Source organism: Cynocephalus volans, chromosome 3, assembly GCF_027409185.1.
Source record: "Cynocephalus volans isolate mCynVol1 chromosome 3, mCynVol1.pri, whole genome shotgun sequence".
Classification (NCBI taxonomy): Eukaryota; Metazoa; Chordata; class Mammalia; order Dermoptera; family Cynocephalidae; genus Cynocephalus; species Cynocephalus volans.
In genome coordinates, this window is record NC_084462.1 from 63,129,533 (window position 1) to 63,233,588 (window position 104,056).

Genomic DNA, 104,056 nt, shown 5'->3' on the forward strand with positions numbered 1-104,056 from the left:
TTAGGATAACTTTGAGGCAAAGTCTATAATGTTCTCAGAATTCCCCAGAGGGACTGAGCTACAGTTGCCTACATGATGACCTGCTTTGCTTCCTAGTCTCATTTCCCTAATCCTCTATTAGTGCTTCCTGGGATCACCTCCAAAATAAATTACTTTCACTGCAATCCTTGTCTCAGAATTTACTTCTGGGAGAACCCAAACTAAGACATGAGTTCTGGGCTTCCTGTAAATCCAGAGGAAAACTAAGTAATATAAATTGTTATATTTAGAAAGTAGAAAACAAACCAGTTCCTCAGTTGAGACAAAGTATTTCTCCTTCCCCAGCCCTCCTCTACTCCATTCCGAAAATCACAACTTACCATCATTGTTTCATACTGTCTGGCCTTTTGTGGTATTCAGGTTTGTCCTGCGCTTATGTTTATAAGCTCCTTGACCTTTTAGTCCCTTTAGAGATAGCAAACTGCCTTGCACATAGTTGGAACTAAGCAAATGCTTGAATGATGAAAATATGAACCCTTTCCAACACACCTCTTGACACACAAAGAAATGGAGGGTTGGTTAGAGGATGTGACTGGCCTTGGACATGAAGTGTCCCACGGAGAGTGACCAGGTGTGCCAGAATCAGTCTCCTGACCAGAGACTGATCTGAATCAGAGGAGCTCTGGTTCTCTACCACAAACACAATCTCCTTCCAGGTTTCGTTTTCATCATCTCTGAGAGGAGCCCAAGGCTTTTAGCAGAAGAAGCATGTTTGTAAATGTTAAAAATATCCTTGTTGTGACTGAGCAAAATCATCTTTGCCTTGGCCCATTAGGTCTAAGAACCGTGCTTGTTACTACTTAATTTTTCCTATCTTGCAAGATGACACTTAAATGTAACCAGAGAGATGCCTATAGATTCTAGGCACTTTGGCTGTTCAAAATCTTATAATGCATTAATTAATTATGGCAAACCCCAAACAGAATCAAGTCTGTGTTTCCATAAATTCCTCCTGGAAATAGCACCACCATGAAGCCCTGGAGTGAAAGCAGGGGGAGGTCTTGATTCACATTTCAGTTGCTCTGCAGAGAATGACCACAGGCTAAATGAAAGACCTAATAACAAGCAGGCCGGAGGAGGAAACACCTATGTAAGACCCCGTAACCTAAATCCAAAGCATGAAAAGCCCTAACTCCTCTTGGTCCAGGGAGGAGGAATTCTTCCAGTGGAGGATAAAGCTATAACCACATATTTACTGGCCCTTTAAAATTTCTTTGCAAAATTTTTCTATGATTTACCTCTCCCTACCTTACATATGTATAAACCAATTTAAAATTATATATTGATATATGCAAAAATAACATATGTTCAATAAAAATGTTTCAGAAAATATAAATAAGCAGATAGAAAAGTAAAATCACCTGAAAAGTCACTACCAAGAAATGAGCACTGTTAATTTTGGTGTATCCTTCCAGATAAATATACCACCTCACTTCATGGCTGTGTGTATTCCACTGTATTGATGTACTGAAATGCATGGTGCATCCAATTCTAAGACTCTGGGTTCTTTCTTGTCTTTTACTATTATAAAAAGAGCTGGAATAAATACTTTAACCAAATCTTTGTTTTTAAGTTTCATCCATAAATATCTCTAAAAGATAAGGACTCTCATTTTTAAAATAGAATGGTAATAACAATACTATTGTCACATCTAAAAATTTAACAGTAATTTCATATTATCATCAAATATTCAATGTTCAAATTTCCTCATAATTACTTACTGCTGCCCTCACTTTTGGTGGGCAAATCTTGATGTATATGTTTATTAGTTCTTTAGGATAAATTCTTGGATTTGAAATTACTGGGTCAAAGGTATGTTATACCTAGATCTAGAAACATCTAGATGTTCTCACTCAGTAGCCTTAAACATTTCAAAAAAGCATTTTGTACGAATGTGACTATGGAAGGGATGAGGAAGAAATCTTTTTATTTGAGGCTTTCATATGCTGGTTACAGAGGAAGATAATACTCTGAAATTTTTCCTGGAGATTTACTGTGGTAGACCACAGGCTAATTTCCCTCCTCCCCCATTCATCAGCACAGCCAGAGTCAGGAGAGCCTCCCACTGTATTGGTTAGCCTCTCTGGAGGAGTATCCCCCTTCTCAATAGCCTGGGTGGTTTTCCTGAAAGAGCTGGCATCTCTCACTGAGCAGTCAAGAATCTCTCTGTAGGACAATGGATCTTCCTAACAGGAAGATTTGTATTCCAAACTAGTGAAGTTCCTCTGCCACCTTCCCCATCCAATGCTAATTTACTTGCTATTTTATAGTTATCTATAATATTTACTTCTTATTTATAACTTACATGGAAGCAGCCGTGTAGCAGAAACAGTTAGATAGATCCAGGTTAAATTTCTGACTTTGTCAGTTATTTGTTGCATGATCTTAGGCAAATTACTTCCCTTTTCTGAAATTCAGTTATTTAGGGGCATAATGATAGATTCCTAAGGTTGCTACAAAGATAAAGTAGTTTGACTCACAGAAGGTGCTCAGTAAATGTGTAGAATGTCTAGATTGCTATCTAGAATCTTATTTATTAATTTATTTTTTTAGCTAGAAGAAATCTTAGAGCCCACCCTATTTTAGAAATGAGAAAACTAAGTCCAGAGAAAATGTGAAATCTGTTTTTTTTTGTCATTCATTTAACAAACATTTGTTCAGCACTGAGAATGTGTCAGGCACCAAAGATGCAATCATTAGTAATATACAATCACTGCTCTGAAGGAGTAAAGAGAGATAGACATGTTTTTAAAAGGACTATACTGAGCTATATGTAATATAGATTTATCTATTGCTGCAATATCTGATATGGTAGCCACCAGCCACACATAGCTATTTAAGTTTAAATTATCTAAAATGAAATAAAATAAAAATTCAGTTCTTCAATCACATAATGACTTTTCAAGTACTCAGTAACCACATGGGGCTAGCAGTTACCACATAGTGGCAGGTATAGGACTTTTCCCTTATTGCAGAAAGTTCTTCTGGACAGTGCTGCTTTAGAATTTCTCCCTACAATAACATTCATATGCATGTATACCTCAAATTCATACAATTTCAAGGTGTTTGCACCTTGGTCTGAAAGCCCTTATAATATTGGCAAGAGAGAAATGGGTATTGCTGACTAACACTAAAATTAAAATAGGAGTTTTATTATAAGCCAGACTCCAAACTTGTGAAAATTTTGGCTTAGAAAACTTTCTGGCTGAGTTGACTGCAGTAGAATAATGAGTCACTTGTTCATTTCATCAGGGATGGGCTGTTTCCTAAGCCTCCTGGGTAAGCTCTGTGGTTGTCTGGGCCTATGTGACCACTTGCTGATGTGTGCACACTTTAGACAGGGAGAGGTCCTCACAGGTTCCTGAGATTTCAGTGAAACTAGATTGCTTCTCTCTCAATTTACTTGCAGTCTCTCTAACTAATGATGTTACGTGGCTTTCACTTCTGGTAAGCTATATTCACATAATAATCACTTACTGAGTGCTTTCTGTGTCCCAGGGATTGGGCTGTGTGCTCCAGATATGAAGAGGATTAGGACAAGTTTATAATCTGGCAGAAGAGATGTACATGAAACCAGCTAGTTATAACCAAGGCAGAATGAAATACTGCCTTGCAAGGTACTGGGAAACTCAGGAAAATGAGAGATTAAATTCAATTTAGGGAACTAGGGAAGGCTCGATAAAGGAGACGGCATTTGAGCACAGCCTTAAAGGATAGTTGGAACAGAATAGCACAGAACATGTTATCACTGGGAATTCTTCCACATTCAAGATCTTGAAGTACCACACAGACTGCAGCAACTCTCATTCCTTCTTTCAGGCTGACCTTGCTCTGTCTTCCTGGAGACTTCCATGATCTCAACCCCAACCTATTCTCATGGTCCTTCATGCACTTCTAGCTGAGACTCCATGATCAGAATTTTCAACCAAATTTTGTCAGTACTGCCTTGTCCTGTGGCTTTGTATTTATCTGTCTTGCCAACCCCGAACCTTGCCTTGCTGAAATCAAGGGCATCCATTCAGTAGGAGGTCTCCAAACACTTTCCCACTCTGAGTCCACATTTCTTTGTGTCTTCCCCAATTGTCTCCCCTGCTCCTATCCTCCATGGAGGGGGGATTCCTTTCCATGAGTAACGTTTTATCCCATCTTTTCCTTCTTTTTCCAGGTCCTAGTTTTATGCCCTATCTCCTCTCTTTTATCTCCAGTTTTCATTGCCTAGAAATAGCTCTCTCCTTAGCAGCAGATCCAGGGTTTGCAGGGCTTAAAGTGTATTCAATCTTGGGAGCCACCTTCAAGAAAAAAAAAATACAAAATTACAAATACCAAGTTAGGAACAAAAGTTAATATCTATTTAGAATGGGCCTGTGTAAGTTTAAGGATCCCTGAAGCTTATTTTACAATAAGTCCAATTCTATTTGTCCTATAGTAAAAACCAAACCAAACCAAACCAAGCACAAAAGCTTCCCTTTGCTTTGCTGTTGCAAACACTGTTCCATTTCTCTTTCTCATCACTTTCCAAGTAGTCTGTGTGCACTGTCTTTGTCTCCACATCACTCTGACCCCTGCCCACCATTCTATTGAAATGATTTTCTCTAAAACACAATTGATCTCCTAATCCCTAAAGCCCATAGCCTTTTCTTGATCCTGAACTTTCTTGTTTTTCCACAAATAATTCAACACATGGGTCATCCTCAATTCTTCAAATGACTCCTTTCCCACTCAACCACCAATGGTGAGCCTTCCTCAGGGTCCCTTCAATGGCCCTGGTTTTTTTTTTTTTTTTTTTCCCTCCCCTGTGATTCAATGATCACACCTATGCCGTGGCTTCCATCACCAACCCTGTGTTGCTGACCCACAATTACATGTCCCTTGCCCTGACTTCCTTTATACCTACAAATTCTCTACCCGAAGTCTCATCAGCACATTAAATTCAACATCTTTTCTTGGCTGTGTCAATGGCATCACTCCCTTCCAGCCACCTCCTCTAGAAATTTCAAAGCATTACTTTAAACAAAACCAAACCTCTCTCTTTCATTCTATCCTCTCATTGTCTCTAAAATCTAGGCGTTCTCCCTCAGAAAAGTCCCCAAATCAGTGTGATTCTTTCTATTCCTACTGCCACTTCCTTTATTTGTTTTTCTCACTGTTGACTTGGACTGATCCAAAGGCTCTTTATTGTTTGGAGCTGGAGAACCTCAGAGCTGGGTGTGACTTACCCTGTTAAATTAATGGCAGGCCAGATCTGGAATCTGGGTTTCCTGCCTCCTCTTGGTGGTTACTTCATACTTTTAAACCCACTCTAATCTGTTTTGTACACTAGTGCCAGATTAATCTTTAAAGTGATGACTCTCACTTGGAGCCCCCAGCATGAAGCAGTGTGTTCGGTGGAGAGGGCAGGGATCAGAATCCCCAACCTTGACACAGCCCAGCAGCCACTGAGGTGAGCCAACCTGTGTGTAGCAGAAAGAGTGTAGCAGAACTCCTAGAAATGAGAGATTCACTCAATGAAAAAAAAAAAATGAGAGAGTTTGAGCAGCACACTTAGAGCAAGCAGAAGAAAGAATTTCAGATCTCGAAGATGGCCTTTTTGAAATAACCCAGGAAAAAAAGAATTAAAAATAATGAAGAAAATCTAACAGAGAGAGCAGATGACCTCAAGCACTCTAACGTCTGAATTGTGGATATTCCAGAAGGGGAGGAGAAAGGAAAAGGTATTGAAAACTTCCCAGGTGTAGGGAGAGATGCAGACCTTCAGATCCAGGAAGCTAAAAGGTCCCTGAACAGATTCAATCCAAAACGATCCTCTCCAAGACACATTATAGTCAAATTTGCAAAGCTCAAAGACAAGGAGAGAATCCTAAAAGCAGCAAGAGAAAAGAGTCAAGTCACCTTAAGGGAACCCACATCAGACTAACAGCAGACTTCTCAACTGAAACCCTATAGCCCAGAAGAAAGTGGAATGATGTATTCAAAACACTGAAAGAAAAAAATTGCCAGCCAAGAATTCTTTACCCATCAAGGCTCTCCTTCAGAAATGAGGGAGAAATAATGTATTTCCCAGACAAACAAAAGTAGTGGGAGTTCACCACTACACAACCAGTCCTGCAAGAAATTCTCAAGGGAGTCCTGCATCTGGAATCTGAATAATAATGATCACTATCACAGATACACAAGGAAGAGCAAAACCTGCTGTTAAGACAAAAATGCCAGTGAGAAAGAGTAAGAAGCTAAATCACACCACCTCAAATTTCCAACTAACACTCAAGAGGAGAAATAAAAGTGGAAGTAATTATCAAAAGATATTTAAAACATCTAAACAAAAAACAATTAAATGATAGGAATTAAACAATACCTGTCAATAACTACCTTAAATGTTAATGGATCAAACTCCCCATTCAAAAGGCACAGAGTGACTGATTGGATTAAAGAGCTAGACCCAAGTATATGCTGTCTTCAAGAGACTCATCTCATCTATAGAGACACGCACAGACTAAAAGTGAAGGGATGGAAAAAGATATACCATACAAATAGAAACCAAAACCAAGCAGGAGTAGCTATTCTTATATCAGATAAAATAGACTTTAAACCAAAAAACATAAAAAGAGACAAAGAAGGCCACTATATAATGATAAAAAGATCTATCCAGCTAGAAGATATAACAATCATAAACATGTATGCACCCAATACTGGAGCACCCAGATATATAGAGCAAACACTCTTAGACCTAAAGAAAGAAATAGGCCCTAATACATTAATAGTAGGTGACCTGAACACCCCTCTCTCAGTATGGGACAGATCTACCAGGCAACAAAGAAACACAGGATTTAAACTACACCTTAGACCAGCTGGACCTGGCAGATATATACAGAACATTTCACCCAACAACTAAAGAATATACTTTCTTCTCATCAGCACATGGAACATTCTCTAGGATAGACCACATACTAGGTCACAAATCTAGTTTCAGCAAATTTTAAAAAACTGAAATCATTCCAAGTCTCTTTTCAGACCACAATGGACTAAAACTGGAAATCAATTACAAGCAAAACCCTGGAAACTATACAAATACATGGAAACTAAACAATAGGTTCCTGAATGGCCTATGGGTCCAAGAAGAAATTAAACAGGAAATCAAAAAATTTCTTTGAAACTAATGTAAATAAAGATACCTCATACCAAAATCTGTGGGATACTGCAAAAGCAGTACTAAGAGGCATATTTATTGCAATAAACATTTACATGAGAAGAATGGAAAGACTTCAAATAAACGACCTAACACTACACCTCAAAGAACTAGAAAAACAACAACAATCCAATCCTAAAGGTAGTAGATGGAAAGAAATAATTAATATCAGAACTAAATGAAATAGAGACCCAAAAAATGATAGAAAAGATCAACGAAACAAAAAGTTGGTTTTTTGAGAAGATAAATAAAATAGACAAACCATTAGCTAGATTAACAAAAAAAAAAAAAAAAAAAAGAAGACCCAAATAACAAAAATCAGAAATGAAAAGGGAGACATTACAACTGATACCACAGAAATACAAAGAATCATTAGAGACTATTATAAACAACTGTAAGACAACAAATATGAAAACCTGGAAGATATGGATAAGTTTCCGGACACATACAAACTACCCAGACTGAACCAAGAAGAGATAGAAAATCTGAACAGACCAAAACGAGCAATGAGATTGAAACGGTAATCAGCAATCGTCCAACAAAGAAAAGCCCAGGTCAGGATGGCTTTACAGCTGAATTCTACCAAACCTTTAAAGAGGAATTAATACCAATTCTCCTCAAACTATTCCAAAAAATTGAAACAGATGCTACTTTCCCAAACTCATTCTATGAAGCCAACATAACTCTGATACCAAAACAAGATAAAGACACACACACACAAGAAAATTACAGGCCAACATCCTTGATGAACATAGATGCAAAAATCCTTAATGAAATATTAGCAATCAGAATACAGCAACACATCAAAAAAATTATACACCATGATCAACTGGGATTCATCCCAGGGATGCAAGGATGGTTCAACATATGAAAGTCAAAAAATGTGATACATCACATCAATAAACTCAAGGACAAAAACCATATAATTATTTCAATAGATGCTGAACAAGCATTTAACAAAATGGCTGGTATCATCACTTAACAAAAGTATCTTGAACTTGATGGAGTTTATATTGAGAAATAAAGCTTATTTTTTATCTTTTAAAGTCCATTTTTCCATGAGCTTTTTGAAGTCCCCTCATATTTCTGAGATATAGCTAGTAAAAGCACTTACAATTTAGAAAGCCTTTTATATTTCTCATAGCAATTTAGAGATTATAAAATAAAGCTTAAATAGATTAACTTGCTTAGGGCATTTTATTTCTCAAAGTCATACCAAGTTCTAAACAGGTTGTTCCCTTTTGTCTCAAATCTTTGCCTATGTCCGCCATGCTTGTTAGGGTCCTAAGAGTACTGGCAACTAAAGGAAAAATCACGTGGCCAGCCACTCTTGTGTTTAACCTAGCAATAATGCCAATTCAGTATCCTAATTTTTACTGGCTCAGAGCCCAGGACTAAAATCTTTCTTCTCCCAGTCCCAGTGTGTGGTGGTACCTCTAGTGCTGGGCCACGAATCCTCATAAGTATAAAATTTTGTGTGCAGAGGTATTTTCCTGGGAAGATAGATCATTGCTTTATTAGATTCTTATATGGGTTTGTGACCCCTTTAAAAGCTAAAAAGCACTATCACATGATACATCTCAGAAGTAAATGAAAAAAAAACTTTTAAAATGTTCCTCATTTAGTGTTGTTCCGTATTTTGTTACCTAAGAGGACCAGTAGACCAGGGATCTCTTGTAGGTCACGAAGCAGGAGACATTTAGACACCAGGGCTATGCATCTCTAGTCAAGATTGATGCAAAAGGAAAATGCTGGGCTCTGTGTTAAAAAATTAGGAATTTCAAGATGGTGACAGCAGAGCATTAAACCAAGCACAGGGCCCTTCTATGCTAGGAGCCCTGTGCAACTTACATTGGTTTGCTTGCTCATGAAGCTGGCCCTGCCTGCCTCTAGTACATATTACTACACATACTATTAATTGCCTGCCCAATTATGTTGTATTTCTTTGGACTCCCATGCAGTCTTTCATACATTTTTGGAGCCCCTAGAATGTGGCAGAGATTGTGTTAATTGCTAGGGATTCCAGATAAGACCGAGCATTCATTCAATAACATTGGGAGATTACTATAAAACAGGTCTTGTTCTAGGTTCTGGGGATATGGCTCTGAATAAGACATTCCGGTTGGGCAGACAATAAACAAGTAAACAGGAAAAATATCAAACAGTGATAGGCACCAAGCAAAAAAGCATAGAATGATGTGATATATGGTGACTGGCTGGCTACTTTAGAGATTGGGTGGTCAGGAAGGCCCTCTTTGAGATGACACCTGACCTTAATGAAAATAGGGGCCAGCCCTACCTCCATGGGGGGTGGAGAGGGTTTTCTCCCAGGGCAAGAGCCCAAGGCAGGAAAGAGAGAAAGAGAGAAAAGAAAAAGAGAGAGTAAAAAATACAAATATAAATATAAATATAAATATAAATATATAAATATAAATATATATAAATATAAATAAATAAATAAATAAATAAATAAATATATATATATATATATATGCCAGAGTGAACACAGGTGGGGTTAAGGAAGGGATGAAATCACGGGAGAGAAGAGGGTGCAGTACACCTGGACCCAATCATCATCTTCAGTAAATGGATTGAGATCAAATGAGGGAGCAGCGAGTCTGGTGAAAGTCCTTGCAAGAGTCCAAGCTATAGAAGTGGTGGCTCGGACTAGGGTTAGAGTAACAGATTAAGCTAGGTGGGCCAATTTGGGTCCAAAGTGTGGCCGGCGGCCGGCACCTGGCACCTCGCAGTCTCCCACCCTGGCCCCTCCTGGGTCAGGTGGGTGGGTGATCCGCAAAAGCCCTGCAGAGGAGCCACCCCCAGGGCCCAGCGCGTGTCTGCCGCGGCGCCGACGTGGCCGGCGAGACAGACCGCGCACGTGTCTGGCTTCAGGCCGAGGGAGGGGGCAGGGCACGCGGGGGTCTCCGGTGCCTCCGCGTGTTCAGGGATCCGGGCGCCAGCTGCCCCCGAGCCTCCCGTCCCGGGTGCGAAGAGGAGAGTAGATGCGCCGAGCGGGAAGCGGCCGGGTCATGGCGAGGAGGGGGCGGGCGGGCGCGCGCGCTTCCGCGTGCACGCGCCGGGGTGGGGCGGGGAAGGGGGCGAAGGGGCGGGGTGGGGGCAGCCCTTTCCCAGGCGGTAGCGGGGTGGCGTTGTTGTTGCCCTTTTAAGCCGCGGGGCCGCTGCCTCCTGCCGGTGGAGTCGGTTACAAAGGGAGCAGCCGCCCAGGCTGCCACACAGCTGCCCGCCGAGGCCTCTGCGCCCCTCGCCATCTTCCAGCCGCGCTCAGACGCGGGTCGTGGCGGCGGGGAGAGGCGGAGCCGCGAGAGCGCGGCCCGGACCGGCCCCGCGGGGCGGTCACGGCCGTGACGGCGGCTCCGGGCCCGGCTCCCCTTCCGCACCCCTCCCGCCGGAGATGAGGGGAAGATGTCCGTGTCAGGGCTCAAGGCCGAACTGAAGTTCTTGGCGTCCATCTTCGACAAGAACCACGAACGATTCCGCATCGTCAGCTGGAAGCTGGACGAGCTGCACTGTCAGTTCCTGGTGCCGCCGCCACCGCCAGGCAGCCCGCACTCGCCGCCGCCGCCGCCGCTCACTCTTCACTGCAACATCACGGTGAGGCGCCCGGCCGCAGCCCCGTGGGACCGGGCGAGGGCGGAGAGGGGGCGCCCCGAGTCCCCGTACAAAGGGGAACCTGTCCCGAGAGGCCCCCGGCTCCTCGGGCGGGGCGGGCCCGGCCGGTAGCCCCTTTCCCCGGCTACCGGCCGGGCCCAGGCCCCGCCGGGACTGCGCGAGGCTGAGGAGGCGGAGGGCGCGTCTCTCTCTCCGGCCCTTCGCGTGGGGCTGGCTTTGGGGCTGTTGGCCCCTCTCGGCCCCCGTCGGCGCGCCCCGAGGTGGGAGACCGCTGTGGTCCGGAGCCCTCGCTGGGTCGCCTTGGCCGGACTGCTTGCTCCGGGGACCGTGGCGAGGCGGGTCAGCTCCGGCTGTTGTTGGAGCCCAGGTGGAGAAGGGGACAGGCCCTTAAGTTTTAACGCTGCATGTTTCAGTCAGGTTTCCCTCGTCCCCACTTGTTCAATTCTTTTTGTTTGTGTTTAACGAAAAAGTAACATGAAAACGGACTCATTTAAGGAGAAAAAGTTTAGAATGCAGGCTTTGGTGCTGTTTGGATGATCCCATTTCCCTGTGGCCTGGCTTTGCGCTAACGTGTTTCCAGCAGGCGCACTGTATCTTCGATGCGGCAGGTGGGGGTACGCGCGTACTCGTGTACTTATGTAGCCCCTCCTGAGCGTAAGCCTCGACGATTATTGATAGGTGGAGGGAGATACGTGCCCAGGGCTACTGCCCAGAAAGACGGATTTGAATGAGAAAGCCGAAAGAACACTTAAGAAGCTTACTCTTTCATGTAAGCGGAAAGCTCACTAGAAACCCAAGGCTGGGTAAAATAATGGAAGTTTCTTCATAAGAGTGTATTATGAGGATATTCATTGTGAAATTGATTTAGAGTATTGGTCCAAACTGCTTAATATACGAGGGTACTTCAAAAAGTTCGTGGAGAGATTCGTATTATTTTCCAGTTCTGTTTTTTCCACGGACTTTTAAAAGTAATCTTGCACTCTTTATTATAGTCTAAGAGTCAGGTGGCAGTTTCATGTTCCTCTTCACATGTGGCTAAAAGCAAATCTTCTGTCTCTAACCCCCCTTTGGTTAAGTCAGTGGGCACTCAAGTGCCTTCACTGTGGCGGGATTATTTTTCGGAAACAAAACAAAACACACAAAAGAACAGTACAGGTGCTGTAATGAGGAGAGAATTCGTTTATTGAATATCTCAGTGTTCTGCGCACTGGTGTTGCAAAACCCTGCTTTCAGAACTCAGTCTTCTGAGGGGAAGAATTTTATACAACAAAGTGTGACAACTAATGTCATGTCATTATGAAAGCTAAAGAGAACAATTAATTTTGGCTTGCGGTGAGGTGTGCTTCAGAAAAGGCTTTGAGGTAGGCTGACAGTGGAGTTGGGTTTCCACAAATGAGTACAATTCGGGAAGGCTGGGCGAAGGGCATTTCAGGCAGAGGAAACTCCACCCAAAAAAGACACCAAAGCTTGAGACAGTGTGGTTTGCTTAGGATTAGACAATTTATGTTCAGACTTGAGAAGTCCAGAATATAGGCAGGTGAAGGAGATTTTCCAAAGATGGGAAACAGGAAGTAGTAGTGAGCATGAAATAGGTGATAATAAGGAGCCTGGCCTGAACAGCTTGGAAGGTGATTATTCTGGTAGAAGTCGAGGTATGGCCAGGAAAAGGTAGGGCTAATTTGAATGATTAGAGACTGAACTTGTAGGTTGTGGGGAGCCAGTAAATCTCTCAAGTAAATTGGGAAAATGTGTCTGCCATCCAGGACTAGAAGTGGTTCTCTACACTGTGTGTGGTATTGGTGATTCCAGTGGGGGTGGGGTGTTGTTGCTGTGCTTTACTGGCATTTTGTGCCAGGGATACAGGGATGCCAAATGTTTTGTAACTTTCAGGCAGTCTGCCACCACAAAGAATTATCCCACCTAAAATGCCAGCAGTGCCCCATTGAGAACCATATTGGAGGCTGTTAGGAGTCTGCTGCAGACAAGGATATGGAGTGATGACCTGGATTAGGTAGTGGCAGTGGAAATGGAGCAAGTGTGAATTAGACACACTCAGCCGAAGGAGGATTTGGTGGGGACTAGTATAATGGTACCCCTGATAGAAACTATTAAAATTGAGGTGCTAGTGAATTATGACAGACATTATCAGAAGATAATTATCATAGTAGATGCTTAGTACAAGTGTGTGCTAACTTCTTATTATGGGAAAACATCAAACATACAAAAGGTGAATAGTTTAGAGAACCTCTACTTACAGAGTTTCAGCAATAATAAACTTTTGGCTAATCATATCTATATCCCACCTTGGATTATTTTGAAGCAGATTCCACACTTATCACTTCATCTTTAAACATTTCAGTATGTATATCTAAAAGATAAAGACTCTTTAAGTATGGATGAGTTTTGATAAAATCTACATGATTTGTTTATGTCGATATCATTTGTTTAGAAGGGAAAGAGCAAGGAAAAAATTGGGTTGGATTTCAAATGCCAGGACCTGTCTACTGGGTTTGTGATTTGTTATTCTCTAAAAAGTTGTAGGTCTCTAAGGAGTTTGACCTGTTTAACTTTTTCTCTTTAGACAGCTCAGCTATTTGTTGAGCTCTTCTGCATGCCAGGCTATGTCTTCTCCATGCTTACCAAGAAGCATCCTTTATGCAGTTTCTGTAACGCTTGAGTAAATGGTCCCTCACTATTTGTTTCTTTACACACAGGTATGCCAGTTTCTGGATAATCCTGTAAAGATACCATGCCCCCTTTTTCTTTCAGCCTTCTATATCAGCTGTTTTTCCCATGTGGAATGTGACCCTGACACCCACCCTTTACCCTACCTCTGTCTTTCTATGTCTGACCATCCCTCAAGGCTTGTCTGGGTCATATTCAGTTCATGCTGATATTCCCCTTTCTCTCTTCTTTAGTTCTTATTATTTCTGCTTTGGTTATGTTTTCTTATATTCTGCTATAGTAGTTTTGGATGTCTGTCTTTAAAAAATTTTGTTTTACTTTTATGATGGGAGAATATTCTACAATTATGCTTTATGCTTTTCATCTTCCATTTAGTAAATGTTCAGTAAATGTTTGTTTTGACTATATGGGCACCATTCTAGCTATATTCTGTTGACTAAAAATCTTAACTACCTTGTAAATTAATTGCTAAGTTTGTTAAAAGTGCAGAGATCAAGAAAGTGTCATGGATAATACATAGATATTTAAAAGGTCACTGAGAGCTTGATAGGAAACCTGTAATTTGACTTCATATGAAAAACTGTCAGCAGTAAAATAAAAACAAAACTCAGTAGATGTTTTATTCTCTAGGCCAGGGGAATTGAGCTAATTTTTTTTTTCTCTGTCTTATAAATTTCTCCCGATCTTCAATGTGAAGGGAAAAGAGGACTCTTTTTCAACCTCAAGGAGTCTTTTTTTTATTACTTGGTTTCTTTGAATTCATGATAAGAAAGATTGTCTGTTATACAAACTTAGGTATTGTTTTTCCATTTTCAGTAAACAGACTTAATTGCCAGTCAGTGTAAACATCTAATTGTTATGATCACATCTAAAAGCAAACCAACTTGTTTTAATCTGTGCAGCCTTATTGGGAGCTAGTATATGTCTGTCTTTTAATCCTTTTGAAGTATTTAACATAACTTGGCAAGTCCATTATTCCTTTTAGGAACTTCTTGCCATCTGGAAACTGTAGGTAGGGAATCAGTGTTTTAGAGTGAAAAATCTCCCCCAGGAAGTAAGTTAGCTGGTAAACACATGAAACTTCATTCTTTATATTATTTGTACAGCATAAATCATTACTCTTCATGAGTGAGTGTCAGACTACTTTTGGTGGAACATTTTTTTGTTTAGCTAATTAAAAATCTATTCATCATTGCCACCCCTCCCTATACACACACACAGAAAGATACTAAATTTAAAAAATATTAGAGCTCTGAATCTAGGAGGGAGAGAGAGTTTTACTTTTTACTTAGTAGTTAGGACCTTAAGCAAATCACTTCTTTCACTGTTTCTCTATAAAACAGACAAAACTTTTTGCCCCGCAAGAGAGCATGTATAGGAAAGCTCTTTGGCAATGATACTGTTCTCTACAAATATAAAAGTGGTGGTGTCATTTGTGGTTGAATAACACTTAATTTTGAAAATGCTTTATTACAGCTTTTCATGGGAAATAAAGCAATGCTGTTAACTTCATTTTTCATTTGTCTAGTCTTTACACTGATAAAAAGTAGTCCAGCCAAAGCTGTACAAAGGAAATAATGAACAAATCTTTACTAAGGACCTAAGACCCTTCTTTTCTTTGGTTTACCACTCCTGGGACAGATTACCTTTCCAAATTGAATTTGTGGGGAAGTGTTTGGAAATATCAGAACTGTCGTGTTAAGCACCTAAGTGGGACTTTCAGGCCTGAAAGAATCATTTTCATTTGTCTGACAATTTATAATATAGTCAAATTCGTAGTGGTTATCTGTCCTCCTCCCATCCCCATTTTTATGCCCTTCCTTGAAAGGAACAGATATATGAAAAGGAGACTTAGGTTTCCCTTTTATGTGAATGGTGTATCCCTTAGTAACTTCAATTATTATTTTTTATGGTTAAACTTACTTAGACCTGGAAAAGGGTACTACTACACAAATGTTAGCTAACTGAAGAGTGGGGAATTGAACTGAAATAGTCACTGCCAAATGTAAAGCATTACTGGAGAGCCACAGTGATAAAGCAGGAGTCCCCTTTTCCACAGCCTTTGTAGCAGTGTTCTGTGATCTCTTCTGAAAGATCATTCTGAAAGACAATGCCAACTCAGACCAAGGAAACCATTTGTTGGGTTTCTGCAACTTAGGTGGTTCAAATCCTCTTCAGCACCTTTGTCTGCCTCAGCTCACTTAGAATGTTCTGAGTAGCTGTAATTTGCTGCCTGTTTTTGATACTTAAGCATTTTTTAGATCACAGAGGTATGTATGCATTTTTCTTTTACCAAGTATTAGTATTTTTTTACTCTGCTTTTGTGGTCTCTGGGTCACCTTAGTAAACAAACTTAGTTGTTTACTTGTAAAATGATTAGCAGGGAACAACAGGTTGAGTGTCGCTTTTCCTAAATGCTTGGGACCAGAAATGTTTCAGATTTTGGATTTTTTTTGGATTTTGGGATATTTGCAGAATATATACTGGTTGAGGATCCCAAATCTGAAATTTTCCTGTGAGTATTTCCTTTGAGCAACATGTTGGCACTCAGAAAGTTTGGGATTTGGGAGCATTTTGGATTTCCGATTTTTGAATTGGAGAAGCTCAACGTGTGTATGTTTTTTGGTGTCTTATGTTGTCAGGGCACTTAGAATTTTATCAAGGTAATTTAGCAAAGTGTGAAAGTAATGTGTTTCTGGAAGGATTGTAACTGGTCTCCAGAAGAATTACAACTGCTATATCTCTTCAACAAGAAGTGTGTGCATTAATTTTCAAAGTTATGAAATCCCTGGAGATGGCTGTGTCCTACTGTTTGGAAAGATACCAAAAACTGAGCATTCTGGCAGGCAGTTTTGCTGGCTAATGCTTGAGATAGAGGCACACATTGGTCTTTTAGTGGATTTACGTAGAAAAATAGATACAGAAAGTTACTTCTGAACAAGACAAACTCCTTTTCTTAAGCAGTAATAGGAAAAGAGGTTGGCTTGATTAACCTTGAGTTGTGTTGCTCCAGATTAGGACAGTTTTATGGTGGTCGTGGTAATGGTGATGAACTTGTTTGAAATTTGTTCACTTATTGTAGCCTTTATGGTTGCAGTCACAGACAATTCATCTTACAGCCTTATAATCACTATAAAACTAATAGTAGAGTGGAGGAGAAACAAAGGTCTTGAGTAATTAGATGCTTAGGTAATTGTTTTATATTTAAGTCTTTTAAAATTTTCATAACTGTGGTGAGCTGTGTTAGAAGCACTTAAACATTCTGTGTAAGGAGAGCTGCCTGAATTTATATTGGGATTTTGGAGCACCATCCAATGTTTAAAAACTGGCATATCACAGGTTATTTTAAAGAGGAACAGTAAGAAAGCTATTTTTTAAAGATAGAGTGATAAAAAGCTTAGTTAACCTTATAAAAATTACAAAACTTGAAATATGAGAAATCGAAAATGTTAATGTGTACGTTTAAATATTGGTCATCATTTTAGATGCATTTTGGAGTAGATTCTTTTAAATATTATACTGAACAAACCTTTGAACATGATGTAGAGTTTGTGCTGAAGGTTAAGTTTCTGGGGGTGATAGTGGTGCATATTTTATTTTATGGAAAACAAGACATTGTTATTGTAAGAAATTTAGAAACCAGGTAAGCAAAACTAGAAAAAAAAATCACCTGTAATTCTACCACTCAGGAGACACCAGTATCAAAATTTTGGTATGTACCTTTCTGTTCATCTGGTCATCTTTTTTCTCCCATGCTTATATATACTTCTTCTCCCTTAAAAAAAAATTTTTTTTGATTGTTTTGTAATCTGCTTTTTAAATCAACAATATTGTAGATTTGTGTCATAATTTGTTCCTCTACAGTGTCAGTTATGGTGTGCTGTTCTATTGTATGACTCTACCATCTGGTCAGTCATGGCTCCTGGATATATAAGTGGTTTCTATTTTTTTTCCTTATCTTTAATCATGCTTTGAAACATCAATAGGTAGAACTAAATCTTTGTGCATATAGGTAATGTCATTTGAAGCTTTCCCAGAAGTGGTGGCTTTCAATTCTTATTGCTGAATTGGTTTCTGGAGAGGAACAAATTATATTGTATAGGAACTTTTTTTTTTTTCCAGGTACCAGCTTTTATTTATCAGATTGGTGAAAATGTTAGCAAGTGTGCAGTCAATCACAGCCATGGCAGAAAGTGTAATTATCTACGACCCTCTAGAAAGCAGTTTGGCTCCATGTACTCTCCTTATTTTGGCAAGGTGAACGCTGGCCAAACAGAAAGAGAGTTCTAGCCTCAGGGAAGTCTCGGGTTTTCCTAGCTTAACCCACTTGACAGCTCACCACTGGGAGTGGGCTGGGCTAGTAGAGTCTTTTGGTCAGGTTTTCTGTCGAGGGAGGGAGGTAGCAAAACTAGCCCCAGTGGAACCACATAGGTTAATATAAGAATGGTGAAGGGGTGCTTTTCCTAGGGAAGAAATTCGGGGGTGAGGGGAGGAATGAGGAGGGGAAGGCAGCAGTTCTCAAAAGTCAGGACCCCTTGAGGGCTCAAGGAGCTTTTGTTTTATATAGGTTATATCTATTGATACTTATTATTAGAAATTAAAATATTTAAAACATTAATTTAAGAACTCATTACATTACTATAAATATTTTTATGAAGAATAGCCATATTTTCTAAACCAAAAAATTTTAGACTATAGCATAATCTTACTTTTTTTTTTGCAAATCTCTTTGATGTCTGGTCTGTTATTTCATTCTGCATTCATTCAATTTGTTGTGCAATATGTTGTTTTGGTTGAAATAATGTGAACAAAATTCAACTTCACACAGATACCTGGTTGGAAAAGGAGAATTATATAATAGTCATTTTAGATAATTATGGATTTTCTTTTTTGATACTTGATCAAAACTTGGTCTTTCTTGAAGTGAATAGCATCTTTTACCCTTGCATGATATGGTAACATTGGTTATTTGGAAAATACTGGTTCACTGAGATCTTCTAAATGTTAATACATTTTATTATACAATATCAAAGCATCATGTTTACTGTTATCACTATCTGTCTCATCAGAATACTCTTTGGAAGCTGTCAAGCTCAGTGATGGACACAAGTTTTCCAAAATTCTGATTTTTGTTGTTTTTTGAAAGCTTGCATTTTATTATTGGCAATAGATACTGTCTTTTGTTTTCCTTGAAATGATGACAGGATCTCTTCTTTCATTTTTGAGAAAATATCTGCCAGAAACCCAAATTAGAATAACTATTATTTATCAGTTATTCTTTCAGGTGAAAATGGTGTTCCATTAAAGTGGTTAGTTCACCTTACAGTTCAGTCACACATGTGCTTTTTCTTAAGTACTCTGTAGGAGTGCTCATGTATACTTCCCATTTCATCATTTGCAATATTAAAAAGACATGTATTCAAGGATCAGGGTTTAATAAAATAATTTTTACTGCATCATAAATATTCTTAAATGAAATTGACCTTTTTTTCCCCTTCCTTTTAAACACCTTAAGTGCATGGTGGTGAAGACTACCATGACTACTAGTAGTTTGGTGTCACTGCCTTTATTTATGCTAAAGTACCAGCAGTTTTACCCACCATTGTTTTTGCACCAATTAGTGCAAATGTCAATATAGTGAAAAAGGCAATTAATGTCTTAGTATTCAGTATGTATAGTTTGGACTGAGGAGTTTGAGGGCCCCACTTTGAGAACCATTGAAGTATGTGCTTAGACAGGCTGTATATTCTCTCTTCTCATGTACAGGATTTAAAAAATGTGTCTTAGGACATGAGATCTCAGTCCATTTTTTGGTAATTCTCTTAATATGATTTTGTGGGGTTTCAGTTTAGAGCAACAACTAATATTTTATTTTTCTTATGCTGAAGTTTTACTAGGCAGACACTAATCTATACAATGAAGTCCTAAATCTAGTTTTTGGCTTTTTCTTTTCTTTTTTTTTTTAAAGCTAAAGAAGACATAAAACTATAGTTAAATTGTTCTAGATGGTGTGTTCCCAAACTAGGCTGAAGAATTTGAAAAAGAAAATGCAATATTCAAGTGGTTTTCTTTAAGAACAGGATTAATTCTGAAGACTGTTTATCTTTTAGCCTGTAAAGAGATTTGGGACACAGTAAGAGTGAGAGGAATGAGAATACAAAAATAAACCATTACTGAACAGATATACTAATACCATTAATGATGTCCTACTTTAATAGAATTTCCTTTTCTTAAAAGAATGTTTGGTAAAATACTTTACAAATACTCAGTTTCTGTGGCTTCAGCTATATTATAATTGACATTATAATTCTTAAAGCAATGCTTCTTTAAAACTGCATTTATGCAAAATTGTTTGTTATGGCTTTCTCCTAATTTATGATAGAAAACAGTACAAATGAACAGAAGAAATATCTATTAGTAGGTGAAAGCATGTAATGCTTAGTTCATTTTTTATCAACACATAATTGTGTTTTAAAAATATGTAGTAATAGCTTTTCTAGGTAATACATGGTTTGTGTGATGGAATAAAATACTGGAATTTTATGGTGTTTGAATTAGTTACCTATTTCTCTGTAATAAGTAAATTGAGGGACTTAAAACAACACACATTATCTCACAGCTTCTGTGGGTCACGAATCTGTGCACAGCTCACCTTGGGTTCACCGGCTCAGGATCTCCCACAGGGCAGTAAAGACATTGGTGGAGGTAGGCTACAGATCTCAAGATTGGACAAGGAGAGTATATCTGCTTTCAAACTTACTCATGTAGTTTATTGGCAGGATTCATCTCCTCACAGGCTTTTGGACTGAGGGCCTTAGTTTCTAATTGGCTATTGGTCAGAGGTCTTTTTCAATTCCTTGCCATGTGGGCCTCTCCATAGGGCAGCTCACCACATGGCAGCTGGCTTCCATCAGAGGGAGCAATTGAAAGAGCAGGAGAAGGTGAGCAAGACAGACATTATAGTCCTTTTTGGAACCTAATCTCAGAAGTGACATCCCATTACTTTTGCTGTATTCTGTTTGTTAGAAGTGAGTCACTAGGTCCAGGAAGGGAATTTTACAAGGATATGAGTACTTGGAGGTAAGGATTATTGGGGCCATTTTAGAGGCTGCCTACCACAGTGTTCAAGAACACACTGACTTCTATGAAGTTTAGCACATAGAAAATAGCTACACAAGGAGAATAGCCATTTCAAAAGCCCAACTCCTATGGCAAGTAAAAGCTGAATGTAGTGTGCTAAGTAAGGTAGCCTTAGGTTGCTGTTTGTTCTGCCTTTTAACACCTGTGTTTAAGAAGTAATCATCACTTCATTTAAGAAATCTTTTCCTTTAGAAATTACATTCTGCCCTATAGAATGAGATGGTAAATTATTAGGAAAATGGCAAAATTAAATGGGATAAATTTAGGGCCAGTTTTCTAGTGGAGAAAAATCTCAAACTTCTGTAATTATACTACTCAATAAGCAAGGAGTATAGTGAGTAGATTTTTTTAGAAATCATTTTTAGTATTTGCAGGGATTTAAAAGTACATACTTCTTAGCATTATTTAAGAGATTCAGAGTTAGATCTCCTCTAGATAAAATTTAGAAATGTCACTTTATTATATCAAAAGGCAAAAGAAGTACAGTTTAAATCTATAGACTGTATTTAAGATTGGGATTTTTTGCTCGTTTTTGCTTTTTGAGAAAATTATTATGATTCGAGAATTTAAAGTCCTTTAAAAAAAAAATGTGAAAGCTGGAGAATCCAGTCCATAATACACCTTTCCTTGTAATGGAAGGAAGCCTGTCTTCCTAGGTGCTTGAATACTTTTTTTTCTGCTTTTGATAAAATATAACTTTTGCAGTATAAAACATAACTTTTGTAGTATATCCTCTTGTTTTATATCATATTGATTAGTAGGTAAAGTACTTTTGTTGTTTTTAGATTTATAAATTATGTAACACAGAACAGGCAAGATTAAACCATAAGATTTAGCAACTTTGTTTTTTTTGTGTGTGTGTGTTTTCTTTAATCCATAAGAAATCTAGTGTATTGCTTTTCTTCCTCTGATTCATTTTACTTACATGCATGGTCATCTTGCCATTTAGTAGTGTGGTTTAATTTGCATATCCGGGTTAGTCTGTACATAAATGTGTTTAACATAGGTGTCTCTGTAACAGGAATCTTACCCATCTTCTTCACCAATATGGTTTGTGGACTCTGATGACCCAAATCTGACATCCGTTCTGGAACGTCTAGAAGATACTAAGAATAGCAATTCGGTGAGAAAATAAACCAAACTATTTTCTTTTTTTCTTCATGAATATTATATATAGAAGTTAAGTGTTAAGAGGTAGTATGATATTGTGTAATGTGATATAAGTATGATTAAAGATTATTTGATAATGTGAGAGGGGTTAAAGACCAGGGAGTTTTTTTTGGTTTGTTTTTGTGTTTGTTTGCTTGTTTGTTTGTAAGTCCTTCAAGTTCTATTTGCTACTTGGTTTCTCCTTATTTCCCACAGCTATAGCCTTAATTTAGATTAGGAATTAGGGGTCTTTTCCCTGAATTCTAACCATTAAACCAGGCAAGCATTTTTGGTAGAAACCACTAGCCAAGATGGGAAGTAGAAAAAGGGAATAAGACCAAGGTAGATGTGAAGGGAGATAATGACACTAGTGTTAGAGAACTGCTTTCTCTGTCAGGGACCTGTAAGTTTGCAGTAAAAGCAAAAGGTATTCAAATGGATAGCTTTGTTTTTGTTTTTTAATATAGAAAGAAATGTAACTTTCCGTTTTATAAAAGTTTTAAAAACCCTTTTTTTCTTTGCTTATAAAACTCATAAGTGACCATTGTGAGAAAAAGAATAAAATATAGAAAAGGAAAAAGGAAAACTAAAATCTTCCATAACTTCTCTACGTAATATAACCATTATTGACATGATGGCTATTTTCTACTAGTTTTTTTTACTTTCGTAGTAAAATGCATGTACCCTTATATAAATGTTTAAATAGTCGAGGTCATATTCTATGTAGTTTTATATCCTTTTATAAAGTTAATATTATCATTGTATTTTCCTATGATGTCATAAAGTCCTTATAGAAAAATAGTAATCATTATTTGCACATGATGTGATCGTTTATCAAAAAAAAAAAAATACTAAAGGAACCAATTGGAAAAAAACCAATTTTTAAGATGACTGGTTAAAAGCTCTATTATATGAAAATCAATAGCTTGCCCAAATTTCAGATATAATCAGAAGATATAGTGATAAAGTATTTTGTTAACAATTGCAGCAAAAATTAAATACCTAGGAATAAACTTAATTGTGCAGAACTTGTATCAAGAAAACAAAATTTTGCTGAGTGGTATGAAAGACTTAGATACTGTCTTTCTGTATGGGCAGACTCCGTATTATAAATACAGTCTTGAGCCATATAACGTTTAGTTCAATGACAAACCACATATATGATGGTGGTTGGAGCTATACCAGTAGGCTATATGGTATGGCCATTATATTCTTATGGGACCACCTTCATATATGTGGTCCATCATTGGCGGAAACCTTGTTATACAGGGCATGACTGTATTAAATAAAATATTGTGTGCTGGCACTGGATCAGACAGATAAAGGCAATAGAAGTGTAGAAATAGTCATGAAAATGAGAATTGAGAATAAGGCAAAGGTGGCATTTTAACTCAGGAAAGGAAAGATTATTCTATAAATAATTCTGGGAGAACCAATCATTGGAGAAGTTAGTGTCTTAACTCAGATTTTTGTCAGAATAAGTTATAGATCTTAAAACATCTATTCTAAAAACTAAGAACAGAAGCACATCAGTTTGAAGATATTTTAAGAGTTAAGGCTGGTATAAAGAGCCATGAAGGTAAGTGTAAAAATAAAAAGCTAGACATGTTCACATCTCCAGCAGAGGGGTGATGGGACAGAGTGGTAAACTTAGCCCCATTACTGTTACCTCTAAAGATCTTAAGTTATCTGTTTTATAAGAGCAGAAGTGGAGTTAATTTTCAGTGTCTAAAGTATTTCATTAAAAATGCTCATAAAGTTAAATAGGATCTAAAATTGGGCCTAGTTTTATTTTTTATAAATGTATTTATATATTTACATGAGGAAAAAAGTATATTTACATAGAGGAGAAAAACTCACCTTCCACTCTATCTTACAGCCTCCGCCAGATTCTTGGAGCTTAGTTTCCTGAGAGAATAAGCTATATTTCTTCATCTTTAATTCACTTAACTCATTATAATCTGGATTCTGCCCTCATTGTTTGCTAAAATTTATCTCCTAGTTGCCAAATCCAGTGACCCCTTTTTTAGTCACAAAATTGACCCCTCTGCAGTATTTTGATACTGTTTATTATTCCCTTGTTGAAATATTCCTCCATTCATCAAACATTTATTACTTAATATCCACAAATAAGAGTTGGTTAAATAAAAATGATGATATATAGTTTTATAATAGGATCATTCATTGTAGTTAGAAAGAATGCAGCCAGTCTTTCCATAAGTGCATGTACAAAGTTCTGAGATACACTACATGAAAAAACAAGGCATGAAATATTGTGTATGATCTGGCCCCTTTTGTATATAATGTTGTAAAAAATCTGTATCTATGCTGGTTTTTATGTACTTTTTTCCCTAAGTGAATATAGGAAACTGTTAATAGTAGAATAAAAAAATATTTTTTAAAAAATCGATTGGCGGGCCAACCCCGTGGCTCACTCAGGAGAGTGAGGCGCTGGGAGCACAGTGACCCTGGGAGCGCCACGGCCGTGGGTTTGGATCCTATGTAGGGATGGCCAGTGCGTTCACTGGCTGAGTGCGGTGCAGGCAACACCAAGCCGAGGGTTGCGATCCCCTTACTGGTCACAAAAAAAAAAAAAAAAAAAAAAAAAAAAAATCGATTGGCTTCTATGTCAGGCTCTTTGATAAGTGATGGGTATAAAAGACAAGTCGTGTCCCCGTCCTTTGGGAACTGAGAATATAATGGGGACTTCCATCAGACCACTGTGTCCTGTTTTTATCTCTTATTACCCTGAGTCTCCTCTGAGCTCTTCTTGGTCTGCCTCTTTCTTCTCTTCTCATTCTTTGCTTTCTCTGAGTAATTTCTTCTATTCCTATTACTTAAGTCATTTCCTATGTTCCAGGGATTCCTAAATCTCTGTCTCTAGCTAAAAATTATCTTGAGTTTCAAACCTATACATGTTTATATATCATATGTATATCCAGGGTAATCTCACTTGGATGTGCCATGGGTGTTCAAAATGATTACATCTAAATTTACACTCATCTGCCTCCTAGCACTCCACAACCCCCATCATGTTTTCCCTCAATAATTCTTTGTGATTGTGAGTGGGACGAAATGAAATAACCAAACTAGTCACCTGTGGCTGAACCTGGAAACTATCTTAGAGTTCTTTTTATACCACTGTTCCCTGAGCACCCAACCTATCTTGTAAGTTTCTAAGATTTCCCTCTACCTTCTACGTATTTCTTAAATCCTTCCCCATTATCTTAGTTCCTTTCCCTATCCTGCAAACACTTTTTTCCCCACTATAATTGGAAATTCCTGGAAGATGTATGACCCTGGTTTTCTTGTTGCTTGGTGTGACTCCACGGCACTGCTGCCTCTCCACAGCACTCCTGTCCTTTCTTCTGTGCCAGGGTTTGGAGTGTCCACATCACCCTGCCTCACCTTCTTTATGTACTTAGCATAAAACAGTTTATTGGATGTGTAACAAATCCACAGTGGGACTTTGCTTCCTTTAAAGCATGAGGATTTTTGTTTGATCCTAATATACTGTTCAGCCTTCCTCGTTTCCACTTGCTCCTTTGCCTACTTTGGAAAGGCTTGTTCTTTGCTTTGTTTACCCATTCTAATACTATGTCTGCTTTCTCAGTCCTTCATAAACCTGCTTCTTTCTCTTCATTTCTTTTCTTGGTCAGAGACACCCAGGAAACTCTTCCTGACCAAGTGAAGTAAGTTGTTGGTTAGCTCTGATTTGAGTCTACCAAGTATTGATCATTCTTCTTAAACCATGACTGCTAAATTTAAATGTTGAAAAAAATTTTAAACAATGAAAAACATGTTTGTGCACATAATTTACCTTGATTACTTAAAGTAAATATGCTTACAAAATAATCTAGATTTAAAAATGGAAATTTAAGGAGTAGTTAGTCTCTGCAGTTTTCCTAGTGAATTTATTTTTTTGAGACAGACACTTGAGACTACTAAGCACCAAGTATTTTCACAAAAGTTTTATTTAATCTTTACCATTCTGGTAAATTAAATTAATTTCTTCTTCTTTTTTTTTTTTTTTTTTTTTTTTTTTTGCAGATAGGGAGTCTCAAACTCAAGGTCATGTAGATTCCAAGGCTTTGTCTACTGGATCACATTTGTCTCTGTACTTTTAAATGAATATGGCTGCTTATATAATTTTATAATCCATGTGCAACAATACTGCCCCTTTTTTTTTGTAGCCTCATTAATGCATTAATGTTCTCTTGTATAAAATTGTAAGATTCTAAGAAAAGAAGATAGCTAGCAACTAGAAATTGGACAGTGTCTAGAACTCCCTTCCTCTGTCTTTTTGTTGATGTGATTCTGCTAGGTGTCAATTCTATAGATTGTGCCCAAGCCATATTAACTTTCTTATACTAGCAGATGCTAAAAATATTTTAAACACTGTTGTTTTATCTGTAGGCTGCAGTTGAGCAGCAGTAAACTTTTTCATTTCCTACCGGATTGATTACAGTAGTTGTAGCATTATTCATGTCTTCTAAGGGCTCTTTAACATAATGCTTATTTACCGAAATGTGTTTTGTAGCTTCGTCAGCAGTTGAAGTGGTTGATATGTGAACTCTGCAGATTATATAACCTTCCTAAGCACCTGGATGTTGAGATGCTAGATCAACCACTACCCACGGGTCAGGTAAAGTAAAAATTCTCTAGTGTTCAAGAGCTAAAATAAATTGTCTTGAGCAAAAGTAAAACTAGGATGATTTTTCTTTTTATTATTATGCAACTTATTTAGAAGTTGGTTTTGGTTTCTATTGAATTGTTTTTCGTTTTAGGTACGAAAAATAACCTTTTCATTCTTTGGAGCTGCTGGTTTTTACTATGACAGGGAAACAATTGTCCCCCTCCCTTTTTGTTGTTAATATTCCTGGTTTCCATAAGTGTTCCTTGCTTCTTTGTTAGCCTTTGCTTATTCAATTACCTTCATCTGGAGTGTCATCTCCCCAAGTCCATCTGTGCTTATTAAGGACTAACCCAAACGTTATCTCCTCCAAGCAATAGAAATCTCCACTAGCTCACTACCATAACTTCTCTGAATTTCTGGATTTACCTATTTAGGCATCATTATTGACTTACTACTAAAGTAAATGATGATTTAGCTTTTATACCACCCACTTACCCACCCACCTCTCCTTCTTAAAACAATATATTTAGTCATATTAATAATCATTATCATTTGGACTCTGTATTGTAGAGCCAAATTTTCTATTATGATATTTCCTTTCTTGTACAGTTTTTTGTTTTTCAGTGTCTTCCTTATAATAATTTTTAATTTAAAAAATATGTCCTATCTCTTTCTGTGGGATCTCCCTCACTTCTGGAGCCCTTGGCTCTTCTATCCCAGTCTTGTTGAGTAGTTCTTTGGGTTGGTATAGCTATCATCTTGAGATTTTTTTCTGTCTGCTCTCCTCAAGTAGATCTATTGTTTCCTGGATCTCTTGTCATCTTTCTTGGCTTATGCTTTCTCATTTGCTTGAGTACATTCTCAAGTAAAACCCTAAGAAGGCATGAAGGAGTAGTATATTTTCTCAGTTCTAGCTTCCAGAAAAATACACTCTAGAGTTAGGGTTTTGGAGCCAGATGGCCATGGGTATGAATCTTGGTTCTGCTACTTATTAGCTGTATGCCCTTAGGTTAATTACCTTATCACTCTGTGCATCAATTTCCCATTTACAAAATGGGGGAAATGTTAGTAGTATCTATATTTTGGGGGAGCTGTGATGATTAAATGAGTTGGCACATGTAAATCATTTAGAACAGTGCCTGGTGCATAGTAAATCCTCAATAAATGTAAATCTTCAATAAATGTTAACTGCTATTATATTTTGTTCTCACATGTGTTTGATAGTTTATGTAATATGTAATTCTAGGTTGAAGGTAATTTTACCTCAGAAGAGACTGTGCTGTTGTCTGCTAAGCAATGGTGGTGTTGAAGCCTGATGCCATTCTGAGTCTTATTTATGTACGACTTTCTATCTGGAAGCATTTAGGAGTTTTTTTCCTTGGTGTTCTGAAATATCACAATGACATACGTAGTTGTGGGTCTTTTTTCATTTGTTGTGCTAGGTATTCAGTATGGATACGCCTTTTTTGAATTTGGAATCTTGATTCTCCTTTATTATTATTTTTTTTGGTGTTAACTTTCTCCTTTCCATTTTATTCATTTTGAATGCCTACTGGTTGGATTTTAGACTTCTTGGCTTGAGTCTTTTTATCTCTTTTATGAGGATACTTCAAAAAGCTTGTGGAAAATGGAATTAAAAGATAGTATGAATCTTTCTGTGAGCTTTTTGAAGACCCCTTATATTATCTCTATTCTCTCTCTTTTTCTTTTAACTTTAAACTTTAGAATATTTTTCTTTCAACTTTTGGAAATTTTATTTGGACAGTCTTAATTTTAAGTTTGGTTAAGCAGCAATAAATAACCAAAACAAATTACGCCAAAGCTTATATCTCTCACTATTGTATGAATTAACTAGGCTTAGCCAGACAGTTTTTAAAAAAATTTTTTTGGCTTGTCTCCTGTGGGGACTCTCACTATGCAGTTAGATGGTGGCTGGGACTGGTGTCATCTGGATGCCCTCCTGCACTGAAATGTCGAAGATGGCTTTTTCAGTCACATGTTTGGTGCCTTGGTGTTTCTTCACATGACCTTACTCTCTACATGGCATCTCATCTTCTAAGGCCTCTTCATCTGGCTTCTTTCTTCAGGAGGATGGTCAGAAATTCTTATTTTTGGCTCCCAAGAGCACAGAAATGGAAGCTGCCAGGCATTCTTAAGACTTAGACGTAGAGCAGGTCCAGTGTCATTTCTCCCACATTCTTTTGGTTAAAATGAGTCACAGGACCAACCCAGATTCACTTTGGGACAGGACCAGACAAGGGCATGAATGCCAGGAGGTATGGTTCACTGAAGGCCATCTCCAAAGGTAAACATAAGTTCTAAAAACTTTTCCTTGTTCTCTGATTATTCCTTATTCATAGCATCCTATTTCTGTTTTATAGAGGTAATATATTCATCTCTAAGTGTCTCTAAAGAATTATTTTGGTACTCTTGTCCTCTCATTCCCTAGCATCTCTATTTTCTCTTTAATAAATTTTTTTCTTAATTTATCTTGGTCTTGTTTTTCTTTTTAAAGACTTTCCTCAAATATCTATTTGTTGCTCATCCATATATATTTTTTTATTCGCCTTGTCTTTTGTTCATTTAATTTGAGAAAGGTACTGAAAGACTGATTGGGAGTTCTTTGTGGCCAAGACTTGACAACTGATGTCTTTTAGGGGGAATTTATGCTGATGCCCAACCCCTATCCCCCACTCCTCTATTTCCTGGTACAATAATAAATGATGGCTTGAACTACTCAGTTTCTCTAGAGATGAAATCTTGTGATCTCTTGCATGAGGTAGATATGTATACCCGGATTCTGCTTAAGGAGATAGGGGAGAGCAGTGTGTTTCAGGACAGTGTGTTCTGTATATAAGCTTTTGGTCAATCTGTCTGTTTTCAGTCCTAGCTATCATTCCTGCTTGCCTGTTTACTTGACATCTGAGTCTAGATCCTCTCCAGGGTGCTGTGGGACATATTAGCTTCCTTATTATTGGTATCCCTCTAGTCTGTGCCTTTACTTTGTTTTGCTCCATTAATTACCATTCTTCCATTTACTGTCATCTTCCAGTGTAGGTGAATTCTCTTTTCTGCTGGTAGCCGCATTCCTTCTTTTGTGATTGTGTATTTATACAGTGTTTATTCTTCACTATAATTCTAGTGGAGCCTCAGGAAAGAGAACATATATTTCTCCCATCTTCTCTATGTTCAATTTTCCTTCCATGGGATGTCTGCAACTTGTGTTTTTCACTTAACAGTATATCATGGGTATAATATGGGGGCATTTCAAAAAGTTATGGAAAAATAGAATTAATAGATAATGTGAATGAATCTTTCCATGAACTTTTTGAAGTACCCTCGTACATATAGATCTACCTCATTTTTCATGATTGTGCATACAATTCTAAGTGGGGATGTAACATAATTTGTGAATTACATGATGAAATTTCCTAATTTTGAATCATCCTTGCCATCCACATAATAAACATTTAGAATGGATATGGTAATATTTTATTTTTGGATTTTTACTTTTACTTTGAGATCGTAATATGTATAGTTTTGTTTGTTTCATTTTAGGTTCTTGTTTCATTTTGGTATCAGAGCTGTGCAGGGCTATGACTTGGGAAGCTTTTAATCTTTTTTCTGTGATCTAGGACAGTTTAAACCAGTGATTTTCAACCAGAGGCAATTTTTGCCTCCCATAGCACATTTGGAAATATCTGGACACGTTTTTGTTTGTCACAGCTGGCCGTGGTGGAGGGATGCTATTGGCATTTTGTGGGTAGAGCAGATGTTACTAAACATCCTACAATGCACAGGAGAACCCCCCACAACAAAGAATTATCTGGCCCAATATTTCAGTATTGCTGAGGTTGAGGAAACTCTGGTTTAGGTAAACATCTGAGCCTGATCCATTTTGGGGGAATGAGTCTCTGACTATCTTCTCTTCAGTGTATTGGTCTGTTCTGATTTTTTCCATTTCAGTCAGTTTTAGTAATTTCTGATTCTAAAAAAAATGATCATTTATACTTTTGAAGCTGTTGTAAAGATGTGCAAAGTGTTTACTTTTTGCATCATCTTTATATATAGTTATATATCCCCTTCTTTTTCTAAAGTTGTTTTCTTTATCTTGATTCCTTGTCAGAGGCTTCTCTGTTTTATTATTTTGGTCTTTTGAAAGAATTAGCCCTTAGTTTTATTTTCTAAATCTAGTGTTTTTTCATTTTTTTTGCTTGTCTAAATTATTTTCCCTTTTTGCTTTTTCTAGTTTAATGGATCAGTGTGATTTAAATTGCTTTTTAAACAAACACGTAAGGGCAAATATTTTCTTTGAGTGTTGTTTGACTTTATTGCACAAGTTTTAAAATTTATTGTATTTTCTAAACAGTTTATATTTTCTAAGTAGTTTTATTCCATCTTTTGTTCACATTACCCTTAAAACTTCTTATTGTGAAATATGTATTGAAAATATGTAAAACATTAGCTTAGTTAGTGTAACACATAGTTACAGTGAATATCTGGGAACTACTACCTAGCTGCCACTCAGGTGAAGAAATAGAACATTTTTAGCGCTACAGAAACCTTCTTCAGGCTCCTTCCAGATCATCATCCTCCTGTAAGTTAATCCTTTCCTTACTTTTCTCTAGTTTTATCACTGTTGTATGCATCCTTGAACAAAACAGTATAGTGTTTTATGTTTTTGTGCTTCATATTAAGAGTCATACTGCAAGTATTCTTGTGTTTCTTTGGGTCAACATTGCATGTGAAATTCATATTGTGTTTAGCTGTGGTTCTTTTCCATTGCTGCATTTATTCCATTGTTTGAATATATCATAACATTTATCCATCTGACTGTTTACAGGCATTTGGCCTGTTCCCAGTTTTTTGCTATTAGGAACAGTGCTCCTGTGATTGTTCTTGTTCATATTTTGTGGTCCCCTGCGCAAGTGTGTCTCTGCGGCACGTACTTAGGATTTGAAATACTGGGGCATGAGGATCAATTTCTTCTTTAATTCCAGAATTATCTAGAAAAAATTTTTAAAACATTTTCAGGTGGCTTTTGGGCTATTTTTTGCTTGTCATTATGATCATAGAATATGGCCTGTGACCTCTCAGCTGCGTAATCGGTAATTGCTTAGACTTAACCATTGGTGTTACTGTTGTTTTTCCTTACTACTATTTCTTATATTAATTACATGGTCTCCCCCAGCCCCTCTCCCTGCCAAGTATTTCCTGGAATAATGGCCTTTGGGTTTTTTGTTGGTATTGTTCTTTTTTTGTTTTTTCTTAAAAAGGTTTTGTGGGGATGTATATGGAGAGTGTTCCTTGAATACTTGCTGTCGGTTTTTATCATTAATTCAACAGATATCTGAGTCTGTATAAAGTATAGTACTTAGTGTGGAGGATCCAATGGTGAACACACACAAACAGGGCTCCTCTCCTGATGGAGCTAGAGATAGAATTCTAAGCTCATAATTGAGTCTCTTCACAGTCCTTTACACATGTTATGGAAGAAAAGTCTGATGCTTCTTTCTTTCTGTATATATTTTTCTTTCTGGGAGTTGGTATGGTTTTCTCTTTAATTGTGAAGTATGGGGTTTTACTTTTTAGTATTCCTTTGGGGCATTCAGAGCCATTTAATAATCTATAGTCTTTCTTTAGCTTGGCAACATTTCTCTGTTATTCTTTTTTATTTCTTTTCTTCTATCCTCTGGATGACTATTAGATCTCCATATCTTCCATTTCTTAACTGTTTTCTTATTTCCATCTCTTCTGCTTTTTTCTCCCCCATCTCCTTTTTCTCCATGTTCTAAGATAATGTCACAGTTTGGTCTTCTTAATTGTAAATGCTTTGTTCAGTCCATTGTGCTCTCTGACCCTTGTACTGAGTGGGTTTTTTTGGCGGGTAAAGGGAGGGATCTTATTTTTGATTCTCAGAACTGTCTTGTCTTTTGCATAATAATCTGTTTTTATTTTGTGGATGCAGTATCTTCTCAATTCTAAAGATTCCAGCTAGATTTTTAAATTCTGTTTTATTTCTTTCATTAGTAATGATTTAGGTCACTTGTTCTGTTTGTTTGACTTGGTGTCTTTCTTTCAGATTGCTGGTTTTCTTCAACTATCTAGTGATACTTGGTTATCTGCTCATTTATGGATGAGGTATACCATTGATCAGTGTCAATTATTGATACAGGTATCCTCAGAATTGTCACTCCTCTTTGCTGTGGCCTCCTCTTCCTGGTTTTGCAGACATGTGTTCTTCCTGTGGCATAAGGATGGGGAGGTGGTGGCAGGTGGACTTTACAACTCCCGAGTAAAAGGAAGATACAATCTTTTATGAGATTTTGCTGCTGCATTGAGTTATGTTAAAAACATATCTATCTTTTCTTTCTGGTTCTGACACCTGTTGTAAGAGGCCATCAGTATAGGCTTCCTATACAGGAGAATTATCCATACCAATTGTAGTTGGAGCAAATACAGCAAAGAATGTATGATTCTTCTGGAAAAAAATATCTTATTAACTTCTCCAGTGGTCCTCTATTATTGGGAATGGGTTGTGGCTTTCTTTTTTTTTCACTTTTTAAAATCCAAAGATTTATTTTATTTATTTATTTATTTAATTAATTTTTTTTTTTTAAATTTTATTTTGTCGATATACATTGTGGCTGATTATTGCTCCCCATCACCAAAACCTCCCTCTCTTCTACCTCCCCTCCTCCCCCCCAACAATGTCCTTTCTGTTTGCTTGTCGTATGGGTTGTGGCTTTCTCAAGACCAGGAATCTGATTCCATCCGCTTTATGTCTTCTAATACGTTTCTATAGTTTTGGTTCACTGATGGTAGGTACCCTGTTGTTCTACTCTTTCATACACAGTTCTTCTGACATTTCAGTGGGGTCTTGGAAAGAAGGCCAGGCCACATCTTGAAATGAAACTTATCTTAGGATTTCACAATTCTAACTGACTTTGTGTTTTGGTTCAATTACCCCTTTCAAGGGGGATGTGGCTCATTTCTCATTTGTAAATTGAAGGACAGGGACTAGGTAGATATTCATATACCTGGCTGCGTGTTAGAATTACCTCAAAGAGCTTTTTAAAAACAAATTCTCTGGGGAAGACTTTGAAATTAGCATTTCAAAAGTGCTCTCTGTCATGTCAAAGTCATGTTTGGGACTTTTAGGCTAGGTGTATTCTTTAGATACCAAAAATAGTCTGGTTTGGAATGTACAATTTATGGAAATGAAGAAGGGGTAAATTAGAACATTTTGGGAACTGCTGATTGCTTTCTTTTCTAATTTGGTTTCTAGGAGATGAGTAATAAATGTCTAAAGAGATGCAGATTTAAGACAAATATAAGTTTATTCTGCACGGGTATGTGTGCCCACATGGAATGCTCTAGCTCACTAATACAGAACAGTTATACCCTCTGAGATAATGGTTTTATTTTCTTAAGATATATGCTATCAGAGTATCTAGGAACAGATGCTTGGATACTTACGAGATCTTTGTTGATCTGATTTGATCTCTGGATCCTCGTTTCTTGATCTTTTAGATATTCTGGGTCCTAATCTAAGTCTGCCTTTATGGTTAAAGATGCATTTATATACTGTGTCCTGGAGAACTACACTCTGGCCCAGGAAACTTGTCGTCTTTTTGAATTGCGCCAAAATTAGATGTGAAGGCCCTTAAAACCCTATCAGATTCATTTGTGAATGAGTTATAAATTGTGTCTTGTAGAGGACTATTCTATGGTAAATAACATGTTTTTTTAAAAACTGTTGATCATTTTATAATTTTTAGTTTTGTGAAGTATCTATTCCTTTATAATACATCCGGCCTTTTAAATGTAAGGCAGTTGAATTTATGTAAAAAGTTAGGCTTTTCAAAGTTAAAAAGGTAGATATATTTTGAGATATTTATTTTAAACAAAATAAGCCATTGACCTTATACACAAAGCCATATAAGTGAAATGTTTTCTTATTTTAGATAACTTTTAAAATTTTTTGTTTTTCTTATATTTGACTGTCTTTGTTCTTAAAGCATCTATTAAGTTAATTGTTCAAAATTGTTTCCTTTTAAAAAGTTGATTGATGTTATTTGTCAAATCAAAGATGGATTTAAAAATAAATGTTTTAATTTTAATAAGCTCTGTCAATGGAACTGCAGTGACAGATGATTGATAGTTTGTCGTTAAAGCTGTGGTACCAGTCTTCTAATGTACTCAGCATGTGCATATTTGTTCTGTGTAGACCGGGCAAATTCTTTCTTTATTTCAGAATGGGACAACAGAAGAAGTGACTTCAGAAGAGGAGGAAGAGGAAGAGATGGCTGAAGTAAGTATTTTTTGAAAGAATAACATTTTATAAATATCTTCATTTTTAGACATTTTAATTCTCTAATTTTCTTTATAAGTTAGTGTTAATGTGGAATAATGGAAAGCACATTGTATTGGGAATGGAATATAATTTCTGAACTCCAGTTGGACCTCTAATTTGTGATATGCCTTGGAGCAAATTGTTTTATATGAATTCCTTGGATTTGATTTCCTGGAAAATAAGCTCTTAACATTTAGTACTAAAATTATATTTACATTTAATAGTGATACTTAAACTGTGTTTGGTTATTTTTAGGGAGAGAAATTGTCTTAAAAGTTCTGTGTTTGAAAGGAGAATGAGAACATTTCAGGAACTACTCACTAGAAGCAATGAAACTTTAGTTAAAATTATCTAAGAATATTGTCTTAGTTCATTTTGTGCTACTATCATAGAATTCCTGAGACTGGGTAATTTATAAAGAACAGACATTTTATTTTCTCACTGCTGTGGAAGCTGGGAAGTCCATGATCAAGGTGCCGGCACCTTGGTTTCGTTGAAGGCCTTCATGTTGTGTCCTTACGTGGCACAAGGCCGAAGGGCAAGAGAGCAAGCTAGGCAAATGCCGTATGAATGCCATGTGAAGCCTTAATCCCATTAATGAGGAAGGAGTCCTCATGGCCTAATCACCTCTTAAAGGCCCTACCTCTTAATAACATCACATTGGCAATACCTGGATTTTGGAAAGGACACATTCCAACCATAGTGAATTTAGTAGAGCAATTTCTTAAGACACTGTGCTTAGATTAGGCCAGTTGTTTGTCAGTCACTGTTATAATTTGAGGAGTTTTCAGGCTCTGAAGCTTTGCATTTAAATTCAGACTTTGAAACAAAGATCTTTGTCTCTGCATTGACCGGATGGAAAGTATATAAATTCCACGGTCTTGATTTTAAAACATTTTTTTTGTTGTTTTGGATTTTAGAGTTAATTCAAGCTTTTACCTTATTTTCTTGGTTTAGGAATTTTTAATCTAAAATGTATTTTCAGAATCCCTCAGAACTAAAGAAGTAGGCTTTTGGGGTTTTTGGTTTTTTTGTTTTGTTTTGTTTTGGTGGGTCTGAGAGTATAATTTTTTAAATTGTCTAATTAGAATAACTTTTTTGGGGTAGAGAGTTTGTTTTAATGTTTTTATGCAGTTTAACTTGGGTGGAATAAATTGCATGAAAACATTAAACCTTATGCATAGTGTGCTGAGAATATTATTTTAGAAAGATAATAATGTATTCTGTTTGGAATGTGCTGGTGAGTAGTTAAGAGGAGAAGTTTTGTGGATAGGAATATGGCTGAGGTTGAAGGTATAGGAGGAGGAGATATGGGCTAAAGGCGTTTGTGAGAACCCTGAAGAAAACAACATAGGAGGGAACATCAGGGCTGAAAGGTGTACACCAGAAGAGAGCTTCATGAAGTATGGAGTCATGGGCAGAGTCTGAATAAGAGTGGATTGTAATAGTGGTTGAAGAGATGGCGTTCCAAGAAAGAGACCTATTGAGTCTGGATAGAAGGTGCTCATCAACCTGGTTTAGAAATCACAATGAATTAGTCTGCTTGAAAAAGTGGAGGTAGTAAGTATAAACTGTTCCTTTAGAGACTTTGGCAATTGAAGTAGAGATAAGTAAAATAATTGAAAAAAAGTTAGGATTAAAGAAATTCTGCATAGATTTGTATATGTGTAAGCACAGATGATATGAGAAAGGAGGGAGCAGAATGATATAAATAAAGATATTGGTCTATGGATATTATTCAAATTCTTTTTCTAACTTTTTGTAATTATAAAAGTCAATAGGTGCTTACTACAGAAAACATGGAAAATCTTTTCTGTTTGGAATTGGAGGAAAAAAAAAATAGGGAAAAACACTAAATGTCTCCAAAGGTAACAACTATACATTTTCGAATAGGTCTAGGCTTCTTTTTTTTGTATTTATTTTGATATAGTTGAGATTCTGTATATTCTATTTTATATTGTTTTTTATTTGAAAGTTTTTGATGCAAAAGAAATAATTTCATTATGTTGCTATTTTAATGGCCTTCTAGTATTCCGTGGAATTAACTGTTTTGCTATTTCTGCACATGTATAATTTGTGTTTGTTTTTGTGGCTATATGATTGAAATAGGCATCTCTATGCCTAAATTTATGTTCACATTTTAGACTAGTTTCTTAGAATTCTAGAAGTCAAGTTTCTGGAACAAAATGTGAACACTTAAGGTTCTTGATACCTGCTGCTAACCTGTTTCAAAAGTTCCTCTTAAAAGATTTAGAAAATAGCTTATTAAGGCTGGCCTGTTAGCTCAGTTGGTTAGAGTGTGGTGTTATAACACCAAGGTCAATGGTTCGGATCCCCATACTGGCTAGGTGCCAAAAAAAAAAAAAAAAAAAAAAAGGAGAGAGAGATGGCTTATTTGGTAATAGTTATGACTTTGTAAAGCTATTAAATCTGCTTTACTCAGAGCCTAGCTTTAAAAAAAATAGAATATGAAAGGAGGAAACCTTTTTAATAGAATATGGAAGTTTTTTCTCCTCCCCATAGAATAGATGTATTCTTTCCTGTTCCCTGTTGAGTTACAAATAATTTAACTTTGGCATATAAGAAACAACTGAAGAAAAATAGCATGAATAAACTAATATTTTTCTTTTTATAGGATATAGAAGACTTGGATCACTATGAGATGAAAGAAGAGCCTATTAGTGGGAAAAAGTCAGAGGATGAAGGAATTGAAAAAGAAAATTTGGCAATATTAGAGAAAATTAGGAAGACTCAAAGGCAAGACCATTTAAATGTAAGCGTGTGTAAATATCTAGAATCTGGGCTTTTGAGGTAGTTAGAGTTAACACTGGGCAATTCATTAAGATGCCAATTGCAGTCCTCTTCCTCCTCCGTCCCTGCCTTAGTGGTGAATGCAGTCGTATGTTTTGTTGCTCTAGGTTACCTCTCTCATCTATTGATAGCCACTTTTTACCCTGTTCATCTGCTATTTACATTGAGGAACCACCTGCTGATCCCCGTGTATGCTGTTTTTCCAGCCTGTTTATGCTGTTTTTCCTGCTGATGCTCCTCCTGTGAGATCTATACATTCAAATCGATTCAAATTCTTTCTCTTCCATGAAGCTGACCTTAGTCTGTCCTGCCCTGACCAAACTAAAAGTAATTTCTCCCTTTTGACTTTCTCTTTTCTCTTTTATGTAAAGTGGCATAGGAGTGTGAAATGAACACTGAGTTTGGTGACAAACATACCTGTATGGCTTCAGTATCCTCAACTCTAATGTGTAGACAGACAGTACATACCTTTTGGATGCTTTCTGTGTAAAATAAAATAAATGAGGATGGTGTATATGTATAAAATGCCCAGGCACAGTGGGGAAACATCAAATGATAGTTTAGCTGCCTGGCTGAATGTTTCCTACTTTCTGCTTTGTATTAGAGCTATTTATCAGCCCCGTGAAATCCGAGGCCCAGTTACTATGTCCTGGGCACAGGTTGTCAAATACAGGGAATGAATTGTTATGCAAGTAGATGCCAAGTGTTGTAAACAGGTAGATTACTCTTCCTTCTTCAGTCTTATTAAGTATATTAATTTAATTGGCAAATCTTTTTTTAATAGAGCAAAGAAATTTAGCCAAGCTCATATTTTGATTATTAAAAGTTTGTGGCATCTGAATTAATAATACTTTATTCTACTTTCTTTGTCTTGTAATTGATTCCAGTTTGTATGCGTTATAGTCAAAACAACTACAAATTATTGAACACTTTCACATGACAGACACTGTGTTAAATACTATATACCTTCTCATTTAGTCTTTCTAGTCACTGTGTGAAATAGGTACTCTTTATATTTTATAGATGTGAAAACTGGGTTTTAAACCAGTTCAAGGTCACATAGATAGGAAGTAATATCTTTGTAAACTTGATTCCTCTCCCCCGCAGAGTATAGTGCAGCCTTTAAAATCTTTTATTTTACGTGATCAAAATTTCACATGATCAAAAAATAGTTCCATTCCTATTCAGTCTTAGGAAAAGTGATTGGCACATTTTCACCTTTAGAGAAGTACTAACACTGAAAAGAACTAAAACCAGTTGCATGCAGGTAAACCTGTTTCTGTTTCTCAATACATAAAATAGACCTTCAGACCTTCAGTTTAATGTTCTTGCTTGTAATCATATTAATGGAACTCTGTTTTAGTTAATAATATCATGATGAAGGTCTTCTAGTATTTTCAAAAATTGATGGCATTTGGAATAGACTCATACTGAATTCTACACTACACTTGCAGAGTTCATGGTGGTCTGGACATACTGGCTAGACTTTTTTTTTTTTGAATGATAAGAAATAGTAAATGACCCAGGCTGTCTCCAGTTTTATATTCTTCTTGAAACTTCATAACTTTTCATTTAGTTGAACTTAACTTTTTTGACCTCTTAAAATGTTGAGTGATGATCCATTTTTACACTCTCATTGTAAATGTGTATATCAGGTTCATATACCTTAAGTCTTTAATTGCTTGGCTCAAACCCTGGTAAACAGCAAGTTTTATGTTTCAGGGTGCGGTGTCTGGGTCAGTGCAAGCTTCTGATAGACTTATGAAAGAGCTCAGGGACATATATAGATCACAGAGTTATAAAACAGGTAAGGACCTCTGGATCTCTGCTGTCTGTTCTTTTGTACTTTTCTATTTTCAAATAATAAATGTCACTTATAAGTAGACAGAAATGGAAATGCTTATTAACTTTATTTTAGGGATATGAAACTCAAATATAATCAAGTTCTAAAAATAGGATAGGATGAGATTACTTGTTTTTGTTGGATTTTTTTTTAAAAAATTGTTTTTATAAATCATAATTTTTTTGTCTTCTTCCTGATAGAAAATTAACTCATGATTTTAATCTTCTGGCAAAAGCATGAGTAATATTGCTTTGGAAAGTAAATAAGATTAATGTATTTATTTCATTGTATACTAACTTGGAAAGATGTTCCAGAAAGTTGAAGAAAGATTATAAAACAGTATGTGTAGAAGGATTACATCTTTATAGAAACAGAAGAAAAGACTTAAGTACATTGATTTTTGCATATCTATTTTTTTCTCTCTCAAAGTTAATGGTAAGCAGTTTCTTAACTCATTAGATTCCTCTTAATTGATGGCTTTAATTATCTGTTAAGGACATAAGATATTCAGCTCCAGTGGTAAAATATTTACAATACAGCTTAGTTGTTCCATCTTTTAATAGCAAAATTTCTAGCTTAGTGTATACATTTACACCAGAGTAATAGTTATATTATCAAATGAAGAGTAACTGACATGCTCTATATCTTTACAGGGATTTATTCAGTGGAACTCATAAATGACAGTTTATATGACTGGCATGTTAAACTGCAGAAGTAAGTGGCTTTTTTATGCCAACCCACTCTTTGCACTATCACAATGGAGTTCCCCCCTTTCTAATTTGATACCTTTATACTGTGACTTTTACTTAGAACTTTAGACCTTGTTTCTACTTGTTTAAAATGAGATGTTTCTGAGGCTTAATAAGTAAAGTGAGAAAGAGGAAGGAGAAAAAGAGGGACTAGCTGTGGGATAAAGTGTTTCATGGAGTTAGTGAGACCATGAGAACTTAGAAACAAGAGTGTATTTAATAACTTGATGAGACTGACTGTGATAACTAGTTTACATTTGAAATAAGGGATTTGAGTAAGACCTGTATGTATAGAACAGTAGTAGACAAATTTAGATTTTGTTTGTAACTTTTCATGTCTTCTCTGTGACAAATTTCTCTCCTTGGCTAAAAATACCACTTAAAGTATACTAAAAACTTGAGTTCTTGAATAAATTAAGTATATATGACTGTTTTCCTTTAGGATGACTGCTGACTTTAAATTCCCTTATTAGAATAGATTTAGAGTACTATGGTCTCTTTTTGGACTTTTATTCCCAAACAGCTGGAGCTATAGCGACCTATATTTTCTGGGGCTAAAGAGCAACTTTAGACCTTCTCTGCCTGGAACTTACCCTAGGGGCTCTGTTTTATCTCTTGGGCTTGTTCATTTATGAGTTTAGTAAGAAAAATCCTCTAATTTTTTTTGAAATGTTTTTTGTTTTGTAATTCTTAGGGTTGACCCTGATAGTCCTTTGCACAGTGATCTTCAGATCTTAAAAGAAAAAGAAGGCATAGAATATATTTTGCTTAACTTCTCTTTTAAGGTAAGAAAATAGTAATGGGACTCCATATGCTTCTAATGGAAGTGTATATTTGTACAAGTGCTTTGGAAAACAATTTGGCATTATTTGATAAAGTAGGAGATACACATACCCTGTGGTTTAAGAATTCTCCTCATAGACATATACTACACAAGAAATGAGTATTTCAGAGCAGCATTGTTATGATAGCCCCAAACACAAAATAACCCAAGTGGCTGTTCCAATAAAGTGGAGAATTGTGATATTCGTAAAATGGAATACAGCTATGTTCAACATGATGGGTGAATCTCAAACGTGATGCTGAGCAAGAAAAACCAGACCCCTAAATCCTGTTTTGTACAATTCAATTTATATAGAGTTCAAAAATAGGTAACACTAACGTTGTTTAGTGCATACATTCTCAGTGGAGGTAGTATCACTCCCATTGGGATGAAAATTGGTCATTGGACGAAAAAAAATCGTAGATATGACAGTGGTGTGTGGCCCTCCAAAGGGTCATATGACATAAACAGACACATGATATACCTGTGTTGGTAAAATTTCATGGGGGTGGAATTAGGGAAACCATTTCTAAAAAGACTTCATGGCGGGGAGTGAAATGAAAAGAAGGCTGGGAAACACTGATTCACACTTGGGCAGTAAAACTATCAAGAAGAGCAAAGACATGATTACCATACAGGTTAGGATAGGGAGTCCATCTAGGTGGGAGTGAAGGAGTTGTGAGCTGAAAGGGATATCTGTGGGATTCTTGGTTACTGGCCGTGGTCTGTTTCTTGACCAGGGTGGTGGTTACATGGACACATACTTTATAATAACTATATTTTATTTACTTTACTGAATTTATGTGTTATATATAATGTGTTTTTAAGATGCTAAAAATAAAGGTTAAAGAATAGCAATGAAATCTCAAAATGTTAATGATTTAGTATGGAATCTGAATAAAATGTAATGGGTTAAAATCTTTAAAATATTGAATCTTTTGTTTAAAATCTAAGAAGTGTTTCTAAGGAGTTATATTTGAATTATATGGAGCTTGTTTTTGACTTTTTTTTTTTTTAACTGAGAAGAAAAATTTATGCAACAATTGTCTTGCAGATATTTTTTTCCCATTTCAGTTAGGTAGACTTTGATGTGTTAGGTGCTATAGAGGGCTTGAGAATATGGAGACATGTAAAATATCCCTGTCTTTCTGGGGAAAGAACCAGTGCGATGGAAGCTACAGGGCTATAGAGATCATGATGAGGTCTAGGATTTTACCTTTATGCAGTAAAGAGCCATGGGACATGATTGATCTGTTAGGATTTTTGTTTTATTTGTTTTAAATAATCATTATGCCTTCAGCATAAGAGTAGGGTTTGAGATAGCATAGAGTAGATTTCTGGGAGACTAGTTGGGGGCTTGTACTTTAATCCGAGCAAGGAATGATGAAGACCTGGTCTAGGGTGGTGGTAGTAGGAATAGGTTAGAGTATATGGATATGAGATATCTTAAAGAAGGAAAACAAAGACATGAAAGAACACTTTCTTTATATTCGCAAAAAGAGCAGTAGTGATTTTCTAAAAGCTTCTTATCTGGCTTTTGTGTGTATTCTTGTTGGGGGATGTATCTTATAATTAAACTTCCTCAAAATAGCCCAAATATTGTAATTTCCCTCAGTTTTGTTATTGTAGAAACCATGGCAATTGTCAACTAGGTTGTCTTCCTAGAGTGTGAATCTGGTGTATATTTACTCAAGTTGCTGATGACTCTGCAAATTTTACTGACTCATAGGCGGAATGAATGAAACACTCCAGCCAAAAGAAATAATAAAAAAAAAACACTGAAAAAGTTATCTTAAAAAAAACCAAAAAACAAAAATAAACCATGCAAAATATTTTTAACCTGAAAAAATTAATATGAAATCATATGACCATGGCCTCAATACCAAGCTTAAGAAATAGAAACTTATCAGTACCTTTGAAGCCTCTATGTGCCCCTCTACTGTCACTTCTTCCTTGGGAGGTATCTTCAGAGGAATGTGAAATCTTGGCCAGGAAACTGGAGGTAGTGTTTTCATTATATTTTCCTGCTCTAGGTGGAATTTCATGGAGGGGTTAATCTGGGAGGTAAATGGATGAAATTCTACTGGACTTGTGTTTCTGGACCATGGCTTCTGATACCAGAAAGAAGGGCCTTTTCTAGGGTTGGAGTATTCCTTAAGAGCCCTGGGAAGAATGTGATTGCCCTGAGCTAACTGACCTTATGAATAGGATTTTAAACTAAATTGCTGAGTTATTAACATTCAGACACTCAGACTTTGGAGGATAGCAGGTATGAAAGAAATCTTTCAAGAAGAAAGATTCACAGGAAGGAGCCAGAACAGTGTATATTTATGACCTCAGATGTCCACGGTGATACGTTGGGAGTCATGAATAATAAGAAAAATGGAACTTGAGATATAACACAAGAATGGGAATATGGGGGCAGGAAGGAATGGAACTTGGTCAGCAACTTGGTAAATCTGTTATGCTGTGTTTTTAAGGAAGTGGTTTTCCAGCTTCTCAGGTCACATCTGAATTACTGAATTGAATTTTGAGGTAGTACTTTACAAAGGGTTGATTTAGACAAATCTAGATTCATTTAGAGAATAGTAGCCAGGCTTGGGAAGAGATTCTATTCCAAGTCCTAAGATATCTGGTTAAACTGGATTTGGAGAGGAGAACATGGGGGTTCAGGATAGCTTCGTCTTCAACTAATTGAAGGACTGTTTATGTAGACTTATTAGTTTGATTTGTCTTTGAACACTGAGCATAAGACTAGAACCAATAAGTCAAATTATAAAGAGGTGATTTTCAACTCTATATAAGGAAGTGATTTGTAACTATTTAGAGCCATTAGGTGATTATTTTCAAAAGTAGAATGTTCCTTATCCTTATGAATAGCTTAGAAGGCCAAAATGTTAAATTGGAAATCAGATAATTTTTTAATATTATTTTTTAATTGACATGTAATAATTATGTATATTTATGGGGTATAGAGTAATATTTTGATACATGTATACACTGTGTGATGATCAGACCAGGTTAATTAATTAGCATATCCACCACCACAAACCTTGTCTCTTTTTATGTTTTTTTTATTTAAAATCTATTTTATCCAGTGTAAGTATTGCTACTACTTCTGTCTATTTTTTTTGGTTCCCATTTTCATGGAATATGTTTCTATCCCTTCACTTTTAATCTGTATCTTTACAGGTGAAGTGAGTTTCTTTTAGACAGCATATAGTTGGGTCTTGTTTTATCTATCCAGCTAGTCTAAATCTATTAAATGGGGCATTTAATCTGTTTACATTCAAAGTCGTTATTGAAAGGTATAGGCTTATTCCTGTTGTCTTGTTGTTTTATGGTTGTTTTTATATCCTTGTTCTTTTCTTTCTCTTTTGTTGTTTTTCTTTGCAGTTTGGTAGTTTTCTGAAGTGAAAAGATGTAAGAATTCTTTCTTTTTCTCATTTGCATATCTGCTCTACCAGTGAGTTTTATTCTTTTGCATGTTTTCACAATGGTAGTTATCATTCATTCACTTCCAGGTGTAGGACTCCCCGAAGTATTTCTTGTAGGACTGGTATGGTGGTAATGAATTCCCTCAATTTTGCTTGTCTGGGAAAGACTTCATTTTTCATTTACAAACAATAGCTTTGCTGGGTATAGTACTGGATGGCATTTTTTTCTTTTAGCACTTTGAATATATCATCCCATTCGCTCCAGGCTTGTAGGGTTTCTGCTGATAAATCTGCTGTAGTGTTTCTGCTGAAAATTGTTTTGTTTTTGTGATTATACTACAGTGGTTAGTACTCTGTGCCTGCAGCAACTTTGGTTCCTATCTGAGTCACAGCACTCACCCCCAAAAAATGCATTAGTTGTTTCCTTTTGATCCCCTTTTGTTTGAATGTAGAAAGCAGAGGTAATTTATCTTAGACTTCCTGATGTATCTTCATTAGAGGCAGTGAGCCATTTCCCTTCCAAACTGCTATAGGAAGGTGAGGGGCAGCCTTCTTCTTGGCTTCCTGGCCCTCAAGGAACTGACCTCTAACACTTGGTCACTTCAGCTACTGCCTTTGCTTCAGTTCATTAAGGGAAAAAGCTCTTGTTCTTCTGGAAACTTGACTTCTAGGACTGAGAATTTGAAAAAGAGAATTGTGCTTGGTAGCCTGAGAAGTAGCTGAAGTTTCTTTTTCTCCTCTTCCTTTCTTCATATATTTTTATCAACTCGGATGATCTTTGTCTTTTAATTGGAGCAATTAGTCCATTGCATTTAATGTTATTGCTGATATTTAGGTTTAAATCTACCATCTTATAGGTGATTTCTATCTGTCCTTGCTCCGTGTTCCTTTTTCTCTTTATTTTGGATTTTTTTTATTAACTCCAGTTTTCTACCTCTGTTAGCTCAGTAGTTATGTTACAGTATATATCCTTTGCTTGTCAAAGTCTAATATAAATTTAATATTTTTCCTTTTTCTTTTCAGTACAAGGCTTTAGAACACTTTGAGTTCATATAATTCCCTGCCAAATATGTGCTGTTGTCATGCATTTTAGTTCTATACTTACCTAAAACCCTACACATAATTATTACATGATTAGTCAATGGGATTTGACTTAGATTTACATGCATATTTCCTCTTTTCATATTCTGTATTCTCCAAGTTTCCATCTAGGATCATCTTTCTCCTGCCCGAAAATATCCGTTAGTATTTCCTTTAGTGTGGGTCTGCAGAAAGGAAAATGCCTTTATTTTTATTTCATTTTTGAAGAGTATTTTCACTGAGTATAGATTTCTAGGTTAGCAGTTCCTTTCTTTCAGCACCACGAAGGTATCATTCTCTTATCTTAGCCTCCATTGTTTCTCTCGAAGTATTTATGATAGCTAAATCTTATGAAGTCTGTGATTGGTTTTGGAAAATCCTCAGCTATTATCTCTTCAAATATTGCTTTTGTTCCATTGTCTCTCCTCTTTCCAGGACTATGTATGTGATAAATCTTTTCAGTATACTTTCTTGTGTCTTGTTATTTTCTGCATTTTCCACTTTTTTGTCTTTTCTAGCTTCAGTCTGGATGTTTCTGACCTATTTTCTAGTGTGCTGTATCTCTTTTCCAGTAAATTTCCACTGTGGTTAAACCTATCCATTACTAACTTCGGTCAATTATTATATTTCTAAATTTCAGAATTTCCATATGGTTCATTTTTATAATTTGCAGTTCCCTGCCAGGTTTTCAATCTTGTGTTTCCTTGAACACACTCAGCAGTTATTTTCAAGTGTGTTTGCTAACTCTATTATCTTGATACCTTGTAGTTTTGTGTCTGTTGTTTGCTTTTCTGGTTTTCTGATCATGTCTTTAAGTCTCATGTGGCTGGTTATTTTTAGTGATAGACATAATATATGAAACATTGTAGAGCTAATTTGAATCTTTGGATGATATTCTCGAGAGAGAGCATTTGCCTCTGTCAGGGTTTAGGCAGCAGCAACCCAAGATTGCCTAATCCAAGCAGAGATTGAGATGATTTAGAGCTGGACTTTGTTGTCTGGCAGTCAGGACAATTTGCAGTTTGTCTTTCAGGGTCCCAACCTAAAGTATGGGAGACTTATCAGGGCCTTGGTGGACCCTGAACTCGTTTTTATCTCCCCAGTCCTGTGAGTCTGCGTTCTACTCAGCTTGTTAATCTCTTATATTTCTCTTCTGTATTTGGAAGAAAACCCAAGGGGAAACAAAGACCTTGCTCTCTGGGGATTCCTTTTTCTTTCCAGTCTTAGCCCTGGAATAGTTATATGTTGTCCACCTTTTCTAGTCCTCAGCCAGAAGATTGATCTAAATTACCTAGTTTATCATTATATAAAACGTTCTATTAGATGTGGAACCCCTTCACATATTTTGTAAGTGTACCAGTCACCATCTGTTTACGCCTGATCTTTACTTGATTTTTATTTGCTTTGGTTTTTATTTCATTTAATTTTTTGTACTAATTTTACTTTTATCCTCCTTGCTCATTATCAGATAATAAATGTATGCATTCTTTATGGACTATTTAAAAATCTTCTAAATGTTATAGTGTTAAGGATGTTAAAATTAATTAAACATGCTTATTTGCTTTTAGGATAATTTTCCATTTGATCCTCCATTTGTTCGAGTTGTGTTACCTGTTCTCTCAGGAGGGTAAGTTTAAGTGATTGCTTTTTTCATAGTGTGCATCAAAATTATCTGGAGAGCTAGTTAAATGATAGAAGGCCTAGATTGCTAGGTTCTACCCCAAGGTTTCTCATTTAGCAGGTCTGGTGTGGGGCCTGAGAATTTCCATTTCTAAGAAGTTCTCAGACAAAGTCGATGCTACTGGTCTGCGGCCCACATTCAAAACTATTGGTATAAACCATTATGATGTTTATAGGTAGAGTTTTCAATGGCTTCTATTTATGTTTATTTTACCATAAAAAATGTTTTTCAAATACAAATTGTTATTGAGGATTTAGAGAAAGTTATGATTAGAGAGTGATTCTCACATACCTATAATCCTAGTTGGTACTTCTAGGAATAATCACAGGAAATTTCATGGGTTTACGGAGCTGGCTATCTGATTCCTTCTAGAGGTAATAATTGCAGTTTATTAGAATCAAATGGCAACTGTTATGCCGTTTTATTGAAACTTGTATTGCTCTTTGTGATTAAAAGTCTTACGGAAGGTGGGGAAAAGATCAACATTTTTACCTAGGTTAGTTATGAAATGTTCTGTAGACCCCCAAAGTGGCGCAATGAAGCTAATTTGAGAATTTTCAAACATTCAGCTGACTAATTCCATTTTGTGAGATAATCCATATTATGATTAAAATCTGAAGATAACCGGTTCTTATTTTGATTATTTCTATGGTTGAGATAATAATAGTTACATTTAGGTTAAAAATGTGGATGACTACTAAAAAAGACTTCAGAACTTCCTGCAGAAATGGTGTGCTCTTACACTTATTATATTTAGTTACATTTGCTTTATATGTTATTTCTGTGTTTGGGGGGATCAAATTCTGTTATGGATTGTTTCTCTGAATAGTCCAGATATGTATTAACTATGCTGTCGTTACTACAGTATAGTTATTTGAGCATGGTATATGTAAAACTCAGGTAAACAAAAATTGTGGCTTTAAAAAAAATTCAGTATTGCATATGGATGTACTGAGCCCATTCTGAGTTCTGCAACATAGTAAAGTAGTACTGCTTTTTAAGAGTTTACTTACCTGATACCTGCAGCCTAGTCCTTTGCCATATCTTCTAAAATGTTTTGTGAGCACTAATACAGTGGTATGTTAATAGGTACTTGTTTTGAAAGGATTAACTGGTTTTTGGGGAAACCAGGCTCAAAATAGTCTTCACCAGAGGACTTCTTGGAGCCGTAATGCAACTTTCCAAGAAGATGTTAAACCATTTTTCCACAGTGTAACTAGAAAATAAGCATCCCAGAGAATGGTGTCCTCTTATTTGCTTTTTGGGAAATGCTGCTCTATTAGAAATTCAAAGGCCTAAGTGACTCCCATGTGTTTTCTGCTCTAGACCAAGAAAAGCTGAAGTAATCTCTTAGTGGATAGACCTTAGGGGGTCTACAAATCCACTTTATAAAACCTTGGTTCTTTTTGAAAGGCTGTTACAAAGCTGATCATAAATGTACTGTTTTGATGAGTGGAGATCACAGGTTAGTTGAACATGAAACAGAGTTGTTTAGAATTATATAAAGTTTCATTTTGTTACCTTTAAAGCTTCCCTGACTGTTCTGGATTAGGCAGTAAAAGTGCTATAAAAAAATTCTGTCGTAAACCCTCATAATCAATTTGGGAAGTTGAATGTTTGGCAACTCAGCCAGATATTTACATATGCAGAATAAACATAGGACTGAAAAATGGTAAATTTTTAACCTTTGTGTCTCTTGTTCACAACACCAGCCTTTGTCTAGCCACCAAGTCAAAATCCTTATTTTAACATTAAACTATGAAAAGCATATCTTTTTTATTAAGCCTTTACTGATTGCATAGAAAAGACATAACTATTGTTCTTTAGATTTATTTGCTTGTTCATAAAATTATTTAGTTAATATTCCCATAAGCATGGGAAAAGAAAGGTTATTTTTTGTTCAAAATTTTATTCAAGAAAAATGACCAAGGAAGGGTTAGAAAAATTCTGTAGATTCAGGAGAAATGTATAGAAATATTATGAGAACCTTTTGAAATCTGATTATAAAATTGACTAGCATAGGTTTTTCACATTTTCTTGTGAGAAATACCAAAAATTTTAAGTTTATGATCTTAAGTAGTTTACCACACCTAGTAGTGGAGACAAGCACATGAAGTTATGAATAATGCCATTTTCAGTATTAAATCTGTTACATAGTTTCTCTTTACTGACTCTTTTTTGCCGCTGTAAGGTTATTATTCCCATTATTTAAATGAATAAATAAGTCAGCTTGTGACTCATCCAAGTATGAGGGTACTTCAAAAAATTCATGGAAAGAATCATATCTTTTAATTCTACTTGAACTTTTTGAAGTACCCTCCTAAATATTCTACCTCCTCATAAAGCGTTTTTCATTATACCAAAAGTCAGCTATATAAGAGGAGATTAAAAGTACTAAGTACTCTATTGAGTGTCATGTGTTAAGTATGGACTTCAGTTCTCTGAGTTTAAAGGAGCTAGGAGTTGCTCTGGCAGTAGTGACCTGGGAAGACTTCATGAAGTAAGTGGGATCTCAGCTGGGCCTTGAATATGAGTAGGGATTGATTAGCTGGTAGAGGTTGAAGGAAAATGATCTACATAGGTGAAAAGTAAGCAATCACCTATCTAGGAAAGAGTATGATATATTCAGGGTATACCAGCCCAGTTTGAGCTATAACATGGGGTGGGATTCATATTGAAGAGTTGTAAGAAATAGTGCTGATATAATATCTCACACAGCACCATGGATTGTTGACAGACCTTTCTGGTAAGCAGACTATTTCCCATAGATATTGAAATCATCTTTCTTTAACTGGTTCAGGAACAGAGTAATAAAGAATGTTTTGGAAAGATAAATTTGGTGACAGTGCAAGAGACTATAATTTGGTGACAGCGCAAGAGACTACAGGACAAACTGTGCTCACAAAACCTAGAAGGATGTGATGCAAATGGAGAGCCCAAGTTACTATCTTAGAGTGAAGTGATGAGAACCTAAATTGGCATGGTAGTAATGGAAAAAGGAGTGAAATTTAAAAGCTCATTTGAGGCAGAACCAAAATGACTTGGTCTTCATAGTCAACTATTAAGTGAGAAGAACTAAAAAATGTGAAATACTGATAAAACACAGACCTTGCGATCTCAGAATCAGGGTAAAGGTTAAGCATGTGATTCTGGGTAGACTATTGAGCAATTTTTGTGCCATATATTTTATATCCCACATCATCTAGCTACTACCCTATTTCTCCTTCTTGTCATAGCCAAACATTTAAAATTTTTAAAAAATATATTTTAATTAAAAATAATTACATGTTCTAATAATTAAGAATAATTATAACAATTTATTGTGATATGATTTATATATGATAAAACTCTCTTAAAGTGTACAATTCAGTGGTTTTTAGTATATTCACAGTTGTGCAGCCATTACCTCTGCCTAATTTCAGAACATTTTCATTACCCCAAAAAGAAACTCTGCACCTGTTATACTTTGTCTCTATAGATTTGCCTCTCCTAGACATTTCATATAAAGAGAATCATAGAATTATATGAAATATGGCCTTTTGTCACTGGCTTTTTTTTTTTTTTTTAAACAATAAACCAAATGCCTGAAGAGACTGAACTTAGGATAGTGTTTGCTATATACAACTTTGGCAATTGAAATTTTTTAAAGTTGAAAATATTACCATGCCTGTATATATGGCATATTATCCTTAGGTGACCCTTAGATTATTAATTTTTTCTTTTTTATTCCTGTGTTCTTGAACTGTCTCAGTATTCAGCAGAAACTTTGTTTGGAGGCAAAGAGCAGTAAGAGTTTGGAACACAATGATAAAATGAATGTAATTCAATACAGAAGTAGAATCAACTATTTCTTTTAGGTGTAAATACTGCTGATAGTGTATATTAAGGCAAAGTTTACTTATCACTTTCATGTAGGTAATAGAACTACTTACTTCTGTCTTGTTCAGACATCCAAACAATATTTGTGTAGCTATTATGTGCTTGTACAAATGCACATTCTTTTGACCTGCAAATGCAAAAACTTCCTCTTTTTACCTGACAAGACTCTGCACCTTCCAAAGGAAGAGTGGGGTACTTAAAAGGAAAGGTGGTGGTTGGATAATGGGTAACTTGATGTCCACTGCATACCTCCTTTACCTAAAACAAGTTCCTATTTACCTTTAGCATTTCTAAAATGTAAGGATCAAGGATGATGTTAGATTACTAGACTGAGAAAGCTGTGGAGAAAAAAAATAAATGAAAACTTGTATCTTCTAATTCTTTTAAAGCACATGCTCATTATATACTAGATACTTTTTTCAGTCCATTGGGAGATTCAGAGAATTAGAGATAGATTTCAATGTTTCAGGAATACAAGAGAACTTGCAAGGGAGTTTTTTTTGTTTTTGTTTTTGTTTTTTAAATCTCATGATTCTCCACCCAAATTTAATTTTTTGGAGTGTTTAGGTTTTTTTCTCTCCCATTAAACTTTCACTTTGAAAGGTCCCAGTGTTTAGGAGAAGCAAGTAGGAGAGACATTTGCTTGAATTCTCCAGGATGACAGAGTTGGAGTATATTTCCTTCCCTCATCTCATGATTGAATAATTTCACTATAACTACAATTAATTTCATTAATTATTATTATTATTAATGGTCTATGGCAGAAGTTCTTAGATTTCTCTGCAAAGTAATTTGGTTTAGTCAACATGAGGATGCATCTGGTTAGTTTGAATGGAAGATTCGCAAGCTGGAATAGTCTTGGCAAATTTTGTGGAAGGGAAATATGGTCTTCAGAAGGGTAGGCAGCAGAAGGAATCTCAGGCAAGGGAAAGGCATGGGCAAAGCCCCAGAGGACAAAACAGTTCGTGTTAAACTCAGTGTTCCCATAGTTGGTGGTCTTAGCTTATTTGTTTTCAGAATCACTACAGTTTTTCTTCTAGAATTATCATTCCCTTGATTTTTCTTTTTAGGCAATGATATTTAATGTATTGTAAACTTAAAATAACATTAAAGGAGAAATGAAATTATTTTGTTTGGAAAAGAGTTAAAAGGTTGAAGAATCTTGATCTAAATAATGATTTCCTAAAGAGAAATCCCCAGTTGTTGTCTGGTTCAGAGGAACGGTCCTTGGTCCTAAAAACAGAAATTGAGGAGTCCCAAAGAAGGGCTCCATGGTCAGAACCACTGATTCTCACAACTGGATAAAAACAATTTAAAATATAAAATACCATGCAAATATTCATTTTTATGTATAGGGTAAAGTTGGTGGTATTGTCAGAGGAAAAAGTCTTGGCTGTATAACATGATGGTAGAATAAGTTTCAGATGTACAGAACACTTGAATACTATTTAAGGAAACTTTGATTCTTCTGTCCCCATTCTCTGAATATTTAGGGCTAAGTTCTGAGTTTTTGACATCTTAAAAGTCCTCATCCCACAAAGTAGGGAAGGAAAAAAGTCTTAGTATTCTGTTACTAAGAACCACTATTTTAAAAAAATTTAATCTATTAGAGCAACGACATTAGAATTTTTAAATTACCTGTAGTCCTATGTTCCTAACAACTGTTTTCATTTTTGCATGTTATCTTCTAATCTTTACTTGTGTGCATACTTTCTTAGTGATTGCACTTTAAAAATTGATTAAGAAGGAATACTGAGATGGAGAGAATTTTATATGATTCCTTTTTTCCTTTTTAAGGTATGTGTTGGGTGGAGGAGCATTATGTATGGAACTTCTCACAAAACAGGTGACTATTTTCTGGTGGTATTCAATTTTCAAGTGCAGTAGAGTATTTTGATTTTGTAAATTAGATTCCAAGTAGAAGAGTTCCTATATAATAGCACCTACTTAAAAAAAAAATTTTTTTTTTAAGCTTTTTGGTTTTTTCCAATAGCACTTACTGAAATGAAAAAGCCATTTTAGGTAAACCAGTAAAATGACATTGTACTTGGTGCTGAATCTATGCTAAGATAGGCATTAAGAATGATGTTTACCTAAGATTATAATTTGCTCATGTCAGGCACTTAGAACATAGATAGGTTTGTTTTGTTTTTGTGTGTGTGTATGAGATTCTGGAAATGGTCCAACTTTACTTTTTTCTCCTTGACTATAAACCTCTTAACACTGATTTGCTATTATTGAGTTGTTACATGCCATTTTGTTAGGCTTTCCTAAGTGGGAATGAGGAATATTGCTGTGTCTTAAGAGACATATTTTTTTTTCTTCCTGTAGGGCTGGAGCAGTGCCTACTCAATAGAATCAGTCATCATGCAAATAAATGCCACTTTAGTCAAAGGCAAAGCCAGAGTGCAGTTTGGAGCAAATAAGGTACTTCTATTAAGAATTTCACATAAATTATAAGATATATTTCATGTTACCTTATGAGAATTCTTCCTGTCTTAATTCTTTTTGAGATAATTTATTTCATTTTCATTTGGTTTTCTTCTTGTTACAAAAGTGACCTGTAGAAAACATTGATGTGTAAGAAAATTAATGATAATTACTAAATTCTTTAGTATCTACTAACAATTAAGTGTTAAATTAATAATTAACTTAATTGTTAACAATTAAGTGACTATTATTGTTATTATTACTTTTTTTGCGGTTGGCCAATCTGGGGATCTGAACCCGTGACCTTGGTGTTATAAGGATGCACTCTAACCAACTGAGTTAACCGGCCAGCCCCAGAAGTGAGAAATATGTACTTTGAAATTTCTCAAAATTGAGATCATGTTATAATAATTAATTTCTAGTGAACTTTTATGTGCTAGGATCTAGTCTCAACTTTTTACTTACATTAACTCTTTCAACCTCTTAATAACCTAAAAGGTAGGTACTGTTATTGTCCTCATTTCGTTTTCGTAGATGAGGAAACTGAAGCACATAGATTAGGTAAATTGTGTAAGGTCACAGGTGGCAGAGCAAGGATTTGGAACCAGACAGTCTCTGCTCTTAATTTACTATATCAGAAACATCTTTCTGTGTGGAATTGTAGTTACCAATAAATAAACATTTTAATGAGCTAAGGATATACTCTGAAGTTAGTATGTTTTGGGAAAATATTTGTGTCATAGAAGTCACTCTGACCTAATGTTTTTTAAAACTTGAATGTTCCTAAAGTTCTTTGTGAATTTTGTGTTAAGTGTCTACCTAAATAGTATTAAATCTGTGTATTTATAACCATATTGCACCTTAAGTCATGAGTCCACTGGAATCTTAATTAACAGATGAAGCAAAAAATTGAAAAGGCTATTTAAAAAAAAAATCAGTTATTTGGGGTAATACTACAATTTTACTTTTAGCTGTTTTAGCAGCTGTTTCTTTACACTGGAACAAAATATCGTTTTGTATAAAACCCAAAGTTAATTACTGAACACTAGTGAGTTGTTTAACCACCTTAATTAGCATTTCTTAACAGTATGTGTATTTTAATATATTAATATTTTAAATGTGGCAGTAGAATGACTAGGTACTAGAACATAAAACTTTTTTTTTTTTTTAATGACAAAATGTATGCTTACCATGCAAAATTTCTAAAGTAGATAATTAAAAAGGTCATTTATAATTTGACTATCTAGAGATACTATTAACATTTTAATGTATTTCTAGTCTTTTAAATATTTTCTCCCTGGCATCTATTAATATGTAGAATTGGACATTAAATTTTAATTATGTTTTTAAAAATGTTCTATAATATCAATACTCTGTCTTTATTCTCTTAGTTCTCTTCGAATAATCAATGTCAGTATAATTGCTTTAAACCTTTACTTTTTTAATTGTAGTTTTCTTGACAGATAAACATAGCCATTTTACACAGAATGGTAAGTCAGCTTCTAAATACCAAGGTACTTCAAAAAGTTCATGGAAAGATTCGCGTTATCTTTTAATTCTGTTTTTCCACAAATTTTTTGAAGTACCATCGTATATTTGCATATTAAAGTATGTCTTAAAAGGTGAATTTTTTTTTTAGTGAATTGTGATGAAACCTCACTCTTTTTTTCTTCTATTAAGAAGTATCTGTCAGTCAAGAATGTGGAAACGTTGCATGATGTAATATGAATTTCACCTTCCTGGATTCTAAACTCAGCAGGGAATAGTCTAAATGTTAACTTTAAAAATACTACTATCAAAAAAGTAAGGTGCTAAATGGTGTTAGAAATATGCTTGTATGTGTGAGAATGATACATAGATGTGCTTATGTAAGCATAGAATATCTCTGGGAGAATATTCAAGAAAATGGTAACAGCTATTGTTTGTGATAAGGGGCTTTTGAAATATTGATGGGGGTGCTGGTTAGAGATGAGAGGGAGATTTTACTGTAAATTGCTTTATGTTGTTTCTTTTTGCCATGTAGCTATTAAAGATATTCTAAATATTTTTAAAAGTACTGTCAGCTGTTGGTTCAAAATAACTGAATGAGTTTGCCTCCTCAAAATTTTACTAAAATAATATAAATGTATATAAATACTGGAAAACAGAAAAAATTGCCCATCATTAGACCTGATGGAGATACGGTCATATTGATGGAGCTGAGGAATCTGCAGCCCTATATAAGCAGGAATCACTGCAGAGGTATAGAACAGTCTTGCCTTTAGCTCTCCTAGGCTCAGCCAGCAGGAGCTGAGAGTAAGCCTCAGGACAGAATGATATTGGCCAGGCTAGTTTTCTGTTAACATGAAATACAGGCTGTGACATTAACTCTAGGCTGTAGTATTGAGAGAGCCTTCCAAAGAAGAGGTCTGTTATCATAACTTTTAGCAGGAATTTGGGGTTTGAAGGCAAATTAGTGCTTTAAGAAGCTTCCATTTATTGTTATGGAGGGAATGAGAGTTGAGTTAGTGAAATCCTGTAGCACACAGCCCTTGGGGCAGCTCCTAACCTATTTCTACAATCAGGAAAGGCACCTATTTCTCTCTGCTACTCACAGACCTCTAGTTACTCACCTACAGAATCCCCTAGTTGGTGATCACATTCAAATAAGAGATCTGTCTTGCTTTTATTTTTGTGGAGCAGGAGGGAGTGAGTTGCTACCTATATTAAGCAGTCCAGTCTTCTATTTATAAATGAGCATAGTTGGGGAGTCAAATATGAGAAACTTGCATAATCCTGAGATTCTCCAAGGGGACTAAAGTGGATTCATGTTAGTTATATCCATAGCTCTCATCAGAAGCAGACACAGAGATTCTTTGGAGAAGAGCATCTCCAATTTAAGCCTGTAGGATTCCCAAAGATAAAAATCAAGCAAATATGAATTTACAGTCAAAGATCACAGAATACAAGTAGGCAATCCAACATATATGAGAATTGGTAGAAACAATGAAAAATATATATTCACAAAGACTATATAGGTTTTGGAATCATCAGATACAAAATAGACATCAGATATTAGAATTGTGAGAAAATATATATGAAATCTAATATAAAGAAAACAGATATATCATGAAATTGAGCAAGCAATAAGAACATCAGGAATGATGAGGAAGATCTGAAAAAGAATGAAATAATTGTTGAAATGAGAAACTCAACAGATGAGTTAGACATCAGAAGAGAATTATTAGATGATATCTCCAAAGAAGTAACTCGGAATGTGGCACAAAGAGACATGGGGATAGATGATATGGCATAAGTTAAAAGAGAGATCAGAGTGAGGTCTAAAATATGTCTTAGTGGAATCCTAGGAGGAAATACTAAAATTACATTAAAAAGTGAGAAATGGAAGTTAGAAAGTAAGGTGATAGAAGCAAGAAAGGAAGATGATAGAAGCAACAAATGTAAGTGGGCTAAGGTTACCAGTTAAGACAGATTGAATTAATAAAATCCAGCTGTTTTTAAGAAGTATATCTAAAATAGGATCCAGAAAGATCGAAAGCTTTTTAAAAAGGGGGGAGGACGATAAAGATATGCCAGCATACACTAAACAAACAGGATATGTAGCTTTAGTGTCAAACAAAATACTGTTTTGGAACAGAAAGCGTTAGTGACTGCTTAATCCTGACAGTCTCAGTTAACTAGGGGGATATAGCAATTTTTATACTTTACTCATCTATCAAAATAGCCTGAATATACAGAGAAAAATCTAACAGAACTTTGTCAATTTCAGGGAGAAATTGACAAATCCACCATTATAGTTGGAGATTTCAAGGTATCCTGAAGTTAAACAGAATGTCAAAATGTAGATTTGAATAACCAATTAACAGGCTTGGTCTAATGGACAAATACATAACTCTGTATCCAATAACTAGATATTTATTATATATCCTTCCCAAGCATATATGGAATATGGAAAAAAATTCATCGTTTACTAATCCATAAAGCAAGCCAGAAGATTTAAAAACAATTGGTACCATACAAACCATATACTGTAATTTAAATGTGATGCAATTAAAGTTAGAAGATGATAATGAAGAGATTAATAAAAATCTACATGAATTTGGAAATTAAACACACTTGTAAATCATGGTGAAAAGAATCAAATGAAAATTTTAAAATGCTGACAATTTAAACATAATGAAAATACTAAAATGTTACCTATCTGGAACATTCATGAAGTTAATCCTGTTGAGTGAAGAAAACTTCAAATTCTGAAAAGTAGAAAAGAGACATGTCATTCTCTGATCCTAATGAAATAAAGCTGTAAGTTAATAACGATGAGAAAACAAGTGTTCCTTTGTGGAGTTTTAAAACTCATTCAAACAGCCCTTAGATTTAACAGGGTTTTGAAATTAAAGCTGCAGAACAGCTAGAGAAAAACAATAATACAGTAACTATAGACTAGAAACTAAAGGAGAACTGAGGAAGGCTCATTGCCTTAAATCCTTATGTCCTTAAAAGAAGAATGGAAATGAATCGAGTCTCTAATTCAGTGTTAGAAAGGATAATCAAATAAACTGAAGGAAAACAGAATGGAGAAGTTAATAAAGGTATAAGCAGAAATTAATGAGTTGGAAGAACAGAAAGGGCTAAATCCTCATTACAGTAAAGCCTGTGCAGTAACATTCCCTTCAAACTGGAATTTGAATACCTTGCTATTGACAATTGAGAATGGGGAAGGCCGACATTTTTATTTTCTCCTTGTGCCTTGGGTGGATGGGCAGTAGGATCAGGAAATGACTACTTCATGATCATTTGGGAGTTTCAGTGAGTGTGTGTTTTGTTATGTACAGTCTGTATCTTTTATTTTTGTTTTGTGAAAATACAGACTTACTGAAAACACTTTTTTTCATTAACTGTGAGATAACGTTACTGCATGTTTTCCGTGTCTTAGTTTTTTAGATGCATTATGGCAGGGCTTTGCTATGTTAAAGAGCTCTTAAAAATTGAAAAAGATTTTCTACTACCCTGTAGAAAAATGGGAAAGGATATATAAAAGGTCTGTTTACAGAGATAGAAATAAATGGTTCATAAACATATGAAGATTTGCTCAACCTCATTCAGTATTAGAAATGCAAGTCAAAATTACAGAGTCCATGTTTCACTTACTATATTGTCAAAAAATAACAAAGGTTTGTTAAATACTCTGTTGGTGAGGCTGTATCAAGGCACTCATACACGGCTGGTGGGCAAGCACATTAATACTTTCCTACAGATGGGAATTTAGAAATATCTCAATTACAAAGGCATATATATGTGTTTTGACCCAGCAACTCCACTCTAGCACATTTTTACCAATACTTTGCAAATATATGTACAAAGTTGCTCATTGCAACATCGAACAGCAAAATATTGAAAACAACCTTAGTATCCACGAATAAGGGACTGAATAAATATTTGACTATCCATACAAGAATATTAGAATACTAGAATATTTCACTGTTTAAAAAAGAGAGAATGGCAAAGCTTTCTAAGTCCTGATATGGAACAAGCTCCAAGATACATTAAGTGAGAAAAGGAGCACAATGGTGTCTGTAGCATGCTACCACTTTTGAGGGGAAGCAGGGTATAGTGGCTAATAACAATTGGATATACATGAATTTTCTTGTATAATCTTAAAGGACATACAAGAAACTAGTAACAGTGGTTAACAGGTGAAGGAAGGGGATGGATGGAGGGAACTGAGTGGTTAGGGGACAGGTTTGAGAGTTTGCACTTAGAATGTTTTTATACTTTTTTTGATTCTTGTGCTGTGTGAATTTATTACTCAAAAAAAATTCTACGACATAATATAGTAAAGTGTGTACCACTATGGAAAATGCTCATGAAATATTAATTGGAAGTTAAGATGTAGGCCAGTTGAACTTATGATAAAACTAAGGTTAAATTTAGCTCCTTAAAAATGATTCTTTTTTGGGCCGAGCCCGTGGCGCACTTGGGAGAGTGAGGCGCTGGGAGCGTGGCAACGCTCCCGCCGTGGGTTCGGATCCTATATAGGACTGGCCAGTGCGCTCACTGGCTGAGTGCCGGTCACGAAAAAGACAAAAAAAATAAAATAAAAAATTTAAAAAAAAAAATGATTCTTTTTTTTCCGGCCGGCTCGTGGCTCACTCAGGAGAGTGCAGCGCAGGTAGCGCCGAGGCCATGGGTTCAGATCCTATATAGGGATGGCCGGTGCGCTCACTGGCAGAGCATGGTGCAGACCACACCGTGCTGAGGGTTGCGATCCCCTTACCAGTCCAAAAAAAAAAAAAAATTCTATTTTTGCCAAGAGAGGATTCCTTTAGTAATGGCTTGGTGCCAGTTATGGGCATTCTTTAGATTTCTAACTCAAAATGTCATTCATATGTGTAGTCCTTGAGCCTTAATGTTTTCTTATCTGAAAGTAATATTTTATAGTTTTGTTTTTGGACAGAAGTTATGAGGAAGAGAGTTTGAGTTTTACTCACTTCCACATAGCAGTCTTTAATTTGATTTATCAGTATGGAGAGGGACATTAGAACTAGAAAGCTTTGTGCTTGTTCAGTAGTTGGAGGACTTAGAAAAATGAATTCTGAAGCTTATAGATTTTTATTGGAGTACAATTTTGATTTTGTTTTTATAAAATTGTAGAGAATAAGGAAGTTGAGAAATGAAGGTAAGTTAAAATTGTTTTTGAAATGGAAATATAATTCAGTTTTCTGTGTCCTTTTAAGCACAGCATTTATGCATCCATAAATTTATTGTAATGATTTTCATTAGTTTCGATTTAAAATGTATAATTCTCTTTCAGAATCAATATAATCTATCAAGAGCCCAACAATCCTATAATTCCATTGTACAGATACATGAGAAAAATGGTACGTTTAATTCAATAAGTATTTATTGCCACTTATGAAGTTTTATATAACGTATTGATTTTTATCCTGCTTTATTTTTCTGGTTTTGCTTTTTAATTTCATATAAAGTACTGTTAGCACAGTGAAGATTTAACTTGCACTGCATTAAAATCTTTAAATGAATCTTTATAACACTGTGTGCTTCATTTAAATTCTCTGTATCCTCAACACTTGACCTGTGTTCCTCTGAGTCAGAGTCAAGATTTTTGAGTAGATTAATTAATGAATCACTTTACTCACTTGAAATGTATGGTATTCAGATAGGAATTGAGTTAAAGGCAACTCTTTATAGGTGGGGTTCTTGTTATAAGCTGAGCAAATGCTGTCAGGATCATGAACAGCTGTTTATGAAACATCTTCACACTACTTAATTAATGCTTTTGACAGTCTTACATATTATCTATTCAAGTAAGAGTAGTTCTAATTTCAGTCCACACTTAATAGTACTTGAGTTGTAAATTTTTTAAAAATTAAATATTTCTTAAAATACCTTTCATAAGCTTTATTGGCCTATAAATTTTGCTTGTGTTCACAGTGCACATTTTGAGTTTTTGTCTCTAACAATGACATTCAAAAAAAACAAACTAGACTTGGAAGACCTATATTTCAAGTGCCATTGTGTGACTCACTAGCTCTGTGGCCCTGAGCAAGTCCCATTATTAGCCTCAGTTTCCTCATCTCTAAAATTGTCATAATGTCTGTTTTGCCAAACTTGTGAAGAAAAAAAGAGTAGTGTGTATGTACAGCACTTTGTATTTAAAGTGCTGATAAGATATTCACTGTAGCAGTGGTAGTGAAACTGATGCCTTTTTGTGTGGAATAAAAGGAAATGATTTTCTTTCAGGAAAGTATTTAAAGTAATGTGTTCTTTGCTAGAAATGTGGCAGTTTGTGACAAGATTTGTATTTTGTGCTCATTTTTAATGACAAAGCAAACTTCACTTTTTCAGTGATTGCTTACTTCTGGAAATAGTATTTAAAACAAAATTTTCAAGCTGAAGAGGAAAATGATGAAATTTGAGGATAAGGCCAAGTTTTCATAATAATTTCTAGGACACTAAATTAGCAAATCTAAAGAAACCTGTATACTATTTCATAACCATGTGGATGCTTTCTAAATCTTGATATATTCATGCTATTCCAATGGCAATTTCATACCAAACAGTACTTAGTCTAATTTGCCTTTCTATAGAGAGCTTAGATTTTTGTGGAGTCTGGCGAACAGTCACATTTTTTTCTTTTCTCTTATTTTTTCTTAAAGCAAGCATTACAACCGGCATTCAAAAGTGTTTATAGAAAATGCTGTATTTGAGAATGTGTGGGTGTGTGTAAGCTTAGCCATGATGGAAGTGCAATAGATTCAGAATCAGGAAAGATGGATTCTAGTTTTTTAAATCTTTTTTAAATTTAGATTTTATTTTTTTAGTTGACAGATAAAATTGTATGTATGAATATCCAGTACAACATGATGTATACATTATGGAATGATTAAATCCAACAATTAACATATGCATTAACTCACATAGTTACCAATTCTGTGGTAAGAACACTTTATATCCACTCTTAGCATTTTTTTAGAATATAATATACAGTATTGTTAACTATAGTCACCCTGTTGTACAATAGATTGACGTGGATTCTAGTTTGGCTTTCACTATTAACTCTGATCTTAGGCATAATCATTTAGTCACTGCACCTGCTGCGATGGCTTCGTCCTTGGTGAAATGACATCATTGCACTGATGACAGTCCAAGTTCCTCTTGTTCTGAAATCCCAGGATTTTGTTTGGGGGGATAGTTTTTTAGTGAGGTTTACTTTCAAATACAGAATTAAAATGATATAAAACCTAACATGTAGTCTAATATTGCACACTGTCATCTTTAGTTAGGAATGCCCTATTATAGAGATCTTTTGTTGAAAACTCAAGTACAGTTTACTCATAGAACATAACTTTAGTATTGTGTGCATGTTACCAAACCAACTGTAAGTTTAATTTTTACAGTAGGTTTAAATACCAAAATTATGAATAGAGACTATAGCTAACTTTAATAAATGACAGTTCTCCTAGTTGGTTTAAGAATTTAAATATTTTAACTTTTTTTTTTCCGTTCTATTTCAGGCTGGTACACCCCTCCAAAGGAAGATGGCTAAATATGTTGACTGTAGTATGTTTGGACCAATGTTGCTTTAAAGAAAATCTTTCCAACATGCAGACACAAGCTTTGAGTGTCCCTATAACAGCAGTACTGAAGACGTTAGTTAATAGATATTTTAGTGGATAATCTGTCATCTGACATCCAGTATAAGTTACGGCTTTTCATTTTGCTCATTTTAGGTATCTCGGACTGAGCAGTGGGGCCTTTACTGTATTTTTCCTGATAAATACACATACTGGCCATTCCTGATCATCTCTTTTTTCTTGAAAAGCGAAATCTTTTAAACAGGCAAGTCAACATCAGGTTACTGAAGCTACGACTTTAGGGTAACATTCCTACATTGAGCCCATGGGTTACAAGGATTTGCAATATACTGCCCCATTTAGGGCCAATATAAGTTTAATTGATGTTTAATATTGGTTTAGAAAATTTAAGGTCTTGTAAATCACAGTAGCTTTTTCAGGTCTAAAACCATCTTATGATATTGCCAAAATAATGACAGGAAACCTACTCATTAAATTGTTAAACTTTTTTTATGGCTATGTGAAGATATGAGTTATTTCCTGAAGATTTATTCTTAATTGAGTTATATTGTACTTTTTCGGCAAAACAAAGCTATGCCAATTAAGGCTTATAAGCAGTAATTTCCACTGGGGCATCGGAGTCTTGCTGGGCTGAATCTGGTTCTTGTTGGTTCAATATTTCTTAAGAAGAAGAGCCACAGCATAGAGCTTAAAGTTATTTAAAATACTAAGTCATTTTACGTTTCCATTTTATTAACGGGATGTTGCAATTATTTGTAAACTAATAAACTTATATAGTGATTGGCACAAAGACTCCTTAAGCAAAACCTGCACAGTTAAATACAAAAAGATACCTAATTTGGAGACCCTTAAATTTTTTGCTGTAGTCGTAATAATGGCTTTTACAAATTGAAAGACTAATAGGAACTCTACATATGTTAATTCTTTTATAAAACCTTACTCAAATCAGTGTACTCTCCATTTTATTGCCTTACCTGAATCAGTCCTGTTCGGTTGGTAATAGATTTTTAAATACACCCAGGTTTGATTTAAAAGTAAATTCTAGTTATTAAGCACTTTTAAAAAGAAATCCAATCCTGGCTGTTTTGCTCAGTTGGTTAGAGTGAGCGTTTGGATCTTCATACTGGCCAGCTGCCAAAAAAAAAAAAAAAAAAAAAAAAAAAATCCACATTTTCCTGCACAAACCAGTTACAAAGTTCAAAAGTGTTTCTTATCATTTGCTTTAAGGTCCAGTTTTTAACTTTGTAAACCACATCCAAGAGACTTGGCACTTCTGCATTATTGTGTGTGTTTAATTTCTTTTGATTCTATTTTAAGGACAGTAGGTAAAGATTTTCTGACATTCTTGTTCAGTTGGTTACATTTGTGTAAAATTCCGATTGCCAGTTGCTCACATAACAAGTGACAAGGCAGAATTCTTTAAAACATTAAAGTTCCTTAAACCTAAGGCTAAATCTTGAATACATTATTGAATTCTTTAATATCCGGATGGCTAGCAGATTGACAGCTGCACATTTGGCATGCTTTGTTTTTTGGACTTTATTTTTCATTGCAGATTTATTTGGCAATGTACAGTAAATTTTGTAAACTTGCATCAAGTTTATGAATAAAGAACCATTCAAAAATTACTTTGTCACTTTTCCCTCATAAGAGATACTCTGTTTAAGGTATCTGTAGCCTCTATTGAGTTTCTGGAATAGGATATTTGAGGAAGGATGGGGTAAGGGGAGGCTTGAGAGGAAGAGAAGCAGACTGACGAACAAGAGAAAGCTAGAGAACTTAGAAATAGTGTGCGCGCACTTTGTATATACTCAGCTTTTCCTCAACCTTTTTCCTCTTCCACACTCATTCTGTGATATAAATTCAAGTGCTACTTTCTTCATGGCTGTCCCTAGTTTCCCCAGTTACAATCATCTGCTCCCTCTTTAACATATCTATGGCCTTCTTACACACAATTGTCAGGTTATCGCACATACAAGAAGTCCAGAGGCAGGACAACTCCAGGCACCATAATCTGGGCTCTGCTCTACTTCTTTGAGATTATTCCATGTTGAGTTCATCTTTGGATTGAAAGTTATTTGGATGTGCAGTCACCTTACTTGGTCCAGAGGTAGGTAATGGCCCTCTCTTCTGATGCCTCCTCATGAAGTGAGGAAACCTTTAGAAGCTCCACCCCACCAAGCACAGCCACCCCATTTCCCCCATTTCCTTGGCTAGAAAAGGAGCCTGTGCCCACTCTAAACCAATGGCTGGTGAAAAGAATGAAGACATCTCTATTAGTTTGGACCAGTGGTTCTCAAAGTATAATTGGGGGAACCCTGGAGACCCCTGAGACCTTTTCAGGAGGTTTTTAAGGTCAAAATTATATACTAAAACATTATTTGCCATTTTTGCTTGAATTTTCATTCTCTGAGTGTACAGTGGAGTTTTCCAGAGACTACATGACATGTGATGTTGCCACAAATGGAATTCAGAAGCAGATGAGGATCCAGCTGTCTTCCATTAAGCCAGAAACTAGAGATTTGCAAAATGTAAAGTGATGCTGCACTAATCACTATTGAGGGGAGGAGGATTTGGGAAATATTTTCCATAAAAATGTTATTTTGTTAATGTGTAATGGATTAAGTGAATATGAAAAATTGTTTTAATTTTTAATATGGTAAATATTGACATAACACACATAAACTCTGGTTGTTATGGATTGAATATGTCCCCCCCCCCAAGTTTAATGTGTTGAATGCTTGGTCCCCACTGTGTGTGAAAGTGTTAAGAGGGTGAGATCCTATTGTGGTAATTGAAAGATGGGGCCTTGAAGAGGTGGTTAGATTGTAGGACCATGCTAGTGAATGGATTAATAATGGTGGTCAGAGGTGTGGTTCTGAGGGCTTTAACAGGAGAGCACATGAGACTGTCTCTCTCTACTCTGCCATTTTCTGCCACCCCTGCCTTGCTGTAAAGCCACCACCAAAGGAGACCCTCACCAGATGTTTTCCCTGGACTTTGGACTTCCCAGCCTCTGAACTGTAAGCCATAAATTTTGTCTTCTTTATAAATCACTCAGTTGCAGGTATTTGTTATAAGCAACAGAAATGAACTAATACAGTGTTGTCAATATTTAAGACTATAAAAGGGTTCTGAGACCAAAATAAGAACCACTACTTAGATCAACCAAGCTTACTGTAAATTGGATATCAAAATCAGCACTTCTTTAGCAAGCAATCTACCGGAGTAGGACATGTTAGGTGACATGCAGCCGCCTCTGCTGTGCTTCCATCCCGTCTATCATTGGTTCTCCACTACAGGTGTATCAGATCACTGGAAAATTTGTTAAAACAAAGATTGCTGGGCTTCATCCCGTGTCTGATTCAATAGGTCTGGGGTAAGAACCGAGAATGAAGAACGAGAAAGAAACGTAACAGCTCTCAGGTGAATCAGATACTACTGGTGGAAAACTAGTGCAGAATTTGGGGCTTGCTTTCACAGCAATGATCCTATTCAACCACCTAGAGTGACAGATGCTGTTTATGCCGTTTCACACATTGAAAACTTGAAGGCTACAACAATGAGCTAACCAAGTTCACAAAGTATTGAATAAAGGCGGTGATTTTCACATACTCAGTTTCTTAAAAGCAGATACTCCGTTCAAACTTTGGGCTCATGCTCTTTAACAGGCATTGGGATTATGAAGACCAATACATACTACCTTCAAGGAACTCATGAATTAGACAAAGATGTGAACTGACAAAGAAAATACAGCGCTGCAACTGCAGTGAGAGGCACAGTGGGAGGAAAATATATTTTGACTACAGGATGCCTCATGTAAAGTACAGGGAGTACTACCGTACGGAAGGCCACAACCTTCCGGAACCGGTGAGCGACCCAAGACCTGCGCCGGAAACCCGGTGGTCTGGAGTGCAGCGAGCGCCCCTGCCCTAGCCCCGCCTTCCCCATCCGGCCGGAAGTGGCGCGCGCGCCTGCTCAGTGCGCGTCGGCGGGGCAGTGGTGTGCCGGCCGGAATAGGTTCCTCCGAGCCGCCGTAGTGCTTGCTCTGGCGGCTCGGTGAGGAATGGAACCGGTGGCCGGCGGCGGTCACCGCGGCTGCTCCCCCTCCGCAGACCCGCAAAGCACCTTCGTGTTGAGTAACCTCGCGGAGGTGGTGGAGCGTGTGCTCACCTTCCTGCCCGCCAAGGCGCTGCTGCGGGTAGCCGGGTGAGGAGAGGAGGCGGGAAGCTTACCTCGGGACATGCTGTGGGCATGACCACGCTGGCGGGGTGGGCAGAGACCGTCGGGACCCGGGGTGTCCTCGGCTCCCTTGCCCATCCCGAGGTACCCCTGCTCTAGTGCTCCCGGGGACTTCCTTGAGGGGAGAAATTCCCGCTAAGTTCGCGCGCCGCCCTCCCTTGCTCCGAGTCAGCGTCCTGACACCTGCGTCTCCCAGGAACTTTGGGTCCCGCAAGGATCTGCCGCTGCTAAGCTAATGGGTTGGGGTCTGTGGGCCGTGGGAGAGATGAAAATGAACGGCCGCTCGAACCCTTTGTGCGTTTGCATCCCCAGCGTGTGCCGCTTATGGAGGGAGTGTGTGCGCAGAGTGTTGCGGACCCACCGGAGAGTGACCTGGATCTCCGCAGGCCTGGCCGAGGCCGGCCACCTGGAGGGGCATTGCTTGGTCCGCGTGGTAGCAGAGGAACTTGAGGCAAGTAAGAAAGGGTGTCGTGCACAGTCGGTTGCAGGGGTGGTGAGTCATTCTTTGAGAAGTAATTTTTTTATCCCAACTTTGTGTATGTACGGCCTTATTTTTGTTAATTTGGGGGTACATTTTCTCGTGCTGTGAAAAAATATTGTTAACGTCAGTTTTAGTGACTGTATTGTAAGGATGTGTATGATTTATTTGATCGTTCGTCAAATGTTGGGCATCTTAAGTATCCAAAGTTTCAATATTGTAATAATGCTGCGCAGAACCTTCCCTTCACTTGCTTCCCTTGAAGCAAGTATTGTTGTCTCTGTTTTGCAGAGAAGGCATCTAGGTGTGTCTTGCCCATTGTTATAACTGGAAAGTCAGGAAAGAAAACTTAAACCCAAATATTTAACCCCCAGTCCTGTACTCTTGCATCTCTGGGCCCCAGTTTCAAAACACCTAGAGAGGTAAAGACTTGGACTGTGGAGTCAGAGGGACAGTGAGGCCGTGGTACTTCACAGGGGAGTGGGAAGATGCCCTTTGAGAATGAATTGCCAGTGTGATGCTCTTTCATTCTTTATGCTTTAGTATGTATTACATATAAGCAAGAACATTCTACCTAACCACAGTGCAACCATCAAAATCAGGAAATTATCACTGACGCATTTCTACCATCTAATCTTCAGACTCCATTCAGATTTTGTCAGTTCCAGTAATGTTCATCATAGAAAAAGGACTCAGTTGATAATTGCAAGTTGCTTTAAAGTGAGTCATGTTTCTTTAATCTCCTTTGATCTGGAACAGTTTCCCAAGCTTTTCTTGACTTTCCTAACCTTGACACACAATGAGAATTACAGGGCAGTTATTTTGTAGAACATCCGTCAATTGGCCATGTCTGAGGTTTCTTATTAGATTTAGATTATGCATCTTTGGCAGAAATATCACAGAAGTGGTGCTGTGCTCTTCTCATGGTATCCTGTCAGGTGACATATGGTTTTCATTTGTCCCATTCGCAGTTATATTACCTTTGATTACTTGATTAAGGTGCTGTCTGCCATATGTCTTTATTGTAAAATTATGCTTCCACTGTATTTAATAAGTGTGTAGTGGTGAGATACTTAGAAACTATGTAAGTGTCCTGTTTAATTTACCCAATTGTTTATTTATATTTATATACTCTTGATCTCTTATTCAATGGGGTATACTCTGTTACTATCAGTATTTATTTTGGTGTTCAGATTGTCTCCAGTTTGGCTAATAGGTACCCCTTCAGGCTGGCTTCAGTGTGTTCTAGAGATGACTCCATCATCTTTGAGCCCTTCCTTGCTATCTGGCACAAGATGTCCTAAGCTTATCTTGTTTTGCCTGCTTCAGTTCCGGAATTGGCCATTTCTCCAAGAAGCCTTGATTCCTTTTAGTTGAGAACGGTATTTAGAAACCAAGATCTGGACTCTTTAAGTGTACTCATTGCTGTTAAGGGATTTGCTGCTATAAAGCCCAGTCAGTAGACAGAACCTAGGAATATATGAGGGTACTTCAAAAAGTTTGTGGAAAAATGAAATTAAAAGATAATCTTTCCATAAGCTTTTTGAATACCCCTCGGGTGTATATATACATAGATACATTTACAACTATATTTCTGTCTTCTGTTCATATATATGAAAACTCATGAGTTTACACAGGTACATCCAATTCCAATCCAACCCAGGATTCTTTCTTGTTTTCTCTCTGCTCATATTGCATCTCCCTTTTGGACAATGAGAAACCTGGCTCTCATCATTCTTAAAATATTTAGATATTAGATCAGTGCCCATATGTAACCAGTCTTCTGTTTCCCCATTCTTTGTGTGTATTTTCTCCTTACTATACCTGGGTTCTGGGACTCAGATTGTACGGATCTGGCCAGTGTCCAAAGGCAGGCTTGTTACAAAACTTTCTTCTCTGGCACTTTGGCCCCAGTCCTGCCGTTTGTTTCCAAAAGTTTTTCATTTGGAAAAATTCAAAATGCAAGCAAAGACTTTTCCACAAAAATGTTCTTTGGAGAATTATTTATAATAAGGGAAATTAAAAACAATGTAATGTTTATCTAATAAATGAAGTTTTTAAATGATAAACTGCAAGGTATATTAATGACAAGAGAAAATGTTGGTGTTAAAAGTAGAAAAAGCAGATTATGAAATTATAATGTTTAGTATAATCTGAATTGTTAAAAACCAAAAAGGATAAGGAAGAAATAAGCCAAAATGTTAGTAAAAGTTTCCTTTGGGGATAGAATTGTGTGTGTTTTATTTTTTTTTATTTATTTTTTTAAAATTTATTTATTTATTTATTTATTTTATTTTTTGTCTTTTTCGTGACCGGCACTCAGCCAGTGAGTGCACCAGCCATTCCTATATAGGATCCGAAAATGCGGTGGGAGCGTCGCTGCGCTCCCAGCGCTACACTCTACCGAGTGCGCCACGGGCTCAGCCCTATTTTCTTTTGTTTTAAGTGCTTTTTAAAAACTTTGTGTTACCTAACCTACACAACCGGGAATATAAATTTTTAATAGATGTTATTAAATACTCTTATTAACATCATTATTAAAGTTCATATAGTAATTTCCTTAAGTTTATACATTTAGTAATTTAGTAAATTACTAAAAAGACAAAAACGTGAAAACCTTGTCTAAATGATACATGCTATTTTCTTAGTGTTTTCTGAATTCTCTAGTGGTACTTTCACAGCCATAAAGAAAGTTGATTTAACTTTTTTATTAGAAGTATTTTAAAGTCCATTAAAGTTTTATAAAACAGCTTGCCATTTGTAACTTCTTTGAGAAATGGAATGAGGTTCTAGCTGTCTTACTTTGTGCTTTGAGAACATTTCATGTTGAGGATTGTCACTGTTATTGCTTCCAGTGAGAATTAGGAAGGGAAATCCAGCAATTGCTTTTTAGTGGGTGCTAGAATAGAGAGAATCATAAAATGTCAGGACTAGACTTCTAATATTTGTTTAAGAATAGGAATCCTGAGGCCTAAAAACTTCATGAGGGTTATTCTACTGGTTTGTGGCAGAGTCAGCACTAAGACCTAAATCTCCTGACTTCTCACTACACCAGACATCACAGACTCAAATTACATTCCCCCAAATTACTATGGATCAACATTTTTTTCATCTAACCAATGATGAGGCTTTGCTACATGCTAAATACTTCATTCCATTCTGATAGTAAAACTCTTTGAACATAACCAGCTTAGCAGGAAAAATGTCTTCATCCTTTTCGCTTCATTCAGCTACTTTGCCGCTTGTCTGTAATGGGAAGTTTAGTAGAAAACAGATGAGTCTGAAGAAGCCCAGCTTGTGGGGGAAATGGGGCACAAATAAGAGTGTCAAATGTGAGGTCCAGGACTGAGGGAGTCTAGGAAAAGGTTTTGTAGGGGAGGTAGTACTTAAAGTGTCTCCTGAGGGAAATAATCTTAAATCAAGGTCGACAGGGAGAGAGCAGCAGCAGACATATGCAGAAGTGGGTGTGTCTGGATAATAGTAAATTAAGGGTCCCTGGAGGAAACCAGTTGATAAGGGTGGAAATGAAGGCCTGGGATATTTGATAGGCAATGAAATGACAAGTGCTGCAGCCTGTGTACCTTCCCTCTTGTGATGAGATGCTTTGTTACTGTGATGTGTGTTCAAATAAAGCCAGTGACATCTTTTGCTGTTACTTAATGTTTTTGTTCTAAGAGCTTAAATTTATTGTTATGAAAATGAACTTCTTGAAGGCTACAATGAGTTTGACTTGAAGAAATGAGTGCTCAGTGAGGAAGCTGAAAATGAAAGCACGTGAGTGAAAAGTGAATGAGAAGCAGATGAACTCAGAATGCCAAGACTGGCCCACAGAAGGCAGATCAACCACAATTTGGATCAGGCAGATGCTTTAAGGGACTACAAAAGCACTCGGGGATTTATGGGATCTGATTCCAATTTTTTTCCTTTGCAGAATGTTCACATCTTACCATGTACAGTGCTTTACATGGCTGATTCAGAAACTTTCATTAATCAGGAAGAGTGTCGTGGCCATAAGAGAGGTAAATATCAAAAGAAAAAGTTTTGGTTTTTTTGTTTCTTTCTGTACCTTCTGTTTAGAGTTAAATATTATACTGATCCTAAGAGTTACTACTTTCTGAGGCTCTGGGGCTGCCCCCTGTAGTGTGCATGTATATATGTCTTTGAACCTTGAAGAGCCCTTTTTGCTTCAGATTGATTTCTAAACCTTGCAGTACAGTTGAAACAAATTCTTTAGAAAGGTGTTTTTCTCATTTTGAAATACTTTAATCCTCCAGGCACTTCTTTTTATTATTAAAACAGGATGTATGACTTTGGCTGTTTAATCCTTTTATTGTGTTCGATTATGGGATCCCTTTTACCAGAGTGATCTACAGATATTGTGCATTCTTGGCTTGCTAGGGAAAAGGCAAACTAAGTATCCAACATGGGCACACGGAAGCCCAGAATTAGACTTAGGTAATGGATTATCATTGTCTAATTTGAATCCAGTTGACCGTTAATGCAGAAAAGTAGTAGTTATGCTAGATCAGCTGAACAGAAAGGTACAGTAGCAAGTTTAAAATTTAGTGCTCCTACTAAGTGTGATGCCATTGGGGTAAAAGCAGTACAGCATACGAACACAGGGGAAAGGCGAACTAGTGATGCTAAAGGTCAGATTAAGAATTTAAAATATAAAATGGGCCAAAATGGGAGAAACATTTATTTTATTCAGAACTTTTAGACTTTCTTATAAAAAATTTTGGTGTCAAATGACTTAAAGATTTCCAGTATTTGCTTTTCTTTTTTCTTTTTTTTACATTGTCATATTTGACTTTAAATGGATGCTATTTAATAATTTTGCTACTGTATTATTACAGCAAGGAAAAGAACTAGCATGGAAACAGCATTTGCCCTTGAGAAGCTATTCCCGAAACAATGCCAGATCCTTGGGATTGTGACCCCAGGAATCGTAGGTGAGAGAAATGAGCAACTTGACAATTTCTTCCACAGATTAATATGTGGGGTCCTTTAGTTGGTGAATTATTTGTAGCTTAAAAGCCCATTTATATTCCTAGCCATTTAAAATACAATACAGTTAGTCATATTTACTACAGTAGTATATTTGACTTAATGTTTGTTAAGTTATTGTGCTCAGTATTTCAAATCTCAGGGCTACCTGTATAAACCAAATATAATGTAATGCATGTCTTTCCATTCATAAGAGGGAAAAGATCTCATTCTACCTCTGTCCAAATTAGAAAGTATTTGTGGGCATTTTCAGAGTCTGTCAGTCCAACCAGTCCTGTTTCTGGTGGGTAGGAGTGACGTGGGGCTGGATTAGGAGTTAAGATGGGCCTTACTGGAAACTTCTGTTTCTCTGCTTGGCTACCAGTGTTTGTAGTTTATAGCATGCAATTGTGCCCTTTTCCATGTTTGATTGTTGTTGCTGGTGAATTTTTGCTGGTTTTTGTTATTTTTGACTTTTTAATAGGTAGTAGGGGGGAGAAATTCTGTTGAGGCAGTAATGGTGCAGCAGTTAAGATATCTGGATTAGAATCCCATTTATAGGGGCCGGCCTGTGGCTCACTTGGGAGAGTGTGATGCTGATAACACCAAGGCCACAGGTTTGGATCCCTGTGTAGGGAAGGCCGGTTGGCTCACTTGGGAGAACCTGGTGCTGACAACATCAAGTCAAGGGTTAAAGATCCCCTTACCTGTCATCTTTTTTAAGAATCCCATTTATACCACTTAGAAGAAACTTGGTCAGACTTTGTATGTGTTTCACTTTGGGCAAGTACCTAACTTCATGTGGCTTCAGTTAACCCATTAATCAGATGGGGATGATGATAGTAGTACCTTCCATGGAGGGTTGTGAGGATTAAATGAGTTAACACGTTAAGAATTTAGAAGAGATAGGCAGTAAGCAATAAGTAAATGTTAGCTATTGTTATTTTCTTTGTTCCAACTCAGTGGTATTCCATAATTGACATTTTAAAATCTTCACTGAATGACTTCTGATCTGAATTTGAGTCTTGTACAATGAAGTGCAAAGGATTTCAAGTGCTTACAAATGAATAAGGTATATATATATATATATATATATATATGTCTATGTGTGTATATATAATGAATAAAGGTATATATGTAAATGAATAAGTGTGTGTATATATATATGAGTATATATATATGTATATATAAATGAATAATGATATATATAGTTTCATCTCTACTACCATCAGATCCCCACTACTATACTGTTATATCTACCCTATTAATCTTACTTAAAATTAACTGGATTAAAAATATGATAGAAGTGACCATGGTTTTCTTTAAACTTTTACATTAAATGAGCAATCTAGTTTTTAGCATTACTGGTTACTAACAAATGCTTATATAGAATCATAGCTTTCATTTCCTACATCATTTTCTTGGTCCCCCCCATCTGTACCCACTGTGGCTTCCCCAAAGTGTGACCAAGTTTCTCCTTTTTAAAATTCCTGCTGGGGGGTTAGGGACAGGAGAGGGAGGGTCAGACCTGGGTGACATTTCCTTCTGCCTTTGTGACCCTATCATGAGGGCGTCGGAAGTCTACCTGAAGCCTTCCTTTTGTCCTGGCCTTATTCTGAAGCAGTTTTGACATTGCGCCTCTCTTCCCCCTCAGTTCTCTCATGATCTTGTTGTTAGGAGTAAGTATCATGCCAACTCCCTGTAGTCGGGACTGGTCCTCTTTGTTTTTTTGGAGCCCCACCCCACCTTTTTATTATTTCTGGTACCCCCAATAGCTGGTGTTTTCTGGAACCGGTTCTATGTGTGTCTGAACAAAACTTTCACCAAACGGTTGATCTGATTCCTTTTTCTTAAGCCACAGTATAGTGCTTGTTTCTGTTTATTTGCTCTCAATTTTTTAAAAAATCGATTGTACCTATTCACGAGGTACAGGGCTGACCGTCAGCACCTCTGTCCAAGATGTGATGAACAGATCAATACTATGAGCATGCTTTTTTTAAAAATAATGTTTATAATCTTTAGTCTTTTTTTTTTTTTTTTTTTTGGTGGCTGGGCAGTACAGGGATACGAACCCTTGACCTTGGTGTTACAAGGTGGTGCTCTGATGTTTCTAAAACAGCCATTGGCTACTAGCCCATTTTCCTTCTTTAGGCTGGAAAAATTTCATATTAGAGAAAATTTGTTCATTTTTAAAGGTGCAGAGGTCACTTTCTTTCATAATTGAGGTAAACTTTACTTGCAGTGAAATGCACAGTCTGTAGTGTACAATTTCATGAGTTTTGACAAATTTATACCGTCCTGTAACCAACACACTAGTCAAAATATAGAATATTTCCATCACCCCAGAAAGTTCCTCTTGCCTTATTCCTGTTACTCCCTACCTTCCATAGGAAATTCCTGTTCTGATTTCTATGACCATAGATTAGTTTTGCCTGTAGTTGAAGGTCATATAAATGCAGTCGTACAGTATATACTCTTTTTGTGTCTTGGCTCTTTCACTCAATATAAGTATTTTTAACAAAATGTTTTTGAGATTCATCTACGTTTGTGTGTATCAGTAATTCATTTTTTAAAAATTTCTTGAGTAGTATCTATTATGTAAATAGACCATGATTTGTTTTTCCATTCTCTTTTTGATGGACATTTGTGTTATTTCCAGTTCCTGGCTAATATGAATGAAGCTATTATGAACATTTTTGTGTAAGTGTGTAAGTCTTTTTGTGGAGACAGGTTAATTCTTCTGAGGCAATTACCAAGAAGTAGAATTGCTGAGTCTCGGGGCTGCTATATATTTAACTTTAAAAGAAACTGCCAGTTTTCCAAACTTCTTATACCATTTTATACTCAACCAGCAATGTACAGGATTCCAGGTGCTCCATGTCCTTACTCACACTTAGTGACATGAATCTTTATAATTATAGCCATTACAGTGGGTATAAAAGGGCTTTTTTTGAATTTCTGTAATGACTAATTATGTTGAGCACCTTTTCATGTGTTTATTGGCTATTTGTATATCTGCTTTTGTGAAGTGTCCTTCTCTTTTCCTGATTTGTTGTTGTTGTTGTTTTGTGGGTTTGGCTTTTTTTGTCAGCTGGCTGGTTGGTACAGAGATTCAACCCTGGACCTTGGTGTTACAGGCGCCACACTCTAACCAATTGAGCTAAATGGCCAGTCCTACTGATTTTTTTTTTTTTTTTTAATATATAGGATTGTTTTTTCATTATTGAATTGTAGAACCTCTTTATATATTCTGATACAAGTCCTTTACAAGGTAAAGGTGTTGTAAATATTTTCTCCTGGTTTGTGGCGTGTCTTTTCATTTTAAGTGTCTTTTTAAGAACAGAAAATGTAGTTTTTGTGAAATCCAGTTTATTAATTTTTTTCTTTTATGGTTAATGTTTTTATGTCCTCTCTAAGAAATCTTTGCCTTAAATCCCAAGGTCACAAAGATATTTTCTTATGTCTCCTTTTATTAGCTCCGTAGTTTTAGCTTTTGCATTTAGTTTCATGCCTTAACTTGAATTAATTTTTTTGGATGTTTGTAAGGTAGGGGTTTGGGGGTCATTTTTTTTCCCATATGTTTATGCAGTTATTCCTTTACCATTTGTTGAAGACTTTTCTTTCCTCATTAAATTGCCCTTCCACCATTGTCAAAAATAATTGACTGTATGTTTGTGGGCCTGTTTTTGGATTTTATTCTGTTTCATTGATCTATTTGTCTGTCCTTAAGCCATCACATATAATCTTAATTACTGAATGTCTTGATGTTCTTTTTAAGGTTTGTTTGGCTATCTAGATCTTTTGTATTTCCACATATATGATTATTTTAGAATCAACCTGTTACTTTCTACAAGAAAGCCTGTTGGGATTTTAATTCAGATTATCTTGAGGACTGCTACAGATGTTTTCAAAATTGCTTTTATGTTTTGATATTTTTTTGTGTGAGAAATGCCTTATAATAAAGTCTGAAATTTTATTTTCATGTTTTTAATTCAGAATATATTGTGTGGGGTTTGATTTGATTTTGCAGTTTTCTCTTTGAATATTATTTTTTCATTTTGCCCTAGCTTTGATTTCTAAAAGACTTAACACTTTTTTAAAAAGAATTTATTTTTTTTACACTAGTAATAGCCAGTTATTGTTAAAAAAGAAAAAAATTAGAAGATACAGGTAAGCCCCCAACCCCAAAATTAAGCACCTTTAAGTACCACAGAGTTAACTACTCTATTAACATTATCATGTTAATGCTTATATATAAAACTAGAATATAATTTTCTACAGACTTTCAACCAACTGTATTAGTCTGCTAGGGCTACCATAACAAAATAGCACAAACTGGGTGACTTAAACAACAGAAATTTATTTTCTCAAACAGTTCTGGAGACTGGCCTTTAAGATCAGTGTTGGTTTCTCCTGAGGTTTACAGACAGCCACTTTCTTACTGTGTCTTCGCATGGCCTTTTCTTTGTACATGAGCATGCTTGGTGTCTCTTCCTCTTCTTATAAGAACACTAGTCCTACTAGATGAGGGCCCCATCCTTATGACCTCATTTAACCTTAATTACCTCTTTAAAGGTCTTATCTCTCCAATATAGTCATATAGGGGGGTTAAGGCTTCAACATATGAATTTGGAAGTTGGGGTTGAGGACATAACACATACCTTTAAAATTCACAGCATATTACAAATGTATTTCCATGTCATAAATACACGTCTGTCATCATTCTTAATGGCTACATTCTGTTGTGCAAATGTAACTTTTAATCTAGATACCTGTGCACAAATACTGGTGGTCAACTCTATACCCTATAAGTATGTATAATCAATTATGTTTCAAGTGTAATAAAAGTTAAATACATATTAAAAAATATATAAATACCAGTGTAATACATTTAGGTTTTTCCCTTTCTATTTAAAGTTCTGTGATAAAAGTACGTGTGCGAATATACTTTATATAATTGTTAAACATGTTTAGCATACGTTTTTAAAAGTGGAATTGCTGTGAAAGTGTGTTTACTACTCCCCCCTCCAATCTTTTACTTTGAAAAACTTAGTCCTATGGAAAAGTTGAAAGATTAATAGAACAGTATGGTAAATACCCATATGCCCTTCATCTAGATTCACCAAATGAAAAAATTTCACAGCATTTCCTTTCTTCTCTTCATTTTATGAAAACATTTATTTTTTAACGATGTGAAAGTAAGTTGCAGCCATCATGACACTATACCCTGAAAAATGTCCAAGCTGAAGCACTTTTACTCAGATAGTGGCCTGTTAGCTTGGTGATTATCTTAATGACCTAAATTGCAGTTATCTAGGTGGGACTGGTTAATTTACACTATTGCCAAATTAAACTTTAGTTTTTATTGAATCTGTTTATGAAACAGTTTAACTTTTTTCCTAGTGACTCCAATGGGATCAGGTAGCAATCGACCTCAGGAAATAGAAATTGGAGAATCTGGTTTTGCTCTATTATTCCCTCAAATTGAAGGAATAAAAATACAGCCCTTTCATTTTATTAAGGATCCAAAGAATTTAACACTAGGAAGACATCAACTCACTGAAGTAGGTAAGTTACTGTTATTTATCATTAATTTCTCATATTGTTGGTTAATTTTGTTCTGTTTTTAATTCTGCCTGGTAGTATATGCTCCTTTGGGAGAATCTGAATTAAGTACACCTATTACTGAAGATGTGGTTAATTCAAACTAGTGCTTAATAGAGGCTAGTACAGTGCATCTTTGGTAGAATTCATTTATTTTTAAAATTATTTTACTTGTATTAAAGCCTGAGAGAACCAGAGATGAAAATGTTGCCATAATTGCTCTTGATAATAAACTTGCTGGTATTTAATTCTGAGTTTTGAAGGAATTCTTGCTGTTTTAATAGTTTTTTGTCATTTTGCCCTATTTTTATTTTTTGAAGCTGAAAAGCTGTTTTTTGAGCTTTTATTTCTTTTTTTACACTGGTAATAAGCATTTATTGTAAACATTTTTAGAAGATACTGGATTAATTAGAAAGATGAGAATAAGTATAGTGAACTTGATAAGTGTTAATGAAAGATGTAAGTTAAGACGGTCTGTAAGGGTTATACTAGGACACAGACAGGAAGCATGACAAGTCAGAAGAGGTGGCTTTGAAGAGGTAAAGCATTGGCTTAGTATCTAAGCTTCGATGGGAAAGGTTAACTTAATTTGGTAAGCAACAAACTAGTTACTCAAGCAAAGCAGTATTACTGCCTTTTATCTACATCTGCAAGTGGAATGATTGGACTTAACTCATTAAAATAATCACTACCTTTAAAAAAATCACTGTTAGCATAAAAACTATTGAGTGGTAACCACCTTGTTTATGCATAGATCAGTCAGCCTGTAGAGATAAGCCTCCATTATTTGAAATGACACTCAACCCAGAAGGAATAAAAATTTGTGTAGCAGCGAAGGGAAAATTTGTTTTAGTTTACTGATAAGAAAATAAAAGAATACTGTATACACATGGTGACTAGTTTTTACACCTATCCCTGACAATGCAAAAAAAAGTGAAAGTGGTTGGTGGATGGGGGGGGGAGCACAGAGGCATTAGCAGCAAAGGCTGGCAGCTGAGAGCAGCAGGCCTCTTTGGTCAGGTACAGGGAGATAATGGAAAGTTCCCATAGCCAGCTCTGTGGTGTGAGGTAGGGTATGGTAGCTATTAAGAATGAAGGCTTGTAGTTACCCTGGTTCTACTACTTTCTAGCTCTCTAGTTTAGGGAAACTTTCTTAACTTTTCTAAATAAACCTCTGTTTCCTCATCTATGAAGTGGAAATAACTATTTTGCAGAGTTGTGAGGATTAAATGAAATGACTTATGTAAAGAATTTAGCAGCATGCTTAGCTCAGCAGATGGTAGGTAGAAGACTAGCACTGGCCTCTATACCTTAGGTAGGCTTCCCAGTGGGTTGCAGGGGTGATCCATCTGCAGTGTGGTCTCGTGGTCTGTGGAGGAATAAACTAGAGGGAGGATTGATAAGTAGCTCAGGAAGGGACATTCAGTGAAAGGGCAGTGAATGTCTCAGGTGTCCTTTTCAGCTCATTGAGAAGCAGCATGTCAGAGGAACATGCACATGTCTTGGCTTGTAGTGACAATTAATGATGGCCAACATTTGCAGAGGTATTGTATGCTGGGCTCTGTGCTACATGCTATTTCTTATCTTCACCACAGCATTACTGGGTAGAATTAATTGTGGAGTACAGGTGTTCCTCAACTTACAATAGGGTTATGTCCTAAGAAACCCATCATAAAGTCGAAAAATCTAAGTTGAGCTAGATTTCAGGGGACTTGAGTCAGGGGACTGACTGTATTATTGATGAAGAAAATAATATCTGATGGTAGTAGAGAGCTAAGGGTCTTAGCATACATAAACAGCAGAGTTAGCTGTATTGTTAAAGCCACCCTAAATTAAAGATACCAAACTTCCTCTAGGGAGAAGATCAGATTGTGCCTTTAAAACTGACCCAGTATTAAGTGTTAAGGCAAAAAGAATGTTAAGAGTAAATGTGGCTATGCGGCTGAGCTAGGGTGACTTGTCATATCATAATGAGACTTGATGTTGGAAAGCTAACTGGAGCTAACAAAGTTCAGCAAACCAGATCTTTTTCAGAATGGGTCAGGTGGTTGGAAAATAGTAGGTCTGAAATAAAGAAATTAAAAAAAAATAAGAAAATAGAAAAAAATATAGTAGGTCTGAAACTCAAAGGAGAATTTGAGGCCAGACATGTTGGTTTAAGAGCCATTTGCATGTCTGGCATCTGTCTGTGAAAGTGCCATTGAGGGCCTTGGAGTAAGCCATCCAGGTCAACTTAGCACAGATTCTGCAAAGGATTCCAGCAGCAAATATAGTACAAGGAAAGAAGGAGATATGGATTGAGGTTTACAAGGAGATGGCTATGTAAATCCATTTGGATCATGATGTGGGACATTCTACATTAATTTCATTCAGCTTGTTAAATGGTCTCGTTAGAAAAGTTAATTGGGTACAGATTCTGTCTCAGTGACACTCCAGGAAGGGTATGAAAGATACATCTACAATCATAACCCAAGTGAAGATGTGATGTGTGTTGTGAGAGTTCTGTGGATAGGTTGCTGTTGGGGTTCTGCAAGTAGGAGGGAGATCAAGGAGACTGCATGGAGCAGGTAGCTTTTCAGCCCTTGAAGGATGGGAAGCATATGAGAGATAAGGATGAGTATAATATCACAGGCTAGAGAAATGGAGAAGGCACAGAGCCACATAATCAAAGAGCATATAGGGAAATAGTAAACCATTCAATTTGCAAGCAAAGGGTGTGTGAAGAGGAATAATGCGAACAAAGGATAAGGTGCAGTGAGGCCAGGCTAAAGAGCCTGGACTTAGTCCTCTGCATAGTGAAAATGGTAACTGTTACTCAGAGATGTCACTGGGCAGGAATGAATGTGGCCCTCGCTAGTGGGGACATACTGGAATGGGAGAGCAGTTAGGAGCGCTCTACAAGAATCTAGGCAGGAAATAACACCAGGCATGAAGAGTAGGGAATTGATTAGAGGAAATTAGCAAATTTTCAAGATATGAAGGAAAAGGAAGACTGGGGACTTAGATAAGTTTTGAGCCTAGGAGATAGAGATGATGGTGGTGCAGAGAGCAGAAATAGGGAATACTGGGACAGGTGAAGCAGGATTGAGAGAAGAAATTTGGAAAAATGAAACCCCATTAGACATACTTTTTGAGTTTTGATTTAGTGCTTTTGCTAAAGGTCATATGGCCAAACCTTTGTGCTGTCTTTTTTGTCCGGAGAGGTGCTATGGCACTGCCCTGGGCATTACTCCCTCCTCTGTCCCTTGGAGCACCTTGGGGATCCTCGATGAGGTCCTGATACGTAGCATTGGTTGAAACTAGAATCCTAGTTTTGTCAGTTTACAAGAAAGAGCCAAAATCTTAAGCAGGAGAAACCATCCATTTTATGATAAAATTGTTTGTATAGTTGTTAGACCTTGTGCATGCTATAGTGCCAAGTATAAGAATGAGAAAACTGTAGGGAAAAACGACCCCGGGTTTATTCTGCTCTGTGAAACTTGCTTACAGGTGTCCTGTCCTGAGCTGTTTGCTGTCAGCCATTTTGGCTTATTCCAGGGCATCACTGTCATCCTATTCATGGCCTTCTGGAAATTGAAGCTTGACTAGATTGAGATGATAATCTCTGTTCTTTCACATGCTATATTGTGTCCTGATTTTATGTATATCTAAATGTGGACCATTGTCTTTTATGTGCTCAAGAAGATGGAGGAATCTGAAACAGGCAAGCAGTGAGTGCTACGTTGCTGAACCATATACCTGGAACCACTCTTCTCTGTTCCATAACATTGAAAGCACCTTATTCATGTTAGTACCCCTCAGAGGTTGGCAACATTTTTCTGTAATGGGCCAGATAGTAAATATTTTAGGTTTTGCCAGCAGTATGGTTTCAGGTTTCATCTGTTCAGCTCTGCTGTTGGAGTGCAAAAGAAGCCATAAACAATTCATAAATGAATGGCTATGTTCCAATAAAGCTTTATTTACAAAAAGGGAACTAGGAGATGGGCTGGATGTGGCCCATGGACTGTAGTTTGTCTCCCCTTATAGTACTTAGCTACAGTGACTGTAGTAAGATCTCATGTGAAAGGCTCAGAAGGGGCTAAATTCTAGATTATGAAATTGGCATACGCCTGAAGACTGGCACCTTGTGTTCGATAACTATAGTTCTGCTAGACCTCATGTGTAAGAGATGTTATAATCTGACCCAGCATCATAGTACATGTAATTTTACACCATACTTTGTGATATTTGTTTTGGAGAAATCTTACCAAAATGGTGCATTTTAAAAATAAGGCATAGGTTGTTCTAAGGTCCATGTGGTATCCTGTGTTAAAATTAGCCTCTGGAATGAAAAAAGAATACAAATGAGCAAGCACATAATTCTTATGGAGTAAAAATACCTCAGCACAGTTTCATGAAAAGCCAGTGTTTATTAATTGAAAAACTATTTGTTTATGTTATATGCCAGTCACTCCTGGAGCTTCCAGTCTGGCAGGGCAGGTTGACTTTGAATAAAAAACCACAGGTGTGGTAAGTGTTACCAAGTTGAAGCACAGATGTGTTAGAAAATGTATTACCAGGGCACTTAATCTATCTAGTCTTGGGTGCTGGGAAAGTGAATTTTGACAGAGTCCTAAGATGATGTAAATAAGGCTTGGGTAGGGAGAGGTCCCTTAGATGTTCAATAGGGAGGAGGATTGTAAGTCTTTACCTTCTTTCCAGGTTGCTGACAAAAAATAGAGCAAGGTAGCCAAGAGATCAAGGACAGGAAATAGGACCTGATAACTCCTGTTCAGGATGTAAGCGTTGTGGATTCCCACAGCTTATTTGGGAGACATAAAGGGTACCGGTATGTCTGGCGAGTAGTGAGAGCAAGGAGGGGCGTGATGTAAGATGAAGCAGACGAGGCAAGCCAGGGCCAGATCACGCCTGTAGGACATACTGAGGAGGGTTGATGGGAAGCCAGGATTCTAAACACAGGAGTGGCATAGTCAGATAGGTCTTTTGAAAATACCACTCTGGCTGCGGTCTGATGATCAGTTTAGAGGAATACAAGAGTGGATGCAGGATTAGCTCAATTTAGCCATTAAGTAGTGTATACATATTTCAAAACATCATGTTGTACACAATTAATACACACAATTTTTATTTGTCAGTAAAAGTAAATTAATTTTTTTTAAGGTGGAGGAAAAACAGGAGGCTGTTGTAGTAGTAGTTAAGGCAAGAGGAGGTGGCAGCTTGGGCTAGAGCAGTGTGACAAGTGGAGTTAAAGAAAAATGGATGGATTCAAGATAAAATTTGGAAGTGAATGGATGGGATATGGTAACTGATTAAATATTGGATGTTCAGAATGAGGGAGGTGGCAGCAATGTCACCGAGATTTCTAGCTAGTGCAGCCACACAGAACCATTTACTGAGGTAAGGAATGGACTAGAAGGTGCAGGTTGGGGCCGAGCCCGTGGCGCACTTGGTAGAGTGCTGCGCTGGCAGTGCGGCGACGCTCCCGCGGCGGGTTCGGATCCTATATAGGACTGACCGGTGCACTCACTGGCTGAGTGCCGGTCACGAAAAAACGACAAAAAAAAAAAAAAAAAAAAAAAAGAAGGTGCAGGTTGGAGGGATCACATTATCAGTTCTGTTTTGGAAATGTTGAATTTGAGATGGGATATTGATTAGACAGTTGAATATATGGGTTTGGAGCTCTGGAGAGTAGTCTGAACCAAAAATAGCTTTGGGAATCCTCAGGAAACTCATGGTAATTAAGAGGGACTAGCTCCAGTGATTTGAGGAGGAGGGGTAGGAAGGAGGCTTGGTAGTGTATGTTGATTGCTCAGGGTTAATACTGATGTAATATAACATCCTTTCCTTGTGTTTAAGTTGAAGACTTTATTGAAATTACTCAGTAAGGAGGTTCTTGAGCAGATAACTAACTAAAAAACTGCTCATTTCTAAATACAGTCTTACATGGGACACTAACATAAAAAATAAAGCAGATAAAAGCAGAACTGCTTAGGTTGAAGGGAATGTGTTAGGTCTAGAACTGAGGCTGCTTAGTTTCTCCCTAACCCCACCCTGGGGGCACTTTTGGAATCCTGTGTCTGGTCTGAAAGCCATAGCTGTAACAGAGGGGGAGGAGCCTCCCTCCCTAAAGATGCTCATATACTTCTTCCTCAAAGGCCTCATGGCATCCAGTAAAGGAGCTCTAACATTTAGAGCCGTGTCTGGCTCTGTGACCACCTCTCCCTACTACAAATAGGAGAGCTGGAGAAAGCAGCCTCAGCACTGCTGATTGTTCAGAACCTGAGCTTGAGCATAAGAGCCAGAGCCTCTTTCCTCCTTTAAGTATGCTTGAGATGGTTAGTTATACAAGTTGAGCATTCCTAATCCAAAATCTGAAGTGTGCCAAAATCTGAAACTTTTTGAGTGTTAACATGACGCTCAAAGGAAATGCTCATTGGAGCTTTTCAGATTTCTGATTTTTGGATTAGGGATGTTCAACCAGTACGTACTATGCATATATTCCAAAATCCAAAAATGTTCAAAATCTGAAATACTTCTGGTCCCGAGCATTTCAGATAAGTGTGTTCAACCTGTATATCAAACAGTTGCCTCACACCTGTGATTCTTTCTTTTTCCTTTTACAAATATATCCTTCTGACATTCTCCTAGGTAAAGTGTAAACCTATAATATTGCCTGTTGGGGCACAATGATTTTCTGGGTTTCAGTTTTATTTGCAGAGATTCCTGCTAGGGAAGGTCTCCCATTGGCTTTTACATTTTCGGGTCAAGAGAGGAAGTCTTGAAGAATCCTAATGCATTTACTCTTGGAAGGAGAGGAATGGAAAGTGTCTTGTGTTTTCCATAGCTTAGTAGGCACCAGTTCCTTTCTGGCAGCCAGTTCTGGGGTATGCATTTAATATTACTTATGTCTGGTCTGAAGTCCTATAATATGGACATAATTTGCATGTTTATCATGAACTTTGAAAGCCATTGAATCCTTATAGACTTTCTAGGAGCTAAACCGTATGTTATAGGCATTAAAAGTTAACTTCTGTAAAGTGCTTAGAACAGTGAGTGCCTGGCACAAATGCTGCTAAGTATTTGTTGTGACAGTGATCTAGTGATCTAGCTTGTAAGTTGTTCAAGTCCTTTCTGCTTCCTACTTTTTGGTCCTTTGACTATTCCTCTTGAACTCTGCAAGCAACTGAGAAGAGTAATAACTAAACTTTAGTGATTTGTTAAGTCAGATTCCCCCAAAATTTGAAGGACAGAGGGTTTAAGTTATCTGGAGATGTTATAAGAGAATCTTGAGGGCCACAGGCAGTAACCAGGTGTGAAGCAGAGAGAAACAGTGCTAAAGCCTAAAGGTTAGACTTGCTCTGCTTTTGAAGTTGCCCAGCCCTTGAAAAAGTATAAGTGCAGGAAGATTGTGTTAAAGAAGAAATGATTCCGACACTTGTTAAAGACAATAGGCTGGCTTTATTCAGGGGGACTACTGCAATGCAGTTTTGCAGTAGGGGAGAGAGATCAGGCTCAACTCCAAATACATCAAGGACAAATGGGAATTTATAGCCAAGTAGCATGGTGGGAGGGCTTGGTGGATGAAAAATTCCTAAGAGGGTAGGGGAAACTAAACTTTGCTAAACTGACCTAACAGGATTCTTGCTGGAAAGAAGTTTTATATTATTCCCAAACTAAAGATATTTCTTGATAGACACCCTGTGGTATTTAACTTGATTATAGTTACCAGTCCTACATGGCAGGTCAACCTGTTTTTACCTGAGGTTTACATTTTGCAACCAGTTTATCATCTTGAAAGGTTCACCAGGAGATTATATTGCTTAAAGTGTCTTTTAAATGCTCTTTTGGGATTGTTTTTAATGGTTGGCGTAAGCTTCCGCTAATGTTTCAATTTTTAAAAAACTCTACAATAAAATTATTAGTCATTATATGGCAGGTGGCCTAGAACACTGGGCGTTGAATCCTTGATGATCCTTTACCCATGAATTGGAGGGGACCTCAGAATTTTTGAGAAAAAACTGTCACTGCCCCTCACCATTTCCTCAGCCCATCTTGTGTGGAGCTGCATGGTCTAATTCTCAGCTATGTATATTTTAGGCCTCTCAGTTTTGAGTGGCAAGGAGTCGTACCTTCTTTCTGTTATTTTCCCGAAGCATCAGATAGTCTGTGGTTAAATATGGAGCCATCTGCTCTTTCAAGCATCCAGCCTTGGCTTAGGTGGGTTTGTTATCTGAGTCAGGGTAGGGGAAAGTGATTCTAGTTTCTAGAGGTGTGTGTGTGGTTACACCAACTAAGAACAGTATCACTGAAGGAAGATGTTGAAAGCACTGGGTATGTGTTTGTTGAATAAATGAGGTTGCCTTTAGAATATTCATATGAAAATGTTTAGTAGACAATTGAAAAGAGAGTCCAGAGTTTAGAAAACAGTAGGAAAGGTAGAGTTTTAGAAGTTTTTAGGTTTCTAAAACCTAAAGCCTTGAGTCAGGAGGTGTGGTTTTTAATCTAGATATGATATTGTCCTGGGCTAGTCACTTCTCTGGGATTGGCAGTCCTTGTTTGTAAAATAAGGTTAGATTATTGATCCCACAGGCCTTTTCCAACTCTGGAAATTTGTTCTTAAAAAGAAAAAATATTCTCTCAAAATGTGCTAGGTTAGTCTATAAGGGGGAAAAAGACCTTTTAATAATGGCTTTGGGTATATGGTGTCATGAAAATACTAATATCCTTTTCACTGTCCAAATCATTGATTTACTGTGTAGAAAATTAGAAATAGACCTAATGCAGTTCTCCAGAATAAGTCATTATTATCATTGATTTACTGTGTAGAAAATTAGAAATAGACCTAATGCAGTTCTCCAGAATAAGTCATTATTTGATGTTAGTAATTGGTCATGCACACACACACATGCCCCCGTCCCCTGCATTGTTTGTAGTAATCTTCACCTTAGGTCTGGCAAGATGAAAATCATGTAGCATGTCAGATGTAAATATGAGTGTGGTTAGGTGTTGGATTTTTTTTCCTGTCCCCAAAACTACCTCTGTTTGGTAATGCTGGCAAATTTCAAATTGATAGCCTGTAAACAAGATCCTAGAGGCTCAGGTGAAATAGCCTGGGAGCTGCGGGCAGTGAGAGTACAGCCTGTCTACTTAGACTCTGCCGCCCCCTAGTGGTACTGCTTTTAATCCATATACCACAGCATTGAACACTTTTCTGCTTTGGAAGGAACTTCTCATGGTTAATCCACCTTCGCTCCTGTTCCCTTTCCTGGAGGAGGTGGATAAAACCCGTATTTCAGTAGTGTAGTAGTTTCCTTAGGCTGCTGGAACAAAGTACCACAAACTTGGTGGCTTAAAACAACAGAAATTTATTGTCATAGTTCAGGAGGCCAGAAATCTGAAATCAAGGTGTCAGTAGGGCTGCACTCCCTCTTGAGGCTCTAGGGGAGAATCTGGACTTTGTTTCTTCCTGCTTCTGGTGGCTGTTGACATTCCTTACTGTTGTATCGCTCCAATTTCTGCTTGTGTGGTCACATTGCTGCCTCTTCTGTCTTTCCTTTATATATGTCTTATTACAAGGACACTTGTCTTTGGGTAATCCATATGATCTGATCTCAAAATCCTTAATTATATCTGTAAAGATCCTTTTTCCAAATAAGGTCACGTTCATAGGTTCCAGGGATTTGATGTGGTTATGTCTTTTGGGGGGCCATCATCCACCCCACTACAGGTGGTTAGTGCCTTTCTCTCCATTTTCTTTGGGTCTTTAAATTTCCATTGCTGCTAACTCTGTTCTGTGTAAATCAGTGTTCCTTTTCATTCTAGGTGTTGGCCTGTGTGGAGCCAGCTTGTACCATGGCCCCCCAAGGACTGCTGCTCGGTACAAAGCTGCTTCCTTGTTTGTGTTGAGTGTTGATTGTATTATTTTCAAATAGCAATTTAGTTTTTTTAATGGAAAAAATTAATTGTAGCTAAGATTTTGATTAGGGTTAAAGTTTGTAAAAAATGGAACACTTGACAGCTTAAGTCCTGAAATGTACTTAAATAGGAGTACAGGTCATTAGCAGTAACATTTCATTTTACAAGATGTATAAAATCCTGTTTTAAGGCTATCTTTAATTGTTGCTCTCCATTTCTCTGCAGGTCTTTTAGATAACCCTGAACTTCGTGTGGTCCTTGTCTTTGGCTATAATTGTTCTAAAGTGGGAGCCAGTAATTATCTGCAGCGAGTAGTCAGCACTTTCAGTGATATGAATATCATCTTGGCTGGAGGCCAGGTGGACAACCTGTCATCACTGACTTCTGAAAAGTATGTCTGGTGTGCATCTGATTTCTTCTGTGGATGAGGGAAATGGTCTCAGGTTTTTGTTACTTTGGGTTTTTTAAAAACATGTTTAAAGAATTGCTAAGATAAGTCATTCCATTTTGCAGTAGAGAGGTTAAGAAGCTTACTCAACATAATTTTGCTTACATTTGAAGAATTAAATTTATATATATTTAAGAACTTCTTAGTTGGACTTACACTCTCCTTAAAATTTATTTTCAACATTGTCTATTGATCTTTCCTTTGACAGCTATGGTACTCTGGGTGACCTCACTATGTCACTTCCTCTCTAGTTCTGTTTCCTCTTTTAAAGAAAATACATGGTTAATGTGTATCTTTATGACAAAACTCCAAAGCCTCTAATATGCTTGGTAGTTTGGAAATCTAGAAGGGGAATAATATTACCTGTGGCAATTCTCAAATCTTTTTGGTCACAAAACGTTTTTTTCATGGAGCATCTTGCAGGTCTACTGGTATTCCTTGGCACACATTTTCTGAAATTCTGTACCAGATTTTTTGAAAGGCTTTTTAGGCTCAAAAATTGTGGATCTTTGATTTGTGTTACTAAGGCATTTGCTTTCAAAGAGAAAAATATTTGCTTTTCTGTCTTGGGAGCCATTACCCCCTTTCTATTTTGAATAAATGTATGAAACTTTTTGAGTTTGAGCTAATCAAGTAGACATAAATATCATTTATTTATTTATTTATATTGAAACATAATTGATTGTACATACTTGTGGGGTACAGCATTGAATATCACTATCCGTGTGCAATGTGTCATGCTCAAATCAGGACAATTATATTCACAATTATATAATGTAACCATTTTTTGTAGTCCTTTACCAATTTCTCGCTAACTCCATCTCCCCCTCTCTCTTTCCCACCACTGGTGGCCTCAGTTCCGTTCTCTCCTCTTGAAAGTCCAATGAATTACAGTGATTATTGTATCTTTCTTTCTTTTTTATTTATTTTTTAGCTCCTACTTATGAGTACAGCATTTCTTCTTTCTGTGCCTGGCTTATTTCACTTAACATAATCTTCTCTAAGTTCATCCATGCATTTATTTTCAAAAGCAGGAAAACGATACCCCATCCTACCCCCAATGCTTATAAATACTAGTATTTGTTTCTCACTATACTTGTGTTTAATGTTTGGATCCTAGAGTTAGGCTATTAGAGATCAGTATCTGTGGAATAATGTAAATCATCCCTGTTATAGTCTCTCTCCTGGATGGATCAGAGAAAGCAAACAGCTAAGTTGAGATCCCTGGACAGCCAGTGACAAAGAAGGAAAGGCAAGTGCACTGAATTCTAGGCAGTAGGATATCAAACACTGGATTTCATGCCTACATACACCGAATTCTTGGTGGCTGCCTAAGGTTATTTCCCCTCTTACCATGGTGATCTAAAATACAGTTTACCTTTGAAATGCAAATATCTCACTTAGAACATTTAAGGTGCTTGCTCATTAGTGTGGCTATTTATGTATCACCTACTTTTTATACCTGATACAGGAACTCTAGCCCCCCAAATCATTATACCTTACATGACACGTTAATTTTAATGTGGTCGTCATACCATGTTAGTGGGTAAGGGAAGCCATTGAGTAAATCAGTGCACCATTTCAATGGTGTCCAGATAAGCCAAACTACTCCCCCTCCCAAAAAAAGACAGGTAAATAATTCTCTGAGGCAAGAGATTGACAAACATGTATTACAATTATATACCAAAGAGGAAATATAAAATTAAAAGAGGAGCAGAGAACTTCAGAAGATGGATTCTGCCCCTCATAAACTGGTTTTGCCACTAGCTGCCTGATCATCTTAGTCACTTAACCATTTTGAGTCTTAGTTTCTCATTAACGCAGAGAATCTTGTTTAGTTTATAGATTCAGATGTTGATAAACATGATAGAAATGTAAGGTACTTTCTTGTTTCTTCCCTAGTGGGTGTTAGTGGGTGTTCATCATATTATGCTTTTTATAACTTTTATCAACATTATATTTTCTTTTGTAAGGATAAAATGTTTCATTTAAAAAACATACCAGGCAAATACAAACAAAGGGAAAACATGACTTTTTACCATCAAATTTTGACAAATTCTAGGCTCAAAGCAATAAAAAAGATTTTAAAAAAAAAAAGTAATCATATTTCTTTATGGACCAAACAATATAAAGCTAAAACTTGTAGAGTTAATAGGTTTTTAAAATGATTCTTCATGATTGTGTTTTTATTTTTTAAATTTTATTTATTATTTTTTTTATGATTGTGTTTTTAATATACCTCTTTCAGCATTTAGCAGCTGAAGTTGGGGAGGAAAGATACCAATGATGTAAATAATATAATATCAAAAAGCTTCATTTGGGCCGACCCTGTGGCTCACTCGGGAGAGTGCGGTGCTGGGAGCGCAGCAGCGCTGGAAGCGCCAAGGCCGCGGCGGGTTCAGATTCTATACAGGGATGGCTGGTGCACTCACTGGCTGAGCGCGGTGTGGGCGACACCAAGCCAAGGGTTACGATCCCCCCTGCCCCCCCCAAAAAAGCTTCATTTAATAGATATCTTTGTGTATGCATAAAATTATAAGGTTTCTTTTACGGAAGTCAGAAAGGTAAGAATACTCTGTACCTTCTAATAACCAAGGATGGGTTTCAGAAATCTTTGTGGATATGCATTGCCCCTTTGTATGTATGACTGAAAAAAAAAAGAAAAAGAAAACGAAAAAAAATAGTGGCTTACTTCTCTTGATTGATTCTTTTAACATATTAATTGTAATAGTTAAATTTTAACCCTTATTTTACTTCCTTTCATCTTGGAGGGTGAGCCCCAGATTAACTATAGGCTGCTAGAAGCAGCAGCCCCACATCAGTGAATCAGAAAGATTTTTCTTTTATACGCTAAAATTTTAATTTTGTTTCATGATATATTGTCACTTTTCCAATTTCATTTTCCAGGAACCCTCTGGATATTGATGCCACTGGTGTGGTTGGACTGTCATTTAGTGGACACCGAATCCAGAGTGCTACTGTGCTCCTCAATGAGGATGTCAATGACCAGAAGACTGCTGAGGCTGCGATGCAGCGCCTCAAAGCGGCCAACATTCCAGAACAAAATACTATTGGCTTCATGTTTGCATGCGTTGGCAGGGGCTTTCAGTATTACAGATCCAAGGGGAATGTTGAGGCTGATGCATTTAGAAAGTTTTTTCCTAGTGTTCCCTTATTCGGCTTCTTTGGAAATGGAGAAATAGGATGTGATCGGATAGTCACAGGGAACTTTATATTGAGGAAATGTAATGAGGTAAAGGATGATGATCTGTTTCATAGCTATACAACGATAATGGCACTCATTCATCTGGGGTCATCTAAATAAAGCCATCTTTAAAGTGGCTTTCACAATGTATCAACTTTTGGGTTCTACGTTGTCCAGAAAATGTAAACTTGGGATATGTCTATTTCAAACAAAAAGAACCTTAGCTATATCTGTTTTTGTAGCTTTGATTGATGCTCTGAGATCACATTGGGGTAGTTCTTAATATATTAGGTGAAGGACAGCTTTGTACATAACAGTACACAGATCAGGAATTGACAGCTTTTGTATCAGGCACAGGCAAACTGATTACGGCTGTGCTGCACCAGATTATGTAGCTGCTGTGTAATGTGACTGTAAGTAGTCTTCCTGTGCAAGATGAAAGCGGACCATCAGTCGGATGGAGGTTTAAGACATTCCACGACGACCTCTTTGCATTGTTAGATGATCTTTTAGCAGAATCATGAACTTTTTTTTTCTCCCTTAGTAAAGGAGAAAAATATACAGATGGCTTATTTGAGAAATCTTTCTCTGCTTTTCAATTTTACCAATTTTTTCAGAAGCTGTAACAATATTTATCACTGACTTTTTACTTATTTGATAAAAATTAAAGAACTATTTTTGTTTTGGTACTCTAAAATTCAGTCAGATAAATTGACCAGACTAATTTGTCCATTTTCCTTTTTTCCTCAATAAAGAAACTGCAAGAGAAAAATCTTTTTGCCCACCTACCTCTATTTAGCTAATTGGCATACAGAGAATTATATCACTTTATTTTGGTTTTATACCAATAAAAGAAGAAACTCATTCAGATAGTGTTTTGCATTTCATTGCTTTTGGTGGGTGAATTAAGGAAATAAACTAATCCTTTGTAAATTAAAATCCAGAATAGTAGGTATTTGGCAGCTAGTCAATTCTGTTCTCAGTAGAATGATTTTCAGGTTTGAATTTCTAATTATGCAAATATGTAAATGAGAGATGTGTAGAGAGCACCACTTTTCCTTCGGTGTCCATTCTTTCCTTTTCACATACTGATAGAACCTTTGATTTTCAGTTAGGCACATTCCTTCCAGAACAAAGACTATATTTCCCACTCTCCTGTGCAGGTATGACTGTGTTCTAGCCAGTGGAATATGAAGAGAAATGATCTATGTCCTTCAAAATGGCATGACCATTTTTTTGCCCCCTTTTCCATCCTGTTGCTTGGAATGTGTTAGCCGTCTTGGACTCTGCAGAGGAGGCAACACCCCATTGTGGAAGAGATTTGCAGAAGGATCCTGGGTCCCAATACAACTTCACCGAAGCACTGCCATATTTGGCCTGGACTGCCTTCCTCCAGACTATTTTTACAAGACAGAAATTAACAGAACAAATAGTCTTGCCTAAGCCCCTGTTTTTTTGCTTACAGGTTTTTGTTGCACCATAGCCTTATATTAACATGTTCTACCTAATACAGTATGATGTAACTAAGATATGGCACTTTTGTAATGGTCAGTGGTTTCTTCTAACAGGACAGTAGAAAACTTGCAAGGTAAGGAAAATCAAATGTATTAACATTATTCATGCTTTTCTATTTTTATTTCTTTTCTCCAAGTTTTTATCTCAAAACATTTTTTTCTTGCTGTTTATCTACATGATAAAAATACTTAAAAGTTTATTTTATGGTTATTCTAAATCTTAGTTCCTGAGGAAAGTTCAAAGATAAGTTTGTCAGAACTTTTAGTCTATGGATATTTATATTTAGCCATTCTGTTAGCTACTAACTTTCCTATTATTTGATATTGATATGCCTTATCAAGTTGACAGTACCTCAAAATTCTAGTCCTTGAATATGCTTATATAGCACATAAGGCAAATATTTCGCAAACTTTTTCCCCCTGATATTAACCAGAGTTGGTTGAACAGTAAAGGAAAAGGAATTTTTATAACTGAAAATAAACAAAATGAGCCTGAGAATTGAATGAATTATTTTATTTTTTCAAATTAATAGTCATGTAAAATATTTTGTTACTTATCAAGAGATAATTTCATACAATATTTGACACTGTTATAGAGTTTTTAGAGCTGAACCTTTGGAGCTTGTTACGAACATGAAATCATTTGGCCACATGGTTGCATCCTTAGTGCAGACTAGAAAGGGGGGACGTTGACCCAACAGAAACAACAGCAGTACTGATGTTAAAAAATCATCCTGCCTGCCTCTGAGAAGTCTTGAGGTTGTGTGGAAGGGAAACAGTAACCAAAGTTAAAGCTGTATTTATTCATTACAATTTGAAAGGCTTGTCTCAAAAGCAAGTATTAAAGGAATAATTACTGTTTCAGTTAAAAACAAACTAAATTCCTAGCGATGGCAACCATTTGTAGTCACTTGTGAAACTTAAAAAATTATCACATGAAGAAAGATCACATGAAAAAATTGAGGTGAGCACAAAGTAAATGTTTACCCTTAGGGTCTTCACATACAAGCTGCCTTCTCTCAAGTAGCGAAGATCAGATAGAATGGTTTATTTAATCAAGACATTTAAAAATACTGATTTTCTTTATATAATTTCAAAGCAAAATCATTTCTGGGGCTACATCTTGCTTTGTAAAAGGCTGCATCAAAGAATATATTTCGTTTACTTTGATCCAAGTAAAACGAAAGCCCTTACCAGCCAAGTAGAAATCTAAGAAGGAAGGAAGGTAGACCCTGGAGTTAAGACCTAGAAATAGATGCACCCTGCAGAGTCATTAATGAGGGGGTCCAGTAGGCTGCTTCATTAGTACATTTCTCTCAATTTTGCTTAAACTTGATCATTGCAACCTAGAAGGCCAGATAGCAAAAGGTCTGTCCCTTAATTATATTGCACATGTAACAAAAGGAACATGCAAAAAATTACAATAGAAATAAACTTTTACAAATCTGACAACATTCTATATGCAATTTGCAGAGATTTTCAAGAAAAAATAAATGTGCTTTTGTCATTTTATACTCGCACCGTCTGGCCAGATTAGAACCACCATAAATTCAGTTTTAATGGAAACAGGCTCCAAATCCTCTTGATGGGAAATCATGAGATTTTAGATTACTGATTTGATTTTCAGTTGTAGAAACTGGGTATGTGTTGGCTTAACGAAAATCCTAAAATAATAAAGAAAACGTAGTAAGTATTAGTAATAATATCCTTGTTAAATAAGCAACATTAACACTTATTCTATGTAAAGAATGTTACCAGAAAGTTATTTTAATATTGGCCCTATATACAGAAGAACAGTCAAATATTTCCAAGACATGTTATTTCTCTTTTTATGCATTTCACTCCAACTTTACACCACAGCTGGACAGGTTACAAGAACATATGCTACTATAAAGTAGAAAACATTGGAAGAAGGAAATAAATGTCATTTAATATTTTGGTACTAAGAGTGAAGGAGTACTTTCATTTCATAAAACAGTTTTTGTAAGTTTTTGTTCTTTAGTGACTATCATCACAGCCAGCAAAAAAGGACTAGAAATTGAGAGAAAATATATTCGAATGTTGATTTTTAAATGTAAATGATCAGACTGAGAATTTTGAGACCATTGTCTTAATATTTTTCTAAAGCCTAGATAAAATAGACAAATTCCTATTTTAAATTTAAATGATCAGATTGAGGGGAATTTTGAGGCCACTTTCTTAACATTTTTCTTAAACCTAGATAAAATAGACAAATTCTTAGAAACACAAAATCTACCAAGATAAATCACAAAAATAAAAACTAAATAGACCTATACCTAGCAAAGAGATTGAATTAGTAATTAAAAGGCACTCAACAGAGAGAAACAAGTCAGAATAATACGTTGAACTTTTGGAAAGACAGAACAGAACTGATTACTAGGGGGAGGGGGTAGTGAGAAATTGGTTAATGGACATAAAATAGCTAGTTAGTAAAAATAAGTTATATTGATGTACAATCCAGCTAGGCAGCTGTAATTCACATTAACTTACTGCATGTTATCAGATGACTAGAAGAGAAGAGATTGTCCTCAACACAAAGAAATGATTACATTTTGTAATGATAAATATGCAATTCACATATCTGATAAAGATGTAATATCCAGAACACATACAGAACTCCTCAAATGCAACAACAAAAGCCTGGTTAAGATATAGCAAAGGACTTGGACATGCAGGTGGACCAATGAGCACGTGAAAAGATGATCAACATTACTAATCAATAGAGAAATGCAACTCAGAACTACAACAATGTACCACCTCATACCCATTAGTATGGCTATTATAACAAAAAAACAGAAGAGTGTTGGCAAGGGTGTGGAGAAACTGGAATTCTTGTACATTGTTGGTGGAAATATAAAGTGGTACAGACACTGTAGAAAACAGTATGGCAGTTTTCAAATAAAATATGGAATTACCATTTGATCCAGCAGTTTCACTTCTGAGTACATATACAAACTAATTTGAAGCAGGGGCTCGAGGATATATTTGTACACCAATGTTCATCGTAGTATTATTCACAGTAGCCAAAATTTGGAAACAACCCAAATGTCCATCAATAGATGAATGGATAGACAAAATATGGTATATCCATACAACGGAATATTGTTCAGCCATAAAAAGGAATGAAATTCTGATACATGCTACCTCATGGATGAACCTTGAAGACATTGTTAAGTTAGGTAAGCTAGTCCAAAAGGGCAAATACTGTGTGATTCCACCTACATAAGATACCTAGAATAGTGAAATTAATAGAGATAGAAAGTAGTATAATGGTTACTTTCTGTCACGGGTTAGGGGGAGGAGTGAATGAAGACTTACTGTTTAAAGAGTACAGAGATTCAGTATGGGATCATGAAAAAGTATTGGAGACTGATAGTGGTGATGGTTGCACACAATGTGAGTGTACTTAATGCCACTGAACTGTACACTTAAAAAATGGTTAAGATTGTAAGTCTTATGTATATTTTACCACAATAAGTCACCTAAAAGAAAATCATATGGCTAGCTATTAAAAAAAAAAACTGTCAAGTTACAAGAAGACATAGAGGAACCTTAAACGCATATCACTAAGTGAAAGAAGCCAGTCTGAGATTCCAAGTAGATGACATTCTGGAAAAAGCAAAACCAGTAAAGACAGTAGTGGCCAGATGTTCAGTGGGAGAGAGGGAGGGGTGAATACATGGAATACAGGAGATTTCTAAGGTGGTGAAACTATTGAATACAGTACTATAATGCTGGACCCATGACATTATCCATTTGTCAAAATCCAAAAAACTATACAACAAAAAGAGGGACCTTAATGTAGACTATGGAGTTTAGATAATACAAATGTTCAGTATTGGTTCATTAATTTAGACATGTGCCACACTGGTGCAAGATGTTTAATAAAAGAGGAACTGGGTAGAGGAGGGGAGCATATGGGAACTCTCTGCTCAGTTTTTCTGTTAAAGTTTCTCTAAAAATAAAGTATTTTTTTTTATATGAGGGCTTTTTATTTTGTATACCGTATCTCAATTTCTCACACTTACATGTATTTGTTAAATAAATGAATTATGGGTGAATGAATCAAGGACACTAGTGACAAACTCAATTCACAGTACCTACAGAGGGCTAGGCTGTGTGGAAAAGCCATTGGGCACACCAGTCTTGAAGAGGACATGGTTCAGAGATGGACTGTTCCATTTGGCCAGTGTTTGCTCCTCTGCCTCAACTATATACCAGCCCCAAATCTTTGATGGTCAAAACACGCACTCTTCCAGACTGCTTCAAGACCTTACTTTCATACTTCCTTAAAGTTGCTACTGCTTTTTTCCTATTATGTTTCAATGTAACTTCACAGGTGAAAAAAACTGGGGAAACTAAATTGTTCTGACCTAACCAGTTCTTAATGTTGCCCCCTAAAAAGATGAAAACCTCACATTCTGCAAAATCATGCACTTAAAATAACAGACCTTATAGGGAAAATAGGTCTGGAACTTTGTAAGCTCTGTAGTAACATTAACAATCTTAAATTTCCTCTGGTATTTGCACTAAGAATTACTAAATCCATTTTTATTCAGCCTTGAACTTACTGGTTTGTGTTTCTCCCTCTGAGATACAGATCCTTGAAATCAATAATTTCTAATAGAAGCCATTTTCATTAATACTGAAAATATGACAAAAGAGGTATCTTTCTTCATCAATCAATACTTTTTTCTAATCGTCAGGTTAAATGTCTTAAGAACTTTTTCATCTGTACTTCCCAGATACCTTAACACAGCAAAAAGGAGGTGGTTTTTGAAGCCACTAAACCAGCCATTCCTTGCACTTAAAGGATCTTCAAGTTTTTTGTTAAGATTTCCATATATTCTTAAGGGTTTCTCTCTAGTTGTGAGAATTTGCCCTGACTGCTTCAACACATTAGCTTGCAAAGAAAGATCATGCTTGTTTTAGTCTGCTTTGTGTTGCTACAACAGAAATACCTGAGACTGGGTAATTTATAAAGGAAAGAGGTTTATTTGGCTTACAATTCTGAGACAGCTGCATCTGGCACGGGCCCCAGGCTGCTTCTACTCATGGGGGAAAGGGGCAGGCAGCCGGTGGGTACAAGCAGATCACATGGCCAGAGAGAAAGCAAGAGAGAGGAGGTGCCGGGGTCTTTTAAACAACCAGCTCTCACAGGAACTAATAGAGCGAGAACTCACTAACCCCCCCCCCCCGGGAAAGCATTAATCCTTTCATGAGGGATCTGCCCCCATGACTCAGTTTCCAGCACTGCCACATCGGAGATCAAATTTCCACATGAGTTTTGGAGGGGACAACACATCCAAACTCCATCATTCTGCCCCTGGTCCCCCAAAACTCATGTCACTCACATACAAAATACAATCATTCTATCCCAACAGTCCCAAAAGTCTTAGCTTGCTCCAGCACCAACTTAAAAGTCCAAAGTCTCATCTGAGACCAAAAGCAAAAGTCCTTCCAGCTGTGACCCTGTAAAAGTCAAAACCAAATTTATCTACTGCCAAGATACAATGGTGGAACAGACACGTTCCTATTCCAAAAAGAAGGAATAGGTCAAAAGAAAGGAAAAACAGGCCCTGAACAAGTCCAAAACCCAGCAGGGCAGACATTATGCCTTAAAACTCCAAAATAATCTTCTTTGACTCTAAGTCCTGTATCCTGGGCAAAACTGAGCATCTGGGCCCCCAAAATTTCAGGCAGCCTCACTTCTACAGCTCTGCCAGGCACAGCCCAGTGAGCTGCGCTGTTGCCTGCAGCTTTTCCAGGCCTGCGTTGCATGCTGCCAGTGGCCCTGTAGTTCTGGGGTCCTGGCGGCAGTCCTGCTGCCTTGGCTCTACTAGACATTTCCTTGGTGGGGTCTCCCTGTGGGAACACTGACCCCACATTCCTGCTCAGCATTGCTCTAGTAGATGACCTCTGCAGTGGCTCGGCCCCTGTGGCAGGTCTCTGCCTGGGCCCCCAGGCTTTTCCATACATCCTCTGGAATCTGGGCGGAGGCTGCCACACCTCCACTGCTCTCACATCCTGCTGGCCTGCAGACTTAACACAACGTCAATGCCACCAAAGTTTCAGGCTTCTACTCTCCAGGGCTGCTGCATGAACCACACTTGGGGCCACTCTAGCCAGAGCAGTTGGGATGCAGGGAGCAGGTTCCTGAGGGCAGCTGTGCCCCACGTCTTTCCTCTGGGACAACTCAATCCTTCTAGGCCCCAGGGCCTGTGATGCATGGGGCACCCTTCTAGGCTTCTCAAATGCCTTTAGGGTATTTTTTCCATTGTCCTAGTTCTTAGCATCTGGCTGCCTCACCGCCAAGATAATGTCTTTAGCAACCAGTTTATCTGCTTGACCCTTGTGTTTTTCTCCTGCTCTCGCTTCTCTACCTGATGGCCAGGCTGCAAATTTTCCAAATCTTTACTCTCTGCCTCCCTTTTAAATTCTGGCTTTATATCATGCCTTTGCCACCATAACTCAGCATATGCTGTTAGAAGTAACCATGCAGCTTCCTTAATGCTTTGCTGCTTGGAAATTTGTCCGGCCAAATGCTCTGGTTCACAACTCTTAAGTTCCAACTTCCACAAAGGCCAAGGGCATGGTGGACACAATGCAGCTAGGTTCCTTGCTATGGTGTAGCAAGGGTTATCTTTTGTCCTATTTCCAATAAGTTCCTCATTTCTATCTGAGACCTCATCATCCACATGGCCTTTACTGTCCACATTTCTATCAGCATACTGCTTGCCACTACATAAGTCTCTAAGGCATTCCAAACTTTCCCTTGTCTTTTTCTCTTCTTCGAAGTCCTGCAAACTTCTCCAACCTTTGCCCATTACCCAGTTCCAAAGGTGCATCCACATTTTCAGGTATCTGTTTAGCAACACCCCACTCCTCGGTACCAATTTTCTGTTTTAGTCCGTTTTGTGTTGCTATAACAGAAATACCTGAGACTGGGTAATTTATAAAGGAAAGAAGTTTATTTGCTTACGATTCTGGGACAGCTGCATCTGGCACGGGCCTCAGGCTGCTTCTACTCATGGCAGAAAAGCGGCAGGCAGCTGGTGGGTATAAGCAGATCACATGGCAAGAGAGGAAGCAAGAGAGAGGAAGCAAGAGAGAGAGAGAAGGTGCCAGGGTCTTTTTAAGCAACGAGCTCTCACGGGAACTAATAGAGCGAAACTCACTCATTAATCCCCCCACCCCCAGGGAGAGCATTAATCCATTCATGAGGGATCTGCCCCCATGACTCAATCAGTTTCCAACACTGCCACATTGGAGATCAAATTTCCACATGAGTTTTGGTGGGGACAACACATCCAAACTCCATCAATGCTGAACCAATGTGTCTTTCACATTGTACTGATATCATTCCCCTATTTACCAACTGCATATGAGCTGATGTACTTCACAGAAGCACATACACTTGTAGCAGAACAGACGGGGTTCTGTGACATGACAACTTCTACAAGTCTTTTATTTAGGTAGGGAAGGATTAAATTTTGAATTTCTTTTACCTTACGGTGTTTCATTTTCTGCCTTTGTAAAATAAAAGAAATGATTTGGTTCACTTTGAAGTTTCTTCAGTGTTCTCCATGACCTATGGAAAATAATTAAGAATTGAGATTTTTTTTTTCATCTCAATTTTTCTTTATAGGCACACATACCTATTGTTGTCTCATCTTATTGACATATATAAACTCATCCCTTCTGTCTGTGATGTGAAGTTGTGGTGAATTAACCTAGAACATCCAAAATTTCCAGCGCCCTGCCCTGCAATGCTCCTCAGAACACAAGAGTTGTGTCAACATCCACATTCAAGTCTCACATATAAGTTCCATTCCTACCTTGCCTCACTGCCTATTTTCTGTTACCCAAAGTTCTAAATAACTTGGTGATCTTTCTAAGATATTATAAATTAGTAAGGGGTGGTTTAGAGGAAAAGATTGCTAGAGTGAGTCAACCTAACAGCAATGACAATAACTAATGGCAGGAAAACAAGAAAATATCAAAGTAACATAAGACTAGTAAATCCTGTGCCTAACGGGCTATTTAGTGTAGGGACCAAAATTCCCTCTCTAGCCAGTGAGCCTTGAGGCATCACCCTTATGTGTGGAAGCATAAGTACAGTAAGAAAAATGGGTTTGGGAGCCAGATTCACCTGGGTTTAAGTCCTTGTTCTGCCACCTTCCAGATGTGCGATCTTGATCGTAACCTAAGCCACCATCTCCAGAACTTTTTCATCATCCGAACTGAAATTCTGTACCCATTAAACAATAACTCCCTATTTCCCCATCCCTGCCCCCATAACCATTCAATCATTCTTCTGCTTTGTGTCTCTCTGAATTTGACTATTGTGGGTACCGCATATAAGTGGAATCACACAATACTTATCTTTTGTGTTTGTCTTATTTCACTTAGCCTGTCTTCAGGGTTCGTCCATGTTGTGGCATGTAAGAAATTTCATTCTTTTTTAAGGCTAAAGAATATTCCATTATATGTATATACCACATTTTTTTAATCCATTCATCCATTGATAGACATTTGGGTTGTTTTGGCTATTGTGAATTATGCTGCTATGAGCATGCGTGTACAAACGTCTGTTCCAGTCCCTGCTTTCATTTCTTTTGTGTATATATACCCAGGAATGGAATTGTTGGGATAATATGGTAATTCTATTTTGAATTTTTTTTTTTAGGGCCTACCATACTGTTGTCTTAGGGCAGGTGCACCATTTTACATTCCCACTAGCAATGCACAAGAGTCACAATTTCTATACTTCCTCACCAACACATGGCTCTCTTTGTATTTTTTGTTTTTGTTTTAGTAATAGCCACCATCCTAATGGGTTGAAGTGGTATTGCATTGGGTTTTGACTTGCATTTCCCTAATGATTAGTGATGTGGGGCACCTTTTCATGTGCTTATTGGTCATTTGTATATCTTTGGAGAAATGTCTATTCAAATCCTTTGCCGATTTTGGAATTGGGTTGTTTTTTACTTGCTGAATTTTAGGAGTTCTTTATATATTTTAGATATTAAATCCTGACCAGATACAGGATTTGCAAACATTTTCTCCCATTTTGTAGACTGCCTTTTCACTTCATTAATAGTATCCTTTGATGCACCAAAGTTTTAAATTTTGATGATGTCCAATTTGCCTAATTTTTCATTTGTCGCCTGTGCTTTTGGTGTTATATCAAATAAATTATTGCCAAATCCAGTTTCACGAAGCATTTCCTCTATGTTTTCGTCTAAGACTTTTATAGTTTTAGCTCTTATGTCTAGGTCTTTGATGCATTTTTAGTTAATTTTTGTATGTGGTAATGTTAGTTAAGGTTCTGATGTCATTCATTAGCATATGGTCATCCAGTTTTCCCAGCACCATTTGTTGAAAAGCTGGCTGACTTTTTAAAAACAACTTTACTGAGGTATAATCTACAACTTATAAAATTCACCTTTTAAAAGTATACAATTCAACGGATTAAAAATAATTAGAGTTGTGTAACCACCACCACAATCCAATTTTAGAATAAATCCTCACCCTAAAAAAGATATCTTGCCCATCTGCAGTCACTTGCCATTCTAACCTCAAACCCTAGGCAACCACTAATCTATTTTAATATAAACGTAAGCATACAAATTGTGGTATTTTGCAGCTTGTATCATATAGCATAATTAAGTTTATCCATGTTGTAGTATGTTCTTTTTATAGGTGAATAGCATTTCATTTTATGGCTATACCACATTTTGTTTATCCGCTGACTAGATGATGGAAATGTAAGTTATTTACAGTATCTGGTTATGAATAATCCCACTATGAATATTCATGTTCAAGTCTTTACATGAACATACGTTTTTACCTATTTTGGTAGGAATCTAGGGATGGAATTGCTGGGTGATAAGAGAAATTCATGCTTAACTCTTTAAGAAACTGACAAAGTGTTTTCCAAAGTGTCTATACCATTTTTTAGTCCCACCAGCAATGTATTCCAATTTCCTCACATCCTCACCAACACTTGTTACCATCTTTTTATTATAGCAGTGTTAGTGTGTGTATCTCATTTTGGTTTTGTCATTTCCCTAATGGCTAATGATGTTAAGTATCTTTTCATGTGTTTATTAGCCATTTTTATATTTTCTTTAGTAAAATGTCTATTTGAATATTTTAGACAGATTTTAATTGGGCTGTCTTGAGTTGGAAGAGTTATTTATATATTCTGGATACAAGTCCTTCATTAGATATATGATTTGTAGATATTTTCTTCCAGTTTGTGGCTTGTCTTTTCATTTTTATAATGGTTCTTTTGAAGCACAAAAGCTTTTAATTTGTATGAAATCTAATTTATCAATTTTTTCTTTTATCAATTGTGCTTTTTGTATCATATCAAAACTAAAAATCTTTGCTTAATCCAATGTCACAAAGACTTTCTCCTAAGTTTTCTTCTAAGAGTTTTATAGTTTTAGCTCTTACATTTAGATCTATTTTGAATTTTGGGGTTTTTTTTTTTTTTTTGTATATGGTAAGTGTCTAAATTCATCTTTTTGCATGTGGATATCCAACTGTCCTACCATCATTTGTTGAAAAGACTATCGTTCCATACTGAATCACCTTGCTGTCTTTGTCAAAAATCAATTGTAGGTCTATTTCTAGGCCCATGTGTCTACCTTGATGCCATTACCACACTGTCTTGATTATTGTGGCTTTATAGTAAGTCAGTAAATCAGATAGTATGAAGCCTCCAACTTTGTTCTTTTTCCAAATTTTCAAAATTGTTTTTGCTGTTCAAGGTTCTTTGCATTTCCATAGGAATTTTAGGAATCACCTTTTCAATTTCCACAAACACACCTGCTAGGATTTTGATTGAGATGGCATTGCATAGGTCAATTTGAGGAGAGCTGACATCTTAACAATATTGATTTTAAAATTTTCCATATCCAGTTGTTACTGGTATACACAAATAATTGGTTTTTGTTTTTGTTTTT

At 36.7% G+C, this 104,056-nt stretch overlaps 2 protein-coding genes across 4 annotated transcripts; both read left to right on the forward strand.

Moving 5' to 3' along the window:
- The first annotated feature begins 10,408 nt into the window (after positions 1-10,408).
- On the forward strand, positions 10,409-63,154 carry UBE2Q2 (ubiquitin conjugating enzyme E2 Q2). 3 transcript variants are annotated; one of them, XM_063089176.1, is made up of 13 exons: positions 10,409-10,834; positions 21,699-21,800; positions 26,367-26,471; positions 34,720-34,776; positions 37,454-37,591; positions 39,352-39,436; positions 40,126-40,186; positions 40,916-41,006; positions 47,130-47,188; positions 52,919-52,967; positions 53,453-53,548; positions 60,363-60,429; positions 62,587-63,154. In XM_063089176.1, the coding sequence occupies exons 1-13, from the start codon at positions 10,646-10,648 to the stop codon at positions 62,616-62,618; spliced, it is 1,131 nt and encodes a 376-aa protein (XP_062945246.1). In that variant the 5' UTR covers positions 10,409-10,645; the 3' UTR covers positions 62,619-63,154. The 3 variants fall into 3 exon arrangements, with proteins under 3 accessions (XP_062945246.1, XP_062945247.1, XP_062945248.1); XM_063089177.1 differs by lacking the exon at positions 26,367-26,471; XM_063089178.1 differs by lacking the exons at positions 21,699-21,800; positions 26,367-26,471.
- Positions 63,155-66,730: 3,576 nt separating this feature from the next.
- FBXO22 (F-box protein 22) lies at positions 66,731-93,218 on the forward strand. The gene is made up of 7 exons (XM_063090720.1): positions 66,731-66,876; positions 67,222-67,360; positions 71,319-71,406; positions 72,244-72,339; positions 77,777-77,941; positions 88,118-88,283; positions 91,248-93,218. Exons 1-7 carry the CDS (start codon positions 66,734-66,736, stop codon positions 91,663-91,665), a joined length of 1,215 nt encoding a protein of 404 aa, XP_062946790.1. The 5' UTR covers positions 66,731-66,733; the 3' UTR covers positions 91,666-93,218.
- Positions 93,219-104,056: the final 10,838 nt, after the last annotated feature.

Bases quoted from the DNA above. Each gene is read 5' to 3' on its own strand.
- UBE2Q2 (XM_063089176.1), top strand. From the start codon at position 10,646: ATGTCCGTGTCAGGGCTCAAGGCCGAACTGAAGTTCTTGGCGTCCATC. The intron at 21,801-26,366 runs GTGAGAAAATAA...TGTGTTTTGTAG, and splicing joins ATACTAAGAATAGCAATTCG to CTTCGTCAGCAGTTGAAGTG. The intron at 26,472-34,719 runs GTAAAGTAAAAA...TCTTTATTTCAG, and splicing joins AACCACTACCCACGGGTCAG to AATGGGACAACAGAAGAAGT.
- FBXO22 (XM_063090720.1), top strand. From the start codon at position 66,734: ATGGAACCGGTGGCCGGCGGCGGTCACCGCGGCTGCTCCCCCTCCGCA. The intron at 71,407-72,243 runs GTAAATATCAAA...GTATTATTACAG, and splicing joins GTGTCGTGGCCATAAGAGAG to CAAGGAAAAGAACTAGCATG. The intron at 77,942-88,117 runs GTAAGTTACTGT...ATTTCTCTGCAG, and splicing joins ACATCAACTCACTGAAGTAG to GTCTTTTAGATAACCCTGAA.